The 144,179-nt window shown below is 43.1% G+C and overlaps 1 protein-coding gene across 1 annotated transcript; it reads left to right on the forward strand.

Moving 5' to 3' along the window:
• Positions 1–880: 880 nt before the first annotated feature.
• On the forward strand, positions 881–103,466 carry TBX15 (T-box transcription factor 15). Its single transcript, XM_045979346.1, has 8 exons — positions 881–1,085; positions 56,405–56,618; positions 61,422–61,523; positions 63,269–63,440; positions 64,404–64,571; positions 75,145–75,209; positions 89,346–89,443; positions 102,682–103,466. The coding sequence occupies exons 1-8, from the start codon at positions 881–883 to the stop codon at positions 103,464–103,466; spliced, it is 1,809 nt and encodes a 602-aa protein (XP_045835302.1).
• The last annotated feature ends 40,713 nt before the right edge of the window (positions 103,467–144,179 follow it).

The raw sequence follows: 144,179 nt of genomic DNA on the forward strand, positions 1-144,179 counted from the left end.
GTTTTCGGACAGGTTGACAGCCCCCAAACTCCAGAGCAGTAATTAAAGTCACTTTGGGCTTGCAACGTCTATGAGACTTAGCGATTTGGGAGGAAAAGATACGGATTTGGGACGGGCAGGGATTTGGAAAGGCGAAGATCAGACCTAGACTTTCGGCCCTCCCCTCTCCCCCACGGAGAACCCGTGGGGGACCGGGAAGCCAGGGGTTAAAGCGGCCCAGGAGCATCCGCGGACTGCCCGCGCGGAGCCTTGGCCCGAGCCTCAGTCTCTCCCCTCCTCTCATTGGCCCGCGCTCCTAGGGTTTCTCCTGTTCCCTCCTCGCCATTGGTCGGGGCTGGCTTTTTTTCCCCTCAGTCTTTCTCTTCCTCCCCCTCCCTCTCCCTCACCCCACGGACAGGAGCGCACCGCCTGCCCCCAGCTCCTCGCGAAGGGAGGAATTTAGAAAAAAAAGTTTCCCAGAAGTTTGGATCAGAGGAAGGACGGGAAGACCAAGAGAGGAAGAGGGAGAGGGAGGAGAGAAAGGGAGAGGGAGGAGAGAGAGAGAGAATAAAAAAAAGATGAAGTCCAGTCTACACAGCCTGTGAGCGCCTGCCCCGGTGGGTGGGAAGCAGGACTCGGGCGCTCATGCAGCGAGCGGGCGGCGCTCCGGGCGCTCGTTTCTAGCGGCTGGGGCAGCTAGGGGCGCCGGTCGGTGCCGGCTGCGGAGGGCGGGGGTGGACGCAGGGGGAGGGTGCCGAGGACCCGCAGGGCCGCCGCCTCTGTCTCGGCCTCTGCGCCGCCGCCTCTCCCGGGCCCGGCCCGGCGGGCGCTCCGAGCGTGAGGGCGCGAGCTGCTCCCTCAGTAGCGGGGGCGAGCGGAGGCCGGGGTGCGGGCGGCTAAGATGAGTGAAAGGAGAAGATCTGCAGTCGCCCTGAGCTCGCGAGCACATGCCTTCTCCGTTGAAGCCTTGATCGGCTCAAATAAAAAGCGGAAACTGCGAGACTGGGAGGAGAAGGGGTTGGACCTGTCCATGGAGGCGCTGAGCCCCGCGGGCCCACTCGGAGACACGGAGGACGCGGCCGCACACGGCCTGGAGCCTCACCCGGGTGAGTGCGCAGGGCCAGACCGAGGGAGGCGGGCGGAGAGGGGACGCCGGGCGGCCAGCCTGCGGGCGGAGTGGTGTGGAAGGAGGCCCTGCTCCCTGACGTCCTGCCTTGCTCCGACGCGGGTTTCCTTTTCTTTGCGCAAACGTCTTGAGCTTTCCGCAAATTCGCTGCAAACAATTTTGCGGGGAACTGAGCCTTGCATATTCGTCGTCAACCTCAGGCAAGGAGGCCTCGCTCTCATCCCTTTCTCTGCTGGGAGCGGAGCGCACTGTTCTGGTGTCTACAACTGAGCGGCCGCAGGCCCCCGGGGGTTAAGGAGGGGCACAGATCGAAGGCGACCTCGGGAGCGGAGAGGGGCTGGCATTCGCTCCTGAGACCTCCAGTAGACTGGCGTGGAGTTCTCTGGCTCGACACCCAGTCTCGGGAAATGCCCAGTTTGTCCCATTTAGCCTTCGACCTCGGTCCTTGCCCTTCCCCCACCAACTTTTCTGGGACTCAAGTTCTTGTGTTTCCCCTACTCCGGGGACGACCGAGCATAATTACATTTCTACTTCGGTGGCGTTTACGGTAAAGGGATGTATGTTATAACCCTTACCCTGCGCCCTGGGTCACTCTTCAGGGCCAACACCTCTATGTATTGGGGGAAGCGGAGTGATTAATTATTGCCTCGGATCTATCCATGCACATTATATGCACACAACACGTAAAACACAGAGCGGATGTTGGTGTGTCTATTTTAGCAGAGACCTGGGCGAGTAGTTGGTTGAGGGGGAACAACTTAACGTTTTGTATCAAGTGCCAAGATTTCAACTGTGCCAAACAGCCCGGGGGAACAGCTGTTGTCGGAAGAATCTTGCGCGCGCGCCCGCGCGAGCGCGGGTACGCGCGTCCACACACACATACACACACGGTCGCAGCTTGGTTTAGCGGTTTCAGAAACTTTCCAGCCAGGGCTTCTGCTTCTGGAGGTGCTCCTGCTGACCAGCTAACGTTGGGGAGTAAACCTGGGTCAGCGCGCCGGAAGGGGGCGGGCGGCGGCCCACAAAGGGATGGGGGTGGCTACGGCCCCGAAGAGCTTGGGGACGGAGCTTTGGGGCCCAGGGGTTGGGGGCTGGAAAACTGGCCGACCCAAGGAGGGACAGCTGTCGCTTACATTTTCTCTTTCGGCAGTGACAGTTCAATTTCCATGCTCCTGAGGCTAATAATAACGCGATTAGCGGGTGACTTGCAGAGACCGAGTTTTATGAATTCTCCGTGTTCTTGTGGCCCGTTACGGTATTTGAGTTTAGTGCTGGGGAATTATTTTTATTAGTCGATGAAAAGAAAATTAAAAGGAGATTTATTTCGTCCGCTCAAATCTTTCTCAGTATTTGGATGCGGGTGCCTGTCCACGCGGACCCCTGTGTGGGCAATCCAGAAAGGAACGCGTAGCTAATGTGTGTTTCCCATCTCTGGCCAGACCCTGTTTCCTCACCGCATTTATATGTTGTCAAAATCCACTTGCGCCTTCACACAGTTTAGTGGGAGTTCTTTCAGGCCTCCAGACAACTCATGGTTTGGAAGGTTAGTTTATTTTACTTTCCTGACGGTGGAAAAGACAGAAGTTACTTAACTGTGCGTGGTAGACACCCTGTCCGCAGGTACGTTTCTCTAGGGAGAGGTCCAGGTCCGCTGCACCTGGTCTAGGGTCGCTTGTTCAAAAAGACCAATACCTGCGATCATAATTAGGGACTCAGCTCGGAGTTTTCTCTTTTCCCCGTTTTCCTCCGCCATAGTGAGGAGAGAAATGGTTGGGACTAGGAGAGACCATTCCAGAGACATAAACCTGTTGTCCAGAATGCTCTTATCTCGCTCCCACAGTATGGGGGTAGGGGGTGAGGACCTAACATAGGACTTCATGTCACTCAGAGATCAGCTGACCCGTTCCCATTTCATCTTTTTTTTTTTTTTTTTTTTTTTTAAGAAAAAGATGGGCGTTTGGATTAGAAAAAACGAAATAAGTTTGTGGGGTTGAGGCCCAGGAGGAGGAAGAAGCTGAAAGCTGAGAGCACTCTCGGGCCTTTTGGGGCGGGCTACCAACCCCGCCTGTCTGCGTCGTGCACCAAGGGGATCTCCAAGTTCGAGCCCCCGCAGTGGCCAAAGCTTTCTTAGGAACCGGACATAGAAATAGAAAAGACCTTTCAGAAAAACTGCGTGGTGGAGTGGAGCCCCTGCAGTCCCCAGAGTGGAGGAGGCGGGACTGCAGGCTCTGGGCCCGGATGGTAGCAGCAGAAGGCGAGTCCAGGGCTTGGGGTCCCTTGTAGGCCTTTCTTTCTTTTTCTAATCCGGCGCCCTAACGAACACACATACATCACCTTTAAAGGTGTGTGTCTGGTGATGGAGGTGGGAGAGGGGCCCAGGCAACTCCATTGTGCCTGGGACCAAGCCTCTGCCGTCCTTGGCCTCAAGTTGTTTAAACTCTCTTCCCGAATTAGGACCGCGAGCTGGCTGGACCCGCCGCATGGCTCGCCTGCGCTAGCCTGATGATAAGAAGTCAGAAATAGATGGGGGAAACGACAACAGAAATATAATTGCCACGGAGCTGGGGAAGGATTAAACAAACACGCATACAGACACAGGACACCCGCCTAAAGCAATCGTGTTTATCATTTTCACCATTCCCTCCCTCTGACTGGTACCTCCGTTTTTCCAGCCCTCCCTGTCCGTGCCTTAAAATCCCAGGATCCTGCCACAACCCAAGGGTTGTGTTTAATGTTTAACTTTTTATTCAAAGACGTGGCCTTTTGCTTTTTCACAGCCCGTTTTTCTTTCCGCGTCAGGACAGAGCTGGCTTTCGTTGGCGCCGAGCGCCCGCAGCCTGGGGCGCCAACCTACAGCAATGGGGGACCAGCCCAGCCTGTGCGCTGTAGGAACTCACACATCAGAGGACACACCGTATGTATTTCAAAAATTTCCACCGATCCTGCTGGTCCCGAAAAACCCCAGGCCCAAAGGGCCTTGGAGAAGGGCCTGCGAGGTGCCCTCATTATTGCCAGAACTCCGCGTCTTCTAGAGAAGCTGCCAGGACGCAGCCGCCGCAGGCTCCGGAGGGTCTCCGAGGAGCCTGACTCCCGGGCCTGCTTACCCCCGCCTCTCACCAAGCAGCAACAGGGAACACTTTTGAGCCAGGATCGCCCGGAGCAGCTGCTCCGGCTGCGGCCTTGGAAGTATATTTCAGGCACGCGGCGGCGCCATCTGCGCTCGGACCACAGCCCCCGCTCCATCCGGCTTCCCCGGCTCGAGTTTGGAGCTTGGGCCTTTCCCGCCCAAATCCACAGCGGAGTAAGGCCGAGGTCCGGTCTCCCGCGGAGCGAAATAATTCAAACCTTCTGCGAAAGGATTTCCCCCTCCAGGGCCTACGGCCCTGAGCCTTGCCGCCGCGGCCCTCCAGAGGCCTAAGAAGGTGGCGGCGTAGGCGGGTGGGTACACAAAGCAGGCGCAGTCAAGAACGTGAGGGCAGGTCCGTACTCCGCGCACACGTGCACGTACGTCAGACTCGCGCGTCCCGTGCACCTCTCCGCGCAATCCCTTGTGAAATGAGACAGGAAACGCCCTTGCAGTGCCCAGGGCACTTTCTTCTTTCGACTTACCGAGATCAACAGTTAACGCGAATTAATCTGCCAGTTTATGGCTTGTTTGCTCTGAGTAAGACTCGCAAGATTTTAATCCTGACATCACCCCTCCACCCACCCCTAATCCCCAATAGGGAAACACAGGGTCAAAACGGAGGAAGTGACTCTTCACTGACGTTTAAGTAATGGAGAAAAAACGATGAGTTTGAAGCCAGTGGGGAGAATGTGCTTGCGCGGGGCAAGAACCAGCCAGGGCGCAGGCTGGAGCTTGGACTGCCTGGCAAGGGTGTGGGGTGCGCTGGGCGAGAAGCCAAAGTGTAAGCCCGAGATAGAGCCCGGGGCGAGAAACACCGGTTCCTCAGTGGTACCTGCGCCCCCAAAGCCAGTGCAGGTCTCGAAGGTGCCAGGCTTAGACCCTGAGGATGAGCCAAATGTGGTGCCTGCTGGATATGCGCAACGCTCTCGCCTGCCCAGTCAAAACGGCCTTCCGCGGTGGCCGCGTCTTTGGTGAGTGACCTTGTGTGAAGGGGACTGAGGAGGGTAGGCTAAATCTGAATTCGTCATAGGCTGGTGAGGATGGATGTGCTCGGAATGAATGCCAAAAGGCCTTTCGTCGTGCAGGTCGGACGTTGGCTAAGTCAGACGCCCTCTGGACGCGCAGGGTCTGGAGAGCACACCGCGGTGGCTCCCGGGAGGTGGGCAGGGTTATGAACATGTTCTGTGTAAATCCCTGGCCCTGGCGCTGTGGCACAGTAAAAGCCACCAGGAAGAAGGAAACTGTTCTAAGCCCCTCTATCCCGTAGATGGAGCAAACTGTTGGAGGGCAGTGGGGAGGACAGGGAATTGGGAAAACCCTAATGTCCAGAGTTTGGAATGTGATGGAAGGGAGCCGGAGTGTGCTGTGTTTTGCACCCGCCCAAGTCATCCCCCGTCCCCCCGCGGTCTTCACAGCTCCTTGTGAGGCACGTAGAAGGCGCAGGGCTAACCGGCGAGCCTCAGGTAACGGTCTCTCTTCGCGGCTGGGCGGTGCAAGGCCCCTTGCTGGGCTCCGCCATCTGCCTCTGCCCCTCTGAGACTGGTCTGACGCGCAGGGAGAAACCTTCTCTGGACAGATCAGCTCACAGCGTAGGCGCTCAGCTCTTCTGAATTTGCGTCTTCCACGCCTCACCCAACACCATTTCTTATTGAACACTTTATTTATTTGGGTTCAGACCTAGCCACTTTCGGGTTCCTGATTTTATAGGTTAAACTCCCAGAAAGAGAAGTTCGCGGGTGACGTTCATGCAGGGGGAAGGGGGAATTAAATTTTTAATAGTGGAGTTCGTACTTTCATGAAATTATAGTGACGTATACCCGCTGACGGTTTCCTGTCCGCCCCCGCCCCCGCCCCCTTACTTCAAATGGTATCATGGCCATCTTTTAAATATTAAAGGAAATTAGTTTAAAATCCAATTAATACACCCAGCACCCGAGGAGCGACTGACGAATGGGATCTAAACTTAAGATGATCGGGTATTAGTGGTTTGCGTTCCCCCATTTATTTGTATAATTTCCTTCGTCTGTGCGCACAGCAGTTTAATGGAAGCTAGTCCCTCATCATTAATCGTTCATGTTGGGCCACAAGGGGAGAAGGACAAATACCTTTTGGCTCAGAAGACCAGAAACATTTTGTTCATCCAAGCTTCTCCAGGGCACAGCTTAGTTTTAAAGAGTGAAATATTCCAGGTCTGTCACAATCGTTCCCTGTATTGCCAAAAATATATTAATAAGAGGAGGGGACTTTTTTGAGTCCTGATTATGGACTTGGTTAGAAGTTTATTTCTCACACCCAGGAGTAAAGTGATTACTTCTTAAATCTGTCAGTTCCTTCTCTAGGTGATTGTAGAGTTAAAAACAAAAGCAAGACGGGACTGAGCAGATTCCACGGGGATAAAGAGCAGAGAGCAGATGCGCATTTCACTTCTCTTTCTGGAAACGCAGAAATCCATCTAATGATTATTATGGGGGGGGGTGGTGTAGCTAGTTATTGCTTTCTTACTCCCAAAAGACAAAGTAGTTCAGCAGGATAGAATATTTAAGTGGTTTTCTAGTTTTGACCTTTTGGGATATTTTTCCACAGGGTAAAGTAGGGAACTGGTGGAATCTTTCCCCCTTCTTTCTCTCATCCATGTGGTTTATTTTTGCCTTCCTTTTCTGGTTTCCAGGGAGCCCTGAATTTTATAAGTGCATGACTGCGATACAGGGGTCTGCACTGGGAACAGCAATTAGCAAATTTATAAATTAGGGCCTGTTTACACGTCTTTGGGCATGGATAATCATTACTTAAGTGAGGCCCTTGCTCTAAGTGTCAGGATGGAAAATGAGACTCAGTAGGGAGGATAGGAGGTGAAACGGGAAGAGGTGGGGGAATTAGGCAACCAGTGACAACAAATCAACATTTATGCAGTGCCATTACTGGCTTCACTTTGAGGCAGGACATTCTGCTGACTATAAACTGATGATGAGCTTTTTTGATACAAGACGTGAAAATAGGCCTTGCATTAGATACTCTGTTCTATACTCTTTTTACCAGCCAGTGTTCAGCTATGCCCTTTAGGTGTAAGCGTTATAAAATGTATTAAAGAGTATATAATGAACTGTATGTGTTTACACACAAATTTATGTGTGAAATCTACCGCTCTGAACGAGACATAGAAAATATCTCAGGAAATACCAGAAAAATATTAGAGGAAAAAACCTGCCCCTCTCATTTGTGGAGCCAGTTAACAAAAGGAGAACACGTAAAATTTGGGGGGTCAGAAATTTTGTCATCTCTAGGTATCCATTTGACAATTCCAGGAGAATTCCAGATTTGAAATTCCTTGGTATTGGCATTTTTACTTAACTGTCAAATTAATTTAAGATTTTGACCAAAGTCCAAGAGAAAACACTAGAAAAGGAAACTGTACAGATGCAATTTGAAAGAGCAGGAAGAGTGGAGTTTTTTTCTAACTAAACTTGGGGTTTAAATTTGTGAATAATGCCACCTTCATTTCGGATGGGCAGAATGCTGGCTTGTATTGAAGTATAATTTCATGTTCTTCCATGCAGAGAGTTAACGGAATCACTAAGGGAAATCTTTTAATAGAAATAACGAGAGAAACTGTGATTTGGGGATAATAATTTAACAACATAGAAATATGTGGAAAAATATTCTCCCTATTTGTCCTCTTGTATTTTCTTCAGTATAGCTGCGGAGGCTAAATGAGCTGTTTTCCAAATCGCCACACACTTTAGAAGATTAACAACAACCCCCAACCCAAGTCTGGATTGCACACACAATATCCTAACATAGCCTTCTTTTAAAAACCGACTACAGGTAACAGAGTTCCCTTGAAAAGGATCATCAGAGGTCATTATTATGTACCTAGCTGAGAGCCTTAGAGTTTTAGCGTCTAGTTCTCAGCGGAGTGAACCGAAATTCTTACTCCCAACACCCGCTGTCTTCTCTGCTGTCCCACAACCCCAGAAGGCTCGTCGAAACCCCAGACGGGGGCTCGGAAAGCGGTAAACCCCTCTTACGCTCCCCCACTTCCCCTCACCCAAATTCTCCTCCCCCCACATCCTGTACCCCTCCCCCCACTTCCTATACGCACGGTGAAACGCCCATATTTTCCCCTCTCTTAAAAAAAAAAAAAAAAAAAAATCAGATGAAGTTACACCCGGGAAGGAATTGGGGATTGCATCTCTTCCCATGAAACTATCCCTGGGAAAATAGGGCGGGTCGAGTGACCTTTCTAAGTTATAGAATCGGGCCGCAGCCGCGTCTCCCCTCCTCCTGCCCCTCGCCCGGGCTCCGGTGGCGCCTTGGGGCCGGAGCGGCCAGGCCTGGCCTTGGTGCGCGCGGCCCCGGCTCCTGCTCTGGCGCTCGAGGCTCGGTTCCCGCCGGCGGGTCCGCGCCGCCGCTGGAAACCAGGAGATGCGCAATCCCGAGGGATAGTCGGTGCCCTTCTCAGCTCCCTTTACAGCCTGGAGCAATGCGGGCAGTCGGGTAATCGGGAAGGCCTTGGTAAAAGACCACCGCTTCTCCCCGCAAAAAATCAAGGAAAAAAATCCAAACAAACAAAAACCCCCCAAACAACCACCACCCCCCCCCAACCGAACCGAAACAAACACAAAAACCCCCAACCCCCCAAACGGAACCCACGGATCTTACACCTCGCGCCCCGAGGGGAGTCTGAGCTTTTGCTTTCATCAGGCTGAACAAATATCCAAGGAATTAAACTGACTTCAAAACATTACCAATTAGAAACCAAGAATCCTTCGGCCTGAGGAACTTTTAATCCCTAACCATTTCCAAATGGGTAATTCTAGGGTCAGTAAATATCATAGCCACTCTGTTAAAAAGGAAAGTCATTCCGTCGGTTCTTGGAGAAGCAGAGGATCCCCGGGTGTCTCAGAGGGTCCGTGATGGTAGCGATGCCCCCTGGCTTCTAGAATCCCCGCATTGTTCAACCGAGGCAAAGGGACAGCAAACAATGGTCCTTCACGCTATTCTTGGAGATTAAAAACAGTGAACTAATTCTTCTCCTTTAAAAAAAAAAAAAAGAAAGAAAGAAAAAACCACACATAGAAATGACTACTAGCCATTGACTACTACGCTCTGTAAGAAATGGGCGGGAATGGCTTCCTGGCTACAGCTCCACTTTAGCTGGGAGGGGAGTCTTCCTGGAAGGCTTCAAAGTATCAATCCCACCAGACCCCAGGGCCCAGAATTTTAACCTACTGTTTAGGGAACTTGGGTGGTGTAAGGCTCCTGTTCTTGCTCCTTCTGAAAAATATATAGTTGATTTTCACCATAGGGAGGGGCAGGCATTGGTGCCAGTAAGTAAGTGATTGTGAGCACAGTAGTGCTTTCCCTGGGTTTGAGAAAGCTTCCTCTATCTAGTAACCTTACACTTTTATTTATTTTTTATTTACAACAAAGCTGAGGGAGGGATTATGTACCGATGCACTGTTTAGGGAAAAAGAAGGCTTATGAGAAAATCTATGAGCGAGCTTGCATAAAAAAAAATTCAGGAAACAATTGCTTATGTGGACATCTATGAGTCTTCACTATACTACAAAGCTTTCAACACAGGCCCTCGTATTGTAGATTATATCCCTGTATTATGGTAGGAAGAGGGCTTGACTAGCCTAAAGTAGGCTTAGAGTCTAGCACTAGCTTTATCATTAATTTTGGAACCAGGGATATTTGTTCTAAAAGCAGACATATAAATGTTGAAAAAATTGTTTTAAAGTTGTTTCATAGCCTCAGTTCCTGGTTTGTGAAATGAGGGAGAGAGATTCAAATGACACCTGAGGTCCCCTTAGTTGTAGGATTCTGTGATCTTGTTAAATTTTTTTTCTTGTAATACTAACATTTTCTCCTGAGGTACCTTAGCCATCACTTGATCCATCCTTTTGTTGGAACAAGGCAAGTTTTACTGCATTTGTAGAAAGTAACAGTAATAGCAATTCAAGGTAAAAAAAAAAAATTTTTTTTTTTACTGCTAGAATTAAGAGCTTCCATAAAGCTTTTGAAAAGTTTTTAGATTAATATCACATGTTCAGAAGTTCTGGATCTAGTCCTTTCTGTTTGATGTAACCTATTGTTGCTTGTGTGACTGCCTGGGACCCTCCTGCTGGGAGAATTCTATGGCGCTAGTGAATTTAAAGAAAATACAAGTTATCTATGCTTTGGACATTTTCTGTGCCATTCTCAGAAATAGCTGGAAAAACCATGCATTTGAAAAATGAAGACTGAGAAAAACAGCTTCATCACTAGTAAATTGAATTGATGAGACTTCCCTTCCCCCCAAGAAAATCAGTTGCCCCTCATTACTCTCTGAGCCTGAGGGAAAGCTCTAGTAACTATTCTCCATGTCTAGTCTGCTAAGCTGAGGTCTTGATCTGGCAGAGAAGTGAGAATGCTAAAAGGATGACTTAGTAACAGGCAAAACGCTTGTCAACAAGATAGATCAGAAGACAGCTTAGCATTCAAGACCTCTATTCATAGCTGCTGAACTTGAGGGCAGGGTCAGACCAAAAAATTGGGCCCAGCATACACCTAGGAAGGGTTCTCATGTTTCTATCTGTGGGACCATCTCTCCTTATAGACTTACACAGCTGGGCCAGTGACAGCTCCCCACTTGTATTTGATGTCCCCATTCTCTACAACTCCAGCCCCTGTGTAGACTTGTGTCCTCAGGGACCTTATGGATTTACTGTCATCCCCTTTCACTACCACCCTATAAACTGGTATAAGGCAGAGACCTTGTCTTCATTGTTTTTTATCTCCAGAGCCTAGTACAAGTGGCTGGCACAGAGCAACACTTACTATACAATGATTATAAATAGCAACATTTGTTGAACACTATGTACCAGCCACTGTGCTAAGTTGTGTATTATATACTACAGTGATATAACATAACATAACACAATATATAGTTGTAATACATATTAAAATATATAGTATAGTTATATAATATGTGTGTTCTAAATCACAGTATGATAATCATGTATATTCCAAATAATATACAACTATATATATAGAATGTATATGTTTGTGCATATAGAATACACAAAGTATACATACACACACATCCCAAAGCACTGGTATGAGACAGTAATAATCTTACTATTATCATTTCTATTTGGTGCAATGAATGAATGAGTGATATGATATAGTGGTTAAAAGCTCATGTCTTGAGCTTAAGAATGCTTGTTCCTGAGACCTGGTTCCAGCACTTGCTAGACCTTGGGCAAGTTCCTTAATCTCTCCCAAACCCAGTTTCTGCACCTAGGAAATTGTAATAATAAACATATTCATCAAAAAGTGGTTGTGAGGGAGCACCTGGGTGGCTCAGTGGGTTAAAGCCTCTGCCTTCAGCTCAGGTCATGATCCCAGAGTCCTGGGATCAAGCCCCACATCCGGCTCTCTGCTTGGCGGGGAGCCTGATTCCTCTTCTCTCTCTCTCTCTCTGCCTGCCTCTCCCCCTACTTGAGATCTCTATCAAATAAATAAAATAAAATCTTAAAAAAAAAAGTGGTTGTGAGGATTAAATTAGTACCCATAGAGGAACAAAGGATTTGGCAGTGTCTGTGATTCCTGTCAATTGACTTGACAGTGATTATTCACTTTGGTGACCAGCTTGATAAGAAATTGTTTCAAATTATAAATCTAGCAGGCACCACTGCTCTCCCTGGTGTTTTGCTTTAAGTGGGATGTTTGGAACTTGAAGGGCCATTGGTACTTGGTGTATAGTCTATGGTTAGAAACAGAGGAGCGAAGCTGAGTAGGAATGGCTGGCTAAGGAAGTTAAGTAGGACTTTGCGGGCTGTTGCTATTCAGGGTTCTGCTGAGGCAGAAAGCCAGCCTCCGAGTAAGCATCTGAGGCGGGGAGAGAGGGCTTCAAGGGTGAGTACCAGCTGTCTGGCATGCAGTAAGAAAAGAGGGTAGGTGGAGGGTGGGGCAGGGAGCCTCAGCTTTACCAGCTCCCATTAACTAGGCTCTAGCAGAGGACAGGGTGGCCTTTCTGGATGTGGGAAGTGGAAGAACACAAGCATGTTTTTCAGGTTAGTTTCTGATATTTCTACCTGGAGCCCAGAAATCCCCAAATGGTCAGGTTTTATCCTATGGGCAATAAGGAAGATTCATTTTGTAAAGCCTGTGTTCCAATGGCTCCCAAGGTTGGGCAAAATGAACAAGTCGCATTCAGTAATTGAAATCCCAGTAAAGGATTTGTAGGTGTTGCTTAGTTGAGGAAAAAAATAAATAAATAAAAGGGCCAAATTTAAGGAAAATCTATAATGAAGTTGACTGTCAGGAAGAGGAGACTGGGAAGTCTTTTTTTAGGGAAAACAGCAGAAGCCCAGCCGTTGTGTTAGAACTTAATCTGGCTGCATGATTTTGCAGCTTTCTTCCTTCCAGCAAACAGAAGCCTGGATTTGATCATTTACTACTTTTTTTTTTTTTTTTACAAAACTAGTTACACCCCAGACTTTGTTTATATTGATTCCTGGTAGCAGAGGAGGAAAGTGCATTCCCAGGGGAAGAGGAACTAAGAAGATCTCTCCCAAGGCCTCCTCCATGGAGCCCAGCACCCTTCAGCAGTAACACTCAGGCCCTGCCTGACCATCCAGAGGTGGGGGGAACTATTCTGCCCTGGCTAGAATTCAGGTTTCAGTCTTCTAAACATATCTGTGCACCACATTTTATCTCCAAGACAGCTGTTTCTTTACTTCCCCAATCTTACAAACATCCTCTTCTCTCAGAGTGTGCACCGTCCTGACAAATAGGAACTCCTACGGATTGAGGGCACATTCTGTACCAGGCACTATACTCATAGTTTCATTCACATTGTCTCCTTGCATTCACCCAATAGTCCTGGAAGGAAGGTGATTGTTTCCCCATTTTATGCATGAGGAAATTGAGGACCAAAGAGTTTTAATAACTTGCCAGTATCCTTAACCATTACAAAATATTGCCTTCCCTGGTACATAGCTCACTTCAGTGCCCTAGAGGGAACTTTCAACTTTTGTAGATGAAAATCTATGCATGCTGCCTGTGCTGTTCCTCAAACAGAAATTATTAAATCATTAATGAGAGAGAGTTCATTTATAGTTTCAGGGTCTCTCTCTTAAGGTGCCTTCTCCATACAGGCTGGAGGAAGTCTCTGTGTGACAGTGATATAAGGCGGAGTTTGGGAGCCATGGTCTTTGGAATAGGGGGTGTGCACCTATGCGAAGCTGACTTGCTTTTCTTTGACTTTCATGCACAGAAATCTCAGTGTCTGAAATGTGGTGGCTACATACTGAATTTGATCTGAAACCTCCTCAACCTAAATCCCCTCATGCAGTGAAATTCAGGGGAAACTTTAACTGCCCTGTTTTACCCATTCCCTTCTCCATTCACAACGGGATGGTTGGAATCTTATTGGTAATTGATTCAAAATGGAACAGCTTAGAAACATATCAGTTGCAGTGAGGAGCAATTTGTGCATTTCTAAGTACTGTTGATTTTTTCAAAACTCAGCAATCACAGCTGAAATCCCTTTGCCATGGATTGAATTTACAAAGGAAGAGATTCTGATTTCCACAGTGGCTTCTTTTTAATGCCCAAGGATTAGGAAACCGCCTTGAGGACCCACAGCAAGTACACCCGCTCTCAGAGTCCTGGCTTTAACTTTAACCTCTGAGTGGCTGCTCTGATTCATTTATTTTGTAACAGCTCTATTTAGAGGAGCCTTATTTGGTATGGCATCACTTATTTGCAGAGATCTCTCATCCCTAGACACACTTCCACCCTGTGCTCCTTCACTCTTCTAGCATGTTCTGCATAGATGTGCCCCCAGTGGCGAGTTTCCGGGAGCTTAGTAACGGGCTCCAGGGTTTCTGGTCCACCTGTTCACTGTCTTTCCACCACTTTCACTGCCACTCCAAGTAGCCTTCCTCTCTTAGGAAGTCTGATGTCTCTAGCAGGGATTTGGAGAAAAACTACACCCCCTCTTTCAGTGTGGACTGTACATTAATGTGTTTCTTGGCTGTGTCACTGTAAGGTCTATCGAATTCCTCTTTGTTGTGCCCAGTGTTAGAAAAGTGGCTTTTAGAAACTAAAAAAGAGAGAGAGAGATGTAAAGTCTGTCTCTGTTTTAATGCTTTGCTTTTCCTGACTGCCCACCCCAGTTTGTGCAGGCAGCAATTGATGGGATTCAATATAATCTTGCATCAACAAAAGCATATGAATCTCTGGGCCCATTTCCTTTCCCAAGGAACCTGTGTGGAGCCAGACTCTTGAAATATAGAGTGTGGCAGAGGAGGAGATGAATGCTGCAAATCTGGATGGCTTGCTGGAGCTCACTCAAGAGATCTGTTCAATTACAAAGGTAGATTCTGCAAGATGTGAAATGAGCCAGGCCTTGGCCATTTTATTCCCCCACCCCAGCATTCAGAGCCCTATCTGCATGGCCAGTATTAATCCTGGGAACGTTAGATCCCATCTGGTGCAACTGTGCATTACCCAGATTAGACTGTGACATCACAGAGATTTAAGCCTCTCTGTGATATTCGGACTGGGTGGTAGGTAGTGCAGGAGGCACTCCCTAAGACACGGGACAATTTGACGGGTGTAGGAATGAGCAAATAGTGAAGGCAGTCCTGGCAACTGTGCGTGTGTGTATGTGTAGGGGAGGGCTGGCAGGGGTGCCGAGGGGTGTTAAGGGGAGAGCTGGGAGGAACGGTTCCCCCAGCCTGCGTGGGTGAATTGGTTCCGGATGTTAACATTTTTTTCCTGGGGCTTGACTACATTCTTATTTTTCTTTGCCTGTCTGTTTTCCTGCCCAAGCTGTTAGGCTTCCACAGCTGTGTGGCTCATTGCTGGTGAGTGTTGAGAATGACATATCTGGCTTTATTGCAAGGGCAGTTTGGGGGCATGCATATAGGTAAACTTTTGAGAGGTTTTTATCCAGCATCTTTCATAAAGTTTGAGGTTTTTGAGGGGGGTGCATTATCTTGTCTGGTTAGTACCAATCCTGTATTGCACAGGATGACCTCTATTGAGGATTAATTATGGAATATTTTGGAAAGCAGACGGTACTTCATATCTCAGAAGCAGAAGGGACTGGCTGGTGTGGGAGACTAAGACAACAGATGGAGGCCAGGGATGCAGCAGAACACAGCCGAGAACACAGGGTGTGGGGCAGTCAGGACGCATAGTTCTGGCCATGTGGCTTTGGGCAAGTGACTTCACTCTGTCTCAGTTGAGTTCATGGACTCTGAGGGGACTATGGTCTGCTGCAGGGTTGCTGTTGAGAAGTCATTGAGATAACAAAGTCAAAAGCACTTCTGGCACAGTGCCAGGCTCATAGAACGTACCCAGTATAAGCATTTGTCTCCCTTGATTGTGCTTATACTTTCAGTAAATTGAGAAAACTCAGAAGCTCTTCAGTGGTCAGATGAGAAACTTTTTGGTGAGTGCCAGACACAGGATTGTCCCAAACCACTCTTCTTAGCTGATTTCCATTGCTGTCCCATTCATAGCACACTCGTTCACACAGGCTGACTAATTTTTTAAGTGGACACATAATTGACATCCACACTGTATAAGTTTAAGGTGCACAGTGTGTTGACTTGATACATTTATATATTGTAATATGATTACCACCTTTTGTGGAGAAATTTAAGATGTATTCTCTTAGCAACTATAATACAGTGTTGTCAACTATAATCACAATGTTCTTCATTAGATCTTAATATTTATCTTCTCACTCTAAGTTTTGTTTTCTTTAACTGACATCTCCCTGATTCCACAACCCCCCAGCCTCTGGTAACCACCATTCTACTCTGTTTTTATGAGTTTGGCTTTTTGAGACTCCACATAGAAGTGAGATCGTGCAGGATTTGTCTTTCTCTGACTTATTTCATTCAGCAATATGTGCTCAATGTCCATTCATACTATGGCAAATGGGAGGATTTCCTTCTTTCTCTGGGTAATATTCTACTGTCTCTGGCTGCTGTCTATCTAACATCTTTATTTATTCACCTGTTGAAAACAAGTAGACACTTGTTTTCATATCTTAGCTATTGTGAATAATTGCTACAGCGAACATGGGAGTGCACAGTATCTTTTTTGAGTTCCTGCTTTCATTTCCTTTCTACACAGTCTTTTTAATCATCCCCCAAGCAGTTGCTCCTGCTCCTCCTTTGGTTTGGAACACTTTCCTCCCTTCTCCTCGCCTAAAATTTCTCTTGAAGAGAGCTTATCCTGCTGTCAAGACCCATCTTGAGCACTTTGTATGACAGAAATCTTCCCAGATGAAAAAGGGCAATTTGAGGGGCGCCTGGGTGGCTCAGTGGGTTAAAGCCTCTGCCTTCGGCTCAGGTCATGGTCCCAGGGTCCTGGGATCGAGCCCCATGTTGGGCTCTCTGCTCATCGGTGAGCCTGTTTCTCCCTCTCCCTCTGCCTGGCTCTCTGCCTACTTGTGATCTCTGTCTATCAAATAAATAAATAAAATCTTTAAAAAAAAAAAGGGCAATTTGATACAAATGGGGTCTCTTTATGGCTTCCTCTCAAAATGGCGCCAGTGTCCTTCTTTCATTTTGTAGTCATAAAGGAGTCTCAGCTAGATGATATTTGGCTCTCAAAGGAGTAACCAAGATGGTAAGCATACAGGGGTCCTTTGTTGACTTCCCTCATCAGCAAGCTCCTTTTGAGAGGAGGTCTTCAAGTAATCTGATTAGACCATTTCTGGGCAAAGCTTCTGTCTTGCTTTTGGCTTCATAAAATGGAAGCCTACAGGTTTACCAACAAGCCAATAACTTGACTTTAGTGTTTCTTTCTTTGGCAGGATATATGCCTGTTTTCTTCTTGCTGTCCTGTTAGATAGACACATACTTTTCAATTCTTGAGCAACTGATGCCTATAGCCAAGGAGACAGTGCCTAGCCATCTCTCTTTGTTCTGTGGCTATCTTTGCACAAATGCACACGCACTCACACATTCACATAATGCTTTCTATTGAGCTTTTCTACATATTAAAACTGGTCACTAAAGAAGGGGTAAAGTAGAAGCCTATAAAACTTAATGCTTTCTACTTCTCTTATGACATTTAACACATTTTGCCTCGAAGGATAACTTTTTGGAGAGCATATTTGTTTCAGAAATGGACTAGAGTGGAAAGCCCTGGGGACCACTGTGTCTTACTCGTCTCTGAATTGCTGTTAGCTCTGAACATTTGTAAAATGGAATCCGTAGTTGTCAGACTTTAGTGATGGATTTTGTAACCGTTACAGCCACTTTGCAGATGATTTGGCTTCAAGATGATCCTAGACGCCCAGCATGAAGTGTCTGCCAGTTGCCTGTAGGTGTGATCTTGGACGTGTCAATTGATGTCTCTATATTCTGGAGTCTCTCTATCTCTAATAGAGATAAGACCACTGAATTTTATAAGAAGGAGAGGCAGTCTAATTGCACTACTAATAAGGCATTTTTTTTACCTTTAATTAATTAATTTATTTTTTTCAGCATAACAGTATTCATTGTTTTTGCACAACACCCAGTGCTCCATGCAATACGTGCCCTCCCTATTACCCACCACCTGGTTCCCCCAACCTCCCACCCCCGCCCCTTCAAAACCCTCAGGTTGTTTTTCAGAGTCCATAGTCTCTTATGGTTCGCCTCCCCTTCCAATTTCCCTCAATTTCTAATAAGGCATTTTTGTAGCTGATTGCTGAATGCTTTCTGTATGGAGCCTATTTTGGAAGCTCTCTCTTGATGAGGTATCAGCAATTTAGAATCACGGTTAGTCTGTGGGCGTACCTCTGCCCCATCCCATCCTGATTTTTTCAGGCCTTATGTCTAAGGCAGCCTCTGTTTCCTGCCCAGCATGGGAGAAAAAGAAATAGAATAAAAGGCAATCTGAAAATCCCCAGTGCTAAACTGAAGTGCAAAAATATCTCCAAATGAAAGAAAGATTGCATGAGTTTTCCCGAGAAAGCAGCACAGAGTTCTGATGAACTGAAGCAGAATGACAGCAATTCTTCTGGTGGTTCCTCCCCCGAGCAGTCGGAATATGTGAGTGAAGTGACAGGAGGTCCCAGCTCAGGGCTCGGCCCCAAGATGTGGGGAAAGGCAAATTGTCAGGAGGAAAAAGGAGAAAATCCTCTGAACCATAAGGTAAGATTTGAGCAGGGCAGGGGCCCGAGGGATGTAAGGGAGTTCTGCGGGAATGCATTTCAGAACCAGCACAGTCAAAACAAAGAGTCATGGACTGAGACGTATCAAGGGCCAAGTACTTTTGGGACCTGTCAATTACAGAGAAGATCCTTGGTGCTATCCCGGCTCTGACTCAGATCATCAAGGGGAGAAACAGTCTCAGTTTGCCATTTCCTTTCATCCTTTATGCCTCACGATGTGCCTTACAGCTGTGAGTATCTGGAACCTGCTTTAGAGGAAAAGGCTTTCCAAACTTGTCTTGTTAGGGCTCTCAGCTGCTGTGCCCACAGTGGTGGCCAATCACTGGGACCAACCCGATGTCATTATGGTTTCCCAGGGCTCGTGGCTTCCAAGCCATTATTACATTCTGCATACAGCACACTGGAAGCAAACTTCCATAGAGGTCAACAGACCTGAAGCTCTAAGTCATGGGAAAAGAGAGCTTCTCTGCACTTTATATGTAAAAAAGTAGGATCATTTGAGTCTGTCTTTCTCTGGTTGAACATCTCTGATCCTGAATCATGAGGCTACTTCGTCAAGATGAGCCTGTGGGCCCCTAAATATTAACTAGCAATAGACTCTGGGAATTGTTCAATGTCCTGGTGTCATCTGGGAGCCCACCATTCCAACACAGTGTTTATTCTAGATTCTCTTTAGAAAGAGAATGTGTTTCAGAAACTCAAACTTGGGGATGGGGCACAATGGCATGCACTTATATCTAGTTGTGGATCATGAAGGACCCTACTGACAAACCTCTGAAGGCCAACAGTTTTCTTCAGATGCTGTAGTGTATCCTATATTGTCCATAAGAGGTTTGGAATTTCATTATTCATGGGGCACCTGGGTGGCTCAGTTGGTTGGGTATCTGCCTTTGGCTCAGGGCATTATCCTAGGGTCCTGGGATTGAGTCCCATGTCTGGCTCCTTGCTGAGTGGGGAGTCTGCTTCTCCCTCTGCCTGCCTCTTTCCTTGCCTGTGCTGGCTCTCTCTGTCATATGAATTAAAAAAAATTTTCATTATTCATGGATTGGCATCCTGATTCTTTTTAAAAATTCAATTAGCCAATAATATAGTACATCATTGGTTTTTGATATAATGTTCAATGGTACATTAGTTGCATATAACACCCAGTGCCCATCACATCATGTGCCCTTCTCAGTGGCATCCTGATTCTTAACTAGGCTTCCTTAAGGTCTCTCATGGTCTAGAAGGTCAGGAGCAGTAACCACAGATATCATTCCAGAAGGTCACTGCCTTGTGGCCCTTGTGGTAATCACACAGATTGAACTCCTTTATTTTCTATTTCACAAATATATGGGGTGGAGGAGAGGATGATAGGATCTTGAGCTGTAGGATGAGGGGAAGGCGTCCCCTTTGAGAGGGAGTAAGCACCTTTGTCCAGGATGCTAAAGAACTTGGCACAGATACTTTAGGGGAAAGAGACGCTCTGACCATCGTGCCAATTGCCTTTCATGGCTTTCAAAGCTTCTCTTTGACCAGCTCTTGTTAATAGTCCCTGGTAGGTGACACAGTGGTTATGATACCTGGGCTGTTCTGTCTTAGGGAAATTCTGTTTTTATACTTAAAAAAATAAATAAATAAACCCCAAAACACTGAAGTGCCTGGTATTCAGGGTTGAGTTTGAGGCACCGTATCTTTGTCTGGATGGGGCTCTGGACAATCAGACACTTTCTGTGTCTGGCTCAGAGGCCATGTTCATTGCAAACCTGAATCGAACATCCACATCACATGTTTTCTTTAGATGGGAAGTGTGGCACCAACACCCTTTTTCAGAAGCCCAAAAAAGTGCCACCAGCCCCTCAAACTAGTTTCATGCTTAGAACTTCTGGGTCTTTCCTTCCTCATGTAGCAGCGTCAACAAAACAGTTTACCTATGAGTGCAAAATAATATCAGCACCAAGTCTTCTGATATTTGAGTAAACCCTGTAAATAAATTTCTACTTAACTTTAACCAGTGGGATTTATAATTAGGTGCTGCTATACCTTACTCTGGAGTATGTGGATTTTTGCCAAGTGGGGAATAGAATTTCTGGATGATAAACTTACTTTTCAATGTACAACGGTTGTTTGCTGTTTTCAGGTATTCCAGAGTGAAATGCTATGCAGGGTAAAAAAAAAAAAAAATCGATTGATTAAGTGAAGGCAAATTCCTATCATGTAAGTAATGCCAGGTTTTTATAGGGGCTGGAAAATGGATACGTTTTGTATATTTGATGACTTGAGTTTCACTTCCTGCTTTGGCCAAGATCACAGATTCCATGATTACTGCTTGAAAATGAAAGCATCCTGTTTCAGGGAGTTTCTCAAGAAGAATTCGAAATAGTTTACAGGGGTCAACTTCAAAAACGTTACTTATGTTATGGTTAGGGAAAGGGCCCTAATTCCATTTTTGGGATAGAATACTGAATGGAAGTTCTTTTTTGTTTAGTTTAAATTCGGTTAGCCAACACATAGTGCCCACCTTAATGCCCATCACCCAGTGATCCCATCCCCGTGCTCTCTTCCCCTCCAGCAACCCTCAGATTTGGAAAGTCTTGTTATAAGGGAAAAATGTCAGCCACCTCCTAGTAGCAGGTAACAGGCAGTCCAAGAAAATCATCTGGCCTCTTTGTATCCTTACTTCTGGATGCAAACTGGGGAGAAGGCAGCATGGTACCCAGCTGTCTTTCAGAAGTAGTGGAAAACAGCCGTGTCTGGCTACTATTATTGTTCTCTTTGAGACAACTGAACATTTTATTAGGAAACTTCCTCAACATGGAAGCATTGGGGACCCTCCCAAACGCTCCCTTCACCTTCACTGTCATCACTGTTCTTGCTGAACTTGCCCACTATCTCTTTTCTATTTTGCTGGAGCATTTTATGATGTATGTATGTATGTATGTGTATGTATTTTTAAGATTTTATTTATTTGAGAGAGAGGGAGCTAGCACATGTGTGCGCGGGCAGGAGGAAGGGCAGAGGGAGAGGTAAGCTCCCTGCTGAGCAGGACCAGGACCAGGACCCTGAGATCGTGACCTGAGCCAAAGGCAGGTGCTTAACCAAAGAGCCATCCAGGCTTCCCTGGATGGAGCATTTTAAGGCAAGCCTCAGGCTTTATGGCATTTTACCGCTAAGTACTTCAGTACTCGAGTAGACCTCTGAAGAGTGTCATCTGCTGACCTAGATACAATGACATCATCACACATAACATGATCAATACGCATCCCTTGATACCATCTTAGTCCACACTCAAATTTCCGCTTTGTTCAAAACCTGTTAAGCCTCAGGGCTACCATTTCTCCTCTGATTTTTGCCCACCTGTTTTGTTGTTGTTGTTTTAAAGAATGCCAGGGGTACCTGGATGGCTCAGATGGTGAAACATCTGCCTTCGGCTCAGGTCATGATCTCAGGGTCCTGGGATGGAGCCCTGTGTCCGGCTCCCTGCTCAGTAGGGAGTCTGCTTCTCCCTCTCCCTCTCCCCCTGCTTATGCTCTCTCTTTCTCTCAAATAAATAAAGTCTTAAAAAAAAAAAAGAATGCCATACACCAAACAAAGGTCTGTACTATGCTGACTCTGCCAGGTATATCTCAAGGGTGTGTTTCCAGGACAGATTCTGGGGTCCCAACATGGCTGATTTCTTTTAGGACATCTGAATGGGGAGGAGGTGGTAAAGTCTGTTTTGGAGAAGTCCTCAGATGATTTTGATGGGCAGCCACGTTTGGAAACCACTGCTTTCTACCACTGTGTTTTCCTTCAGAATGCCCAGGAGGGGACTGGTCAGTGCACGTTTGGCATATGACAAGAATTCTCTGGAACCTGTATTTTTAAGACTATTGTTCTACTAACTCCCAAGTAAATGTCATATCTGAGAATATTTGTTATTATAACAACATCAGAAAATTACTTTTTGTTTTAATAGGAATGACGAGTGGCTATTGAAATAGCGTGGGGTTGTAAATAATATCTGATTACAGGCTCCCTAGACAAATAAGGCTCAGGATGTTTTTCTGGTTGTGGCAAATACAACTTGTTGTTTTATAAAGGTCATGGAAAATGAAACTCCTTCAGGGTTTTCATATTGGCAATAGAATACCATTCTGGAAGGGAATTAAATTAGAATTAAATTTAATTTTACGCAGGTTAATTCAGGGAGCTCAGCCCAACATTTGCAACTCTTAGAATGATATTTAGTCCTGAATGGAACACCAGGTTGAATAAAACCCAAGTTTAAAAGTGAAACCTTTGATTAACCTTTATTTTTGTCTACATGGCTCTAGACAGCTGCTTGGTGTGTTTTATCTTCTACTTCTCAGTCTCCTCTTAACTGATGCATGGGATCCACGGAGTTTAGTGGGAGGAATACAGCTATATTTTTCAGGCACATGGAGAACTTAAAACCTGAACTTGGTGATGAGCATATTATTTGAAGTTATCTTGATTAAAATACTGTCTAGTAATGCTGCTCCTTGAAGGTCATTTCTTCATTTTTTTTAAAAAAAGATTTTATTTATTTGAGAGACAGAGCATCACACATGAGCATGAGGGGAGGAGGGGAAGAGAGAGAGAGGCAGACTGAGCATGGAGCCCGACACGGGGCATGATCCCAGGACCCTGAGATCATGACCTGAGCCGAAGGCAGACACTTAACTGACTGAGCAACCCAGGTGCCCCCATTTTAAAAGTTTTTACACAGTGTTCCTAGGACTGTGAAATCTGGAATGACCACCTGTGACAGGGTTATTTTTGGTCTTTTAGTTTTGTGATTTTTTTTTTAAAGATTTTATTTATTTGACACAGAGAGAGAGAGATCACAAGTAGGCAGAGAAGCAGGCAGAGAGAGAGGACGAAGCAGGCTCCCTGCTGAGCAAAGAGCCCGATACCAGGACCCTGAGATCATGACCCGAGCTGAAGGCAGAGGCTTAACCCACTGAGCCACCCAGGCACCCCAGTTTTATGATTTTTTTGATGAGAGCCTTGACTCAATCAGAATGATACTAAAGAAATACGTTGATTAACATTCTGTTACAAAAATTGTTGCTAATTTCTGTCCGGTTCCTTACCACATACATGTGCAGGTTAGTGAGCAATTGTCATTAGTCCATATACCTTGCTGTTTGGTTTTGTCTGTATCTGAAGGTTGATCCTGTGAGTATCACAGGGTCAACCCTTTTGTTTTTCTCCGGTGGCACTGTGCTCATATCTCTTACAAAATGTAGTAGTGGTGATATAGGGGTACGATCATTTGTTTACGTATTTTCTTGACTAGACTTGGCATTATCTGAAAGTCAGGAGTCTGGCTTCTCTCTGTGGGTCCAGTCCTTATACCACCCCGGCCTGGCAATAAGGCCTTAATTTATACATGGGGCAGTTAATGAATGAATCATAACTTTGGATTTTGTGAGTGTGATTAACTGTTTTGACTGAACCAACAGACTGTACAATGTAGTCAAATTGTTGACTTTTCACCAAAAAGATCACTTGTGGAATACTGCTAATATTTTACATTTGCATAGAAATTTATTTTCTCAAAGCTTTGTTCTAGTCTGAAAATTTATGTTAATCTCTTTTGATTCTCTCAAAACCACACAGAATGGAGTTACCAGTCATCTTATTCTAGGGGTGGGACAGCAGATGAAGACAAGTTGCCCCAAATAGCCAAGGATGAGTAGAGCTCCGGGAGGCCTGTGGATTTCTCCTGAACATCGTGCCCCACCAACCTCAGTCCACCGTGCTTCCCTTATGCTGGCAGTGGGGTGGGAGGTGAGAGGTTGTTCTGGAAGCAGGCAGAATACGGCTGTACACTGTGAGGGCATCTGAGTGTGTGCAGTGGGATTTCCTCGAGTGCTGCAGGGGTCTAGCTGAGGGCTGTGCCTTTGGCAGGCCTTAGCGACGCAGAGTTTCCTTCACTTTTTTTGAGGAGCCAGTGTTTCAGGCCCAAAATGTCTACTTGTATGTTTCCTCAGCGGCTGCCCAGTAGACCAAGAGCACTTGCTCTGCGCTGTTTGTTAAATCCCTGCTGAAGGACAGAGATTGTCAGGTCCCTCCTTCTGGGGATGGGGCTCTATTGAGTCATTACCTCTGTACCTGTTGAATCGCTGTCTGCTTCACAAGTGTGTTTGTAGGTTTCTCCCGTAAAGACTGGAATCAAAGCCTCAGCATCACAGGATAGGTCCATTCTTCTTTTCCTCTTAAAGTACTAGGATCTGTGTCTGATCTTACTGACTTGTAAGATTCCATTCTCTAATTGACTGTGACAGTTGTTATTGACTCTCCTTTTTTGCTTATAAATTAAAAAAAAAAACACGCTCCGATAATCTGTACCTATATTAAACAGAACTAATAGCACAAAAAGTAATTAAAGCATAAAGTGAAAAGTAATCTGCCATCCTTGGTCCCCTAGTTTATGATCCCGGGACCTGTCACATTACCAGTGTCTTTTGGCTTATTTCAGATAGATGCAGGAGGTATACGAGTCATTGTAGGAGTGATATGTATGAATCATTATGTGTAAGTACATACATATGCAAATACACAAGCCCTTACAATTAAAACACTAAGTGTGGTGTAACGCACATAACTTTGACTTTACGACTTTAGTTTTGAATTATTATACTACCAAGCATTAAATGGACATACTTAGGAGTTCCTCTCCCTGCAGTTTTAAAGGACACATAATATTCCATTTTGTGGGGCTAGCATAGGTTTTATCAAACCTATGTTAATGGACTTTTAGGTTGTTTTCAGTCATTTGCTTCTATAAAGATAGCTCCGTCATTATTTTGGGTTACTCTTGTGATAGTATTTATAGAATAAATTCTAGAACTAGACTTGTATACTTGAAGCTACAGCATTTAACATTTTGATAGGTGTTCCAAAATTGCCCTCACCCAAAAGGTGCAATTTACACTTCTACCCACAGGGTATGACAACCTGTTTTCCCACCCACTTGCCAACAATATATTAGAAAATGTTTCCATCTTCACTAACTAATATCCTTGTCTTTGAAAAATGTTTGCAAATTGATCTTGTCATAAATTCTCTTCAGCGCCCCCCCCCAACTTCCCAGGTTTTTCCAGGTACAGAACTTAACTTTATAGGTCTATAGGGCAATTCCTTCTTCCCTCTAAAGAGGCATAGGGTTTTGTTTAATCTCCCAGGCTTCCCTGCTCCTCCATTTACTACCAATCATTACTTTAACTTATTCTTTTAGGATCCTGGGGTGCAAGTCGTCAGTGCCGGAGGCTTTCAAGGTGTTGAGTAAATAAGAAATGGCAGCAAACATTTCTTGTTAGTGAGAGAGAGAATAAAAGGCATGTCACTCAGGGTTTCTGGGTGCAACTTTGGTTCAATTATCTTCAGATGTTTAAAATCAAGGCTGTTTCCAGACCATTTCAAAGAACAGCAGGGCAGCCTGCTGAGAACTGTGTGAAATGAACACCCTGTTACAACTAATTAGTGTTACTGTTTTCCTTGCAGTTGGGAGTGAGAGGAAATATACGAAGGGTGTTTATCCCTTCCTGTAGTAGGAAAGAAATGGGACCCTTGGAAAAGCCTGGAGGGGGACCCAGGGTAAGATGCCTACATGACTATCCCCCCTCTGCCCAAAGAATGGCTGTGAGCGGTCATGATGCGTGGTGCTTATTTGATCCTTGTGCTATGCTTTCTTTGACCCATGCACAAGCTCTTCAGGTGGTTTTTACAGGAGTCCTAAGACAAATAGTTCATTCAGCTAAATCCAACAATTATTTATTGAACACTTACAGTGTGCAGATGAGTAAGGAACAGTCCCTGCCCCAAGGTCTTTAAAATGTAGGCACAAAGAATAAATGACTTGGTATTTGGAATTCCTGAAAGATTTTGAAGAGAATAGTGACAAGCTTAGACTGGGTTTCTCTTGTGGCTGTGTCCATCCTTGACTGGCTTACTTCCCCTTACTTCAGTTTCCTTACCCGTAAAGGTTTAAGAATTACATAAAGTCCGTAGTAAGGTCATCAGAACTGTGCCTTAGGAAGATTCGTGTGATAGTAGCAAATCAGATGATAACGCGTCGGATGGGGAAAGAGAAGGATGGGGAGATCAGAGTTGAGTCAGGACAGGTCGGTCTGCATGGCGGGGACAGACAAAGCCTGAGTCACGCTCCTTTGCCCTAGAAAAGATTGCTGCCTCATCCCAACTCAGTGCTAGGAAATGTCGAGAGTGCGTTACAGCACAGCGGCTCCCCCCAGGTCAGCAGAGGGGACCAATCACTCTCTTGTCACAATGGTAGTTCATTCAGTCAAGTGTGAACCTCGCAGCCAGGCTACTGGGTGCTGGGAGGCAGAAAGACAGATAAACACAGTCCCCGCTCCCAAGAAGACATACGTCAACAGAGAAATGGAACCCAGGTGATAAGCACTCCCACGGAGTGTGTGCTGAGTGTGTGGGAGCACAGAGCAGGGGCACCTGACCCTGCCTGGGCTGGGAAGGAGCCGAGAGGTCACTCCTAGTTTCTCCATTCCCTCCAGGTGTCCCAGAAGCAGAGCCTGGATGAAGGAGACCTGCCTGCAGGTCTCTGGCTAAGGCTGCCCTGTGCCCATGACAGCAGCGGTAACAAATTGTTCCTCCCTCACACTGACAGGATGAGTTGGACCAAGCCCAGGATGATTAAATTGCACTTCAAGCCGCTGCTGTGTGGACCAGGCTTTGGTTCCAGCCGGCCCTCCCTCCTTCAGAGCGATGAGTAGCAAACATTTGATTGAGTCAGAGTGGCCACTGGTCCCTGTTTCCTCATGCCTGCCCAGTTTTGGAACATGAAGGCCTGATCCTGAGGGAACACTAGCCTGCTTGGGGGGACTGTGTCACGTCCTGTAAATTACAGCCCTGTGCTTCCTGCCTGGCCTGCATTCCTGCTGTCCTTCCCTTCATTCTCCAATTTGAGCTCCTGGTCACCCTGTGCTGCTGTGCAAACTTTGGTGCTTTTTGGACCCGGCTCCCTCTTTTGGGGGTCTTGGGAAGCTGGTAGCTGCCTATACCAAAGCCTGGAGGGGCTCTGTCATTGAATCTGGTCACCCAAGTCAGTTACCTCGAAGGTTAGATGGGGGAGCTGGCTGGTGACAAGTGCGGCGAGGAGCTACAGATGTTCTTGGCCTCTGATTTGCATTGTTGCTTCTGTCCAGTTGCAAGAATGTCTTGGGCTCCTGAAACCAGAGCTTCCTGGTGTGAATCAGATGGAAATCGGACTGTATGGAAGGTGGCAAGTTTTGCAGTGCAGGCCTACGGGGTGTACTTGGGCAGAAAGTCACGTCAGTCCCGTTAACAGCAAGAAGGAGAGGCTGCCAAAAGCAGAGGCAGAAATAGCGGAGGGGTCCCCTCATCCCGCCTCACTCAGACCCATCAGCTCCTGCCAGATGCTCCCCTCCCTTGCTCTGCCTTCCTGCTTTCTCTTCTTTGTTTTTCTTTCTCTCTCCAAGTTTTGTTTTGCTCCAGGGACTCCTCAGCTGGCCTGCAGGGCTGCAGTTGGCTTGATGATCTTGGAGTTGCTGGGTCTCTTTGGAGTGCAGGAGAGAGGCAGAGAAAGCTGGTCTCCTCCACAGATTTCTCCTCTCTGGGAAGCCACGGGAAACATGCCTCTCTATTCTACCCTGAGGCAATATATTCCAGGTGTTTCTCCTACAAGGAGGAGAAATTGGCTCCTAACTCAAGTCTTAATCACGGTGTTTTTGGAAATGTTGAATTTGTTGCAGACACATGTGCTTATTCTGGTTTTGAAGTCAGAGTTCATCTCTTTCTCACTTGGGCTGGAGGTAGCTCTCGTCGCACCCTGAACTGAGGGCAGAGGACTGACACGGTTCTGCAGAGCACAGCTCTGCCTTTTGCTAGTGCTCAGGATGGCAGGGTGATTTTAGGAGATGGGTAAAACACACAGCAATCAAACAGGTGCGGCCGCCACGGTAACTCCAGGGAGGGCTCAGCCCAGCTTGGCACCGACGGCATGTGTTTTCCAGCTACAGAGACTGGAGCCCCTGCGGTGCTGACAGAGGTCAGGTTCTGGAAATATCAAGGACCATCATCTCTCAGGCACTAGCCCGAGACACCTCATACATTTCATGTTCCGATGCAGGAGCGCACCTGGCAGACCACAGCTTTCTGCCTTCTGGCAGGGAGAGCTGATGGTCTCTCACGCAGATGTCTATAAATACACGCTTTCAGGTGCCTGAAAGCTTTCTGGCAGTGGGGCAGAAGGACACCTTTCCAGCCCAGCACTCTGGGGGAGGACTCAGTGAGATAAATATGGGAAGCCCCAGTCCCGCTCCTGGTGTGGACCTTTCCTTCATCCGCCCACCTCCCCTCTCTTCTTCATCCCTACCTTCTCCCTCCAGGGAAGTTACCAGAACCTGCGTTTACTTTACCATTACGTGTATATGTATAAGGGAAATGACTGGTAGGATGTCTCTTCTCTGAGCGAGCCTCCCTGTTAAGTAGTATGAGTAATACCTGGCCACTTAGCCCTGTCTTCGACTCCCCCCGCCCCCAACCTGCCATTTCACTTACTGCTCCAACCTCTATCTTGCCCCTCCCCCCACCCCTGCCCCGTGAAGAGACATCTGTTTAATATTTCCCTTCTTTGGAACCAGGCCATTGGAAAGCAGACGAGGCAGGGCTGGCCAGGTGGAATTGACAGGGAGTTGGTGAGCACCTCAATATTGCCTAACAAGGCAAGACATTGGTAGAACACAGGCCAGGAACCGTGGGGATTTGGCTACTTTGCCGAGGGAGGGCAGGCTGCTGGCGATATGTGAGGATATTGTGGGGGAAGCAGTGTTCAGCCCTAGACTGTGTTTCCCAGGGCAGGGCCAGTGCTCGGGTGAGGCAATGCTTACCTCGCTATCAAGGTAAGTAATGTTTTAGTGCAATATTAAATTAATCAAGTTTAATACGAAAAAATCCATGGTGAGCTAAATTTCAAAATCTTGAAGTGACCGTAGTACCAATCCTGTATGTCTTAGTCAACTCGGGCTGCCACAACAAAGTGCAGACGGGGCGGCCTAAACAACAGACATTTATTTCCCTCAGTTTGGAAGGGTGAAGTCCAAGATCAAGGTCCAGCAGAGTCAGTTTCTGGTGACAGCTCTCTTCCTGGCTTGCAGATGACTGCTCTTTCCCTGTGTCTGCATATGGTGGAAAGAGAGGGAGAGAGACAGAGACAGAGCATGCATACCAGTGAGAGAGCGCACTCTGATGTCCCTTCCTAAAAGGGCACTAATCCCATTATGGGGGCCCCATCCTCATGACCTCCTCTGGTTCTAACTATTTTTCCAAGTCCCCATTTCCAAATGCCATCACATAGTGGGTTAAAGCATGAGCATACAAATTATAGGGGACACAAACATTCAGTCCATAACACTGTCTTTATTTAATATTTTGATATTTTGTTCATCACTGATTTTTGTATTAATTTTTATTTTAAAAAATATCGCATTAAAATATTGCGTATTTTGATTACAGAAGTTTCCGGTGCTACCTTCAATGTTGCCTCACTCACCTCATCCTTGTCCTGGCCCTGCTCTAGGGAAACTCCAACACCTGGATCTGGGGAAGGGGCATTGCATCAAGGCATCACCCTGAGCTAAAGGTTGATCACTCATTGGATTGGTCCAGTGCTGACCAAATTCTTCATTTCCTTTTTCTTCCTTGATTACTGTCAAGGGTAGAGTTGCAATTTCAACACTTAATTATTTCTATTGTTCCATAGGGCTTTGCATTTCATCCAATACTGCAATAATTAGTTAAATGTAATGTTCCATAATCAAATCTGAATTTTTAAAAGATTTTATTTATTTATTTGAGAGAAAGATAGAGACAGAGCATGAGTGGGGGGGAGTGCAGAGGGAGAGGGAGAAGCATATTCCCCAGTGAGAAGGGAGCCCAATGCAGGACTGGATCCCAGGACACCAATCATGACCTGAACCAAAGGCAGAGGCTTAACCAACTGAGCCACCCACGGGCCCCAGTCAAATCTCATTTTTAAAATTTCTCATATGAATGGATATAGTCAGGAACCAGGGAACCCATTCTTGAAACTTCAGTTTTGTTAGGCAAACTTCTGCTGTAACTTCTGTAATTTTGGTGTGTTTGCAGAGTTAATCTAATTTTAAAGATTATAAGTGTCTTTTTAGCTCTTGGATAATGTGATCTTTTTCCAAAATCTTTTTGATAGTTTCCCCAAATTAAATATTTTATTAACTTTTGATTGTGACATAATATAAAATTTACAGGAATGTTATAGGAACGATTCAAGGGATTACTGTCCGTATACTCTTTACTCAGTTTCATGAATTGTTTATATTTTGCCTCATTTGTTTTCTCTTTCTCTTTGTGTATATGTGCACACACATATGAACACACATAGATATGAGCAAACACATGTATGAATGCACATAATACATATAAGTATAGACCTACAAATACATGTACGTATATATACATATGTATACATATAGATATATAATTGTTTTCTGAAACATTCCTTAGTAAATTGGAGACTTCATTCATTCATTCATTGATACGATCTGTTATACAACCCATAGTCCATATTCAAATTTCACCATTTGTCCTAATGTTCATGACAGCTATTCCTTTCTCCGGGATTCACTCACGATCTAACCCAACATCATGCATCAACTTTAGTTGTCAGATTGCTTTAATGTCCCTTAATCTGGAACAGTTCCTTAGCCTTTCCTTGTCTTTCTTGACCTTGTTAGTTTTTGAAGGGCAAAGTTCCTTTGTAGCCTGTTCCTAAGTTTGGTTTGTCTGATGTTTTCTCGTGTTTAGATTCAAGGTTATGCGTCTTAGGCAGGAATACCACAGAGTGATGTATTCTCAGTTTACCGTATTGAAAGCCCATGATAGTGGTTTATCCTAATTTTGGGGATGCTGACTTCCTTTTTTTTTTTGAGAAGACATCACCCAGCTGCTTTTTTTTTCCTCCCACTTGTATTGAGATTTCATTGACACATAACATTGTGTAAATTTTAGGTGTACAATGTGATAATTTGATATATGACTATATCGTGGAATAATTGCCATGATAGGATTGGTTGCGCCATCTTGGTGATATTCCCTTTGGCCGCTTGGTTCAGGTAGTGCCAGACAGTTCTCTCTACTGTAAAGTTAGTTTATTCTCTTTTGAAATTAATAAATAATTTATAGAGAGTTATTTTGAGACTCTGTGTTTTGTTCCTAATCAAACTTTCACCCATTTGTTTTAGCACCCACTGATGATTGTTTTGCATTTTTGTTTAGTTCAAAGTATTAAAATTCTCTTGAGATTTCTTCTTTGATTTATATGTTGTTTGGAAGCATGTTGTTTACTTCCCAAGGATTTGGGGATTTTTCCAGCTCTCTTTCAGCTATTGATTTTTAGTTTAGTTCCATTATGGTGTTCAAGCAGATACTGTGGGGGGAGGGGAGTAATCTGTAGTGTCCTGTGATTGGGGCACCGGTGAGCCTGTGCTCCTGGACTATGAACTTCATCAGTTCCTCTCAGGTTCCTCCTCCCTCCCCTGTGGTTGGGACAGGATGGCTGGAGGGGGGTCAGAATTGTGACATTTCCCTTCCCCAGGTAGGTTAGGCTCAGGAAAATAGTTTCTTCTGAGGGCGGGCATTGTTGAGGAATGTATGTTGTGGTATATTTCAGAATGGTTCCTTTTTTTCTCCCTGGACTGGAAACATGAGGGGATTTTTCTCTGCTAGTTGCTATGAAGAGCTCCTGGAGGTAAAAGTCACCCAAGTGTGGGAGCCCCCTAGGACCAAGTCCCCCTGGAGTTTCTAACTCTCATACTTGTCCAGGTTGAGCCTCTAGCAATTTGTCCATTATAATCAAGTTTTTTGACCCTGACACCATTCCTGCAAGGGTTTGTGCTCTTGGGTTTCTGTTCCAGTAAGTTATGAGTCTCAGTATCTGCGTGTCCATCTCTTCAGTTCTGGGGGTGGGGCAGGGAGTGGTTTGTGCTGTGATCTCATTTCTCTGACATATTCCAGGGGAGTTGTTGACTTTTCAATTTGTTCAGTTTTTTAGTTGCTGTTAGGGTGGAGTGATGACTTCTAAGCTCTTTATATGCTGGCCTGGAGACTGGAAGGCCATTGATGATCATATTTTTATCTCTATCCTTCCTTCTGCTTTTATTAGCTGGTCTTCTAGTGCAAGGAAGAGCTATTCTTTTTTATTAGTGAGTTAAGTAAAATATTTATGTATTTATGCATTTATTTATTTAAATGGACTCATGGACTCATAGGTTCCTATATCATTTAAAGGATTATAACCTGTTCTTATTATTTTGATACTCAGATCACTCCTGACTTGGCCAGTGGAAGTCTTTTCCAATTAGCTTTTGTATGCTTTGATGTGTTCCCATTTTTCTTTGAGTACTTTCTTACTTTCTGATGCAACATGATATTGCAGGCTTGTCTTGCACTTTTCCTCCTCCAGCCCTAGAACAATACAATTAAATTTTAATACATCAACTAATTTCTTTTTTGGAGATGATATTCTAGATGAAGATAGAGGTTGGATTCCATGTTATTTGTTAGGCTCATTGTACTACAAACTGTATTCTATGTGTGACGTCATCAGCATTTCCTATGAAAAGGTGTCATCTGTTAGTCTTCTTCTTTGACTCTATTGTTCTTCTTTGGTTTAGCATTCCAGGTCTGGGTATAGTTTGCACAGGTGTATTGATGTATCATTTTCCTTTAGGCAATTGTTTTATTTGGGTGTGTTTGTTAAGAACTGCAATTAAACCCCCCCAGTTAACTCAATATATCTAGTGATTGTTGGTTCTGTGGTTAGTTCTTGTTGATTCTCTAGAGCATAAAATATGGTCCCTGCTCCCAAGTAGTTTATATTCTAGTTGGGAAGGCAAGAAGAGCCTCCATTAAGCCATGGCAAATGCCACATGAAAGTGTATAAATCATTACTGTATTACATGGGTGCCAACAGTAAGTCTGTACCAACTCTTTTTTTTTTCTTTAAGATTTTATTTATTTATTTATTTACTTGACAGACAGAGATCACAAGTAGGCAGAGAGGCAGGCAGAAAGAGAGGAGGGGGAGAAGCAGGCTCCCCGCTGAGCAGAGAGCCTGATGCGGGGCTTGATCCCAGGACCCTGGGATCATGACCTGAGCCAAAGGCAGAGGCTTTGACCTACTGAGCCACCCAGGTGCCCCAAGTCTGTACCAACTCTTAATGGAAGTGGATGGAGAAGGCACTAAGACCCCACAGCTCATAACCATTAGGACAGGAAGTCTTTGCAGACCTTGGATGAACTCTGCACATTTGCCTTGCCTAGAAAGATGAACTGTTTCATAGATGACCTTTTAAACCTGGCCTATGAATCTCAGTGGGACGCACACAGGGAAGAGTTGGCTGCTATAACTAAGTCTTAGGTCTCACTGAGTTTCCACGCAGAAGAGTTCCTTGGAGCCTTGAGCAGGGTAATGGAGTTAAAGTAGGAGAGCATGACCTTATGACATTCTCTGCCTTTATTCACTCCTGGTTGTCCCAGAGCTGGAAGCTCTGAGCTCTTGTGAGTGATGTTCCCAGACTTGCAGAAAGGATATTACCTAGCAGAAAAGCATGCCAAGGTTTTTCCTGGCCCAATAATTGTATATCTCCATACTGCCTACACTCAAGGTTGTAAATGCCTCGGGGGTAGGAGCTCTGCGTTATACATATTGGCATCTCCTATTGTGTGTGGATAGGAGTTATTCATGCATTGATTGTTTTTCTTTTTTTTTTTTTTAAGATTTTATTTACTTGTTTGACGGAGAGAGAGATCTCAAGTAGGCAGAGAGGCAGGCAGAGAGAGAGGAGGAAGCAGGCCCCCTGCGGAGCAGAGAGCCTGATGCGGGGCTTGATCCCAGGACCCTGAGATCATGACCTGAGCCGAAGGCAGCGGCTTAATCCACTGAACCACCCAGGCGCCCCCATTGATTGTTTTTCTGAAACAACTGCAACTACTTTGCGATGTGTGACATGGGAGATACAGTGATGAGATTTGTTGAATTGTGCAAATTTATAGCTTGTGTGTGTGTGTGTGTGTGAGCTTAAACTTGTGGCCCTGGAGTGGCTCTAGATGTTCCTTTGTAGAAGCAAAATCACTATAGCAGTTCCAGACTTCACTTTTCCTAAACATTTTTTTTTCTTAACCACATTGTTCCTTTTTTTTTTTTTTTGAAAGATTTTATTTATTTATTTGATAGAAGACACAGCGAGAGAGGAAAAACAAGCAGGGGAAGTGGGAGAGGGAGAAGCAGGCTTCCCACTGAGCAGGGAGCCATATGTGGGCCTTGATCCCAGGACCCTGGGATCTTGACCTGAGCCAAAGGCAGACGCTTAATGACTGAGCCACCCAGGCACCCCACCATATTGTTCCTTATTTAAAGAGCAGATGGTTTTTTTTTTTTTTTTAAAGATTTTATTTATTTATTTGACAGACAGAGATCCCAAGTAGGCAGAGAGACAGGCAGAGAAAGAGGGGGAAGCAGGTTTCCTGCTGAGCAGAAAGCCCGATGCGGGGGCTTGATCCCAGGACCCAGGACCGGAGCTGAAGGCAGAGGCCCTAACCCACTGAGCCACCCAGGTGCCCCCAGCAGATGGCCTTTTAAAAGAAAGGGGTTCCTATATATTGAAAAGTCTCTTTTAAATAAAAATAGAACTATGACCTCGATGATCTTCAGCGTTGAACTATAGGCAAACCTAAAGCAAGAGAGGCCTTCCCGGCAGTCCTCAGATGGAAACGCGTAGGTGACTTCTCTGCTGCCTATGAAGATGGCTCCTGGAGAGATGGTTTACATTCTTTATGCTCCCTTCTTGGGCCCAGTGAAGCCTGAAGCTTGGTATCTTATAATTCTTCCAGCCAGGAGATGCTTGGGATTCTGCCCCCTAAATGGTAGGGGTAGGTTCTGGTAGAACTCCAGGGCTCTACTGAATAAGGACTGATCACCTCATGCAGTCCTCACAGCTGGGATGCCCATGTACATCAACTTTGGAAACCAGCAGTTGAATTAAGGAAATCCCCCAACCCGAAATGAATATCGGCTTGAGTTATTAAGCCCAGAAATATTTCCTGTCTTTGAGATTTGCTGGTAGGCCATGCTTGCCTTAAGTTAAAAGGGTCGGGTTTTCCCGTAAGCACTTGAGCTTGAGCTCTCTTGCTATTTTGGGTAATCACCTCTCCACACACATATGCTTAATCAAGAGCGGGAGCGGAGGGAGTTTCGTCGACTTTGTACTGGGCTGCATTAGGAACCCTTCCTTGGCCAAGTGAGTACTCTTGATGAGTTCGCCCCCTTCTGTGATCATGTTGTAGGGCTTTTGATTAGACATTGTTGTATGTAATCCAGCCCCATGTTAACAGGCATTCCTCCAAGTGACGACAAGATCTGGCCTGCAGTGGATGATGACTCTCCCCTGGGATCTCCTAGGGACAGGCTGGTGCTTTTAGAACTGCCGTGTGCCTTGATCTTAATTTATCTGTTGTATTCAATATCATTGGAAGCCAGGAAAAGGCCAAATAGCTGACCTCTGTTCCAGAGCTGTGATATTGCACCCACTCCAAGCTTCCTTTGATCCTGGCTTTGGCAAGCCAAGTAGGGGAACTTCTTGGTCCCTGAAGTTTCATCTGACTTTGTCCATTTGTGACATTTAGTTTTCAAATTACAGTTTGATGTGGTGGCAGGTTGGAGAAAAAGAAGGCTTTGACAGTCTACTAGAAAGTAGCTGATCAGTTTGAGGCTTTTTCAGGTGTCCACAGGAAGATTAGTATTCCCCCCAGTCATCACCTGGCTGTCATGTGACATGAGGGATAGGACACTAGGCTTTGTTTGGGCTTCCTGGTTTGAGACTTGTAAAGGTAGGCAAAGCCATTATACAAAGCCCATAGTGTTGATGTTAGGACTACTTCCATTCCAAATACAGACCATTCCTTGGCCTTTTTAGAGTATGTACTTAGAGTGAATTCAAATTTGCTGAAATACTGTCTATCTTTGTAGGGGGCAGGAAAATAGACCCCAAGTTTTATTGAAAAAATTTCATGGAGAGAATTGTTGACTTACTTGAGCAGGAAGGTCAATAAACTGGAAAGAAAAAAAGACAGAAAAACTTGAAACAGCCTTGTATGTAAGGTATTAGGGCTGAGTTAGGAAGACATGAGTTTCAGACAATTCCCATATGTGTAACTTCATATATATTATGGGCACACGGCTTTGCTCATGCATCTTCTGTTACCATCCGAAGTCTTATTGTGGGAACTGTGAAATAATGAAACTGCATTTTAAAATGTGTTTTATAATTAGAAGCAGTGGCCTTGATGAAATTTGTCACAAAAATCAAGTGTTCAAGAGAACACTCTCAGTCTCAAAGAGAACAGGCCAGAAACCAGTCGCTAGCTATGTGAAAAAATGTCAGGACTGGGTCTATGTACTTTAAAAACAACAACAACAACAACAAAGGAATGCTTCCCTTTTCTCCCAGCCTCCTCTTGGGGCTGCTTTCTCTGTTTCTCTGCTGCTCTAAGATGCTTGAGCTGAGGCTGGATGGAAATGGCTGGGAAATATACCATTCCTTAAAGTGCTCAGAGTCTTTTCCTGGTGGTGTCCTGTGCTTGGTGCTCTGAAACAAAGAATTTCAGGTAAAAGATGTCCTTGATTTCTGTTTTGTTGTTGTTGTTTTTTGTTTGTTTGTTTTTTGTGGGCTCTAGGGCAAGAAAAAGTCTTTGTATGACTTCTCAGAGCCAAACAGTAACTGTGGTTCTGTCTGTGGCGCCTCCTGTGGCTAGCCTAGCTGGGAAGGTCAGCCATTCTTCACGTGGGCACCCAGGGTGGGCATTTGTAGGTATTCAGGGCTACATTAGACCAGGCGGCCAGGGAGGCAGAGAGAACCAGAGAACTGCTGGTTGGCTCCAGGATTGTAACAAGGCTTATAAAAAGGGAGTGCTGAACAAGGTTTCTCTCCACAAGGGCCCATCTGAGACCTGAGAGTCTTGGTTTCAGCCTGAGGACCTGGTTAGTTTTAAGCACAGAGAAACCGTGCTCCTTGTCGTACACTTACATCATCTGAAGGCACTGCTTGAGAGTCCCATTCAGATTTCTAACACTGCTGGGGACGGGGCCCTCTCCCATGTGCAGCAGGGATGGCACAGAACAGAGAACCCTGTAGGGGCTGTAGGTCTGGTGAAGCAGCAAGGCCCACGTAGGGATAGGAAGCATTGGCATTAAGCTGGTAAACTTTGGAGTGTGTGGTGGGAACTGGTAGGGCTGGGAGCAGGAAGCAGTTTTGGTCTAGGCCAGTGGTGACCTTCAGGCTCCCCGCTGGGATCAGGAACAATGGGGTGTTGCAACCAAGACCATTCTCAAAAATTTACATTGGTTGTAGTGTGAACATGGCTCATGGGTGCTGCTTTTTTGGGTGGCACGAAAGCTAGCACTCATTCAGAGTGCCCCTGTGACATGCTGGGCTTTCCTATTTTGACTGCCTCGTTTGGCAGAGACCCAAGGTCACACATGCTGAGGCTGAGAATGACCGGCCTGGTCTTCCAGTGAGAAATAGGGAAAACACCATGCTTTCATACCAGCAAGCCATGAGAAATTGAGGCTGTTCGTTCTTAACTCTTCTTGGAAATAGTGAACTCTGTGTGGTCTTCCGATTAACGCTTACCTCTCGGAGGATGAAGGGCAGGCTCAGAGTCACCAAGATACGAGTATCAGTCTTAAAAACAAAACAAAACAATATAAAAAAATAAAACTGAAAACGCCACAAAACAGCAGCAGCAAAAGCACAGCAGAGGTCGGGTAGCTCAGGCCTGTGCCACTTTAAACAGGTTTCTCTGGGAAGGCCTCATGCCTGGTGCTCTTCGTGGAGTTTGCTCTGAGGGAAGGTGTTGGTGTCTAATGCAGTAGGTGGCAGATTCTTCAATGGTCCAACACGGCTCTGGCCTCCTTAAAAACAAGACCACATCATGTGCACATAGGCCCCAAGGATACATGCAGAGGGAGGTTCTCTTTTTGCTGGTGCGTCTTGGCTCTGCATTAGAAAGCCTCTCCTTGGGTCCATCGTCCTCAATCCTCCCGGTGGAGAGCACATTAGGCCTGGCCTTGCCCTAGGAGGTTGTCTGGAAATCTGTCCTTCACCAGTCGCGTATGCCCCGCCCCCAAAGCTGTGTGACGATTACAGCCCAGCGCTGCTGTGTGTTTCTGTCCTGGGAGAGCAGCCCTTTAAATTTTTTTTTCTTTTTTAAAGTTGTGCCACTTTTTCCTTCAGCCTCCATACCCACTCCTGCCAGTTGTGCCATTTGGCCAGAATGTGCCAAATTAAAAGTTAAGAATTTTATTGTGTACTCACGCTAAGGGATGGTTTTTCAAGCCAGCTATCAGGATGTTATCTTCTATCTGTATATTTTAAATGCAAATGTATTTCAAGAGCCACAGAATGGAATATTGGAAATTAGGACTGTCTTAGAGAATCTGGGCAACCACAGGGTGTAGAAAAGAAGTTCAAAATCATTTTTGCCTTGAGGTTGTTTGGAGATTTTGTGAAACTCACTAAGAGAGGCCTGAACTGTTTCAGTTTAAAGCACCTGTGTTTTCCTTCTGTGTGTGCCTAGTGCTCAGGGTCCTGGCAGTCTAGACCACCTTGCCCCACTGAACCAGTGCAGCTGGAGGGGCAGAAAATGTAGCAGCTGCTTCTGTTACCCTTAGCCTCAAAGTCGGAGGCTAAGGACCTTATTGCTAGGTGCCTGCCAAGGCCTTTGGCTTTCTTGAATGACTTGATCACACACTGATGTTTCAAGGCTGGGTGCTCCCCAGCTGGAGCCCTGAAAATGCTTGCATGGCATCCCTAAAGAAGGAAACTAACTTGAAAGAAACTCCCACAAAGTAAATCACCAGGACCGGATGGTTTTCATCCAAGAGCTGGGGAAGGAAATGAAGTGTGAAATAGCACAGATACTGATGAAGACATTAGTTCTCCATTAAAACCACAACTGTGTCAGAGCAGAGGAACTTTGCTAACATGATGACCTTATTGCTAGAGGAGAGAGATTAGTGGCCTATCTGCTGCCTCCAGAAGACCTGGTCTACTTGGAAAGAATGGCACAAAATATGAACAATAGCAAGATAGCCTTAATTCCCCTAAAGCAGATAAGAGGGACAGTGTGCTGATTCGTGCGTGATAGCATTTTAGTAGAAGCCTTGGAATAAAGATAATAGTGAGTATGTCACACATGGCTGCTGTCCCCTACTTCTGTGCCCCTGGCACACATCGCTGATCAATCTGGTGCTTTTCCCTTTGAAGTCTCATGCTCCTCATGAGACCCTGGAGTCTCATGCTCCTCAGTTCTGTGCTCCTGACTGCCACCATCAGGTGACCAAGTTGACATATGTGTTAAAACCCATTTTCCCTCCTTGCTTAAGGAGATGTATTTTTTTTCATGGACCCCATGGTTCATAATTAAATTATAAAAAATGACAAGAAGGAAGTCTTTCACAGGTAGTTTAGTTTAAGAACATGACAAGAAACACATCACATGCTTTCTTCTAAAGGCCGAGTTAGCAGAACATCCATCTCCACAAATAGTTTTGCGAGAACTGAATCCAGATGCGTAATCCCAACTCAAATCTCAGTGGGGTCTTTCCGGAGGGAAGAGATGTCACTTCCTCTTTGGCAACAAGCAGCAGGCTCCAGAAAGTTCTTTCGAGGAATGAGAATCAATAGCAGCATCCTTTGTTAGGCATTTCCTCGCAGAGCTTGTAAACATTGTCGAATCCCGCAACAATAGCGAGTCATTAGGGCAAAGAAGTGAGGTATGCTTTGAGAGAAGAGCTACACTGAAGTCCAGAGAGAAGAGAGACAGGAATGTTAGACTTTGGAGAAGCTCAGTAGCTTCTCCAACTTGGAAAGTTTTGGGAAAACTTGGGAGTTTTGCTGGGACCGGCCTTCACATCACACTAAGGGAGCAGAAAGCCAGTTCTGCTGCAGGTCTGGGAATCCCACGGGCCTATCCACAAAACATTTTGTCATTGGAATGAACAAAGCCTCCCGTCACTGATAATGACAAAGTGATTCGGCTATAATAACTGTCTACAGCCTAGTGATCTCCATATAAAGGGGTCCGTGATGGAGCAGATTTCCTGGAGTGTGTAATGTAATCTGATCATTTAAAGAAAACTACCTGTGTGCTGTGTTAGGGGATGGGGTGTTTTTCTTGATTGGTGAGGAGACGCTATATACTTTGATTAACAGAGAATCAGAATATAGTAAAGTGCCTACATAGCATGGAGAGCCCCTAACTCTACCGTGATCTCTCATTGATAGTTCAAGATCTTGTCATGCCGTGAGGTCATGACGGTGGTGGCCAGGTGTTGGAGCTCAGGGGCCACAGTGGCGATGATGTGATGGAATCCATTGGACAGCAGACATGGGCACTAATCCCCACCCCGCCATTAGGGACCCAGGGACCTTGCTCAGATCTAACAGAATCATGGGTCATGGGATGATATGCTCGGGAGGGCATTTTGTCTAGATCTCTGCCTCAAGGAGTTAGGGATTCTCATCAAGTCTGTTTTCAGGAAGTAGTTGCTCAACAAGAGTAAGTCAAGTGCACAACGTGGAGGAGGCATGGGGGAATGAGAGGAGACAGTGCAGGCTCCCAGGCAGCAGACCTCACATCACATTTTGCTTTTGCTTCAGACCCTCAGTTTCCCATTTTTAATGGGCGTGGACACATTACTGAGGGTTTATCATGGTGTTTCAAGCACAGGGAGAATTCTCTGCAGGTTAAATGATGAAATGTGGTGCTGATGACCTAGATTTCGAAGGCACATTGTAGTTGATAAAGTGCTTTCACCTGCATGATTTTACCCTGCTGAGGACTCATCAAGTGGAGTAAGCAGTGGGATTCCTTATCCACTTTCTACGCATGCCTCAGCTGACACTCAGCAGGACGCAGTGGCTTCCTTAAGGTCATACCAAGGTCAGAACCAGGGCTCCAACTCCCGCCTTCTGGTTCTGAATCCAGGGTTCCCTTTCACCACAGAATGACAGATAATGGAGAGTTTACTCTATTTATCATTCACTTTGGTGACAGCGGAGTCTTCTGCGTCACAGCATGGTAAAAATAGACTCTGAGGGCAAGAAGGTTCTCAGTAGCAAACAAACTGAGCTCACCAAAATGTTCTCGTGGGCAGGCTCAGTTGCTGTGGCCTTTAGGAAAGCCTTGGCAGGCCTGCAGCAGGCAATGTCACCTACTCACTGTGCCCAGCCTTCCCTGAGGAGCTGCCTCCTGCCGGGACTGCCCTAGAGGACACAGGGTGGGGGGCGGTAGGATGGGGGGGCAGGGACTGGGAGGAGGGTTTCTTCTAAGGCATGGGAACCACTGACCTGGAGCCCATCCCTGGTGAGGGATGACTGTGTTTCCCACAGTAGCAAACTTACTGTGGTTTTAGCACACAGAAGGAGAAACGGCCTAATGAGCTTGGGCCTCCTTTGCCAATTGAGGATTTTCTGAGGGGCAGGGGGAAGGCGAGCGAGGGGGTATGAATGAGTCAAAGCAGCAAGGCTGAAGAAAAAGCCCCATTTCATTCACTTAAAGATAATTTTTAATTCCTCCTATCTTCCCAAATGATTAAAGAAACACATTTATACATACAGGTATATGTGGTTAAAATGCAGATAAATAAGAAATAAGGAACCATACACAGAAAGTTTAAAACTCACAGGGAAACACAACCACTTTGTCTTTGTGAGGGAGACAAAGAACATGTTTTTGTGAGGATGCCCCGCTGGTATTCTGTGTCGTATTTTAAATATTTCTCCTGAAAATATCTGGTGAAGGGGAAATGCTTTATATTACAGCAGAAGAACTTAGAAATTAGACATTTTCCCCACTTGGAGAAAGCCTCTCAAACCAGTGGTCCTCATCCTTTTAAAATTCTTTGTTTGTTTGTTTTTTTTTTTGTATAATTTTTTTTCCATTTTATTTATTTTTTCAGCGTAACAGTATTCATTGTTTTTGCACAACACCCAGTGCTCCATGCAAAACGTGCCCTCCCCATTACCCACCACCTGTTCCCCCAACCTCCCACCCCTGACCCTTCAAAACCCTCAGGTTGTTTTTCAGAGTCCATAGTCTCTTATGGTTCGCCTCCCCTTCCAAATTTTTTTTTTTTTAATAAACATATAATGTATTTTTATCCCCAGGGGTACAGGTCTGTGAATCGCCAGGTTTACACACTTCACAGCACTCACCATAGCACATACCCTCCCCAATGTCCATAGCCCCCTCCCCCTCTCCCAATCCCACCTCCCCCCAGGTCCTCATCCTTTTAAAGTCATGGATTGCTTTGAGAATCCCATAAATACCATACATTCTCTTCCCAGAGAAATGCAAGTTCTTACAAATTTAACCTATGACTTTAGGTCATATAAACCCCCAAAGCCCTTCCACTGACATTAGGTTAATAGCCTCTTCCTTGAAAAAATTAGAAATTGATATTTACAAAACAATTTTTCCTTTATAAAAAGATTCACTGCATGCAATTGAGATGGTTATAATTAAAATGTATGTATACAGCTAGTGTCACACAAAATATTCTGATTTCTGTGAAGTTATACGGTAAAGTAGCCTATAACATTTGTATTTTCCATCTGTAGTCATTGCACATTCATATATGCCTATATGTGAAGCATAGAGCTTACTTAAAAATATATATACATATATTTATATATATAAAATGTATACACACACACACACACACACACACACACACATATATATTTTTAAGTAAGCTCTATGCTCAATATGGGGCTTGAACTCATGACCCTGAGATTGAGTCACATGCTCCACTGACTGAGCCAGGCAGGTGACCTCATACTCACTTGTAATTTTATCTTACTTTTTTATGAATTCTTTTAAAGATGGTGCATAGTGTGTACTCCATTGTCATTTTTATCTGATAACACATGTGATATTTGGCATAATAAGGAAAATCTGCCTTCACTGTTAAATCAGTTTTGATTACACATAGAATATGGTATATAAAGTAATATTTTAATAGGTACAACAGCCCAAACGCCATCAATGAGATCTCATCCTTCAGACTTGTGAATTCTGGGAAGAAATTACTTCCACATGTTCCTAAAACTACTTAAGATTTTTGACTGGTTGGTGGTCTGTTGATTCTAAATATCTGACCTGTCAAAAACTGCCATCTTTAAACTCCAGTGATGCATAGAGGCTCAGAATTAGCCAGGGCTGAATTTATTACAGAACAAAGGGAGGTGATGATTAACATACCCATCTGAGCAGTAGGGGGGAAAATAATCCTTGAATGGATTAGATGCCATGATCCCAAAACCACATTCTCTGAGTGTTGGGTCCTTGCCCAGAAATGGGGAGAGGCCAAACACTGATGCCTTTTAAATGACAGGGTATCTCCGTGGGACTCTGGTCAGGGACACTGGTGCAGAGGGTTGAGGGTCAATGAGGAAAAAGCCTTTCTTTCTCCAGTGCTCCAGTGGAGCTGAGGTCTAGACCCACTCCATGTGCAGTAACCCTCAAAACTGTCAGCCAACCCAATTAGTGTTACTCAATTATCAGTCTGCCTGTCTGGGTGGAGATTACATTCAAGTGTAAATGAAAAAGGTTTTTTTTTTAACCAGTAACTGGGAATAACTTCCTTTTTTTTTTTTTTTTTTGACTCTAGTAGGTTACTTTCAAGATGGGCATAGAGGCTGCCAAGAAGATGACATGAACTATTATGTACTGTCCCCCAAGAAGTTAAGAGTCCTAGGCAGTTTCTCCCTATTCACTGGCAACATCTGGTAGATTCTGTGCACCCCCAGGGTATAATTCTAGGGAAATGTATGTTTGTAAGAATAGTCCATGGACAGGCCACTAAACCCATTTTCTGGTAGATTTCCCCACAATTCTCTCTTTCTTGTAACACATCTTAAAAGCTTTATAAAAAGTCTGGATTTTACAACAGGGTGAAATGGTAACATTGATGGAAATTGAGTCTCTGAGAGGGGCCTCCAGCAAATGGGGACCTTCCTGAGAAGGAAACAGACCATTTGGAAAGTCCTTTTGACCCCCATCCTCTGGAGGGAATCCCAAGCCCAGGTGCTCAGGAAATCTCCTGTCACTCTGAGATGGGCTGGGACATGGTGCCATGCCCTAGGCTTCTAAATACAGTTCAGGCTGGGTCATCATGACACGCCGAGCTGGCACCACAATGGGGATTGAGTGGGAACTGTGACAGTGCTTAAATGCCACGGACCTGGGGCTCCAAGTCTTCCTGGGCTGGGACAGGGAGAGGGAGTGAAGAGCCTTATGGGGAGGAGGGTGAGAGCAGCTTTGGCAAGGAAATCCTGCTACCTCAGTGACAGCACCGCTCCTTCGGAGAGCAGCAGACACCCAGCAGCCACACACCAGCTGTTTTAGAAGCTGCCCGTGTCTGAATTGCTGACACACTTGGAGGACACTGTCTCTTCAAGAGTCCTTCTGATCAAGGTAGGTAGGCCTGGGAGAAAACAGAGGCATGCTGGAGCCAAGGTGTTGGTGGAAGAACAAGTGGAGTTAAGTGATCCCGGCAGGATTACTCAGGGAGGCAGGAATGGAATTAGGAATAACGTGTTGACATTGGGATTCCCAAGTCAGCCTTCATGTAGAGGACAGTGTTAGGCAAGCCCTTGCCTTGCCCCACCTTCTTCTTCGCCATTACCAAAAATTTGCTCTAGGGTGAGCATCCTTTGACAACTCATTCTCCTCTGGGGAGGGCCTTAGAAGGAAGAAAGAAGACCGGAGAAGACAGGAGGGGGGTTTTTCGGGAGGATTCTGGAGCCTTGGGATGTGAATATGGAATTCCAAGTTCGGTAAGCATCTCTGGCTGAGGGTCAGTGAATTGTAAATATAAAGACACTGCCACAAACATGATTAATCCAGGGTGTGCGTTTCACTCTCAGTGCTTGCCTTATACCCCCAAACTGGATTCTTTTCCCTTGTCAAAACGTTTGGCTTTAGGATTTCTGAAGGAAGTGTGGCACAGTGGATGGGTTCAGGCTTCAGACCAAGACTGGGTCCTTTGTCTCTGGTACTTCTGGGTAGGTGGCACTGGGCAGGTCATCTTGGCTAAGTCTCCCTGATAGGGTTATAGTGCATAGCTCTCAGACCTCATCCCCATGTTCCCTGGGAGACTCCCTTGAGCTCTAGATCTTTCCTGCCTCCTCAGTGTGTACTTTCCTTAGCCTGAGCCAGAGGGTGAGTGCTCTTGACAAGGCTGTCGATTTGGAGTCGGGATGCTGCGGCCTCCCAGCTCTTTCATGTGTCCCCCTTCTCATGGAACAGTGCCCTTGGACTGCGTCTCTAGCCAAGGTTGACCGAAGTCAAGGTTCAACTTTGCTTCCCCAGCCCCATTTCCTTACTGAAGGTCTAGCATACATCTTTGCCTAGTGATACTCCCTGTTGTCTCTTCTTTTACATTCTAGTCATTTTTGTTCTCAATAGCATGGCAGCCATTGTCTACCAGGGGAACGTCAAGTAGGCCCACACAAAAGGAGGGTTTCTTAGCTGACATTTTCACTATTTCTTTGCATTCCTTCCTTCTGCCTTTCCTGTTTCTTCTAACACCATTCAATTTTGGTGGTTTCTGCTCCAGGCCCTGAATTATTTTCTCACTATGGGATCTACATTTTACATTTTCTTTATTAGGATTTAATTTTTTTCTATTTGAAAGAACACAAACCACCTTTCTCTCTCTCAGATATGGACAGGATCTCTCAGATATTGGGGAAGGATCTAACCCTTGTGGTCACTCCCCTTTCCACATGATGGAAGGAACTAACATTTAATATACTCCTGCTGTGTGCCACGGGCTTTACTGAGAGTTAATGGCATCTCTATTTTAGATGAGGAAATTGGCTTAGAAAGGTTAAGTTGATTGCTCAAAGTCATACATCTGGGTCTGTGTGATTCTAGAAGACTGTGCTTTATCCCCTTCCTGGCTGCATCTCTGGAAACCCGGCTTTACTGCAGACAGCACAGACCCTACCTGCATGGGAGTGTGGAGGGGGCAGGAGTCACCGTGTTCCTAAAAACGGGTCACTCTGTTTCTGAAGGAGAGGGCTTGTGTGCCACCTTACTTCTCCCTCAGCATCGCTAGCTCTAACACTTGAAGGCCTTACTCTTTTCCCCATTTTTATCTTCATGACCCCTGGCACCTTCTCTTCTTAAGTTGCTATGGAGGAGAGTTAGTATCTGAGAATTTTCCAGATGCTTGGCTGCGAGTGCTACTCACAGAAGTGACTGAATTCACTGAACTCATTTGAGGCCTATGAAAAACTTGAGATCAGACCTTGCCAATCAGCTTAACACAACCCACAGTCATGGAAGGAAAAGTAGGTGGGATGCCAATAATTTAGGTTCTATGTGGAGGTGACCCCATTGAGATTTCTTTGGGAACATGGCATTCAATGAAGATCCTCATTACCAGAGGTACATTGGTCTCTGGAAGATCAGAAGGTAAATAGCATGCAAGGCTCTTCATCTGGCTTCAGTCTACACTTCCCAGCTCTTTGGTCATATCTCTTCTCTTGCCTTGCTAAACATACAGCATTTCACTCATTCATTTATTCAACAAAACCAACATTCCGTCGAGTGCATAGTAGGTGCCAGGCACTGTCCCCGGTACTGACGATATAAGAGCAATAATGCAGATGTATTCTGAATTACTTGCTGTTCTCTAAACCCATCTGGTAGACTTTACTGCCATGTCTCTGCCATAAAGTTCCCCTTTCCTGGAAGATCCTTCTGCCCCTTTCCCCCATTTCTGACATTTTATTGCAGACATCTCTTCATTAGACCCAGAAAAGACCCCTGGGCTGGAAGAGAGTCTTCTCATCTCTAAACTTCCATAGCATTTTGTGGATGTTTCTCTTAGATGAACATGAAAATGAGCATTTACCTATCCATTTTACTGTTTTACTATTGATAAGGTATTCACATAAACGCACATGCATGCTGTGTTAGACAGTCACACAGTAGGTCCTAATGATGCCCTTATTTTACAAATGATAAAACTTAGGCTTCAAGAGGTTAAGTGACTTGGTCAAGATTAGACGGTTGGAAAGGAAAAGGTGAACTTTAGAATTTGGTCTTTTGAATTCCAAATTCCAAACCCCAGTATGCTATGTGCCATGTTGGATTTTGACTAATCTATTTTTATTAGATTATTGACCCCTCCTGTCTCCTAAGTATTTTTGTAAGTTCCTGAGAACTTATAGATCATATCTTATTCAGTGTTATTCACCTCATAGTACCTTACACATTGCTAGGTCTAAGTGAGTTAATCAACAATTATTTGCTGAATAAATAAGTGATTTATCAAACAGATGGATTTAGAAGATTATTGGGGAGGTCGTTATTTATTTGCCAGCCATGTAGCTCTCTTATAGTCCTTAAACAGGATGACTCTCTCTGTTTGGCATGGTACGTTGGATTTTAAACTTAGTGTAGCTGGTGGTCTCTTGTGTATAGTTTGAAGAGAATTTTGTGTCCCTAGTTGTGCTCAAATGTCTATTCTACTTATATGTTTGAGATTTCCATCTCTAAGGGCACTGTCTCTGGAAGTTGAATTACACTTATTGTTGGCTGTTTACTTCTTCCCCTTTTGTGTATTAGCACGTATTTGTTTATTTATTGGTGCCCAATGAGAATATCCTAATAAGGCATAAGGCAAGTTCTTCTAGGGCCTATGGGGGAAGGGTTCCTTCTCACTTCATGGAAATGAAAGACCGCTATGGCAGATGACTTATGGTGATACAGCAGTGGTCAGGGTGGTGGTGGGAGGTTAGAAGTAGTTGTGGTTGCAAAAAGCAAACAGCCACTGGCGTGGGGATGAACTAATGTGTCACTTCATCCAGAAAATATGCCAGGAGCCTCAAGGAGGGGCCTGTGTTGACAGCTGCTGGCTCAAAGTTGACTGGTAAATCTTGAAGACCACCCAGTCAATTAGGATCAACTTTTAGAGGACCTCTGGTGTAAGAGGTATTTAGATAGAATATTGCCATGTGACTTGTGACCAATTTTTAATTGTTCTGTTTATGCATTTTCCATGCTTTCCATCAGGAATATTTTCTGAACCAAAAGTCAATCTCAAAAATTTTAATTTTATAGGAAGAATGAAATAAAATATTTATATTAGGACTGTTCTAGGAAACACAAGACCCACATTTGTCTTCATTTTTTCTTGGTCTTCCTGATTAAGTTCATCATTGGCATGTAATCTTATATGTGAATTTCATACTTTACTGTTTATTAATGCTTTCACATACAGTGTGATCAGATGAATCCTTCTCAAATATAGATATCCATTTAGGACTATCAAAAACTCTTGGGCCATGAACTGTGACTTCAGTTAAGCCTAAATAAACCAATTCTGCATAAGTAGGAACTTACTCAGCTGCCTTTTCTTATCTTTCAACACGGTCATTACACATTTCTCAAAGTCCACACATTTTCTGAGTACCTTCTAATGTTTTGCGTATGGTCTAGGCTAGAGTGAAAGAGTGACTTGACATTGACATTGATCTTCAGTGATCTGTCACTTTTGGATGTTTTACCCTAGGGGGACTGGGGACAGGAAGTGAAGTACAACAAAAGGTAGTTTTTTGTACTTGTGCTTACTTATTAAATAATATTAAGTCAGTGAAGATATCTCAGATATTCCTGAACACAACTGCCTGGCTACTGAGAGCAAAATTCCTGTCTGAGTCTGGCTTGAATTTTCTCCTCTCCCCAAAAGAACTGACAATGCTTTAGTTACCATGGATCTATCTCCTGACTGAACAATCTGAATATTAGCTCTGCATTTCCAAGTTCAGTGTGGGAAGCACCCAGCTCTGCAGGACTCGTTCTGAAAATGGGGAAAGAGTGTTGAGTGGAAAGAGCATCAACTCTAGTGTCAGGAGGACTCAAATTCCACTATGACTAGTTACATAATGTGAGAAAGCCTCTCAGTCTCACCAAGCCCCAGTTTCCTCCTTTACAGAATGGCAACAGTAATGCCTACTTCATAAGGTTTTCTATGAAAATTGCATGAGATAATATATACGGAATATCTAGTGTAGTGCTCATAACTTCTCTTCCTTTTTTGCCTCCACTTTCAAAGTATGCTGGAGCATAAGAGGCTGAACCTTTCATGACATTGAGCCTTTGATCAACAAGAAATAGATACAAAAATTACTGCTGCCGCTTCATTGCAAAGCCTCTTTAAAAGGCTGAGTTCTCAGGGATGACTTTGAGTCCCTGCCTCTGGTTCTGTGTGTCACTGAGAGAGATGCTGCTTGTCAGGTGGTGGCGAGTGCTTTAGGCAGCAGAGAGATATGTGCTTTTTGTCTCCTTAATTGGCTTATTGGCATGGGAATTGCAGGCTTCGTGTTACCTCCCCCCTTTTCCCAAATAGAACTTGGAGGGCATGGAGAGCTCAGACACTTCATTCCATCACTAAAGTCATCTAACAGGCTTGTTTGAGTGTTTGCTATCATCATAATTTTACTTTAATCCAACCTGGGTTACAGTTCATTCCGTTGAAGCTCTGGACTGGGTATCAAATTTTGGCTCAGTCTGTACTTGTGTCCGTGCCAAGTGCTCTGCTTCTGCTGTATTTAGAATTACTCTATGAAAAGTTTCATCACCAAATTTTGCTAAGCTACCTGATAAAATCTGACATCCCAGAACCAATTTCCACTGCAGAGATCCTCTAGAAATAGGAGTTTACTTGAGCCTAGTGCAGAAAGTGCTGCCTGGGTTATATGCTTCTGATGTGAAGGGGAGCCCTTAGATGGCTGTGGGAGTCTTGGTTTTGGAGACTTCAGGACTTAGGAAATAGACCAAGGAGTGGCTGCCCCACCCATATCAGATAGGAAGTACCACTCAGTATAGTCATGTTCCAGTTATCGGTAGGAAAAAATGACTGTTTGATTATCATCTGGGTTGTGTCTTTCTCCTTTGTTTCAAACTGGTTTCTTCCTTGGAGTAGCCGAAGTCCAGGCGTATGGAAGTGGCACTGTGCATCTAATCTCAGAAAATTCTGCATCTCTTATCTGACTACAGTAGTCTTCTATGACCCCTCTCCCACACTGAAACTGGGCTGTTGTACATCATTCCTATAGAAGATGTGACAAAGCATTAAATTCAGCTTGTGGAATTCACAGTTTAGGAGGGAAGTTAGAACTATCATCACCTCCACTTAAAAAAGACTTTGGTATAAAGAAAGCAAAGTCTAAACTCCATATTATGACACCCAAGTTCCTCCTGGAATATAAACTCCATGTGGCCAGAGGTCCCCCCCTCCCCCCCCCCCCGAGGTCTCAAGGATCTAGAAGAGTGACTGGCACATCGTAAATATTAAATAAATAGTCATTTAGTTGAGTTTGAGTTGAACTTGACTTCCCACCTTTATCTCTTATCTCACCTCCCCCCTTCCCTTATGTATTTTAAGCTCTGGCCATATCAGTCTTCTTGTAAATCTCTAAAAATGGCAAGTCCTTACTGATGCTCTTCCCACTAACTTAAATTCCATCCCCATAAATTCTTTGTGTGCTCATATTGAACTTCTATTTCAAGTCGATCCGCAAATTACACCTTGTGAAGTCTTTTTGATCCCAAATCATTGACTTGCTTGCTCTTCAAAGCTCCTTAATGCCTTGCTCTCATATCTATTGGAACACCTATCATAGCCAGTCTTCTTTAACAGTTTGCGTATCCTTTCCTATGAAATTGGATTGTGAGCTCCTGTGGAGCAAGAACCTATTTTCTCTCTCTTGGTCTATTATTCTATAACCTGATCTATAAAAAACAGAAACGTTTTGTGAAATAGAAGTGGAAGTAAATGTAGTCTTATGTGCCTGCAGTCCCCAGGAGGTGGAGCTGATGTAATCTGGATTTTGGTGTCAATAATACATAAAATGGAGATAATAATAATAACGCTTAGATTTGTTTTATTAAATAATAAAGTCTTAGCTGAGCATCAGATACTTAGTAAGTGTTTAATAGATGTTGACCATTAACCCTTTGGTTGGGATAGTTCTTGTGGGATTATATTTGTCTCACAGTCCCAAGTCACTAGCATTGTTATCAACAGAATCGTTAATTTCTATTTTATCATAAAGCTATAAATATAATTTTCTAAGCAAGGAGATATCTTCCTCTAGTCCCTAATAGTAAAGATAAGGAAATAGTAATAGATAAGATAAGGAAATAGTAAAGATACTGAAACTGAGGCTCTGTGAAATGAAATGACTCTCCAACACCCCACTCATGGTGAACAGCCGAGCCCCAGGCATAAATGTGTTCTATTCACTGTAGTAATGAATCATTCCTCAAAATTATTAGTTAAGTGGAGACAAAAATTGCCTGGAAGACTGTGAAATCTGTTTTAACAGTGTCTGGTTTTGATATTAGGTCAAAATAAACATAAATTAGGCATTTTCTGTGCATGCCAACCAACTCAACTTATCATGGTTGAGTTGCTGTTGTTAGACTTGGTGGTCTTTAAGCTGCACTGCTAATCGATCCAGTACACATTAGACTTAAGAGGGACTTTATAGCACCTCTAATTAAATGTGTATGTGCTGTGTTAAAATGATTAAGGATAATGAGGGCCAGAATAGTTATGTGACTTGGCCAGGATCAAATATATTAAGCCATTTCATTTGTAAGGATGGTTATAATAGTTGAGGGTTATTACAGAACTGCTGGTTCTTTTGGCTGGGGTTGAGCCCAATACGATCTTGGGAGAGATCAAATCGTTAGATCAGGAGGCAGAAAACTTACCTTCTAGGTCATGTTGTTTTTAATTTTCTTAGTCTTAATTACCTCATTTATATAATGGATATAAAACTATGCCATTTCTACCCCATCTAATGGAAGGATATATTAAATAATGTGTAAAATGTAGATGGAGGAACTATTTTCTTATTGCTATTATTTTGCATGAATTGAAACTTGAAAACTTGCTGTAAGCTAAACCCAACTTTCTGTGGGAACTTAGTGTTACTGTGTCCATTTTATCAACATGAAATACGTCAGCGATAGAAAACAAGTGACACTATGAGCTGATGGTTAGAATCTCTTGTTTAGGGAATTTTTTTAAAGATTTATTTTTTTAAAAAGATTATTTATTTATTTATTTATTTATTTATTTGACAGAGATCACAAGTAGGCAGAGAAGCAGGCAGAGAGAGAGGAAGGGAAGCAGGCTCCCTGCTGAACAGAGAGCCCGAGGCGGGACTCAATCCCAGGACCCTGACCTAAGCTGACCTGAGCTGAAGGCAGAGGCTTAACCCACTGAGCCACCGAGGCACCCCATTGTTTAGGGATTTTGGGGGATGGTAATAGACATGTCAGTTTGACTGTATGAGTCATACGATGTTCTCCAGTGACTTGTAACTTGGATCCAAGCAAGTTCTCAAGTCTTCTTTAACTTCCTTAGTTATATATAACTTTATCATTTATGTTCCTGATTTGCCAAAACTTCCCTGTTCAAATGCTATCCACAAGAGACATCTGACAGCCAAGAAGTCTTTCCAGGTCATTCAACTGAGTTCCTAACAGTTATTTTTTTTTTTTAAGGCAGGAAGTTACAAATTGCGGAGAATAAAAAAGCTTGAAAACGCAGAGGTGTGTTCTGATATTCAAGGCACTGGCTGTATTTCTAAATGGATCCATTTGATTGAAATGCAGAAATTAATCTGCATTTCTTATATTCATGAATGAGTTAACTTGATTATGCATTCTGATTACTAGCTGGAATAAATGACCTGGTTAGCCTAAATATTTGATATGACTATGATTTAGAAACACATCTTACAAAGGACTCAGTTTTATTTTTACCTAAGGGGTTGGTCTTAACCCTATTTTAAGGGTATTATAGGGTAGCTTACTTTATGTTATTGAAAATGTGGGCTGATGCCTGTATTCTGCATTTAAAATCACTCTATTTTGTGAGGGAGTGAGAATCTAGAAGCACAGAACACTTCCAGGGAAACAAATAGCTGTGTCTGAAAATCCTCTTCCTGGGCAAATACTGCCTATGCCTCCACGTCTCATCTAGTTCTTTTCTAGTAAGCCTGAGTTCCCCAGGACTGTTCCAGTTTTCTGAGATCCCTGTCTTTGCTGGATTCCTATGAGACATCCAAGGCAATATGCAGTGGTATGGAAAATTATGTGGTAGTACTTGTCTTGGTTTCTATTTGTGAATGTGCTCAGTTTCCATTGGTCCTGTAAATACTTTGAGGCAGAGCCTCATTCTGCTAGCACAGTGCTGGGCACATAGTAAGCACCCAATAAACACATAATTAATCAACACTAACTGGGAAACTTCTCAAGGTCTGGGATTCTGTTTCAAATTATCTACCTGGTACCTCATATAGGGCCACATGCTGATAGGTGCTTATTGATTGATTTGATTGAAACTATAAACAGAATGCCCACTGGTTTCTTTAACCTCAATGATAACGTGAATCTGAGCCCTCAGACGTTCTCCTCATTTAACTTGTCTTGCCCAAGCAGTTTTAATCTGATGCTTCTAACTGAGGTTTCCTGGGTTATCCCTGAAAGTTGCATTGGAAAGTATGCATTAACACTCTCCAAGTCCTTAGAGGTGGAAGAGATTATAAAAGTTTTCAGCTCAGTCCTTCTAAATGCATGATAAGGAAATAGGTTTGTCCAGGTGATTCATTATTAAATGAACTAAGAGTCCATTTAGTGTTAAACTTTGAGCTCCCATTTTATTTCAGATGACATGGTGAGTTGAGAGTAGAGTCTCTGGTTTCCTCATTCTCCAGCCATAGTCCCCATTCAAATCTCAACCTGTTTGGCCACCATTAAAAAATTATCAGTTAGCATAGTGATACCTTTCCCTTCCCTCCTCTTCCTAAACACTCATTGGAGAAATCACATGTCCAAAACTTCCAACTTTTTCATAATCATAGCACATTATGATAAGCGGATTTCATACCACTTTGCTCCCAAAGGTAGGACAAGACTATTTTTTAAAACTCTTGCTTTGAGAAGTTTTTGAAAAGTTCACAATACTTGTGGCAAGTGAGGAGCTCTTGGCATGTCACAGAAACAATGGGATTTGGGAATCCATGTCTCAGGGGATCAGAATTCCCGTGTTTGGCCGAGTGTGTGATGCTGATACTATGGCTTTAGAGCGGAAAGGCATACAGGATCAGGCGAGGATGGAGATTCATCCCTCAGCAGCAGCAACTTCCATGTTAAAAGAGCAGCTCCACTTTTCTGTGCTTGAAGGCGACCAAAGTTAGCCCCTGTTTAGTGCCAAGTATAAGATTATATGCTTGGACATGTAAAACATTATACACACACACACACACACACACAAACACACACATATGTATATACATTTGTGTGTGTGAAGATGGTGACTGGACTGGTGATTGTGGATAAACTAGATTTGGGGCAGAGACTTCTCTGTCATTTCGGAGCTTGGTTCAGTTCTGCAGTACCCTGAATGTCTTCAGAAGTGAAGGGTGGGGAACTGGGGAGGATGGAAAAAAAATGTCACTTTGCTCCTTGTGAGCGCTGGCAGCATTGTGGCAGACTTGCCAGTGATGCTGCCTGGGTTTGAGAGAGGAAGACATCAGGGCTAGAAGGAAGGAGATGGGAAGGTCCTGTGGGATGGGTTTTCACAGGTCTAGAAACCTGCTGCAGGTAAGTGAGGATGGCAGCAAAATGGTCTGACTTTCTGTCTCATCCTTCTTCATCCTTCTGTTATCAAGGACAGATGCCCAAGAGGCTCTGACCTTTGACAGCACCCACCAGTCACCTTTATTTGTGCATGTGTTTATCGACATGGGAAGCAGTCAGAATCCTAGATGTTAAGGGAGGGTTGGGGAAATAGGTTCTCAGGCTTAGTTTGCAATATCGTTTGACCTAAGAAGACTGTATCAGCTAATCTGAGTTTGGAAAATCTTAGGAGATAAGATTCTTGGCACTGAGCCTCTAAGAGTAAAATGCTTTAAAAATTACAGTAAATTCCCTGGTAAGTTTGACTCCAGCCTTCTCTATCACACTATGTGTCCCACCCCCCCGCCCCAAACCCCTTCGTGAGTATAGGAGACACAGGAAGAAAGGACCATCTGGCACAGCATGCCAACTTTTTATTTGGTTGCTCTCAATCCTACCTTCCTGTTTGGATCACCCCTCCCCTCTGCTCATACTTCAGAAACCAATCAAGGTGTCTCCTGAACTCATTTATTCCTTTTGTTTCGACCGCCTTCTTGGGTAACTTTTTCCATATGCCTTACAACAGACATTTTTTTTTTTCCTTTTTCCATCCAAAATGGCCTGATTGGACTCTTAGGAAAAGCCATTTACTCAAATACATGACAAAGTGCTTCTAAAGATCCCAAACAACTTTTCTTTACTTTTGATGACCAGGATATATAAATAGAGAAAAAAATTTGCTCTGTTTAAAAATTACTGGTGGATGGGCAATGACGCTTAGTAGTAGAACGTTAAAGAATACATTATTAGCATTGAGCCCCATCCCCCACCCCAGCCCCCAGTGAAATTGTCTAGATATGGAGCTGTGGTCTGTAATTATCATTATTATTTTTTAATTTGGCATTTATTTTATTGTCCCTGTTTGGCTTCTTCGCTTCACCATGGTGACATTAGTACTCTTTATGTTGCCTGTTGTGGACCAGTTTTGTTCAGCTGTTGCTAAAATGCCAGATGTCATGTTGGAAACGCAAACCCTAAAAGATGGTCATAAATCACAAAAACAAACCGTAAAAGAAATAATAAAATACCCTGAATGCTGTGCTCTGGAGCTTCCCAGCTTTAAGTCACCAAAGCAGAGAAGTGGGGGTGAGGGAGGCTCAGCAGTTTCTCACCTAAGACTTGATTGTTTATCTTGCAGATTCCGAACAAAGCACTGGTTCAGACTCTGAGGTGCTCACCGAGCGGACTTCCTGCTCCTTTGACACTCACCCTGACTTGGGCTCTGGTGCTGCAGGCCCTGTGCCTGCTGCCATGTCTTCCATGGAAGAGATTCAGGTGGAGCTCCAATGCGCTGACCTCTGGAAGAGGTTCCATGACATTGGAACTGAGATGATCATCACCAAAGCAGGCAGGTAAGGACAAGTTCCTTTGGATGGCGAGATTCTAAGAATGGAGACCAAAAGTAGGAGCTGTTACATGTTTTTCTTTTCACTTACTTGCGGTAGGTAGTTTTGGTGATGTCAGAGCTACTTGTGCTCACTTTTCTGCATATGGACATCTTGGTAAAGTGATCTTGAGTTTACTGTGATTTTGCTGTTTTCCTCCAAGGGCCATTCCAATCTCTAAGTCACCTCTACACTTACAGACATTTTCTGCCTACAAATGTATTTCAGCCCATATGGGAGATTGATGGTACATAAGGACCACATGATAGATTTCCAAAGCAAGTGTTACTTCACCACCCAGTGTTTTTTGAGAGAAAAATCTTGCTCCCCAAACAACAGCTTGCATCTCCTAAAGCACTAAAAGCAGCCAGATGTTTTTATAAGAGTTTTTTTTTTTTGGGTTTTTTTTTTGTTAAGAATAGGGCTTGGTACATGTCTGAGCCCTTCTTACTGATCCATGTGTTTTATTGTTGGCTTGAAATTATTACAAAACTTTAATGGCAACCCAGTGGAAACTGTTGCATAACTATGTAGGATGATAAAAGTTTTTAAAATACAGTTTCTCTTGAAATAAACACTTTTAATTAAGCCATTCCTTCACTGGCATCTTTCAGTTTTCCATGGTTAGGCATCTGTTTTGTGCTGGATACTCAAAATACATTATGTCATTTAGACATCACAGGAATCCTCTGAGATAGGATATAATAATCCCATGCATGGATGAGGATGCAAAGGCTGAAAGAGGTTAATTAACTAAATTAACTAATTAACTAAAGTCACGGATAATAAAGGGCAGTTCCAGAATTCCACACAAATCTGTCTGGGTCTAAAACAATGGTCTTAACTGTTTAAAATTCCACACTGTTGTAGTTGGTTGTAGTTTTTGCCCCTTGGATTAAAACTGAAAATGGTTTAAATAAAAATAAATTTGGACTAAGCTTTTGAGTATATAGGAATAGTTAATTAAAGTTAAAACATTTATGTTCTTTTCATGTTTTCAAAGCCAATCTACATAGTCTCATGTCATGGGGACCAAAAAGACCCACCCAATTGGTCATAAGCTGTCTTCATGAACATGGACATTTAAAGTAAAAGAGCATTTGAATGCATGTAGAGAAAGCTCCCAATATAATAAGACATCACAAAAACATGAGGTCAAAATGAACCTGAAATCTTGTTCCTTTTATTTCTCCTTTGGAACCTTCTTCCTTCTCTAAGTTTTGGTGATGAATAAAATCAGTAAAAGGCTTCTTAGGAGGAGCACCTCTGAAGGGGAATTATTTCCAATACCATCTCTTTCTTGTTGCTTGGGTTTCAGTCTACTTCTGGCCTACATTTTGAGATCTTATGACTTAGATGGAAACAGCAATTCAAGGAAAAAGTTTTTATTCTTTTTAGTTTTTGACAAGGGGGTTCATTTGGAGATAGGGGAAAATATTACTTTTTTTGCCTATGAGATTTTCCAGTTTTTTAATTTTGGGTTCTCACTCTCTACAGGGGGTTTTATATATCCCAGTCAATATCATCTCTGATATCGTTCCCTTGTTCTTTGCACTTCCGTGAATTCAATTCACCCAAACACATTTTTCACAGGTCTCCTGTGACCTTGTTTCATGATTTGTTCTGCAGTGCTTTCATTTCCACATCTCTTACTTCACAAATTCAGTTGATACCTACCTGGATATTCCCAGAACAAACTTATAAAGTTTGTTCTTTTTTTTTTTCTTAAAGATTTTATTTATTTGACAGAAAGAGAGGTCACAAGTAAGTAGAGAGGCAGGCAGAGAGAGGGGAAAGCAGGCTCCCTGCTGAGCAGAGAGCCCAATGTGGGGCTCGATCTCAGGACCCTGAGATCATGACCTGAGCTGAAGGCAGAGGCTTAACCCACTGAGCCACCTAGGCACCCCTAAATTTTGTTCTTTAGTCATATCCCATTGTTGAGGTTTAGGTATATTATTCATTTTTCCTTTATTGGATTGCATCAGCCTTTGCCATTGTTCCATGTAACTCTGCTCAAGAAATTCTGGAACAACTCAAGAACACACAAAGAAAGACTTCTCTTCTCTGACTTTTCTTCACCTCCTTCCAGTTCCTCAAGTCTGTTTCTTCCTTTTCACTTCCTTTTCCTTCATAATGTCCTTTCCAATTTTAATCTCAATTTTTATTTTCTTAGTTACATTAGTTTTGTATGACTCTCTGTTCCTTTTTCCTGCTGAGATTTTCATTACCATCTACTTCTCACTCCCTAAACTGTCATCCTGCTGATTCAGAACTACTGCAGGCTACAGAGCCCTCAATCTTCTAATGTACCAACATAATCTGTAGAATCAGCACCATGGACAGAGGTGCTTGTAGGGATTAATGGGTTTGGAAGACAAAAGAATTGGCCTAAATTTAACCATAAAATTAAAACCAAACACATCTCATTTTATAAATATGAAAGATTAATTTTTCCCTAGGGTGTTATGACTTCACTTGATATTCTGTGCTAAAATACTGGCAAAAAGAAAAAGCAACTTTTGGTAAGTTTTTAGGAAGAGAATTCAAATGTAGTCATAGAATTTCAAAGCAAGAGGGCACTTTAAAGATTATATAGCCCCTTTTCTTTGTTTCTTAGGTGATAAAGTCAAATAACTTCTCCAAAGTCACACCTCTCTTTCATTTAGAACTTGGGTATTGGTAAGAAATGGGTAGCTCTTCCACTCAAAGTCATGTGGGTGTTCCGAACAAAACAGGTATTGAATTTAGAAACACTTTACCCTTTTTCTTGGAGTCATGAAGAAAAGACATTCATCTCTTTCAATGTAACACAGCCTCTGTAGATGTCTGAGAGGAACCACATTTTCTTACCTCAGGTAGCAAGTGAGAGGACTTTCTTCCAACCATTTATAAGTATAAGACAATCATAAGTCATTGTTATTAAGAAGGTTTAAATGTTTAAATGTAAATGTATATACATCAAGATTCCCAAATTTTTTGGAGAGAATTAACATAGATTAAATTGCTTACTCTGTAGTGAATGCTAGATTTAGTGATTATGAGAAGTCCATCATTGGATTTCATTAGCTCACCATAAGACTAAAATATAATGCTTTCTAATTAAACTTGTGAAGCTAGAGGTAGAAAATCCAGAATGATATACCAATAGAAGCTTCTGAAAAGTTATAAAATAGGAAGAAAGGAATGGTTGTATATTATTCTTTGTAAATACTTAAGAACTAGCTATCATTCCTATAAAGATTTGTAGTCCCTCTTGTGCCTTCCCCCAAATAGGATTATGATGCCACTGATCTACTACCATAGGACACTTGCATTTTGATTGCTTCTGGTGAGCAGTGCAGTGTGTGGCTAGCACAGAAAGCCCCTCATGTAAACAACTAGGGCACATATTCAAGATGGCTGCCTGGGGTCAGGGTATGGTCTATGGCCGTGAAATGGAGCAAAGCCAATTAGGCTGTATGTGGATCAAGCCTGTGACCTTGACCTCATTAGCACCGTGCTCTGCCCAGCTCAACTAACTGGCCCCAGATGGTTAAGCTTAATGCAGCATTTTGTGTACAAGTACCCTAGAGCACATTCAGGCAATCCACATTTTCTGAACTGAGCACTTTTTATGTCTGACTCCTAAATGAATGACATACAAAAGAGTTTGATGTTTTTCTTCCTTCTTATGGTTAAATAAGAATGGAGAATTTTATTCTAGACCCTTGAAACTCAATACTCTTCTGGGTTGCTCCCTCTCCTCCTCTTCAATTATGAGAGTAGTTGTAAAGTGCCATATCCTGACCTCGCTTGCTTTGGCAAGTTTAACAAGCCATTGTGGTAGAAACAAGGTACTGCCCAGAGGCCACTAGAATTCATTTGGTATTTGCTCCCTATTCCACAGAGTCCTCCTTCTGACACATGTTGACAGCCTGAGAACTTGCAGAAAATTTTCAACAGTTTTATGTAGTAAAAAACCCTCAACTTTGTTGGCCCTTTGTTTGGGGAACGGTAGCCTCTTCCTTTTCTCTTCTTTTCTTGAGAGATTACTTTTACATAGACTCAATCAATCAGAAATTTCATCATCACCTGTAATCAACTGTGATAAACTACTTGACTTATGAAAGTCAAGTAGCTACTTGACTTTGATAAGCTACTTGACTGTGATAAGCTACTTGACTTATGCTTATGAATGCATAAGTTATTCAAGTATGTGAAGTGTAAGAGTGTAAGTATTTTCAAGAATGGTATAGTCTGATAGGAAATGTGTGTGTGGATACCTAATCACATTAAAGTTTAACTAATAAGGGTCACCTGGGTGACTCAGTGGGTTAAAGCCTCTGCCTTCAGCTCAGGCCATGATCTCGGGGTCCTGGGATCGAGCCCCGCATCTGACTCTCTGCTCAGCAGGGAGCCTGCTTCCTCCTCTCTCTCTGCCTGCCTCTCTGCCTACTTGTGATCTCTATCTGTCAAATAAATTTTAAAAAAATCTTTAAAAAAAAGATTAACTAATAATATAAATCAGGGTATGATATGAGTTCTTCGAGTGTATGAACCATCAAATAGATCAATTTAAGTTAAGAAATGGTGCTATTTCAGCAATGAATACTTAGCTTATTTTGTAGTAATAATTTGCAAAGTGAAAAAAAAAAAGCAGCCGACTTGGGAATTAGAGGAATTGGACTTTGGTGTGCTTAGCATTCTTGATAAGAAGAAACTCTCTAAGCTTTTATTCCTGTGACTTCTGTCCCTCTGACTGTTGAGTTTACTGCCTATTGCCCTTCATAGGAGGATGTTTCCTGCCATGAGAGTGAAAATCACTGGCCTGGACCCACACCAGCAGTATTACATAGCAATGGACATTGTGCCTGTGGACAATAAAAGATACAGGTAATGATGATTCTGGGGTTTGGAATTGCGGACATCACCAACATTCCAAGACAGTTCTTTAAACTCATTAGATGAACCATTTTTATAGTGCCCGGTATGATGCACTGTACAGGGAACACGGAGGGAGGATATGCCAATAGTCTGTAGCAAAGCACCATGTGGGAAGTAGTCCCTCATGATTGGAAATCAGGACTTAGTAACGGTTTTGTCTGGAATCCTCCCTCTATCTCTGGACAGAGTGGGGCTGTATAGTGTCTTTCAGGGTTGCAAAAATCAAATGGATATTAGGTCTAAAATTAATTCACGTAACATTAAAAGTGATTAACATATTGAATGATTTGGTTTATGAAATTGCTGAACGAGTTGAGATGATTTATTTTGGAGAGGCAAAGGAGAAGTGGACCAGTGCAGTATACTTATCATATATCTAATGAATCGCCACCCTGTGGATGATGGAGGGGAAGAAGAGGAGAATTGGGTAAGATTTCAAGAAGAACATTTAGGAAAGGAGAATTATTATTTATCAGTATGGGTTGTGAGTGAGTTTGTTAAGTAACCTTCCTTCAGAGTCATTACAGTCCAACACACTGTCTACGTCCCTTGGATGGCTTACACATAGTTCTTCTCTGAATAAGCTGTGGCTTAATCTGTCTCTTGAGATGTCAGTCAGATCAGTGAATCATAGCTCATTTTTTAAATGTTTGGAAACTTGGCCCTGAACTTATGAGGTAGGTGGGGAGAGATGAATGAACGGGAAAGATGAGGACTAGTGGGGAAGAGGGAGAGAGCTGGACAAGAGAGAGCTGATCTGGATGCATGACTTAAGACAGGAGATGTTTCCGGTCTGTTTTAGAGGATCTTGTGATTTGGACTGTGTGCCTGTGTTCACTACCGTCCAGGTCCTGTGTGATCCTTTGTAAGTGAGAAGCAGGGAGATACCAGATCCACAGAGCGCTCTCTTTAGAACTACAGGGCAATCGGCAAACTCTGGAAAACTGACCTCCTTTGCTACTAACAACATCTCATTTTCGGGGGCTTTGTGGGAAAGTCATGATGATAATGATATTCAAAACTGGGTTCAATGAAACACTAAAACACTAACTGGGAAGATTTTGTGGTGTTTCTGGGAATGGTTGCACTGAGGCAGAGACACTCCGTTTTCATAGAAATGCCTCAAAATTCAGATTCTCAGTAAGGAAATGGTTAATAAGTGAGAGGCTTGGAGGGTCTCTGCACATGGCTGTGTTTTATAGGACAATATGGAAGATGTTTTTAATAAGGAACCAAATCCTGAACAAGTGGCCCGCGGATTATATGGTTTGCATTTGAGAGGTGAAAGGTTGCAGTAAAATACCTTTTCCATAGCTAGACACGTGGGCTCAGGATGCCTGTGTGCACACAGGGGTGCAAGGCAAGGAGAGGGAGAAGAAAGAAAAAGGACTGTGAGAATGTTTTCCTTGTGAGTGCTGCAGCTTTGATCATTAACCACAACCCTTTGCTGCCCTCCCCCACCCCACCTCTTTCTCCGTTTTTTTTTTTTTTTTTCCCCATCTCTATCTGATTGTCTCTGGTCCTCTACCCTACTGCTTTTCTCTCTTTTATTCTCTGTTTAATCCCTACTGTTTTCCATCTTTTCATCTCTCTGTCTCTCCTGACTCCTATCTCTACTGGCTTTCTGGGCCTCTGTTCCCTCTCCGTATCTGTCTCTGATCTCTCCTCTCTCCCTCTCTCCCTCTCTGCCTCAGATACGTGTACCACAGCTCCAAATGGATGGTGGCTGGCAATGCAGACTCCCCTGTACCCCCAAGAGTTTATATACACCCTGATTCTCTAGCTTCTGGAGACACCTGGATGAGACAGGTGGTCAGTTTCGACAAACTCAAGCTGACCAACAACGAGTTGGATGATCAAGGACATGTGAGTCAAAGAATCCCATCCATCTCCCTCTTCCCCCCTTTTGTCTCTAGAACTGACTAGCCCTAGGATTTTTCAAATAGGTAAAATAAGAAGCTTTGTGCCAACTGGAGTCATTTTAAGTAAGTAGGCCTATAAGTTTTTTTTTCCCCCTCTGGTGAAATTTCATTTATTACAAATCTCACATTGAGCAAACGTCTGCTGGACATTAGGTTGTGTTTATCAGACAAGAGTTCTCACGTTCCAGGATCCCACAGTCTAGTTGGGGGAGAGTTTGAAGACAGAAACACAGGACAAGCTTAAAAATGGGAAAGAAATCACAACAGTCAGCGGAATAACTCACAAGGCGATAAACTCAGAGAAACAGCTAAGTGACAGTTTAGGCTGATTTGTCAAGAAATTTATGCATTTTTAAAAGAAGAACAGGTCTAGGTATAATTAGAACACTTGATGTTATTAATTTATCTTTAGTGGCAAGGCATACATAGAACTTTTGCTGAATGCCAGGGTCCAGACTCGGGGCTGCAGGAAGATTGAAACACTAAAGCCATGGCTCTTATCTTTAAGGAAATGACATTCTTCCAAGGAAGGGAGAATGCACATATACTGTTCACTCTCACAGTGAGTGGTCATAAATTTGCTAACAAAGTGCAAATAACAGCTTATAGAATTTAAAGACAGCATGAGCCTGTGATGAAACTTTGAAGCAGGAAGGAGCCACTGTCCCATAGAGTTTCTGAGACCTTTTAGTGGAGTGTTGTCTTCTGGTATTGGGACAGTTGTTTAGTATTGTCCAGTCAAGGCAAGGACACTGGCTTCCAGTTTCTTATACATCTCCCCCCACCCACCCCCAATCTGTGTTCTTCCTATAATGCTTCTATCCTGCGGTTGTATTTGCATGAGGGCTTGAAAAGGTATGGGGACCTTTGAGCCACTCTGGCATCATGTGGCCCCTTCTCATTTCAGATCATCCTGCACTCGATGCACAAATACCAACCTCGAGTTCACGTGATCCGCAAGGATTTCAGCAGTGACCTTTCACCCACCAAACCTGTCCCCGTTGGGGATGGAGTGAAAACATTCAACTTCCCTGAGACCGTGTTTACCACAGTCACAGCCTACCAGAACCAGCAGGTAAGAGGCCACCTTTGAGAGAATCCTGCTGTATCTGCTTTTAAAGGAGCTTGTTCATGCCTTCAGTAAGAAATCCTTGGTCCTTCGACAGGACACTGAGGAACTGGAATGAGAGGGGCCAGGCTTGCTGTGCAGATGTCATGTTGGTGATGACAAGGCCGTGATGCCTGGTAGCAGCTGCTCTAGTCTAGATTTAGATCAAAGACAAAATCTTTGACCAGGAGGACCGCATCTCCTGAGTCATTTTCATGTCTCTCTGTACTCGCACCTGTGTTCATGGTCTGTCCTGCATCCTGGCAAATGTTCCACATCATTTGCTATTCCTTTGCAAGTACCAAGGTTTGATTCATTCCTTCCACCTTCTCTGCAGTTTTCTGGGTATCCCTGAAGCAGCTACATCAAAGTCATCTAGCCTCTCAAACTCCATTGAAGACCCACTGCTTCCATTTACACTATCAGACTAAATTTACCTCTGTGTGATCACCAGCCACACCCTAACATCTGTGTTTTTATGTCAGCAATATGTTTGCTCATTCCATAAATGTTTGAGAACTTGAGAACCTACAATAGTCCAAGTTCAGTAGAGAAATTGAGCAGATTAGGACTTATTTCTCCAGAAGCAAAGGAGAGTTTTAGGTGAGTGAAAGACACGTAAATACTAATGATAAAACTGGAATAATTTAGTGACAGAGATGTGGACCAGCTGTTCTTGCATTTGGGGAACAAGGGAAGTTTTCCTGGAAGAGCTCTGATGTGTCTCTCTGATGATGAGACACACATAAGAATTGGCCAAGATTGGGGTGCTTGGGGGGCTTAGTCGGTTAAGCATCTGCCTTACGTTCAGGTCGTGATCTTGGGGTCCTGGGATTGAGCTCCACATTGGGCCCTCTGCTCAGTGGAGTCTGCTTCTCCCTCTGCCCTTTCCTTTCCCGCTCGCCCTGCTTGTGTGCTCTCTCTCTGTCTCAAAAAATAAATAAGTCTTTAATTAAAAAAAAGAGTTGGCCAGACTAATGGGGGAATTATGTGGAGGTGGGATATGGAGAGAAGAAGAGAGACACCACGTCTGGAATTGTGGGCATTCTAGACATCGTTCCTTATTTGAGAAGCGTGAGTAGATGGATTTAGAAGTGATCTCACTTTATGCAGTTCCCGGAAAGTTGCGTATAAATCTCATTTTTTCCAAATTAGACTGTATTTCATCTTTTGGCAGTTTGCCTAATTAATAGGATCCTGAAGTGAATCCTTTTCTGAAAATAAGAGTTTTTGCTTATTTATTTTGCTTGAAAGTCTGTATACTTTTATTTTGGGGCTGCTTGGAGCAAAATGAACTTCTGCCACAATACTTGTGTTGGATACTACATTAGTGTTCTGACAAAGAAAGAAATAGAGGGAAAATATTCATGTACTAAGTATTTATTGAGTGCTTACTATGTGCCAGGCAAGTGAAGGTGAGTGATAGAAACTTTGGTTCACATAGAGCATTTTGGTCTTTCACAGTACATTTGCATAAGACTTCTGAGATGTTCTTTGCTTCCAGAGGAATTTGATATGCAACAACGCTTTAGTCTGTAGACATGTCCTATACTCTTGTTGGGCTCCCTAAGCTGCTGTAAGTCATTCCCAACTTCCAATTTTCCTTGTGGTTGCCACATTTGATCTAAAGGAGAGGAAGAGTTGTAGTTTGCTTTGGCCCCTTTTAAAAAAACTCTTGAATGCCCTCAAACTCCTTAGGTAGTAAAATAGCAGAGTCCATGGAGGGTCCTTACACGAATCTTTAATAATCAAGATTTTTCAAGCTCTGAAACAAGATAGTGCAGCAACACATACATGCCTTTTGGAGTGACTGGAACCTTGGAATTAACTGTGGTTCAGGAGAGAAGGAGCGCAAGTCTAAGTTCTTTGAAAAACTGATGGACTTTTTCCCAAGACACCCAGCCACCATTTTAATCATTAGTTTCTCGTGAAGGCAGAGATGTGACAACAAATATTGCAACTTTAGAATCTAGTTTGTAGGGCAAACTAGAACACTGGTGAATGAACATTCTGCTGCCTCCCACAGATCAGTTGTAGAGGCCTCGAGGGTCAGCACTGTTACCCACGCTGAGATTAAAAAGCCACAACTCACCGTGGCAATGTCAGTGAAAGAAGAAGAAAACATGGCTGCCTGAAATCCCTCTCACTTCTTCTATCTCCTCACAGCGTGCCCATGTCTGAGGACATTCCACTCGTATAAATATTTTTGTCTTCATTTGGACTGGGGTGGGGGCAGTGGTGGTTTGTGTATGATTAAATTCATGGGTTTTGGTAACAACCTGATTTGATTTCTGACCTTTCCACTGGAGAACTGTATGATCCTGAGCAAGTTTCTTTCTTTTTTTATTTTTTAAAGATTTTATTTATTTATTTGACAGACAGAGATCACAAGTAGGCAGAGAGGCAGGCAGAGAGAGAGGAAGGGAAGCAGGCTTCCTGCTGAGCAGAGAACCCAATGCGGGGCTCGATCCCAGAACCCTGAGATCATGACCTGAGCTGAAGGCAGCGGCTTAACCCACTCAGCGACCCAAGCGGCCCCCTGAGCAAGTTTCTTAATTCCCTTCCTCAGTGTTTCCTGGCCTGAAAATGTCCCAGCCTCATGGAGTGAGTGACAAGAACTAGAGGAAGGAACACGCATAAAGTCACTGGCACAAACCCAGCTTCTGATCACTAGTAGTCATCCTACATTGGTCAATGGCTGGGTCTGCACAGGCATGGAGGGGAGTGGGGAGAAGAGGCAGTTTTCCAGAATAAATTGCTTATTAAGGAGAAAGTGGATTGTTGGGAATTGGAGGACCTGCATTGTCTCTCTAAGGTATTATAATCAATAGGTAACCAGTTTGATCTTTCTGTTCTGATGTCATGTTGGTGAATTCATGATGTGCTGACATGCAAAATAAATGATCACATAGTCACTTCTGCCCTGTTTGACATCAAGATAGCAGCTTTTGCCCATTTAATAAGTCTTTAATAAGTCTTTAGTCCCTGGATACATCAAGGAACACGATTATTTAACATTCCCTTTGGCTGTGTAGATGGGCTTTCATATAACACAGTGTCTTCTAGTAAAGCACACTAACCTCAGGTCTTTCCCCCAGGAGTCTGGAGGTCTGCATCCTGTTACCCAGCAATCATTTTCGGACTTGTCTCAGAGATGGCAGGTAGCATAAACCATTCTCTTCTGTGAGCTAGATCACCCACTACTGTGTTTTTATTTCCCTCAACTGTCTTGAATGAGAACGATTACGATTTTATGGCAAAATTATTTACTTCACATATTTCTTTTTAAGGGAATGGTTAGGAGGCATGAGAGAGCAAAGAGGAAAAGTCAGTGGTGGTGGTGGGGGGTCACACACTGTGTTCAGGAACACAGTGAAGGAAGGACAGTGCAAGGAATGGAATTGAAGTGAAATGTTATCCAGTCTTCCTAAGGAAAGGCAGTGGGCTAGCCATTTAGAGACTTGGGTTTTCATCCTAAACGAACTACTAGCTATCTATGTCATTCTGAGCAAGGTATTTTCTTTCTGGGTTTTGATTTCTTCTTCAAGAAAATTATGGGTTGGCCTCTGTTTTCTGAGTTCTCTATTAAGCTCTGAAATCCTAATTTCTCCTTCTTTTTTTTTTTTCCTGCATGTTTTTAGTTGAGGGTGGGGATTTTGTTGTTTTCAAGCAGACATGGTCAATACATAAAGTATTGAAAATTATTCAAAGGTTCCTACCTGTCAACTCTTTTTTAACCCCCACAACAGCTGAGACCAATAGTGTTGGGGCAAGTCCACACTTGAAAGGTGGGAGCTTGGTGTTTTGTTGCTTGTAAACAAGATATTCCAAGCTATACTATTCCTTTGTCAACCCTGCCAGTCCTCTCCATTGTTAAAACCTGTGTTTCCTGTTGGCTTCCATCTTGCCACTGAGGCTGGCTGGACACCTGACCCTCCACACATCCAATCCGTTACTAAACTCTGTTGCTTCTACTGATGGAATATTTTCTTCTTTCTCATCTTATTGCTTCTGCCCTTGCTCTGGGCCTACCCTCCCTCCACTTTAGGCTGTTGTGACAGTTTCTAGCTGAGTCACCTGGACTGTGTGGTTAACGTCTCCTGAGCCATCACATATTCACTGAGGGATGGGTCTTCTAGAGCACAGCTCTGATCACATCATTTCCTCTGTCAAAAATAGTCAGCTCTTCAGTGCCGAAGGGCCCGAGATCTTGAGCCCGAGATCTCATGTCTTTCGGTTAGGTCCTCTGTAGCTAGTTCCAGCTACAAACTAGGCTTATTTCCTGCTAGTCGTCATCACACATCCACAAGAGTCCAGCAATCTAGTTAGAGTTTTACTCTTGTTTGCACTTTGTAGCAGCTTTGCTTTTGCTCGTGCTATTGTCCTTCCAGGAATGACCCTTCTGTTTGTCTTTATCTGTCTATCTTCCTCCTATTCTTCAGGTTCAGTACAAACACAGTCATTCCTGACGTTTTCCCCTAAAACGTTCCATGCATTTTTCAGCTGTGAATGAGCTTTCCCTCATCGAACTGTTAGTGCACTGTTAGGATTGAACTGTTAGGATCTCTCTTGATCCTGTCACCTTCTAAGCTGTGTGCATGGCCAATCTTCCTCTCAATATTTTGAGTTTTTTTGAGAACCAGACGCTGTTGCTCTCAAAACATGGTATGATATGGTAGAAAACAGTAGGTTGGGAGTTAGGAGACTCAGGTTCTCAACCTGGTCTGCCCCAGACAGACTGTACTGCTTTTGACAAATCCCTCCACCTCCGAATCCTTATTTGCAAATCGGTGGTTTGCTTTTCAGCTGCCAGTCTATGGAGACATTTTTTATAGTCCACCAAAAGATGGGAAAGATAAAGGCAGGATGGGGCGGTTTATACCTGTAAGCATTCATTTAAATAGACTGTATCTTATTTTGTCCTTTTAACCTTTTTGATACTAAAATGTCACTTATTTTATGAAATAATGGTGGCAGGAGATCCTAGATAGATATAATTCTTTTTGTTTGATAAAGACCTGGAGTATCAATGTTGATCCCTCAAATTCCCTCCCTGGAGGGAGGGAATTAGAATTGTCCTGAAGCCCAGAAACCACTAATTAAGAAGGACCCTTCCATCTGCGTAATTCTAAGGCATTTGTGTCTGACATGGTGCACAGCACTGAATGTGTGCTTGGAAAAGGACCGAATGAGTAATTAGCCAACACACCTCCACTACCAGTTTCTTTACATAGCTGTGGTACTGCTTCTTTGGATATAAGTAGTCGTGAAATGTGAAGAAAGAGTTTCTATTTTCATGAAATATTTTATGCTTTTCTTTCCCCCGCTTCCCGTTCCTTCCTCCCGCTCTTGCTGACTGACCCATAGACTCCCAGGGCTGCTAGCATACTGAAGTTATTATTACTATTATTTGCTCTTGGAGTGCCAACTTGGCAGGCCTAAGACAGAGACGAAGGTACACCATGCCCAGATTCTCATCATGGAGAATAAAGTGGCAGAGGTGGGAATAAAGGTGACTCCACTGTATGCTTTTTCTTGAAAGAAGCTGACGCCAACATGTCCTCATGGAATTAGCAGGAAATTTCCATTGCAGCAGTCTTTGTCTTCTCTAAGGGGAAAAGGACTCCTGAACCTTGATTTTTTTTTTTTTCCCCAAACGGGAAACTAGATTTCAAAAAGACACAGCCCTGTTCTCCTTAGGTAACACAGTCTTATTTCTTGATGAGAATTGGCTACATGAACCAGATAGGAAGTCTGAAACCACAGCCAGGTTTGTGTAAGCAAATCCAATAAGAGTTCTGAGCCACTCATTATGTCCTAAACTATCGAGCCAGTTGTGCTCTAACTTTCCAGTCAAATCAGTGCAGAGGTTTTTTATTTTTTACTTTTCATATGGGCTGAGTTTTTTTTTTTTCCTTCCCTGATGAACACCTTTCAAAGCAGTATGGTTAAAAAAAAAAAAAGAATAAGAGAGTGTTAAAAAGGGAAGGCCTTTTCAGCCTTGGTATTGTAAAATCATACGCAGGATATTGAAGTTTCATTTTTTTTGTAGGTTGTGCGATTTATGTCTGCACTGTGCACTGGGAGGTGTACCTCATTTATTAACTGTCTGGACGTTTCCAGGCAAAAAGTCAGTGAAAATGATTAAAACCAAAGGTGGCAAGCCAGCAACCACGTCTTCGTGTGCTACGGTCTTCGATGATGCAGACTGTACAAATCAGGATAATGGAAATCAAATCAAGGAAGGAAAATGCTTCCCCAATCTCTGTGCTTTCCATGTCTCCTCCTTGTCATTGGAGCAGGTTTTGAACATGACCGCTGCCGAATAGTTTTAGCTGCATGGACAGTAATTAATAGACCTTGTTCTGCCCAGGAGGACATTTGAGACTTCTGTCTGTGGTGCTGCAGTGAAAGCAGATAGGATCGAGGGAGTTGTCTGGTCTGTATTCTCTAAGGCTTGTTACGGCTTTGCGACTGGTAATTCTTTCCCACATTATTTAGTCGTGCACTCACTCACTCATTCACTCATGGAACAAATATTCATCGAGCCCAAAGAGCATGTCATGTTAGGTTCTTAATATTATGGTGTAGGAAATAGGCCTGGTTCTTACCTGAAAGCATCCTATTTTGGAGGGATGATCAGGGAGGATCTTTCTCAGGAGGCAACATTTAGCCTGAGATTAGGACGAGGCATCGGCTCTGTGAAGAGCATAGAAAAGAACTTTTTTTTTTTTTTTTTTAAACTGGAAGTAGAGTGAGTGTGAGGGGCCTGAGTTTGATGCACTTCTGCTCTGAGAGCAGCCGAGCTTGACAGGAGCCTGTGGCCCAGGCGTGGGGGGCGTGGGTGGGGGTGAGGAGCTAGCCAGGGGCCCTGCAAGACCAGCCAAGGAGTTTGGGTTGAGTTTTGAGTAGAGGGGTAGCCACTGATGAGAATGACGTGGTCTACATACATGTTAACAGAGATCACTTGAGTTGCTGTGTAGACTGGACAGGGGCAAGGATGGAAGAAGAGAGATTAGTCCTGAAGTTATATGTAGCAGTTTTAGTGAAGGGAGGACTGTGTTCTGGTTGAAGGTGGGGAGATGGAGACTGACAGCCATATTTGGGTCTAGTTGATAAACATAAATCATGGAGTAGGGTTGGAAATGGACTATTTAAATGAGTCTCCCACACTACTCCAGATGGCCTCTAGATGTGTGGTGTGTGCGCTGGGCAGAGGCCGCAGGGATTATGAGTCCTCACGCGGTAGCATGTGGGTCCCTTGCTGTGGGCCTCACTGGCCTCTGCTGGTGACCATCATGTCTACTCTGGGTCCCTTGTGTGGATGTGCTCTATTGATAGAAGACTGCTGAACTTGTGCTGTCACGTTTTTGCCTCAGTTGGACCTCCTGGGCCTCCCCGGCTGGCTCAGCCTCACCTCGGGCTCAGCTGGGTCATCTGTTGGCCTCCTGCCCAGGCTGTAGTGCCTCTGTGTTAGGTCCACCTACCTTTCCTGTCATGGCATGTGAGAACCTCTAAGTCCCTGACTCCCCCACAGAGAGGGCCATAGGAGGCCTGGAGAGGCTAACTTGTCCTCTTCCTGATTCTTCAGACCAGGCGGCATTTTTACTTGGATGCAGCTGGCCCTGCATGTGTGTGTGTGTGTGTGTGTGTGTGTGTGTGCCCTGCCAGTTTTCCTCTGAAGCTCCCCTCCTGCAGCCCTGGATTTTGGTTTGAGTAGGGAGCTAAGGCACATGCAAGTCCACCTGCTGGCTTCCCTCTTGTCTGTTTCCTCTTTTTTCATACTCTGCTGAGGCGGAAGGGGAAGATCTCTTACTTCTTTTTCCTCTTGAAAAGAATCTGCCTCATGTCACATCCTTGTCTTCCACAGGACAGCAGGCTTGGTGGCCCAGTGGTCATTTGCATTCCCTTTCTATGCTATATGAGATGCTCTTGGAGAGTGGATGCCGCCAGGCTGGCTCTTCCTATGGGAACCGTGGGACTGTGGATCATTGAAGTTGAGAATACATTGGTTTATTCCTCCAAATTATTGTCTGTGTTACCTAGAGGTTGGGTAGACCTCACCAAAGTGGTCAGCGTGAGCATCAGCTGGGGTCATAGTTCAGTTTATATTGCTAAACTTACTCTCTTCTGCCTGTAGGGTATACAGACACCTAAACAGGGCAAGACAAGCTTTCTGAGATACAGCCTCAGGCAGCCTCTCCTGCTCTCTTTTGCTGCCTCTCTCCCCACATCCTGTGCTCTGGTCAAATTGGGCTTCTTGGTGCTTCTCGTGTGCCCTTCATTCTGTCATGCTTCTTTGCTTCAGTGCTCTGTCTTCCGTAGGCTGTGTCTTATGAAATGCTTCCCTTGTTCTTTTCTCCCCTTTTTGCACTTTTCGTTCAAGTCCTACACATCCTTCAAGGCCTGGCTCATGTGCTGTCTCTGAGGTGAAACCTCTCAGAGCTCTTCAACTTGGGACTCTCACGGCTCCCTCTGAAGCTCTCTTTTGCCTTCATTGCAAACCTTACAATTCCCATCTTGTGTTAGCGTGTGTGTGTTAGTGTATACATCTGCTTTTTTCTTCTAGATTAGAAGCTTCTGGGGCAGCGGGCACCAGACAGTCCACAGCCATATATGGACTGTGTATCACTGCCACCTGTGCCACCTGTCACCTTGCTTTGCACACAAAGGTACTTGACAAATAGATAATGGGTACGCAACTACACAAAGCTCTCTAAATCTCACATTAAAAGCTTTGAAACAAGTATAGAGGTGCTGTCTTTCCTAACATTTGGTGGAACTTTTCTATTAAATCTCCATGCAGACCTCTTGGCCTGAGAGAGAATGAGCTGTGGGAAGCAGGTTTTCAACCTTTTCTCTCAGGCCCATGAAATAGAATGTCATTTTATTTACAGGGGTCTGTGGAGGCCCCCACAACATGGCAGCACAATCATCTATCAGAAACTCCTATCATAAATGAGCTGGACAGGATAAGCCAACTTGAAAGAGAAAATAAAATATTATAACCCTAACTTGAAAAGAAAATATGGTGTGTGGTTTATTGCTGTGGATTATGGAGGAAGAAAGAACGGATTTTAAGTCAAAAACAGAAAAGCAGTGACAGTCTTTAAAGTCCATACAATATTCACAAGGCAGACACTAGACTTTAGAGAGCCAAAGCTTCAGGCTCCTGCTCTGGTCTATAAAATAGATGTAAAATTGCTTTTGCTACATTATTAGTGCTGCATTATTAGTGTGCCAGTCTAGAAACAAGGAATGTTTTAGGAGAAAAAAAAATTAACTTTGGTACTTTCAAGTCAGAGTCTGTTGCTCAGAATCTCACATTGCCTTTTAAAGACCTTTAAAAATTGCAGCTTTGGGAAATTCCACTCTGACACAGTGAGATGGAAGAGGGACTTGGAAAAGATTTGCAGTGTAAGAAATAACTTCAGCAGTCCTGGTGATAAGTTCTGCAATAATCAGAAATGGGAAGGTCATCTTTAATGATGAGATTCCCTTCTTCCTACAATCACCTTCCATTGAAAGCACCTTGCCTCCTTCCCTGAGCTCCCTCACCCCCACCCCGAAGTCTCTGTTGCTTGAAGCTAGTGAGTCATTGACATCTGGTTTAGACAAAAATATCAAAAATGCCTCCCATGACCAAGACTGAAAGTGGAAATGTAAGAACACATGTGGAATTTGTTGGCCAGGCTTGGTCTAGTCTGGGGGCACGGGGATGGTATATACAACCCTCGCTGAGGAGTTCGAGGGGCTAAGATAAGATGTGATAGAGAGGGGCTTATGCTGTGAGTGGAGGTTGAACCAGATGGCTCCTAAGGACCCATCTAGCCTGGGTCACACAGTCATTCATGTCTTCTGATTTGCTTGTAAGCCTTGGAGACTGGATGTAGCCTGCCCCACTGAGTCCCTTGTTTATAGATTTTCTTTTGGGTGCAACCTTGAGAAGAGTGTAGCTACTTTTGGTGTCTTTTACAAGAACATTTTAGGTCATTAAAGGAACCATCTCGAGGGGAGGGAGGGAAAACTAGAGTGAGATGGTAAGTCCGGTCAATTAATGGTTCTTTCAGGTTGAGGCAGGTTGCCTAAGGTTCTGATTCTGTTGGATTGGATTGACTGGTTCCATTTGTTCACCATTCACTCACTTGCTTACTCGCTCATTCACCCAACAAGGGCTTTTCAAGTTCTTCCTGTGGGTCATGTACCACGGACTTGACCATTGCCCAGTTTTCTAGTTCCATGCCTTTGTGTGTCTATGCAAGTGATTTATCACCTTTTCTGGGGCAAGAAAGGTGAGCAGAAGAGAGTTTACAGTCACATACTGAGAAGACCTCAGTTTTTAGGGAGAAGTGGGTCAGGTGGGTCAGACATCTGGGTGCCAGGCCCAAGTCCTATATCAACTTCCATTCAAATCTCAGACTTAAAAGAATCTAAATAAAAACAACAGCTGTGACCAACAGAGTGATTGCTGTTAATTTTCCAGGAGCAACACAAAAAGGAGTCAGTTAATATAAATATAATTTATGTTCTTTGTTCCCAGATCACCAGATTAAAAATTGATCGAAACCCTTTTGCTAAAGGATTCAGAGATTCTGGAAGAAACAGGTAAGAATAATTGGGAAAGACATTTCTTTTCTTCATGACGTCATCCACTCCCCTCCTCCCCCCACGCTCCATTGTTGGCTTTTGGCTCCTGCTTTTGGGGGCACATTTGCACACTATGCTTCTGTGCTGACTCAGGCAACAAGAGATGGATAGCTGATCTGAGAATCAAAAAGCTGTCCCCCAAAGGTTGAGTTTTCCGGCTTTTGTTAACACTCTGTACATGACCAGATCAGATCCCTCATGGTGTTTTTCTCCCTACATCATGCTTGGTAATCCAGTCACTTAAATTAAATTTTATGGTGATTTATTGCCATGAAAAGATTGCTCCTTTTTCTGCTAAGTACTCTAGGTGGCTACAGCACATACAGTGATAACCTCATTTACTTTGTTTTATCAACCAAGGACTTATGGACAAATAAAAATTATCAGAAGATGATCACCTTTAAGATTAGCTAAAAACTGTTAAAAAATTAGCCTTTTCTCTTAAGGAATATTCCCCAAATATATTAGATGCTGCCTGCCTTAGTAAGGATAGTTTCTAGAACACAACCTTTCCTGATGCTCCAGCATTAGGATTAGGTTGTCATGGAGGGAAACTCTTAGGACCCCCTGACGTTTGCGGGACTGTTTGCTCTTGTTGTAAGTGGTCTTAGCGGCTATGGCATTTTTCTGGTTAATTCTGCTTCTCTCTAAATCCTTTCTTTCCCACCGTTCCTATATAAAATTAAAATCTGTTATCCCTAGAGCTAGGGGAGAATGGAAGTTGCTAGGAAACACAGATCTATCAAAGGTTATTCAGCCAGAAAACTCACTTCATATAAACCATACAGAAACCACAAATGAGACATGTGTGTCTTGTAAAGTGTGTAGGCTTTGCAATAACTATTTCCATTAGCGTTCAGACCCTTCCCTCACTTGGGGGCATTTCTTTACATATGAATGACACAGACTGTCAGGAGTTCCCTTTGCTCTCTTCTCTGCAAGAGTTTTCAGATAAACTATCTAGTATTATATTTAGGATAACTTCATGAACTGTATAGCACATTCTATTAGAACCCAGATTTCCTTTACAAAATTATTTATGGAAACACTTTTTAAAAACAGATTTATTTATTTATTTGAGGAAGAGAGAGGGAGGACAGGGAAGGGCAGAGAGAGAGAAATTTTAGCAGACTCCTCACTGAGCTCAGAGCCCGACGTGGGGCTCAGTCTTACCACACTGAGATCATGACCTGAGCCAAAACCAAGGGTCAAGTGCTTAACTGACTGCATGACCCAGGACCCCCCCAAAGCACTGCTTCTTAAAAAAAAAATATTTGTTTTTTAAATTCCACTATAGTCAGCATACAGTGTTGTATTATTTTCAGGTGTACAATATCACGATTCAACAATTCTATATATTACTCAGCACTCATCACGATAAGTGTACCCTTCACCCCCGTAGAAGGACTTCTTAATGAAACTCTTATTGTATATTTAAAATACATTTAAATTGCTATCCAATTTTATTTACCTCAGAATTTCTTAAGGTTATGTCTATTGAGTAAAGTAAAATTCACTTCAACTTCTAGTTTGAAAACTTCAGGCCACAGGCTTTCCTGTTCCGTGAAGACCTTTGTCTTCCAAATGTAGCCAGTAAGGAATGCATACTTATTCCTTCCATTTGAGACAGGCCTCTTCCTGCCTGCTAGCTTATATTCTTTGTTCAGGTCGTAGAACTTGCCTGTGAACGGTGTCCTGCTGCTTCCTTTTCGGGGCTCTGCATTCTGGGCTTACTGAGGACCTTGCTGGTGATGATGTGCTCAGAGTAGATGCTGGCCTTTCATAAAGAAGCTGCTAGGGTGTTTAAGATCATTAGCTCGAGTCTGTGGATGGATTTCCGGGGTTCTGTGAGTTCCCGGATAATATAAGGAAAATTGAGTGTGGATGAGCAGGTGTACGTCTTTCTGGGGAGAGGTCTGTAGCTTTCTCCAGGTTTTCGAAAATTTCCATGACTAAGTGTTATGAATTTCTGACCTAGACACCATGAAGGGTCAACCCTAATAACTTTAGTTATTCAACTACTTTCTCTTTCTTTCCTCCTGTATTCCCAGTGACACTTAGTATTTGTTTATTTTCTTCTTGGAACTCTAAAGATTGTTTTGATTTTTTTTCTTTGCTTTTTTTCTTCTACTGGAGTCCTTGTTTTTCAGAGGTGTGACCTGGAACAGAAAATTGGAATAGATAGGCTGTACTGACCAGCATCAGTGCTCTGCTCTAAGAACTGGAACCATGCTTTAGTCTGGTGAATTAGACCATGTAGCTTGAAGCATTTGCCTCTGGTTAGGAAGTTGTGATGACATCTTGGTGCAAGTCCCAGGGTCCTTCTGTCCCCTCACTGGTCTAGAAGGGACCTTCACATCATTTAGCCCTGGCCTTGGGTCTGCTTTGGGGCTGGTGAATATATTCCTGCTCAGGACAGACAATTATTTGTCCTGTCTGGTGGGCTACTCTTCTTTGTAAGGAATCCATGAAAGCAGAACTCTGGATCCTCATTAGCTCATTTCAGTGCCTTATTTATCTAATTTTCTGGTAACATGTTGATTCTTCGTGATGTATACCCCATTTAAACCTTCAGGCTACTTTTTTTTCTTTCAGCATAACAGTATTCATTGTTTTTTTTTTTCCCATTTTATTTATTTTTTTCAGCATAACAGTATTCATTGTTTTTGCACAACACCCAGTGCTCCATGCAAAATGTGCCCTCCCCATTACCCACCACCTGTTCCCCCAACCTCCCACCCCTGACCCTTCAAAACCCTCAGGTTGTTTTTCAGAGTCCATAGTCTCTTATGGACATTGGGGAGGGTATGTGCTATCGTGAGTGCTGTGAAGTGTGTAAACCTGGCGATTCACAGACCTGTACCCCTGGGGATAAAAATACATTATATGTTTATTAAAAAAAAAAAATTGGAAGGGGAGTATTCATTGTTTTTGCACAACACCCAGTGCTCCATGCAATACGTGCCCTCCCTATTACCCACCACCTGTTCCCCCATAAACCTTCAGGCTACTTTAAGTAACTTAAGTAATTACTGAAATTATCCATGATTGAACACTTACTGTGTTCCAGACCTTTCACTTAGGTTTTTTTCCCCCCTCAATTTTTAAAATGACCTATATTTTACAAACGAAGGAACTGAAGCTCAGAGAGCTTAATCAGCTTCCCTAGGGTCACAGAGCAAAGCTAGAGCACAGAGTAACTTCCAGGTTCCCGACTTCAAAGCCTGTGAACTTCGTGTTCTATCATCTATCTAACAGTTTCAACTCAACGTATTTTATCTCCAACAGATATGGAAACTAGAACTCTTCCTCTGAAAACACTTCATTTACTTAAAGGTACTACTCAAGTACCCAGAACCTTCTCTTTTCCAAATAAAACAATCTGTATATTCTCCACATGCCTTTGCAGCCATCCTCATGGCTTTATCATCTACTTGCTATACCCCCTGTCAACAAGGGATTCCCTAGTAGAGGACAGAAGTCAGGCTGAACTTCCCTAGCAGGTGAAACTGTGACATGATGGCTTTGAAGTCCCTTGTCTCATAAGAGGGCAAAGGTGAATCATTGAACATAGAAGCAATTTTTGTCCTCCAGCATTCTGGGAATATAGACTCATGGAGGCCCCTGTATTCTGTCTTTAAAAAATTTCAAAATGACCTGATAATCAGACTTGAAATCTCACTCCCAGGCTGCAGGGTCTGATGAGGGCAAGAACCATTAATATCATTTTGCAGATGGGAACCATTGATGGATGAGGATATAGGGGGTTATTTGTAAATCTTCTGGGATCTGGTGGTTCTTTGCCAGCACCAGAATCCAGTTCCTTACCTTCCAACCAGTGCCTCACCTATTGCCCTTCTTGTGTTACCAGAGTTCTTATAAGTCTATGATCATCCCCATGCATTTAAAAATTTTTTTTAAATATTTTATTTATTTCTTTGACAGAGAGAGAGGTCACAAGTAGGCAGAGAAGCAGGCAGAGAGAGAGGGAGAAACAGGCTCCCCACTGAGCAGAGAGCCCGATGTGGGGCTCGATCCCAGGACCCTGAGATCATGACCTGAGCCGAAGGCAGAGGCTTAAACCACTGAGCCACCCAGGCGCCCCATCCCCATGCATTTTAGACATCAAATGACTCATAGCGACAAGCATGGTTTGATGAGTTGCATATAAATGTACCCAAAACATACGGATTACATTTCCTTTAAAAACACACGGGCTTAAAAATTAGGGCAGGGGAAATTCTTGGCCAATGTTTTTTGGTTATGCAGAACACAAAACATTTGTGGAATACTTTGGAGTTACAGAATTTGCCAAACCTCAAACCAAAACATGTTTAGGTTTGTCGATCTCAATCTATCCCAGTGTGATCCAAAGGCTCAGGAAGGGAAGGGTGTGGAGGGAAGATGGGGAGGACACATCACCCTCTGCACTCTCTTCCCTTGCCTCTCCTGAGTCTCTCCTGCCCTTCTAGCCTCTCACTGCGGAGACTTCTGATTGGGGCTGGCTGGCAACAGCAGTGTTCCGGGCAAAGAGAAGAACTCGAGGGAGCTGGGCTGAGGATCCTTATTTCCACGTAAAGAGATATCTGTGGAGAATACTCCTGGCTTCTAGCCCTCTTGCTTTCTCCATTCCCTCACCGGGCACCAGAGTGACCCTTCTGATTGCTGAGTCTGGGAGAAGGAACTCTTGAGGTCCCGCTTTCTTGCACACAGTGTACATTCTAGGCTCTTGCCCTGTGTGGCAATTTCAGCAGAGGAGGCCCGCTGTTCTGGGGGGCTGGCTTGCTTCAGGGGAGTCCTGACCCACTCATTCAGCTTCCACATCTATGCCATAGTGTCCACACACCTTTATCAGCAACGAAACTGGTATTTCGGTCTCTGTGGCTTCGGGCTCCTACATCCTTCTTGGACTTCATTCTGAGTTCAGATGAGGACAGGAGGTGACATTAATTGGGCCTTTCAGAACCCCCACAGAATCCCCAGTGAGTCCACAGTGTCAGCCTTGTGGTGTCAATGTCCCCAGAGCTTGTCACAGCCCTCCCTGCTTCCTTAGGAAGTGCCATTCACACACTTCAGTGTAAGGAAGTCACCACTCTTCAGCCCGCACTTAGGGAGTGGTTGCTTTGCCTTCCCGTGTAATTGTGTCCCTGATTAGAAGTCTCTACCAGAAGTGTGTGTTCATGTTGAGGGGAGGAGTGGTAGACAGCTGGCCCTTTTGGATGGAGACATTGTCAGATTTTGCTTCCAGGGATTGATTGTCTCTGCAATGGAAGGGCAATTATGTTTAATTCCAAATTGTCCCTCCTTCTAGATTTCTCAGAAATCATGTGGCTCAATTCTGGCTTTGGGTAGTGCCATGCATGCTTACCCATCAGCAGGCCTCAGGGCACAATATCCAGAGTGACCTCTGGGACATTTCTCCTTCCTGGAGGAGACAGTAGCCCCTTGCTATTCCTAGGGAAAACAGATCCCCTCAGCTTGATGAATTGATGTCTTGGGATCTGTGTTCTTGGACTCTGCCCGCTACTAGAATGTACGTTCCTTGAAAACTGGGACTGTATCTTTTTTAGGTTTCTAGTCTTAGATTATTTCCTACAGTGCCAGGTCCACAGAGTAAAATGATAATTGTTTACTTAGTTACAAAACAGCAAGCAGAGTTGATGAGTGACAGAGAAATTAAAAACCAGGAACTTGGGAGTGAGAAAACCTTACCCCAACCAACAGCAAATCAGGTGTAGCAACAGCAGGGTGCTAATTTTAGACACCAACTAAAAAGGGAAGAAAGAGTGAATCTATAAATAGGCTTAGTTTGAAGACCAAGGGCAATTTCGATTCAAATCTGGGATGGACTGATGCTGTAGACACTGATTTAGCCTGTCCTAGAGTAGACATGCCTACCCTTGAGGCCAGCAGAGCTGTGTCTGAACAGTGGAGATGTGTTTATACTACCAGGAGAAAAGGAGGACTCCCAGCAAGTTTCAGAGTTTGGGAGCTTCAGGAAAGAAGGGGTTCCAGACGCTGAGCCCAAACAGAGTGAGGTTTAGTTGAGAAAGGTCGCTCAGTGGTGAACAGAAAGGGAAAATTATATCTTTATGGATGGACACCTCAGCGGGCAGCACATTCCAAAGAGAAGACAAAGGTCATGGAGCTGAAGAGAAGCAGGAGTGTTTGCATTGAGTGCCATGGTCAAGAAGCAGCCTCAGGAGGTCCCTCTGTCCGCGTGCTTGGTGAGCACACTGTGCTCAGCTAGAGGGAGCATCACAGCCTCAAAGACTGTGCACTATAAAGGGATAGCCAGAGGAGCAGAAGGAAAGAAGACACTGTGGGTCTCTCAGTCCGCATCTAATGTGAAAGCCTTGTCTCTGTTGGGAGTGGCTGCCAAGATTTTACAGAAGGCTCAAGTCGGCTTAGGAAATTTTATATAATTCCCAGGGACTTCTCCAAAGCAAACACATACATAAAAAGGAGAGGATTAAAATTATGACCTGTCTGGGGAGTAAAGGTTCTATGAACTTGTTTTAAAAGAGTGCCATGGAGTGCATGACTCTGGGTTCTCTCTGTACCCTTCATCTTATCTTTGACCTTGGCCTTACCCTTCCTTCCAGACTCCTTTGCTTCGAAGGCAACTGCAAGGGGGATTGTCCCATGTGACATGGTTTCGTCCAGATACTTCAAGCTGGCATGGTGCCCTAGAAGCCACTGCTATTGGTTCCACAACAGGTCCCAGTAGAGTGGCTCTTCTGCAGCTTAGGGAACTGGTACAACTCTCTAGTAGGGGATCTTTTTTTCTATGGAAGCCACCCTTAGAGGCTTAACCGTGACTCAGATCCCAGCACTTCGGAGCTGACAGCAGGGAGCCTGTGTCAGGCCCTGTATCATGGGGGGCTGGTTCACATGGAAACTGGCTTTAATAGGTTGCCTGTCACTGAGAAAACAAGAGGGCCTGCAGGAGGCAATGTGTGAGCTAATTCTCTGCCAGCCCTGCTGTTTGCTGGGAACGTGGCTGGCGGCAGTTCTCCTTGGTACCTAGTGTCCCTTTACATGGTGTGTGGGAGAGGGATCTAAAAATGGAGCCATTAACTGCATTACGGGAATAGATTTGCTTGTTGGAGGAGGATGCTGAATGAGGCTGATACTTAACCCAAAGGAAGGCATCTCCACTGATGGGGAGGAAAATCTTTGGGAGGAGAGGATTTTCCTGGGACCCCCTCTTAAACGGCTGCTGTGCCAAGGCCATGTTCATAGAGTGAAGATCTACTTCCTTGGACACAGACAGGAAACCCTATCGAAGCACAGCTCCTTCTCTCAAAACTCTGCATGGAATCAGAGTGCCTCCAGCTAATGGAAGTGAGAAGGAAGGAAGAGGGAGAGTCAGCTAGATCCCAGCCCCAGGGTCAGGTCATCTGTGCTTAGATCTGAAAGAAACCGTTTATCTTGGTGAACTGGGGAAGAAGTGTGTAGTGTGGGTCTCAGTTAAAGTCTGTTAGAAGGATTCTTTGTTAGAATCAAGTGTCTCAAATCTTGTCCACCCCCTTACCTACCTACTAAGCTGAACATATGAAATTACTACATTTGTGGCCCCAAGAGGTGAAATACCAGCAATTTCATACATTTCAACCTTGCATGTTTATTTCTAGGAATTCAAATCCCAAGTGTTCAATAATAATAGTAATAACAAGCATTTCACACTGTATCCGCAGCCCAGGTTGTCCCTTTTTTGTCTCCAAGCTGACTGGTATTGTTAGCGTGTTTCCCATTTTAGGGATGGTAAAACTGAGTAGGGTGAGATGCTAGCTTTCACAATTTGCTAGTCCAGCCAATGGCAGCATCCAGAGGGTGATGTCCCTCTCCCTCAGCAAGGCACAGCTTGCCAGTCATCAGACAGCCCTGCCCTCACCCCTGTCTGGGTCCCCATTGCTCCTGAAGGCTCATGTAGCAAGCCGAGAGCCAGGGAGCAGACCCCCTGCCTTCTTTCATACCAGCACGATTTCCAAGGGTCTCCCTCACTTTCAATTTTTATATTTTTATTTGTTCTCCCTCAGGCCATTGCCTATATTTTTTCAGCCAATCTCATCCTGCTTGTTCCCAGGAATCCTACTAACCCCTGTAGGTTTTTGCCTACTCTTGTGTTATCCCTGGCACAGGGGCCATTGAGCAGAGCAAAACTAAGTCACCTGTGCCGGGCTCCCTCTCAGGAACCATGGCATCTACAGCTCAAGGTAGCTGGCCTTGTCCTAGACTCCGGTGATAGCCTTCCTGCCAGATCCCTCCTCTCCTTCCAGGCCGTGGCTGTTTATCACGTCCTCTGGCTTACGGTCTTCCAGCTGGTACTTGACATTTTTCTCTGCCTTGTTATTTCTTCTTCCTCCTCTGTCACGAACCTTTTCCACCATTGTCCTCTTAGCTGTGTGGGTTTGCCAGGGAAAAGTTGGCAGTTGTTTTATTATCTATGGCAGTTGCCCAGGGATGGTGTCATCTAACAGAGTGACGTCTTTTTAATGGCTAACAGATTGGAGCTTGAAGTATCTGCAAGATAATGAGGCCTACTGGGGCCAAAGGGACACGTTTTTTGGTTCTCTGAGGAGAGAATGAGACACGGAATTGGGTAACATGAGGGTCCCTCCACATTCAGTCTGGAGCCAGAGGGCTGACCCAGGTTTGGATTCCCGGGAAGTAAGAATGTTTTCTCCTGCTACAGGTCACAGCCTGAGCAGCCGGTGGTGGCATTTCTTTTGCTTGGGTCCTTGAGCTTTCATTATGTTTTTTTCCTCTTTGATATATTTTATCTTTAATCAATCTGCATTTATTATAACAATTAGGAGAGAATAGTGTTATCTCTGTTTTAGAGGCAGGGAGACTTGGGCATGAGATGGTGATACAGCCTGGCCGAGATTGCACAGGGGATCAGCAGGATGGCACTGTGAACCCAGGCAGTCCATGTCTGGAGCTCCTGATCTTCTTTACCACTAGGCTCATCTGCCCCTTGTGCGATTTCATATTTCCCAATTCAAGTCAGACCACTCCAGTCAAACATGAAGAAACTTAATCTCTTAGCCTGCATTGTGTTGTCAGCGATTTTTCTCAAGGCAATGAAAAGTCCTTAGGGACGGCCATTGCTTCCTGTTCAGATTCCATGTGGGGACAGTGTTCCCAAGTTGGGAATCACTGGGTGAGGAACAATTTCGACTCAGCCCCAAGCATCTGTCCATTGGACACCTGTTCTTCCAAACCACTGTGACAGCCAATTCATCATGTAGATGTACTTACTGCACCATCTAAAGCCAAGTTTTGAATGATGGATTCCCCCCTCCCCCATAATTTGTAGACATCTGTTGGGAGGTCTTTTAGATTATTCCTGGACCACCAATCTGTAGGAGCCAATTCCAGATGCAGGGGAGAAGAAAGATGTGGAAGGGTTGACCTCATATCGGTGGATGAAAGACAGTCTAAGAAAAAGGATTAGGAAGTTGAGATATAGTAATTAGATCTGAAAGAACAGTATATTCTGGTTCTGTGTCTTTTCAAGTGATAGAACAGGAAGAGAAAGGAAAGAAGAGCAGAGGTACAGGACCGCCCATGGGATAAAATCCAGGCCCCAATAAATATCTCTGGTATCCACCCCACCATCTCATCTTGCACCTGGAGCTGTGGCCGCCCTGAACTATTTTCAGTTCCCAGAACGTGCCTTCTCTTCCATACCCCCACATCTTTGTATATACTGTGAACTCTCCTGGGAAAGTTCTTTCTGCCTCTTGTCTGCATGGAAAACTGCCGAGTACCCTTTAATACTCAGCTGAAATAACTGGTCTTTAGGGAGCATTTCTGGAACTTTCCAGGTGGAGGAAGTACTTCTTGCTCAGTGCTCCGTGGTCTCTTCCATGTATCTTCCGTGTAACATTCATCACACTGTTGTGTGATCAGTCATTTACATGCTGTTCTCTTTGTATTGAACAGAACACTCCTGAATTGGGGTAAAGACCCTATGTCTTTTTTGTCTCTATATCTCCTGGACCTAGCACATTTACTGGCTGAAAGACTTCTTTATGATTTCAAAACCCCATTTCTGTAGCCCTTGACTGTCTTCTGTTGACAGATGACCAATGCCCTCATCAAAGTTCTTTTGTTACCAGAATAACTGGCCAACAGCTTGGGAAAGAGTTAAAAGTCAGAACTACAGAGAAAATAAATCCAAGAAACATAAAAAGCAACCCTCTATCATCACAACACAAATAAAACACAGAAAGTATGCTGCAGAGTGCTGTCTAATAGGTTCATGGAGATAGTCATAATTGTTATTATTATCATCAAATATTTGCTGAACTTTTTTTTTTAATGAGAAGTTTAGAAGAACAATTCTTTACAGTCTGGCTGTTTTTCCAAATCAGTTCATCTTGAGGCATCATCAATTTGCAAAAGAGATCTTTGGCTTGTTTCCTCTCCTTCCTTATCTCCCTCCTCTTCAGCACGTTCTGTTGGTTTGGCCAGTGAGCAGACTGAAAAGTCTACAGAGAAGAGGATGGAAATCAGAGGGGTGATTCCAGCCAAAGGACTGAACAAAGAGGGTTTGGATATGGCCTCTGTTGTCACTGGAACAAACAGGGAAAAGTAAGCAAGAGGGAGACACTTGCCAATATGATCATTTCTGATTGGAAACCTCAGACATTGGGTCTCTGGTGTGCAGCAGACCCGGAGAGGCCCACCATGTGGAACACGTTAATGACGTGAGCTTACCTAAGCCTGCTTTTTAAAAATCTGTTTTGGACAATGAATTCACTTTTAATAACCTTATGATAAAATTTTACAATGCTAGGGTAGAATGATGATGAATAAGTAAGCAATGTATTGCTCACGATAAACTTTGAATAGACATCCAAGTGGCTCAAGATGTTAATGGGTAGTTGGCAGAGACTCTTATAAGAGAAGATGAGGGTAGAAATGACTGGTCCCCGAGAGGGGGACTCAAACTGTTGTAGGTCAGAAATTCCGTGACCGGAACAGAAGAAACCAAAGGAAAACTGAAACCCCTCTGAGACCTGAGTCAAGAAAGGCACAAGCAGCTATAGGAACAATTCCCAAGTCTCCAGTACTAAAAGATTCCTTTTGTCCGCACAGTCTTGATTTTACATCAAATTGTTTTTCTAAATTTTAGGCTGGCTAAAATTCGTGAGATAATTGTGCAGTAGTAAGACATAGGGTGAAAACTGACTCCTTTACTTATTCATTCAATGCATACAAATTGAGATCTGACCATGCAACAGTCGTCACCCTAAGCACCAGGACACAGAGAAATGGGATCCAAAGTAGACACACAAGCAATGAAGAAAGCTGGATTATCTAATTCTTATCTTGCCACCTCATGTCACCAAATCCTGATATCTAGCACTAGTACTTTCTAACGATCATATCTATCTGATGAAGCTTAATGGAATTTGGGGACAAATAAGATGTGGCATAGAGTGAACAAATAGGATTAATTTTTCTAACAAAAGATATGCTTTGAATATGTAAGTAGATTCAGGAAGTATCTGGGATAAATCTATGAGAGATGGGTCTACAGCAAAGCTTTGTGAGGAATGGGTGATCTCAGTCATTATTTTTCAGTAGTCACAGCCCCTCCCCCACAACTCCACCATGAAAATGAACCTTCTGACAGAGCCCTGGACTGGAGAGAGCATAGCTGTGTCCATATGTGATACCTTGTACATTACATTCTTAACAGCTAAGGAAAGTCTTCCTGATGAGAATGTGGAAAGTGTCTGGCACTTGTCACCATTTACGCACTGGTAATGGAACCAGAGAGTACAAGTTTTGTCAGAGATTTCAGTCCAAGATCAGAAAGAACTTTCTAACATCTATTAGAAAACTGGAATGTTTTCCTTGGGAAATACCCCAGCAGAGGCTGGGTAACCATTCAAGATGGCCTCCCAGGAACTGGAAGTAGGTAATATCGAAGAACTTTCCCAATTTTTAAATCTATGATTCTACAACTCAGTCTTTCAGTTGGATTTTAGATTTGGACAGATGGGTAAATGGTCACTATCCTATATAGTGTTGATGGCCTAAATAAAATTATGAATAACTTTGCCACAGGCTTTTTGCCTATTATGAAAATGAAATCAAAGTTTTTCTATTTCTTGAATAAATATGATATGGGTGGTGGTATATCAGCGTGTAATTGTTTCTTCACAGTCATCTGTCACTTTCTTGTGAAATGAGAAGGGACTGTTCTTCGTCCTTGAGCTAAGGATTTGTCCCTCATTGGTAAATGCTCCTGGAAAGAATGAGATAGGAGGTGGAACAACAAAGACCTTACCATTTGCAGTGAGCCTCCCATGCCATTAAAGGGAATCCTAAGATGTTCTGGTGGGTGGCCAACATTCCAGAACAAGGCAGTGAGATCCATGCCTGGACTGTCTCTTTCTTACAGTCATCAAAGCTCAGCATGGCTTTATCTGCCTATCCTCTTATTATTCTAAACTCCCTAATTGCTTGGACTCTTTCTCTCCATAAATAGTTCCATGTACTGTATTCAGCATTAATGTAGGTGACTATGTGGACATGTCTTCTATTCCTACTTTTAACAGATTAACAGCTAATAAACACCATGCAACACCCTCTCTTCTCAACCTCTTCTAAAAATACAGAGTTTGATTTGCCAACGTTGGTGTATTTAAAGCCTCCAAGATTCCAGGGAAGACTTTAGAAAGTTAACTGTGCAAGTAAAGCCTGTTCAGAGAGGAAATTTTCCAACATGAAGAGCCAATCAGTGTATCAGCAGCTCATCTGAGAAGAACTTCAAGGGATCTTCTAGTCATTTATAAGGAGAGGATAGTTGTTCTCACTTAAAAATAAAGCTTCTTACTTTATTCTTGGTCTGCAGGACTGAAGAGAACCCTGGAAATGTATTGCCTAGGGAGGAGGACAGGCAGCACAAGTTTCATCTCAAGAGGGAACATTTGTCTTTTGCAGGAAGGGATGCCATGTTACCTTCCAGAAACTTTGCAGTGAAAGGACAATGCTACCTACTCTTTTCCACCTTCCTTGTCCATAGTCCCTGTACTTCCGCTCCCTCCACTTAGATAGAAGTGAAGCAGTTAGTTTTAAAGAAAAGTCAGTAATAAGAAGCTTTAATGAAGTTAAAAGTTCAGAGCTTTAAACAAAACCCAACCAATACTTTTTTGAGGATATGGGATATCAGCAAGTATATGACCAAGATAACTTGGATAGTTATGTTGAAGGGATGTCCATCAGCACTTCATATTTATGAAAGAGAATTCATTGAAGGGTAAAGTAGGCAGTGTGTGCATATTTTAATTAATGGAACCTTCAGTATCAATGAAACAGAAGCCTTAATGTATTTGGAAAATACTGGATGTTTCCTGAGGTCTGATGGTCTCAAGTATGTGACCCTCAAAGACCAGCTTGATTATTAGATTTTATAGAACACAGATCAGTATTTGCAGAAATATATTGGCCCTTTTCCCTGAGGTATAATTTCTGGGACCAAACCCTTTCTTTGCCTTCAGGTGGGAATTTTTTGTTGAGACAGAAACTCAAGTGTGTTTGCTTGCTTCCTTCTCCTTTTGTTGCTATGACCCTGCTTGTCTCTGTTCATTTAAGCGATTTGATGGTTCCGTGGACTCCACATACTGACTGGTAGGGGTGACTTGGGGCAGGCTGTGTCAGTGCACTGCGGTAATGATGAAACATCGTCCTGTGCTTGAGAAACCGTCAGTGCCTCTCTGGGCTCAGCTCTGGTCATGATGGTATTAGTGACCTTGACCTTTAACAATTGCTTTTTTTTTTTTCCATGAAAACTGGACCTCCTTTGAAGAAAGCTCCAAGCACACTTCCATCCTAGTTATGACTTGCTTGCACATAATCTGAATTGGGTTAATTTCTTCTTCCTTATACATTTCAATGTCATCTGTTCCTTGTGTTCTTCTAGACTAATTTCCCGGGGAGGGGAGGGATGAAGTCTCTCAGTGCCTATGTACATACCACCTGTCAGACAAACCACTGCAGGATCTTTAAAAAGTCAGTGCATTTCTTGGCATAACTTACAACTTCCTTTGTTGGCTTTTCTCTCTGCAGAACCGGACTGGAAGCCATCATGGAGACTTACGCGTTCTGGAGACCCCCCGTGCGCACACTCACCTTTGAGGATTTCACCACCATGCAAAAGCAGCAAGGTAAGGCCCAAGGCCATGGCCTCTCCTTAGTGATAGTGCTGGGGAGAGAGTGGGAGCAGAATGGGCCCAAGCCAAGCCATGGGTCACACCGGATCTTCTCGAATGAAGAGTATTTGGTAGCTTGTAAATAACCAAAGCATAACCACTAGTGCAAAGAAGCCAGCTCCAGATGCAGCGTTCTCTCCCTTTTCTGAAAAGCAAGCTTATGTTCATGTTTACAATGGGGGTGAAATGATTATTTCTATGCCTAAGTGTTCATATAGCCCTTGGTATTCAAAGAGATATTTAATAATAATTTCATATATATGCCTCATGGCAGCCTTATCAGTTTCCTTATTCTGGTTTTGTAGAGGAGAAAAAGTTCAGTCCAAACAACAGGAATGAACTGCTTAGATCTGACAGTGAGGAGGAGATCGCTGCAAGCCCATCTGAAACTTGCAACTTATGCTCCCTCCTTTTCTGCTGAACACCTGGAAAGGCACGACACCTGTCTCAAGGTGATGTGCTGGGTGAACTTTTGCCTTGCACTGTTCTGTGCTTTTCCTCCAGTTTCTCCCTTCTCTGGTAGCTCAGGTTGGGAAGCCAGTGACTTTAGCAAAGATGGCTCGTGGGCTGACCTCAACTCTTTTCCTCAGTCAGTGGTTCTTCCCAGGGCAGGACACCTTCACCTCAGGAAGCTTCCCAGAGTGTCAGACACTTTCTGAGTCTCTCTCTCTAACCTCCTCCCACCCCAAAGTGACATCAGTCAAAATCACAGAGCTTACTCTGTTCTGTCACAGGGCTGCCATTAATGGAACCCTAAGTTTTGAAATTGTGGCTCTGTCATATGGGAAACCTTTCTAGGACTTGAAGAACTAGGACTTAAAGATTATATTACATTCCTCTCCCAGAGGAGCTTCTGGCAGTTTGTGTGCTAAATTAGGTTTTGTAACCTAAATTATTGAAGTCTCTCAGGTTTTAAGATGAAGAAGGTGATTAAAAGGATAGGAGTTGGGGGCAGACCCCTTGGGTGAGGCTCTTATCCCCACTCCTTCCTAGCTTTGTGACCTTGGCCAAGTTCCCCATTCTTTCTGACACTTAGTTTTCTCATCTGCAGAATGGAAAAATATAATAGAATTCTTGTGAGGATTAAATGAGATGGTACATTTAAAATGGAGTAGACCTTCACTATGTGCTAGCAATCGTCATCATCACCATCATCATCATCACCACCCCATCATGTCCCTGTGCGTGGATACCTGAGAGGAAGTTCCCTCAGGGATGAGAGATACTGCCTTTCTGATGATTAACTATTTAAAACATAAACCTCATCATAGGGATCTGATGAGACAAGTAATGCAGAATTTCCATCCGTTTTTTGTTTTGTTTTGTTTTAAATGGAGGAGAAAAGGAAGTTTTCTGCGTGAAGCAACTTTCTCCTCATAATTCTGTGAGAGAAGCAGGGTCGGTACATATTCAGGGTGCTCTCTTGCTCTAAGGCCCTCATGGGCCCTGAGAGGCAGAGGTGTTAAACGACAGTTGGGAGATCTGGGCCTTCATCTTTGATGGCCACGAACTCCCTCTAACTTGGGCAAGTTACTTGTAGCGAGTCTGTTTCCTCACCTACCAAAGAAGGGTAACTTTTCATTGAGGTCATTTATATAAACATGCTTCATAAATGAAAATGGGTCATTTCCACGCAAAGACACTTACCTGATCTGGTGTATTTCTGAGGTGGCTTCTTGTTTCTCTGCCCTTGCTTTACTCATTGACTGTCCAAACTGGCTAAGCTAGAATTTGTATCATGGAGGCCGGTGTGAGAAGGCTGGCAGGGATATGGCCAGTTCCTGAGGGCAGGCATTGGTGGTGACATTATGTTCACTGCTGTATGCTTGAGAACTTTCACAGGGCTTGGCAGCCTGGAAGGACCTAATGAAAGGAGGTCACATGATGGCACCGTGGCTCAGGTGGAAAGGGTCACTGATACACTGGCATGGAGCACAAGCACCTGGAATGTTGTGTGGATAAGGATGTGGAGTGATGATTGGGGTTGACAGTCTGCATTTCACCAACCTGTGGGGTGGTTGGGCAGGTATTGACCCTTGGAAAACTGTGGTTTAAGAGAAACCGAGCTTTCTTTCTTTTTAAGATTTTGTATTTCTTTTCTTGTATTTTTAAAATTATTTTTTATTTTTATTTTAAATTTTTTTAAAAGATTTTATTTATTTATTTGATAGACAGAGATCACAAGTAGGCAGAGAGGCAGGCAGAGAGAGAGGAATGGAAGCGGGCTCCCTGCTGGGCAGAGAGCTCCATGTGGGGCTCGATCCCAACACCCTGGGATCATGACCTGAGCTGAAGGCAGAGGCTTTAACTCACTGAGCCACCCAGGCGCCCCTAATTTTAATTTTTAAAAAGACATTATTTATTTATTTACTGACTCATTTATTTATTTATTTAGAGAGAGCATGAGCCAGAGGAGGGGCAGAGAGAGAGAGAGACAGGGAGAAGCAGACTTCCTGTTAAGAGAGGATCCTAATGAGGGGCTTGATCCCAGGACGCTGGGGTCATGACTTGAGCTGAAGGCAGATGCTTAACTGACTGAGCCACCCAGGCACCCCTATTTTTAATTTTTTTTAAATTTAAATTTTAATTAGTGAGCATACAGTACAAAATTGGTTTCTGGAGTGGAATTCAGTGATTCACCACTTAACGTACAACACCCAGTGCTTATCACAACAAGTGCCCTCCTCAGTGCTCATCACCCACCTAGCCCATCCCCCACCCACTCCCCTCCATCAACCCTCAGTTTATTCTCTACTGGTAAGAGTCTCTTATGGTTTGTTTCCCTTGCTCCTTTTTTCCTTTTCCTCCTTTCCATGTGTTCATCTGTTTTCTTTCTTAAATTCCACGTATGAGAGAGATCATATATATTTGTCTTTCTCTGACTGAGTTATTTCACTTAGTATAATACTCTCTAGCTCCATCCACGTCATTGCAAATGGCAAGATTTTATTTTTTTCATGGTTGACTAATAGTCCATCGTTATATACACCATGTCTTCTTTTTTTTTTTCCGATTTTATTTTTTTCAGCATAACAGTATTCATTGTTTTTGCACATGCTCCATGTGCTCCATGCAAAACGTGCCCTCCCTATTACCCACCACCTGTTCCCCCAACCTCCCACCCCTGACCCTTCAAAACCCTCAGGTTGTTTTTCAGAGTCCATAGTCTCTTATGGTTCGCCTCCCCTCCCCAATGTCCATAGCCCCCTCTCCCTCTCCCAATCCCACCTCCCCCCAGCAACCCCCAGTTTGTTTTGTGGGATTAAGAGTCATTTATGGTTTGTCTCCCTCCCAATCCCATCTTGTTTCATTTATTCTTCTCCTATCCCCCTAACCCCCCATGTTGCTTCTCCATGTCCTCACATCAGGGAGATCATATGATAGTTGTCTTTCTCCAACTGACTTATTTCACTAAGCATGATATGCTCTAGTTCCATCCACGTCGTCGCAAATGGCAAGATTTCATTTCTTTTGATGGCTGCATAGTATTCCATTGTGTATATATACCACATCTTCTTTATCCATTCATCTGTTGATGGACATCTAGGTTCTTTCCATAGTTTGGCTATTGTAGACATTGCTGCTATAAACATTCGGGTACACGTGCCCCTTCGGATCACTATGTTTGTATCTTTAGGGTAAATACCCAGTAGTGCAATTGCTGTGTCATAGGGTAGTTCTATTTTCAACATTTTGAGGAACCTCCATGCTGTTTTCCAGAGTGGTTGCACCAGCTTGCATTCCCACCAACAGTGGAGGAGGGTTCCCCTTTCTCCGCATCCTCGCCAGCATCTGTCATTTCCTGACTTGTTAATTTTAGCCATTCTGACTGTACACCATGTCTTCTTTATCCATTCTTCAGTTGATAGACATTTGGGCTCTCTCCATAGTTTGGCTATTGTGGATAACGCTACTATAAACATTAGGGAGCCTGTATGTCTTCAAATCTGTATTTTTGTATCCTTTGGGTAAATGCCTAGTATTGCAATTGCTGGGTCATAGGATGGTTCTATTTTTAATATTTTGAGGAACCTCCATACTGTTTTCCAGAGTGGCTTCACCAGTTTGCATTCCCATCAAAAGTGAAAAAGTGAAGGAGGGCTCCCCTTTCTCTGCATCCTTGCCAACACCTGTTGTTTCTTATGTTGTTGATGTTAGCCATTCAGACAGGTGTGAGGTGGTATCTCATCATGGTTTTGATTTGTATTTCCCTGATGATGAGTGATGTTGAGCATCTTTTCATGTGTTTGTTAGCTATCTGGATGTTTTCTTTGGAAAAGTGTCTATTCATGTCTTCTGCCCATTTCTTAACTGGATTATTTATTTTTGGGGTATTGAGTTTGATAAGTTCTTTATGGATTTTGGATACTAACCCTTTATCAGATATGTCATTTGCAAGTATCTTCTCCCATTCCATAGGCTGCCTTTTCGTGTTGTTGATTGGAGAAACTGAAATTTCAAAGCAAAATGTCACACTTATTTAGTGACTCCATTTTTTATTAGTGGGGTGGGAGGATGAACTTGGGAGGATGAACTTGGAATTATTGGATACATATGGTAGTAGGATAGGGCTAAAGGAGAAGCCAAAATTCTATTAAATTGTTTAATTGGAATACATTTTTGAACTATACACTGAACTTGATCCAGATTCTCATTATTAAGAAATATGTGGCTTGGTTTCTTGATGTTAACAAAGGACGTAAAAGAAACAACATCCAGTCCCTCTTCCCTTAAGAACTAAGAGTTCCAGTAACTCTGGACAGTATCACTCATAAAATGAAGAAAAGAGACAGAGCCATCTGTGTTGAACTGTTTTGTGTCTTAGAAGAAGTAGAGAGTGTTGAACTTGTAGTGGAAACTTCAGTGGCAGACTGAGTTTTGTAGCAGTTCTCTTTTGGTGACGTGAGTCTTGGCAGCATTGGCACCAGACTTAAGTTCCCCATGATGATTTCTCACCCAACGTCCATATAACCTCATCACTCAGACACATGAATATCTGGCATGTGAAATCTGCGGCCCCGAGCCAGTTTTGTGCTGCTGTTGCTGCTGCTGCTGGAGGCTGGACTCACTCTTCTGTCTGGGTGAGATTAGGAGGCTGCTTTTTTCATCCCGTCCTTGTGGTCATTTTTGTTTCTCTCTCACAAAGACCCATTTGTTGATAAAATTTCAAAGGAAAACCCCTTAGTTGAATTAGCCACCAATTTGCAAAACCCCAGATCTTTCTATTTTAAAAAAGATACTGAATGGGTATTCTGTATAGTTGTTTTCTCCTATGGAGAAGAATGCATGGGATTCATCCTCCTCAGCCTTTTACACAAAAAGAAACCAAGGTACAGAGCAGTCTACTTGCGTGTTTGCCACTAAGCGGTGGCAGAAGTGAGTTGAGGATTCCCAGGTGGCTCCCCATCTCGATGGGGCCCTTGCCTTTCCACCAGTTCTTACTCACTAGAGCTTTAATTCACTGCAACATTTTTTTTTTTTTTTTTAGTTTACTCTTCCACTTAATATTTTCTTGTCAGCAACTTGAACGTTAACTCTGAATAGGTCACTATTTTATTTTCATCAAGTCAGATGTCTGGTCTTACCTTCAGACATCTTCACTGAGAATCTGCCAGGGAGTTTATATGTTGGGAGAGTCTGAACCTAGGGATTACATTTCTGGAGCGGCTTCTGCCCAAACACGGCTAGTGGTGGGGCTAAAATGAACCAACCATGGAAGTGGTGCTTGGGGGATGTTGACTGAGGCAACACAGACAGAGAAGAAAAAAGAAATCCAGGCCAGTTATGGCCAAGGGCAGTCCTGTTGGTCTTTTGATGTATATACTATGGAGCTATTTGTTTGGCCCAAACTGAGAGAGCCTCTGCGAGTGTCATCCTTCTCCGTGGGGTCTGACAACTGTTGTTTATAAGGAACCATCCTGGACCAGTGACACCAGAGCCGGCAGAACATCCTCATCTGTGGAAGTAAGGGGACCTGTCATTTACAGAAACCCTCCCTTCTCCTCAACTGGTAGCAGACAAAACAGAGGGATTTTAACACTGTTGGGGCTTTTTATATCCATCAGGCAGTTAACAGGATGTTGAGCCTCTCTGTCAGTGTTAGGCGTTTCATCAGTTTGATTTGTAATAATTACAAATTACAATTACAAGGTTGGTCCTTGAAAGGGATTAGATGCTGAGAATTCATACCAGTAAAAGGTAGAGAAAGGAGGACAGTTCAGTGGACAGCGTGGCTTTGAACTCCTGTGGATCACTCGAACAATTCAGAGATTACCTCTTAACGCAGATCTCATTTATCACTGAGGTCGGGAATGATGCCCATGAGCAGCTCAGATGCCCCCAACTGAGGGCATCTCAGTTGAGTCCACTAAAACAGTTATTGGTGACCTATCCTATGTTGTCCCGAAGTCCCTTACGCTCAGTGTGTCCAAAATTGAGTCTGATTTACCTCACAGACTTGGCGCCCTCTCCTGGAGGAAGGACATTGCTATCCACTCACCATCCGGGGTGTTTCCTTCCCTCCCTACCCACCATAACCAACAGTCACCAAGTTCTGGAACCCACCCACACCTCTAATCTCCCTTGCACCACCCTGCTCCAGACTCCCACTTGACTTCATTCTCAGCAACCCCCCACCCCTGCCATCGTGGTAACATAGCTGCCAGCAGCCCTAGACCTCTATCTTCTTAAGTTTAAATCTGATGGTAAAGGTCACATGCCTTTCTTAAGGTTTCTAGCAAAATCTCACCGAGTCTCACTGACTCTAACTGTGTCACCTCTGAACCAGTTACTGTGGCGGGGGCCAGGGAATATGATGCTTGGACCATCCAGTCCTTAGTCACCTGCCTTCCTCAGAGGTGGGGGGGGGGAAGGCTGAGAGGGGGGAGGGGTTTCTCAGTGGGAAGCTGGGTAGTGTGGCCAGGAGAGAGGCAGATCAGCTCTAAATGGCAATCACAACCGATGTGTATACAACACAGGGAAGGCAGTAAAACAAGTAGCAGAAAAAAACAACCCAATTAATGGAAGAGGAAAAGATGGGGCCAGTCCACCTGGGGCAGTGTCACAGGTGTGAGACAGGGCCATGCCGGAAGCACAGAGACTCAGAACCCAGAGGACCTATGTGAAAGATGAGAATTGGGTGGATATATGAAAAGCTATTTTAAAAGGAAGAGGTTCAGATCCATGTATATCTTTAAACTTTACAGAGAAGGATGCATTGGGAGTCTAAGATCGAAACCACACAATTCTCATTAGCGCTGTAATGTTATGCATCTGCATTTTAAGAAGGGTACTCATTTCAACTAAGGGTAATTCCTTAGTAGGGATGGACAGGGCTGGGATCATGACCATTAATTTCATGGCCTCTGGGTTTATTCCCTGAGATGAGTCCATAGGGTGTTGACATTTTACCTTTTACCTGTTTGCAAGCCTCTAAGAAGGCTGCTCGGGGCCACGATGACTCCACATTCTTCAGGGACACATGCCACTGAGTGATGGGAGAGAAGAGTCAGGCTGATGGAACCAAGTAATCACATGGAAATTTATTCTTTACTAGCCCAGATGGGGTATTGTTTTTACTGTTTTTCAACTTGGGGGTTGGGGGGAATAAGGCACAAAATAAACCCCAAAGGAAACTATATGTGGAAGCCTCCATGTTACAATCTGGAAGTGATCGATTTAAAGATGCAAAAGTCAGCAGGTTTGGTATTCAGGATTTTCATGGTCACATTTAATTTGTCTTCATGGTATACAAGTATAGTCTAGGTTATTGTCCTCGTATGGAAGCACTGCTAAACATGTATTCTTTTTGGTTAGTTTGGCCCTGAGCCTTAAATATTGGAACAGGCTAATGTTGAGGATAGATTTTGATGAGCACTTCCTCGCTTGGGTCCATAGGTAAAACAGGATGCAGGGAGGAAGGACGGGTGGGGGATTAGTCTTGGAATACCAGAAACTTCTCAGCTACTTGGCCATACATTTTCGTCACCTCTCAGAAGTGGACTAAGACCTCTGAGGACAATGGGAAAGACACCAACCTACCTATCTGTGTTCAATTCCACTTGCTTGGTCTGAGAAGAGATAGACATGGGGCATCAAATTTCCATTCTGGGCAGGGGTGAGGGGAGAGGGAAAGATAGTCCAGAGAGGAAACAGAGGTGGTTTAGCTTTTGGGAAGATTGGCTTAATGGGCCCATCGTGATTAAGGGCCCAGTGCTCTATCATTCACAGCTATGAAGGCAGCCTGTTACATCCGGTTACTTAGCTATGACATGGGCTCGCCAGTGTGCGGGGAGGCCAAGAGGCTCAGCTCCATGGATAGGAGCCAACACTTGAGAGTTTGAACCCGAATGTCCTAGGATTCCTTTCTCCTTCCCTCCCTCCTTCTTCATTTACAGAAGGGCAGAGAAGAGGAAACAATATTTACAATGTTCTGAACCTTGACGAATACTTAATGCCTATGTGCACTTTGTATTATATGTTATTTCATCTGTTTCTCGAAATATCCCTACAGAGGGAGACATTCAAAATTCCACTTACTTAGAGAGGCTCGCTCACAAGATGCCATACTCAGTAAGAGGACTGGGCAATCCAAAACTCTGTAATCCGTGCTCCTCTATTAAATAAGGTCTCAGTCCAGACCCTTAGAGCGTCCGGGAGGGGATGAGGTGAGACTGTTATGCAGGAAAGGGAGGTAGGCTTTTCCTGTGAGAGGCAGCTCTGACCCCTCTGCATAAGTGTGCCCGGGTCTCCTACTCTGCTCTAGCTCTTCTGTGATGCGAGGTCTCAAGGCAGCCCGGTGTTGCAATGCACAGGGAGAACTGCCTGCCTCCTGAGGCTTTATTTAGCCCTTGGCTGGTTCTCCCCATCTTGTACAACAACCGCTAGTCCGTGAGGTAAGAGAGTAGCGACTTCTCAGTATCTTGGCTTGCTTCTCTGCAAAATGTGTACCATAGTCTGCTCTTTCTATGTGGACTATGAAAAAGAGCTATTATTTGTACTGAGTACTCTTAAGTGCATAGCAGCATTTCTTCAAACGCTAGTTCATGTGGGGGCTCCCACCCCCTGAAACGCAGCTGGCCACCAAGTCTCATTTCCAGGGAGTGTCATTTAAAAGCCAAAAGCAAGCTGACTACACACTTTTTAGCATGTACCTCTCTCATCTGCTCAGCAGAAATCCCTGTAACTTGTTAATAATTCCCTTCTTATTTTTTTGTAGTGAAACCAATTGCGGCCTTAAATCAGTACCATTCGTTCCATCTTGGGCCATCTGAGAAAACCATTTAGAGTTGTAAAAAGTCATCTGCTCCATCTTGCCCTTCCTGCTGCGAGGCCAGGGCCAGAGCTGATGGAGTATCCCTAGAGCAGGACAGTACAGTGTGCTGAACGGGCGATCTCTTTGGGGACCGCATAAACACCAGATCTGGGGGAGAGCAAGATGGACTTTCAAAGAGTGGAGACCAGATACATGTCCCATAAAACACAAATCTCTTTACAGCTGGAGTCGAGTTTCTTGTGCCATTGCACTTATTTCCCTGAAGCTCATAGCGTTTAGGGTAGAAGAGGAGGAAAATGTGTAGAGTGCCACTTGCAGAGCAGAAATCTCTGAATTCCCCATAAGGCCCTGAAGGCAGGTCACTCCGGGGTCCAAAAACAAGAAGTAGGAGATGTCCTTCCTCATGCTTCTCAGCTGTCCCTTTCCCAAACTCCTTTGCATCAAAATGGTTCCTTGAAAAGTGCTTGCTATTGGTCATTCACATTGTAGCATAAATTTAATCCTCAGATGCCAATAGAATTCTGAGGACAGACACAGAAGCTTGTCAATTTGAGACCCTCTGTCACAGATGAAGAGAAGGAAGAGGCAACCCGCATTGCCTGTGGTAATGAGCTGAAGGGAGGCCAGTGGACCTAGAATTAGTATGGTTTACTTCTCGCCTTGGTAAATACAATATTGCCTTACCTCAATTTGTGGAATAAAAATCTTCTTACCTCTCTTAAAGGAATTTAAGGCATAAAGAAGAAACAGGATGGAGAATTTCTGGAAATGATTCTAAAATCAACAATTGTTCTATTTTGGAAGTTCATTGGGGGAAATTTTTTGACCAAGGAAGAGATGATATTAGCTGGGTTTTGTAGAAACTCAACACTCTGAAGAAACTATTAACGAGCTAAATTCGAACTTCCCCAGTCAATACCACTACCATATTTGTGGGTGTAGGCTGAGGCTAAAAATGAAATTTAGGTTTCTCTTTGAGGTTATCTGCCCCCGGTTTGCACATGTGGACCCTCCTCCCTGACACGCTGTGGATGGTTTCTCTGGATCCCAGTATTCCAGAAGCCTGCTGGTTTTCTTCACATTTCTCTCACTGATTAACAACCTTATTCCTGCTCCTTCACACTTAAAATGTCCTTTACCCTTCTGTAGCAGCTCAGGTTCTAAGAATCCTCACAAGAGTTGTGGATGAGCTAGGGGCACCATGCTCCTTAGGGCTCTCACAACTCCAGGAAGCTCCCAACCTTGCCCCAAAGGAGGAATTCCATCATGGTAGAGTTCCTATATGGAAGACAGAGCAGCCTCCCATTCTGGAATTCAAACGAAAGGTCCGGCAGCCCTAGCATTTTCACCACTGCCTTTAACTGCCAATGGTGGGGCAAGACGGGCTGTTGCCCAGTTGCTTTGTAGCCCTGGGAAAGGAGAGGCTTGGAAGGGTCATTTTTGCCTTCTGAAACTATCTGAGAACACATGTGAAGTAAGTAGGTCAAGTTGAACTGGCCCTTTGTTGCTGCTTCAGCCCCTGATCCAGTTCTAACATCCGCATGTCCAAGGAGCAACTCTGTCAAATACAGTGTCAGGAACTTGAGGAGATGAAAGGGACCTGGAGGTCTGCTCACCCCAAGTGTGGTCTCCAGGCCAGACATCAGCATCAGTCTCAGAAATGCAAATTCTCAGGCCCTGCCCCGGACCTGTAGAATCAGAAGCCCTGGGGTAGAGTCAGCGATCTGTTTTAACAAGCTTTTCATGTGATTCTCATTCCACTTAAAGTTTAAGAATCACTCTGCTAGGTGCTTTGAAATAAGGAATTTGGTTGGTATCACTGGTTTTCAACCCTGGCTGTACATCAGAATCCTTTGATTCTCATGTAGTTGGTCTGAGATGGGATCTGGAACGTAAAGCTCACGGCTTCTCTTAGCTTGAGAACTACTGGATCCAATTCAATTTCTCATCTTCTGCATAAAGAAACCCAGAGAAGACAGGGATGTGCCCAGGGTCACATGGGGATTTTGTGTGGCAGGCTGGGAGAAAGGAGGGCTCCTGACTTTGTGACCTGTCTGGACTCTTGCCCTAACAAACATCCCAAATCCACAAACTACATTTACAGTCTTGGTTCCAATCTCTGAGACACAGGACAGGCTTTTCTAGAGGGAGATTAGTAGAGCCTCTGAATTATTATGATTTAGTTACAGGTTAGCTTTGTTTTATGCTAACCTAGCTCTTCTGGTTGTGCTCATAATATCTTTCATATGACAGAATTTTGGTCCCACACCTCACCTCCTCATAATACCTGGGCCTCCTGCTCAGCATTTCCAGGCCTCAACCTTGACTTGGCAGCTTGCCCCAGTACCCCATTTCCTTTCCGGGTGAAGGCCTGAGATTTGGTATGCTGTGTTTTTAGCTGGAGGACTAAATATGGCAAGGGCAGCAATAGTCCCAGGTGTCAACACGTAGTTAATGTGTTTCCATACACAATGGGGGGAAGCTGAGCTGGTGGATTTTAAAGCTGATTGTCAGAGGTCTAACTGGAAAGTGAATTTGCTCATGAGAAATGGCAAAGTCAGTATTTGAGGGCTTATTTTTTCCTTTTAAACAAGACTTTGAGGACACACACAGACACAAGAGTTTAGTGTTCTTTTGTGTCCCCTCTTTTGGACTGTGTGTGTGTGTGTGTGTGTGTGTGTGTGTGTGTGTTTGTGTGTGTGCCCATGTACATGTGCACAGGTAGAATCACTTGACCTAAGTCTGCCAAGTTAAGAGAAAGTGATGGTTCTATAAAAATCAGCCCATTTTGGGCATTTGAGGGCACCTGCTGCCTGGCTTGCATCTGGCCTGCACAGACTCCTCTTAAAAGGCCTCTGACTCACTCTGGAAAACAGTATGGAGGTTCCTCAAAAAGTTGAAAATAGGGGCGCCTGGGTGGCGCAGTGGGTTAAAGTCTCTGCCTTCGGCTCAGGTCATGATCTCAAGGTCTTGGGATCGAGGCCCATATCGGGCTCTCTGCTCAGCAGGGAGCCTGCTCCCCCTCTCTCTCTGCCTGCCTCTCTGCCTATTTGTGATCTCGGTCTGTAAATAAAAATAATAATAATAAGGGGCTCCTGGGTAGCTCAGTGGATTAAAGCCTCTGCCTTCAGCTCAGGTCATGATCCCAGGGTCCTGGGATAGAGCCCCGCATCAGGCTCTCTGCTCTGTGGAGAACCTGCTTCCTCCTCTATCTCTGCCTGCCTCTCTGCCTACTTGTGGTCTCTATCTGTCAAATAAATAAATAAAATCTTAAAAAAAAAAAGTTGAAAATAGAGCTACCCTACAACCTAGCAATCACACTACTGGGTATTTACCCTTAAAGATACAAATGTAGTGATCTGAAGGGGCATGTGCACCCGAATGTTTATAGCAGCAATGTCCACAATAGCCAAACTATGGGAAGAGCTTAAATGTCCATCAACAGATGAATTGATAAAGAAGATGTGGTATATATACACAATGGAATACTATGCAGCCATCAAAAGGGGGGGGAAGCTTGCCATTTGCAATGACATGGTTGGAACTAGAGGGTATTATGCTGAGCGAAACAAGTCAGGGAAAGACAACTGTCATATGATCTCTCTGATATGAGGAATTGGAGAGGCAGGGTGGGGCATCATGGGGGGCAGGGAGGGAAAAAATGAAACAAGATGGGACTGGGGAGGGAGAAAAACCATAAGAGACTCTTAATCTCAGGAAACAAACTGAGGGTTGCTGTTGGGGAGATGGGGGAAGGATAGGGTCACTGGGTGATGGACATTGGGGAAGGTATATGCTATGGTGAGTGTTATGACTTGTGTAAGACTGATGATTCACAGACCTGTACCCCGAAACAAATAATATATGTTAATTTAAAAAAAGGCCTTTGGCTCAATGGTATTCACCTTTTGTTTTTTAGGGGGCAGCACAGGCACATCCCCGACCACCTCCAGCACTGGGACACCATCCCCTTCAGCTTCTTCTCACCTTTTATCTCCATCCTGTTCTCCTCCAACATTTCATCTGGCCCCCAACACTTTCAATGTGGGCTGTCGAGAGAGCCAGCTGTGCAATCTAAACCTCTCTGATTATCCACCATGTGCCCGAAGCAACATGGCGGCCTTGCAGAGCTACCCAGGGCTGAGTGACAGTGGCTACAACAGGCTCCAGAGTGGCACGGCTTCAGCCACTCAGCCCTCAGAAACCTTCATGCCTCAGAGGACTCCATCCCTGATCTCAGGAATACCGACTCCTCCCTCGTTGCCTAGCAACAGCAAGATGGAAGCCTACGGTGGCCAGCTGGGGTCCTTCCCCACTTCCCAGTTCCAGTATGTCATGCAGGCTGGTAATGCAGCCTCCAGCTCCTCGACACCACATATGTTTGGGGGCAGCCACATGCAGCAGAGCTCCTACAATGCCTTCTCTCTCCACAACCCTTACAATCTCTATGGATACAATTTCCCCACTTCTCCCAGGCTAGCTGCAAGCCCAGAAAAACTGAGCGCCTCTCAAAGCACTTTACTCTGTTCTTCTCCTTCCAATGGGGCCTTTGGCGAGAGGCAGTACCTGCCCACAGGGATGGAGCACAGCATGCACATGATCAGCCCTTCGCCCAATAACCAGCAGGCGACCAACACCTGTGATGGCCGGCAGTATGGGGCGGTCCCAGGCTCCTCCTCCCAGATGTCCGTGCACATGGTTTAATGGCCAGTCCGAACACCAGGGAGCCCACTGCAGCCAGGGCCCTAGTGTCTCCATGAGCAGATCTTCCTTTCTGGGAGCCGAAGCCTTTGAAAAACGGGAACTGTGGTTTTTTTTTTTGTTTTTTTGTTTTTTTTTTTCCTGGAGGAAGAAAGCACATACCCAAGAACCACAAAAGACATTTAAGTCACTGATGGAAATACTTGCAGTGGAGTCATCTCCGACTCAGTGGCCATTCTCCTGCCTTCCCAAACCTTAGTTTTATAAAGCCGTCGCCTACTCCAGAGTGGCCTTTGAAGAAACTGAATAATCATTTTATAATAATGTTAAGGGAGATGCTAGCATGTAGCAGCCATGAAAAGCTACCCTGACATGAATACAGACCTACCTGTACATGCATACATACAAACATACGTACATACATACGTGCATGCATGCATACACACACATATATATTCACACAAACTCTTACACCAACACACACGCCCACTGACTTGGAAGGGGGTGAACTCTGTGCAGGGGGGGCCCAGGTGGGGGCTTTCACCAAGAATCCATCTCTACAACACTAGATGGACTGGGGCAGCAATGGCAGTCAACCTTTCTGCCCCGTAGCCCACCCTGTTTCTGGAACGAACCATGTATCATGGAGCCCCTTCCGGTCTATGAGGGTAGAGAGACATCAGCACTACAACGGACTTGGCTTCCTGAAAATGATTGCTTTTGAACTTTGGCTCTCCTCACTTGGCGTGCTATCGCTGACGTTCCCAGGGGTGCCTGTGAAAAGGGAGTAAGAGCAGCCGAAGGAGAAAGGAAGAGAAGGAGTAGTGAGCAAGAGAGAGAGGCGGAAAGCAAGACTGAGAGAGGAAGTGTGAGCAATGGTGAGAGTTGTAATGTATGGAGGAAATTGGTTTTGTTTTGGTCCCTCCTTCCTCCCCCCTACAGGTTCTAGAAAGAATTGTGGCATCACCGAGGAGTAAACCTCTGGGACATTATGCAGAGTCGGGGCACTGGTGACAGGGACTGGAGCAAGGAATGCACTTCGATCCTGCAGCTCTGACCACTGTTCTCCAGAAGGGGGGGGGGTGCCCCGCGTGGGCAGTGCTAATTCCAGAGCCTGCAGCTTGGCAGGGGAGGGGGACAGGAAGGAGTATGAAGAAGGAAGGGTGTTATAAGCCTGACAGATGATCCCAAGAGCAGAGGTGACATAGAGAGGCCTGGCCCTCCACATGCCAAATCCAGATACCTGATGTGGATCGCCTGCCCCATAGCCCCTGCAGGAGGAGAAATCCGGGCACTTCCCAGGGAATTACACAGATGGGTCTTCTCCATCCTTCCACCTGCCCTTAGATCTCCAGTTTTTTCAAATAGTTTATTGCATTTTGAAGTTTTGGGTTTTTTCCTTCATCTTTCCCTTCCCTTTCAGATCCTTTAATGTTAAGAAAACAAGTGAAGTTTGGTGCAAGCTAAACTTTTTAAGTGGTGTGGAAATGCAAATAATACCAAGTAAAATAATAACAGATATTATTAAGATTTTTGGTTTTGAGGTGTTGTAGATATATGTATTTATGTGCCTAGTGGGGAATCCAATATTATGAATATTAAAAAAGGGGGCAATAAAAAGGGTATGTAAAATATGTATGAAGTAAAGGTGTATAAAAAATTTGCCCTTATGCACGGAACTCTGTTTCTAAGTGCCAAGCACAGAAAGCCGCTAAATAAAATCTTTGCAATTGTCTTATGGCGTGTTTGTACGGAATAAGTAAATAGCAGTGTATGCATTTGCGTTGTGCTTTACAATGAGCATGGCACTCTCGTCTCTGCTGCTTGGCGTGATCTTTATGTAGACCTCCTCAAGCAGATTTCTCCATCCTCATTTTGACTAGTAACTAAGCTCCAGTGAGGTTGAGTGGATTCTCCGCGATCGAAGAGCCGGTCAGAGAGGGAGCGAGGACTTGAAACCAGGTCTGACTCTAGGGGGCTGTTTGCTTTTGTGCCAGCTGCAGAATCCAGCCAGTCCAACAGCGACCCTCATCCCGTCCCCGTGCCTTGCGCGTGATACCATTCTTTATATGCATATCTCAGCTCATTCCCCCATAATTCTGTGAGATAGGTATTACTTTGATCATCATTTCAGAGATCTGGAAACAGGCTTTAAAAAAATAAGTATGGGATGCAGGCCCTCGTGTAGCAAGTGATTGAGCGGGCCATTGGAGCTCTGGGCCTGTGCCTGGTTCTGCTACTTGAAGCCCCCCCTCCCTGCCCCCGCAATCCTGTTGGGCACTTGGACAATCAGGAAAGAAGTTGTGTCCTGAGGTAGTGAGGTGAGCACGGGTCTGAGGCTGTTTGATCATACACTTACACCCCGCCTCCTGCACACCCCTCCCCCCACCCCGGCCCCACTTTAAAAGTGCCTCAACAGCCCCGGGAGGGAGGGATTTTTGAATCGCCCCATACCAAATGACAATTTAGAAGAGACCAACAAAGTGCCTCAGGCTGTTCCACTTAGAAGCACTTTCTCATATTCTCTCCCCCCCGCCCAATATTTTCTCATTTGATCCTCATAGTAACCATGGGGGATGGACAGGGTAGGAAGTATTGTTTTGCAAATGGGAGACCAGTGACTGGACTGTTTCCCCCTAGACAATGATACTGGGAGCACACTGACCCATTTCACCTGGGTTTGATTTGGGGGGTCAGGTTGTCCACTACCACACTCATTCACCGGAAATGGAGCTTGGTTTGAGGGAGCAAACACTTTAATCATAGCATTGGTTTTATAGATGACTTCAAAGACTGAAAGGCTGGACAGTTCCATCAGCTATTACATGGTTGCTGAAAGACCTGGAGTGATAGCTGATAAGAATCTCCATGGATTGTAGGTGTGATATGTCTCAAGACTTAAAAAGGCACCATTTATGTGGAAATCTTGCAGTCAACCTTTGTTTCATAAGGACAGACTGAAAAGAACTACATATCAAGCTTACAGTTACTTCTTTCTGATTTAGCAGCATACCAAATATTATGCACTGTTAGTGTTTGAGGTTTCAGGTAACAGATAATCATCATATGCAAGGAGAAAACTTTACACAGAAATTTCCATATTTTAGGGGCACCTGGGTGGCTCAGGGGGTTAAGCCTCTGCCTTTGGCTCAGGTCATGATCTCAGGGTCCTGGGATCAAGACCCGCATCTGGCTCTCTGCTCAGCGGGGAACCTGCCTTCCCCCTCTCTGACTCCCTCTCTGCCTTGTGATCTTTGTCTGTCAAATAAATAAATAAAACCTTTAAAAAAAAAGAAATTTCGTATTTTTATTGAACAGAGTAAGATTTCAATAATCATTTATGAGTGTTAAGTACAGAAAATTTCTTAATTTGGATTAATTAGAACACTCCAAGTCAATTACATCTCAATTATGGCATGTGTCTTATAAATGGTAAAGTAATAAAAATATTTCTTTTAACAAACTGGATAAAAATTTTTAAGAATATGCTGCACTCAATTCTCTTTAATGGAATGGTGAAAATTCTTTATGATTGGCACACTGAGTACATATAAAGAGCTATTGGAAAGCTATTCCACCCTTATTCATGTTTCTGGACAAAAGTGTCTAGTTCCTCTTTGCATCCTTGGAAAGTTTGTGGCTCAGTACAGATCCTCAATACATAGTCATTTTTACTGCTGAATTTGTTGGCCAAGCCCATTTTTCAATGATAGCGCAAGATGGTTGCATGGCTGAATTATCACTCACTCCAAATTAATGGGCCCAAATGAACAAAGATTATCCTTCATATGGCATTCCATGGCAGAGTAATATAAATTTAACTTACTAGCTTGCCAGGATCCACTAATACCTAATGGAGGAGTAAAAAAAAAAAAAAAAAAAAATGTATGTGATAGTTTCTTTCTTGAAAGGTTTACTTTCCAGGCAGTCATGTGCCTATGGGGCAAATGATGTGAAAGACTGAAAATTCAGAGGAGATGCTCAGGGTAAGAAGATGAGGGTAAGAAGATGAGGAAAACTGTTTTCATTGGGGGGGGGTGTAGAATGATGGAGTTTGAATGATGCTCAGAATTTTTATTTTTTATTTATTTTTAAGGATTTTATTTATTTGTTTGAGAGAGAGAGAGAGAGCACAGGCAGGCAGAGTGTCAGGCAGAGGCAGAGGGAGAAGCAGACTCCCTGTGGAGGAAGAAGCCTGATGCGGGACTCGATTCCAGGACACTGGGATCATGACCTGCGCCGAAGGCAGCCGCTTAACCAGCTGAGCCACACAGGTGTCCCAATGCTCAAAATTTTTATAGAAGGAATGGCAAGTTAAGAATGAAATAACAACTTAAAAGTCAATCAATAAATAAGTTTTGGAAGAAAATGATAGCATCTCAATTCAAGCCTAGTAATTTAATAAAAAAGTTCAGAACCTTCTTGTAGCTCATAGACTAATAGCCTCTTCTGTGAAACAGTTCATCATTAGCGAGCACTTAGAGGGTAGACATGGAAGGGCAGAGGTGCTTGACTGATGCCGAAAGTTTGATTCATTGCTTAGCACTTGGAGGATTCCAGAGAAGCTCCGCTGTACTAATTTGCATTCAATAAACTAAAGGAGAATTGTCCTCCTAAGGAAACCCAGCCACAAAACTAAAATTTCACAAAGTGTTGGTGCTTATGGTTGTTGGTTGGAGATCTGATTTCCAGGGAGGGCTGTACCTGTGACCAGCTACATCAGTTCATCTGGTTCAATGTCAATAAACATGTGTTTCACGCCTAGTCTATATTAAGCACTGCCCTTGGCATGAGGACATAGAGGTGAACAATTAGACACATTCTTGATTCTTAGGAGTTCATGGTCTAGTGAGAGATGGCTACGGGATACCATAGCAGACAAATGAATAATATAATTTCAGATTCCAAGAGTCATCTCGAGGGGATTACAAACAATAGAATGATATAGAGTAATTGGGGAATGAGGATAAGGAATCATTTAAATAGGGTTTTCTAAGAGGGCTGTTCTAAGGAGACGACTTCTGAGAAAATACACATGTGGACGTCATCTCAGAATTGGCTTTCTCCAACTTACACCTAGGGCAGCCAGATCCTCACCAGAGGTTGTGCTCTGCTGGTCTTGCATCAGATGAGGCCGGGGATTTTTGTTCTTCCAAGGGCTTTGTGATACTGGTCCTTATTTGCTGAAACCTGGCTGCTGGCCTTCTGGGACTGGGGCCATTTAGAGACTCCTTAAATCTGAATCTGTCTTCTCTGTGGCCCCAATAAAGTCTTAGTTTCATGACTTCCTTGGTCAAGGATGAGAGTCATCCATCCCTTCTATCTGACTTTGTCAAAAGGTTAACACTAATGATCAAACTATCAATTGATAGCAATCAGATGAATTATGAACACCAAGTAACAAGAAAAGTACTAAATATGGCTTGGTATTCCATAATTTTCTCTGGACTGTTCGATATAACGCAGACATGTAGAAAATTTACTACCATCAAGATTTCAGCTTAGGGGCGCCTGGGTGACTCAGACACTTAAGCGTCTGCCATCAGCTGGGGTCGTGATCCTGGAGTCCTGGGATTGAGTCCTGCATTGGGCTCCCTGCTCAGCAAGGAGCTTGTTTCTCCCTCTATCTGCTGCTCCCACTGCTCGCGCACGCGCTCTCTCTCTGTCAAATAAATAAAATCTTAAATAAAAAAAAAGATTTAAGCTTGGTTGAGAAATCAAGATATGTACCTATGAAACAGAGAACAGTGAAAGTATTACATCTGTGGTAAGGACCATATATTCTGTAAAATGTTAGAAGGAAACACATTTTTATTGAGTTTTTATTGCATGTTACACATTATGCAGGTTTATCCTTTAATCCTGCAGCTACCCTTCAGAATTTGTATTTTAATCCTTATTTTATAGATGGGGAAATAGAAACTCATAGAGATTAGCAATGTGCACAAAATCACAGAGCTCGTAAGTAACAAAGACAGGGCTCCAGCACAGGTCTTTCTACTATTATGTTTTTCTAAAAATGAGATTCAAAGGGACTATAAGAAAGAGAAGTGTTCATGGAGGAGGGCGAATATGAATTGTTTGAAGAACTGGAAACCACACGTACACTGAAGAGAGAGCTGTTTGGGTCTGAGTGTGGGAAGCAGCACAGTTAAGACAAGTATTTTCTCTTTGGGACAATGAGTTATGGCAGTGGGCAGAGGGGAGAGGATGTTCACTTTCTTAAATCAAATCTCAAATCTCTTAAATCTGTTGTTCTCCCTGCTGCTCTGGGTACGATGACTCTGGATTTCCTTTCCTTATGTGAAATGTCCTAGTTCTGTAACTAGGGCAATTCAGGATTTCCTCCAGTGTCTCAGTGGGAGCCTTCATCCTGGAAAGGGCCAGGGAGGTGATGGTGGAGTTGAGCTCCATCTCCCAAACCCACCGGCACCCCTAGGCACAGGCTTACTGCCATGGTCCCTGTGTCAAGCTCAGCTTAGGGCCCCTTGCTTCTCTAGCCAGGCATGCAGTGCCACGTGGGACTGTGAAAGGGGATCTTGCTGTTTAAGGCCGAGAAAACATTCATCATGTTTTCCTTCTTAGCTCATTTTACTGCTCATAGCACTCATCTTTTATGAGCCAGCCTAACGGCATTTCCCACTTCAGACGCTTCCTACTCACACTTTCTGCTTTTATTAGACTTTATTGCAGGCCCTGCAGAGGCATAGAAAACCAAAAAGGTTTTGAATCCAGTGAAGCCAAAGCGGACAAAGGGGGCTGCCAAGGACGGCCAGGTGAACCCTCCTGCAGCTCTTATTCTAGGAGAAGTTTCTGGGCTCCGTGACGAGGATTTGTGGAGTTTTCCCTTCCTTCCACACTGCATATCCTCCCTCCGCCCATGGGCAGGGATAGCCCCTCCTATGTTGTCTCTGGATGATGTAACTGATAAACCCTCAAATAGAAACACGTTATTATTAATTTCTCACTCATCTTGCAATTCAACACACGCTTCCCGGTTAAGTTGCTCTCTTCCTAACAGCGATCCCTGGAACCAGGCTCCTTTTAGGCTCTGCTATCTTCAACACATATGTTTGGTACCTCTCTGTTCAGGTAGCAGGTGGATAAAGAGTAGAAACTTGAGCTTGGTAGATAAATCAGGCCTGGAACTGGTTACATGACTTCGTCCTGATTGTACAGTTTGAACCCTAACGGCCACACCTATCTGCGAGAGAAGCTGGGAAATACGCAGTCCAGGTGATTGCTCAGGAAGAGGAGACAGATTTAGTGGGCATCAGGGAGTCCCTGCAAACCCCGGAACCAGTCTTCAATTATTTTCTAAGATCCATTTTTCCTATAAACCTAGCTGGTAAAAAGGTAAGGCTAACTTCCAGTCCAGCTTCTTGAATGTTTGGCGAAACTATCTGGAGAAACTGACTTTACCGCACTAGAGGTCAGTTCATCAGTAAGATGTATCTTTCAGTAGGAGTTCCTTCTTATTCTCCTAAAAGATCTTGCAGATTTAACTACAAAACAAAAAATGTTTGTCAAGTGCTTATTGCATGCCAGCAGTATTATTATTATTATCATTATGCCCATATCATAGGTGAAAGAAAAATTACAAAGGTCATCAATCTTGTGCAAGGTCACACTCAGGCAGTCCTATTCAGAGTTTGCACTATTTATAAATATAAGTTAGTTAAATAGAGCTGGCTTTTTGTTTTTATATTTATTTACTTGGGCAAAATGCCGAGAATGCTAGTGGTAAGTCATGTTCCCTGCCCTTAGAAAGCTTACAGTATGGAAGGAATCCGTTCTCATTGGGTTTCATCCAGAAGATCATAAGCATGACACTGTACTGTTAAGTGCCTAACAATTAGCTTTTTAAACATTGTAATATAGGTGCCAAACAGTAAGTTTTTGATTACTGTTTTTCAAAGACATCCATCTCCAAACATATCACCAGTTACACAACCAAATAAAGGCCACCCTGCCCGTGAAGTTCCCTGTTTTAGAAAAACCCGCTTGAGTGACCCTACTTTTTCCATTCTCTAATTCCTGCTCTTATGTTTTAAATTCACCAATCAAGAGTGAACCCGAGAAACCTAGGCACCCCACCTGCAGCCTCAGCAAGACAGAGCCCCAGGTCAGGTCCATGTCTCTTGTGACCTCATTGTGTGGATCTGGGAATGCCATGTACTGTTCAGGACCTGTGAAAAACCTTGTTTTTTCAAAGTTCCTTGATGATTGTTTCTGAGTGTACCTTGCAATCACAGTAAGAACCACAAGGGCTGGGGTGCCTGGGTGGCTCAGTGGGTTAAGGCCTCTGCCTTCAGCTCGGGTCGTGGTCCCAGGTCCTGGGATCGAGCCCCGCGTCGGGCTCTCTGCTCAGCAGGGAGCCTGCTTCCACCTCTCTCTCAGTCTGCCTGCCTCTCTGCCTACTTGTGATCTCTGCCTGTCAAATAAATAAATAAAATCTTAAAAAAAAAAAAAAAAAAAAAAAAGAACCACAAGGGCTGGTCCAGCCACAAAAGCAGCTCCAGTCAATCAGAGAGTTGTCTGTGGGGGGTTGCCAAGAGGAGTAGGGGCTCAGGTGAGTGCCCCAGTCATTCCTAGCATCACTCAATGGGCTGAGGCCAAGACAAAGTGAATATGGTTATATGAGCCATCTCTCTAGAGTGTCAGGATCACATTCTACTCAGTGTGTAGATGTGCAGGTCTTTGTATGACACTTTCTACCTCCAAGTAGGAGCGTGGGATGCCTAATGATGTAATGTTCTGTGCAATCCACAAAAACCCAGTAAAATCTTCCCACATGGCTTCCATACTAGGTTTCTGGAACTATGCTTTGTTTAACCCTATAACAGTGCCAGATTTTGGCCTCAAAGTGCTGCTGGTGATGCTCCACAGGAAGGACCTTCACAAAGTGAAACAACCAGTACCACAAGCCAACAAACATCTCATGTCCCCTTGCCAATCAGTATTCTTTGCAGAAGAGAGCTAGTTTAGCAATCCCATCATCCAGAAGTGATTCCCAGAAACACCTATGCAAATGGTCATGGGTTCCATATTCCATTATTAGGCTATGCTGGTCTGTAGAGGACTTAATGCTTCATCAGTAAAGTCTTTTTCTTAAATGTTGGTTGGGTTTCTTTGTAGTATGTGCTTACATATATCTTCACATTAAGCTTTCCATGCCCTGCCCTAACTTGGGCTCATTCTGCCAGGTGTGCAGTTAAAGGGCAAGGCTCCTTTAACCATTCAGAATTAGAGGAGATTGCAGCTGTAATAAAATTATTAGGGCAAAAGCCAGAGGATTCAGAATTAGAAAGACTCATTTGTATACTCAAAGCATCAGGATATAAGACTCCTTGAGACTTAAACACTCAGTGACATCCTTTACTATGTAACGGAACAGAGATATCCTCATGTGAACTTAAGGTGTTGAGATTGGCAAAGATTATCTCTGGGGCTTCCAGTCTGTATGTAAGACAGGAGCATGCTGGTGGTAGTGTGGCTGGAAAGTTGATACAGAGGATTACAGGTCCATAAGTCATATCAGACATTTTGGTTTGATACTGTCTATGAAGATTAGCAGTCTTTGGGGGAAGATTTAAGGAAGATACTGTCAGAGAATATTGGACTATAGACCAAACTAAAGGATGGTCCAGAGAGGCTGCTAAATTGCTTGTCTTTTACAAGGTGAAAGCATGGGGAGCTTCAGCCATCTCCCTCAACATGGCCCTCCACAAGACCTGATAAATCAAATTACCCTTTGAGAGTTAAACTAATTAGTTTTCCTGTAGTGACAACTTCAGTTGGGTGTGTGTCCTTCTATTTGAATGTCAACACAAGCCATACTTAGTATATCATGACAAAGTAATACTGACAACAAAATGAATTTCTGAAGTAGAATTAATTCTCAGGCCTGGAAATAACATTCACACAAATTCATTCAGTCAAACCTTTGACAATGGCTCATCAACATGAACAACTTTATTTTGCAGGACATAGTGTTAGGTGTTTGTAACGTATAGATAAATAAGAGCTAGTCCATACAATTTTGGAGCTCACAGCCCAGAGTGGAGACAGACCATGAACAGAAACAATTATTGTGGTGAGGAAATGCTATGAGAGAGATGAATATGGATGCTATGGGGGCACAGAAGAGAAGCAGCTGGGTCAATCCAGAGTTCAAGGAAGACTTCTTGGAGATTACAACAGATGGTAAAAAGTAAGACTGCTTACCACAGACATAGGATAAGTGAAGGACCAATGACTGTAATCAGGGAGACCTAAAGCAATGTTATAAGAAATCGCAGGTGCCCAGCACTGCATGATGCAGTATATGTGTAGAAGTCTGGGAAATTTTGTATCAGAGGAAATGGCTCTGGAATGGTGGGAAATAACAACACATGGCCTAAGATTTGGAGTCCAGAGGAGTAGGCACCACTGGATATGTGGAAGCTCAGTTTGATAAAAAGTGCTGGGAAGCTCAAAGAGCTACAAGTAGGGCATACACCCCCTTACCATATCCTTTTTACTCATAATTATTTGAGAAAAAATTGTATGAACCAAAGAAGAACTTCAGCCCTTCTTGCAAATCTGGAAAGCAATACCACGTCATCTTCACACCACAAACCTGGTGACGTGAATGTGTGCAGACACTTAACCCACCATAGAAAAGCCAAGCACAGAGTGAAAAGGTCACTTGTAGGAAGGTGTGAGATGTGTGGGGAAGGCCAAATCATAGAAGAGTTACCCATGCAACGGCCAAGTCAAGCAAGATTCAACAGGGGCCTTCTTGCCTGTTCAGGCATTTCATAAACCCACACTCAAGAGTCTTAGCAGGAACCAGGGATCCAAAATTATGAGTTATTTAACTTGGCCTCTAGCATGACTAGCTCTTTTGTGACTTGGCCGTTCTTGGGGATGTCACACCTTGATTCTGGTGCACTTTACTGAAGAATATTTTTCTAGGTGCATTTTATACTTTCAATGACATAGTCCTTTCTGTTTAAGGAAATAATTAAAGAAGAACCAGCAGTAGAGTATTAATTCATTTCAGCTCATTATCTTGGAAAATGCTGCTTTGCAAAAAGTTGTACTGTAGGAGTATGAGCTTTAATGGGACCTGCTGGTGCACAAAAAAACCATTCTTTTTTTCCCCATTGCATTAAGCCATAGATCTGATCAGAAGTAGGAGACATTAAGGAGGACGTGAAAGGGCGATAGACTAACACTTAGACTTAACTGAGGTGCAACAAATTTGTTTTCAGCTCTCCTCAGTGGCCACCTCAAGAAACTCAGAGGATGGAATTTATAGAAGTTTTAAGCCTGAGACCTATCATCAGCTCCAAGGGAGTGCAGATTTCACAGACTGTCCAAGCACAGAATGGAGTGCTGCTATGATTAGAGGAGAGCAGGAATCTGGCCTGAAGACAAGATCTAGAAATCCGGAACACTGAGAAATGAACAGAGACTCTTACAGAGCCCAGAGACAGTGACTCTCCAGGAGTCTAGTCTTCTAACTCATTTTTATAGGTCAGGAGATGACAGAATGAAATGCACTCTTTTTTGATTTTCATTGACTCCCCTCTCCTGGAAGCAGAGATTTTATTAGCATGTTTTGCTTCTAAAGAAGCTACAGTCTTTGGGCCATAGCCAGTGATTTTTTTATTTTTATTTTTTCTTTTTCTTTTCTTTTTCTGCTACATGGAAGGCAACACACAGGGAACATATCCTAGGCGTATTTTTCATTTTAAATTTATTTATTTTTTCAGCGTAACAGTATTCATTGTTTTTGCACAACACCCAGTGCTCCATGCAAAACGTGCCCTCCCCATTACCCACCACCTGTTCCCCCAACCTCCCACCCCTGACCCTTCAAAACCCTCAGGTTGTTTTTCAGAGTCCATAGTCTCTTATGGTTCGCTTCCCCTTCCAATTTTTTTTTTTTTATAAACATATAGTGTATTTTTATCCCCAGGGGTACAGGTCTGTGAATCGTCCTAGGTGTATTTTTAAAAGGCCTGGATTTGAGCCTTTGGTTCTTTCATTTAGTGGCTGTAAAATGGAGATCATAATCTATGTCCTAGTTTTTAGAGATAATATAATCAAAAATCCTTCTCTCAGTGAGGACTGTGTGACAGGCCCTTGGTATATGCGAGTTGTACTGGTGTTTTTCCATCTGTCTTCCTGCTAGAAAATAACAGGATAGCAATATCTGTTTCAAGAAAGACGTGACTGGGGTACCTGGGTGGCTCAGTGGGTTAAAGCCTCTGCCTTTGGCTCAGGTCATGATCCCAGGGTCCTGGGATCAAGCCCCGCACTGGGCTCTCCGCTCAGCGGGAAGCCTGCTTCTCTTCCTCTCTCTCTTTGCCTGCCTCTCTGCCTACTTGTGGTTTCTGTCTGTTAAATCAAACAATCAGTCAATCAATCAATCAATCTTTAACAACAACAACAACAAAAAGAAAGACGTGATTAGAGCAGAATGACTGATCCATCAAGGCTGATTTGGGGGATGTTGAACCAACATCAAACTGCAATTGGTGGGAGCACCTTCCTCATCAACAGTACTAGTTTGATGTGTCACCGGGTCGTTCATGAGGATGAGCATGGTGTGAATGTGCTGGAAAGGCCACAGATTCAAGTCCTATTCCTGCCACAGGTCAGCTGTATGACAGTCTTCAGGCCTTTCTGGGTGTTATTTTCCTGTCTTAAAAATAGAGTTGTGACAAGAGGTGGTTTTGAGGGTCTCTGCCATCTCTGATGCTCCATGAAACATAGATGGGTCTTTATGATTTTTGGTCCATCTATGCAGTAGATCATGTTTAAAGAAGTAGTTGAAAAGCAAGATCAACAATAAGCTGATAGATGTCACTTGTGTAGAAAGTCAGACTTGAGAACTCCAGGCATCTCCTCTTTACCAAGCACTTCTCAATGCTTCTTGATGAATTTTTACTAAAATATCTTTTCTTCTTTACAAAGAGGACACTCGCTTTTCAGCATTTAGTAGTGAAGATTCCTGGGTTTAGGGCCAGCATCCAGTTCCCTCCCTTGCTGGCACTGAACTTCCCGAACCTCACTTTCCCTTCTCTGTGAAATAGGAGTAATGATGGCTCTTTTATTTATCAAATGGGAAGGACTTGATTACTTGGGTATGAGTAGTGTCTATAATATAGATAGGTAGGTAAGTAGACAGATAGATACTAGATGGATAGATGATAAATAGATAGGCTCTATTAGTAAGTAATATTTGAGTATAAGAGGAGGTTTTCTTTTATATTCTTGATGGCACATAGCACAGTACTGGAGTCAAAGTAGGTGCTATATAAATTATGAACTGACTTCATGAGAATTAAAAATTTTCTTTACATAGTCCCTTTTTTAATTTACAAAATTATTCTTGCTTGCGGTAACAAAATAAAATGCAATAGCATTTTCAATAATTCATTCCTTCTTGGCCTATTGTTGTTAATTGTTTGGTATATATCTTTCTAGATTCTTTTCCTAAGACTCTTCAGCCCGCACACTCATCTGTCCTCTCTTATCTATGCATGCATTCACTTGGTTTCTAGTTCTTTCCTTTTTTTATTAAAAAAATTTTAATTAACATATAATGTATTATTTGCCCCAGGGGTACAAGTCTGTGAATCGCCAGGTTTACACATTTCACAGCACCCACAGTAGCACATACCCTTCCCAATGTCCATATCCCCACCACCCGCCCCAAACCCCCATCCCACCAGCAACCCTCAGTTTGTTTTGCGAGATTAAGAGGCTCTTATGATTTGTCTGCCTCCTGATCTCATCTTGTTTCATTTTTTTCCTTCCCTACCCCAAAATTCCCCAACTTTGCCTCTCAAATTCCTCATATCAGGGAGAGCATATGATAATTGTCTTTTTCCAATTGACTTATTTTCATTTCATTATTTCATTTTCATTCCCGTCCTCCAGAGCTCTACGGGAAGCATTCAGGGAACAAAATCTCCAGGGAGAGAACCCAAGCAGATTACTTAGACCAGCACCTGAAAGGGGGGTGTAATTCTGCCTCAGGCAAGGACATTTGAGAACCACTACAACAGGCCCCTCCTCCCAGAAGATCAGCAAGAACTTCCAGCCAAGATCAAGCTCACTGATCAAGGAGAACAGCGGAATTCCAGAGGAGGGCAAAGCAAAGAATGGAATTCATAGCTTTCTCCCCATGATTCTTTAGCCTTGCAAAGTTAATTAAATTTTTTAAAAATTTTTTCTTATTCTAATTTTTTTGACTTTTCCTCTTTCCTCTTTTAAAGTTTTTAAACTAGTTTATCTTAACAATACCTTTCTATAAAACATTTTAAGTTATTTTTTATAAACATATAATGTATTATTAGCCCCAGGGGTACAGGTCTGTGAATTGCCAGGTCTACACACTTCACAGCACTCCTTTCCATACCCCTCTCTCCCAGCAACCCTCAGTTTGTTTTGTGAGATTAAGAGTCTTTTATGGTTTGTCTCCCTCCCAATCCCATCTTGTTTCATTTATTCTTTTCCTACTCCCCAAACCCCCCATGTTACATCTCCACTTCCTCATATCAGGGAGATCGTATGATAGTTGTCTTTTTCCAATTGACTTATTTCGCTAAGCATAATATCCTCTAGTTCCATCCATGTTGTCGCAAAAGGCAAGATTTAATTTCTTTTGATGGCTGCATAGTATTCCATTGTGTATATATACCACATCTTCTTTATCCATTCATCTGCTGACAGACATCTAGGTTCTTCCCATAGTTTGGCTATTGTGGACATTGCTGCTATAAACATTCAGGTACATGTGCCCCTTCGGATCTCTACATTTGTATCTTTAGGGTAAATACCCAGTAGTGTGATTGCTGGGTGGTAGGGTAGCTTTATTTTCAACTTTTTGAGGAAGCTCCATGCTGTCTTCCAGAGTGGTCACACTAGCTTGCATTCCCACCAACAGTGTAGGAGGGTTCCCCTTTCTCTGCATCTTCTCCAGCATCTGTCATTTCCTGACTGATTCATTTTAGCCATTCTGACTGGTGTGAGCTAGTATCTCATTGTGGTTTTGATTTGTATTTCCCTGATGCCGAGTGATGTGGAGCAGTTTATCATGTGTCTGTTGGCCATGTGGATGTCTTCTTTGCAGAAATGTCTGTTCATGTCCTCTGCCCATTTCTTGATTAGATTATTTGTTCTTCAGGTGTTGAGTTTGATAAGTTCTTTATAGATTTTGGACCCTAGTCCTTTTGCACAGCAAAGGAAACAGTTAACAAAACCAAAAGACAACTGACAGAATGGGAGAAGATATTTGTAAAAACAACAACAAAAAATCTTTTTAAGCCTTTATGATTATAGTCATATTTTATCCTTCATTGTATCTACCTTTAAAAAACCATATATGGTTTTTTTCTTCTAAAATATTTTGGGAACAATTTCTTCTAATAGATCAAAATATGCCCTAAATCTAGCACAGGGCTTTGTCCTAGTCCCTAGCCTGAGCAAATTCTCTCCACTTTCTTCTTCTTTCTTTTTCCAATCAACTTATCAATTCCTTTTTTAGATTTTTTAAAAAATTTTCATCTTTACAGTTATATTCCATCCCTTCATCATGTTTACACTTATTTTGTATGTATATAAGGTTCTCTTTCTTTAAAATGTTGGGAGATAGTTTCTTCTAACAGACTAAAATACACCTAAATCAAGTGGGTGGCTCTGTTCTATTCACCAGTCTAATATATATATGTATATATATATATACAATCTATCTATCTATTATCTACATTATCTATATATATCTTATATAGATAATATATCTATATATAGCTATATAATATGTATAGATATATAAAGATATATATAGCTATATAATATATAATATTATATATTATATATATAATATATATATAATATATATATTATATAGCTATATATAGATATATAGATATAGATATATAGATATATAGATATATCTTCTTACCCCTTTTCTGCTCCCCCCAGCTTGGAGTCTCTTCTGATTTGGTTACCGTACATTTTTGTGGTGTCTTTGCCACCCTTTTAGTATTTTATTCACACCTTCATATATTCTTATCTGGATAAAATGACAAGGCAGATAAACTCACGACAAAAAAATAAAAAATAAAAAAGAACAAGAGGCAGGACCGAAGGCTAGGGACCTAATCAATATGGACATTGGTAATATGTCAGATCTAGAGCTCAGAATGACGATTCTCAGTGTGTTAGCTAGGCTCAAAAAAGGCATGGAAGATATTAGAGAAACCCTGTCTGGGGAAATAAAAGCCCTTTCTGGAGAAATAAAAGAACTAAAGTCTAACCAAGCTGAAATAAAAGAAAGCTATTAATGAGGTGCAATAAAAAATGGAGGCTCTTACTGCCAGGATAAATGAGGCAGAAGATAGAATTAGTGATATAATGACAGAGGATAAAGAAGCTGAGCAAAAGAAAGACAAACAACTACTGGACCATGAGGGGAGAATTTGAGAGATAAGTGACACCATAAGACAAAACACTAATAGAATAATTGGGATTCCAGAAGAAGGAGAAATAGAGAGGGGGCCAGAGGGTATTTTGGAGCAAATTATAGTAGAGGATTTCCCTAATATGGCAAAGGGAACAAGCATCAAAACCCAGGAGGCACAGAGAACCCTCCTCAAAATCAATAAAAATAGGTCCACACCCATCATCTAATAGTAAAACTTACTAGTCTCAGTGACAAAGAGAAAATCCTGAAAGCAGCTTGGGACAAGAAGTCTGTAACATACAAGGGTAAAAATATTAGATTGGCAGCAGACTTATCCACAGAGACCTGGCAGGCCATAAAGAACTGGCATGATATATTCAGAGCACTAAATGAGAAAAATATGCAGCCAAGAATACTATATCCAGCTAGGCTATCATTGAAAAGAGAAGGATAGATAAAAAGCTTCCAGGACAAACAAAAACTAAAAGAATTTGTAAACACCAACCCAGCACTACACAAAACATTGAAAGGGTCTTCTAAGCAAAGAGAGAGCCTAAAAGTACTTGACCAGAAAGGAACAGAGAAAATATACAGTAATAGTCACCTTATAGGCAATACAATGGCATTAAATTCATATCTTTCAAAGTTACTGTGAATGGAAATTGACTAAATGCCCCAATCAAAAGGCACAGATATCAAAATGGGTGAGGAAAAAAAAAAGACCCACTGATATGCTGTCTGCAAGAGACTCATTTTAGACCCAATGAGACCTCCAGATTTAAAGTGAGGGGGTGGAAATCTCCCTCACTCACAGCAGTCTCCAATCTCTGGCTTGGAGGAGCCGAGAGCTTGGGGCCCCACTCCTCAATGCGCCCTTGGAGAAATGCTTAATCACTCCCATCTCCCTGGTTTCTGGCTGCGCTCTGAGCTCACCCGGCCTGTGACCGAGCGTTTCTGTCTCTGGCACACAGCCCCGTTTGGCGTCTCCAAACCCAGCAGATTCCTGCCACACTGCTCTTCCAGTGGAGGAAGGTTGTCTCCCCGGATCTGCCACTTGTGGGGTCCCTACTCAAAAAGCAGTGGCCTGACTGTGCTGTGGATCACAGTTTAAGGTAACCCCAAGCTGAGAGCTCACTCCTAGGCTCTGTCTCTGTACTCAGCTTTCCCCCTCTGATACCTGTGAACTCTGCTACACTGAGTTACCTCTGATCCTTCTGTGACCCCGCAGGACCTGAGACCACACTGTCCCATTGAGGGCTCCACCCCTGCTTAGCCTCTGGAATGATATCCATCAGTGGAGCAGTCTTCTAAAAGTTCAGATTCTGTGCTCCACTGCTTCACTGCTTGCTGGGAGCTGATCCCTTCCCCTCCATGGTCTATCTTTCCGTCACCTCGGATGCAATTCTCCATACATCCTACCTTTCAGAAAGTGGTCAGTTTTGTTTCTAGAATTGTTGCTCTTCTCTTCTATCTCCTGTTTGGTTTGTAGGTGTTCAGAATGGTTTGATAACTATCTAGCTGAACTTCTGCAACCTGATGTCATCTCAGTTGCTACTCCTCTGCCATCTTTTTTTCTTTTTTTAATTCATCTGTTTTTAACCCAATAGTAATAATACCATACATATTACTATATAGGCAGCTCTTAAAAACTAATTTAATTTATTCCATAACTGGCTATATACTATTTCATTGGATGAAGGTACTATAATTTATATCCAGTTCTTTCCAGATAAACATTTAGTTTGCTTCTAATATATTTACTTTATCAATGCAAACAGTGCCAAAATAAAAATTTTCAATATGTATTTTGGCCACTTGTAGGCATTAAATCTTAGCTAATCCTAGTTCTAGCCTTTATGGGTTGAGTCTGCTGGAAAATTATGTTGGATTCCAAAGATAGACTTGGCTCTTAGTGACTTATCAAGGCTTCTTCAACTCTCTCATAATCCTCATATGAGTAAGGCTTACTCAACAGCTGCCACCAGCCCCAGTTTCCTCAAATGGCTCATCTTTGGGCTTCAGTAATGAACACACTAACTGCTGGCTCCAATATCCTCCCCCTCTCTTCCACAGACGCTCAGTCCTGGGGCAGAGTTCTGACTCTAACCATACATAGACAATTTTAGCAACAGCTTGTCTGACATCTGTTTCACCAGGTTCTTAATCTCAGCACCATTAGTAATTGACACCATAAATAAGATCACCGGTGAGTGCCTGGAATCTTGGGATGGGCCAGGAATTTGACCTGGAGATTCTGGGGGATCTGACAAGAGCTGTCTTGTAGTAAATTAATATCTGTGGCAAAAAAAGGGTGACTCTAGCACATAGCTGAGTGGACACGCAGGTTTCCCATCCTGGAGGTACTCCATAAATAAGATAAAATTTCCTGACCTATCTCTGGGATTATTTGTAGTCATGGTTACAGCATGTGGTAGCTACAAGTCCTCTCTGTGACTACGGGTGTGGGACTTCAGGCCTCAGACTTTAGGCCAGAGATTGCAAACTGCTGGTATTTTGTTCTTAAACATGTAAAATGCTAAATATTTTAAAAATATTTTGCCAACATCTAAGAATTGGAAGATTTTACATAAAAACCTAGATTTTTGCTATGTTTTAGGAAAAAAGCAAAAGATTTGGTAACATTGAGGCCTTAGTTTCATGTGGGTATCCAATAGGGCCACTCCCTTCAGAAGGGCCATAAGCAGGGTCTTTATCTGGTCTGCTATACTGGTATTTTATTCTAAAACTTTTAGCCTCTGGTTTGGATGCAATGACATTTACAGCTCAGAAATTCTGTTGCTACCTATTGCTAAGCAGAAGAGCTAACTACTCACACAGTATGAATTTAGTGACAAATGTCAAAGCTCCCAACTCTCAAATATTTCTTTTTTCATTTACCTAGGGGACAAAAATGCCAGCATTAACCAACTGAGCCACTCAGGTGCCCCCAAAATGCCAACATTAAGATTCACTTGATGATAATTAGCAGCTAACATTTATCCTTAAGGAATAATTATCTCCACCCTAGAGATAAACTGAAGCCCAGAGAGGTTAAGTAAATGCCAAGGTAACAGAGGTAGTAGTTGGTAAATTCAGTATTTGAACCCAGGCAGTCACTCTCCAGAAGTTGTGCTGGGAATCACTATACTTCTCTTCATCAATCCATGCAAAAGATGAAAATGCCTCCAGGTAAAGGGAGACTTGGAGTGGTCATCAGGTGATACCAAAGGGTAGTTAGCTGATAGCCATGTTTTTAGTTTCTATGTCCATGAGGTCATAGAATGGGCCCACAAGAAGGTGGACAAGGCAGCAAGAAGAATATTCCATTTGCACATTGATCCTGTATGGAAAGAAGGGCATGGGAAGGGCCCTGATGTTGGGAAGATGAGGTCCCAAGAACATTGATTTGAGAAGTAGGGACTTCTGATAAAGAGCAGAATGAATATCTTGAGGACCCAGAGGAACCAAGGCTTACTAACATGATCAAGGGAATTTTACGTGAAATATGGGGATGAGTTTGGGGTCAGCATAAAAGTGGAAGTTGAAGCTGTGAAAAATGATAAAGCTCTTTTTGCTAGAACATTCTCAAGTATTTGATGAAGGCTTAAAAGGTAAGTACAGATATGAGAGGGAGGAAAGCATATCAGTTTCTGACAAGTTCCCATTTTCCTCACCAAGGAGAGGTGTCTGAATATTGTGAAGAGCAGAACAGTATAATTAAAAGGGAACTGAAGGCCAAGTGAGGAGGGAAGATGGAATGAGAGTCCCAGTGAGACAGTAGTTATGGCTCAGTAGGAAGAACCTGAGTTTTGGAATTAGACAGACTTGGGTTTGTCTCCCAACTTGGCCTGACTTTGGTTGTGTAACTATAGTCAACTTTCTTCTCTGAACTTCTGTTTTCGTGGTTGGGATTACATGAGGTATGTGTGTTAAATGCCTGGCCCATGGCAGACCCTCAGCACATAGCTGAGTGGATATGCAGGTTTCCTAGACTGGAGGTGCTCCATAAGTAAGATAATGTTTCCTGACCTGTCTCTGTGATTATTTGCAGTCATACTTACATATTTGGTAGCTATAAGAACTTTCTGTGACTAGGGAGGTGGGACTTCAGACTTTGGTAAGTTCAGTTCTTTAGATCCAGGTGAATCACATCCTGGGTACTGGAAGAATTTATGGATGAAATCAAGCAACTGTCAGTGGTAATGGTTAAATCACAGATATTGAGATAAGTCCTAGAGAAATTGGAGAAGGGCAAATATCATTATTTTGGAAGGGGAGTTGGAAGGAGGACGGTATCAATGTTATACACTTGCTGTCTAACCCAGGCAAAATTTTGGCATATGTTAATAAGCAGATGGTTTGAGAAAAAGGCAACCAGTGGTTTATAAAAGACAACAGATAGTAGAAAAGACAGCAATGATTACCAGGAGTTAGCCAGGATTGTTAAGAAAACACTATTCCAAGTAATTACCATTTTAAGCTTTTAACAAAATTACTAAACTGATTAGGAGAATGCTATGGATTAGATAACCACACTATTGATGTAACTTTTGACAAAGATTTCAAGATATTTAGTGAACAAGATGGTGAGACTTGGATTGAATGACAATATAGTCCAAGTGTGTAGAACTCAAGTACTGTGAATAAGTAGATCGCTCTCAATTCTTGAGGGAGTCCCCATGCCACAAACTGAGAGATGAAAATAATACAGTTAATGAGAGAATCAAGATTCAAAAATAATTGTCAATCTACAAAATGGGCCAATAATGAAAATCTGGAATTAAAATAAAAAACATTTAAAAAATGAAAAAAAATCTATATATACATAACCAGTCTTCAAAATGGGCCAATAACAAAGTCAGCAAACTCATCGGAAGTGCTTATTTATTTTTACCTTTGTTATTGCTTTTGGTTTTTTCCCAGAGTTCAAGCAGTTTTTTAAAAAAATTATAATTTTCAATTCTTCAAAGTACAAACTGGGGGAGAACTATGTTGAAAGAAGTAACATGTAAACAAAAATCTGGTTTTCTCTTTCTTTTCAGAGTTGTTGACTAGAATTTCCACATAAGTCGAAGTATGTTGTGACTCTTCAAGTAGTAGATTCAATTTCCAGCTGACATGACTAGATAAGTGAGATAAGATGGTGGACTCCAGTCAGACTATGTCTGTGGTCGGAGTAATTGCAGAAGTAGTAGTAATGGAGGCATTGCTAATGGTGATAGTAGCTAATCTTTATCTAGCAATTTCTCTATACTTGGCACTGTGATTTTTATATGAATGGGTTAGCCTAATATTAGACAAATGGCTGAAATAGCTCTAAAATCTTAGTGACTTAATATAATAAAATTTTATTCTTTCCTGTGTCTCACAGGGACAGGGGAGAGATGGGTGTGAACGGATGTAGTCATTCAGAGACCGAAGGTCTTTCTATTGTATGTCCCCCATCCTATAAGTCCTTGCAATTATCCTCATTTAGCAGGCAGATGGAAATAGAGAAGGAAAATCACACACAAGAAATTTATTTTTTTTGTGGGGGAAGAGGATATCTAAAAGTGGTATGTATCACTTCTGCCCACTTTCTATTGCTTGGAACTCAATCACATGGCCTCGCCTAACTGCAAGGGAGACTGGAACATGTACTGCAGCTGTGTGTCCAGGAGGGTGAGCAGAACACAGATACTAGGAAGCACTAACAGTCTGGATTAAATCTTTAAATATTTGACACACTTATGAAGTAGATACTACTATTAACCTCATTTTATTTTATTTTAATTTATTTTTAAAAAAAGAGTTTACTTATTTATTTGACAGAGAGAGCAAGAGGGCACCATCAGGAGGAGAAGCAGAGGGAACGGGAGATGCAGACTCCTGGCTGAGGAGGGATCTGGGTGTGGGGCTTGATCACAGGACCCTGGGATCATGACCCAAGCCGAAGGCAGACATTTAACAGACTGAGCGACCCAAGAGCCCCTAATCTCATTTTATAGAAGAAACAGATTCAGTGGTGGCACTGTTTAGATCCGTGTGTAATTTTTTTTAAAACACATAATGTATTATTGGGGTGAGGTCTGTGAATCATCATTCTTACACAAGTCACAGCACCCACCATAGTTTATATCCTCCCCAATGTCCACAACCCAGCCACTCTATCCCTCCCCCCCACCCAGCCCCCAGCAATCCTCAATTTGTTTCCTGAGATTAAGAGTCTCTTATGGTTTGTCTCCCTCCCAATCCCATCTTTTTTCATTTTTCCTCTCCCTACCTCCCATTTCCCCTCACTCTGCCTCTCAAATTCCTCGTATCAGAGAGATCATATGATAATTGTCTTTCTCTGATTGACTTACTTCACTCAGCATAATACTCTCTAGTTCTATCCATGTTGTTGCAAATGGCAAGATTGCTTTTTTGATGGCTGCATAGTATTCCATTGTATGTATGTAGATGGACATCTAAGTTCTTTCCATAGTTTGGCTATTGCGGACACTGCTGCTATAAATGTTCAGGTGCACATGCCCTTTTGGATCACTACACTGTATCTTTAGGGCAAACATTCAGTAGTATCATTATTGGGACATAGGGTAGTTCTATTTTCAACTTTTTGAGGAACCCACATACTGTTTTCCAGAGTGGCTGCACAAGCTTGCATTCCCACCAAAAATGTGGGAGGTTTCCCCTTTCTCTGCATTCTCGCCAACATCTGTCAATTTCCTGACTGGTTAATTTTAGCCATTCTGACTAGTGTGAGGTGGTATCTCACTGTGGTTTTGATTTGTGTTTCCCTGATACAGAGTTAAGTTGAGTTTGGCCATGTGAATGTCTTCTTTGCAGAAATGTCTGTTCCCATCTTCTGCCCATTTCTTGATTGAATTATTTCTTCTTTAGGTGTTGAGTTTGATAAGTTCGTTACAGATTTTGGATACTAGCCCTTTATCTGATACATCATGTGCAAATATCTCCTCCCAATCTGTCAGTTGTCTTTTGGTTTTGTTGACTGTTTCCTTTGCTTTGCAAAAGCTTTTAATCTTGATGAAGTCCTAATAGTTCATTTTTGTCCTTGCTTCCCTTGCCTTTGGCAATGTTTCTTGGGAAGAAGTTGCTGCGGCTGAGGTCGAAGAGGTTGCTGCCTGTTCTCCTCGAGGATTTTGATAGGTTCCCATCTCACGCTGAGGTCTTTCATCCATTATGAGTCTTTTTGTGTGTGTCGCATAAGGAAATGGTCCAGTTTCATTTTTCTGCATGTGGCTGTCCAGTTTTCCCAACACCATTTGTTGAAGAGACTGTCTTTTTCCCATTGGACATTTTTTCCTGCTTTGTTGAAGATTAGTTGGCCATAGAGTTGAGGATCTATTTCTGGGCTCTCTATTCTGTTCCATTGATCTGTGTGTCCATTTTTGTGCCCATACCACACTGTATTGATGATGACAGCTTTGTAATAGAGCTTGAAGTCTGGAATTGTGATGCCACCAACTTTGGCCTTCTTTTTCAACATTCTTTGGGCTATTTGAAGTCTTTTCTGGTTCCATGTAAATTTTAGGATTATTTGTTCCATTTCTTTGAAAAAATTAATGGTATTTCAATAGAGATTGCATTAAATGTGTAGCTCACTTTTTTTTTCATTTTATTTATTTTTTCAGTGTAACAGTATTCATTCTTTTTGCACAACACCCAGTGCTCCATGCAAAACGTGCCCTCCCCATTACCCACCACCTGTTCCCCCAACCTCCCACCCCTGACCCTTCAAAACCCTCAGGTTGCCCCAACCTCCCACCCCTGACCCTTCAAAACCCTCAGGTTGTTTTTCAGAGTCCATAGTCTCTTATGGTTCGCCTCCCCTCCCCAATGTCCATAGCCCGCTCCCCCTCTCCCAATCCCACCTCCCCCCAGCAACCCCCAGTTTGTTTTGTGAGATTAAGAGTCATTTATGGTTTGTCTCCCTCCCAATCTTTTTTTACAGTATTTGTTCTTCCAATCCATGAGCACGGAACATTTTTCCATTTCTTTGTGTCTTCCTCAATTTCTTTCATGAGTACTCAACAGTTTTCTGAGTGCAGATTCTTTGCCCCTTTGGTTTATTATATAAACCCCTTAGGTTTATTCCTGGGTATCTTATGGTTTGGGGTGCAATTGTAAATGGGACTGACTCCTTAATTTCTCCTTCTTCTGTCTTGTTGTTGGTGTAAAGAAATGCAGCTGATTTCTGTGCATTGATTTTATATCCTGACACTTTACTGAATTCCTGTACAAGTTCTAGCAGATTTGGAGTGGAGTCTTTTGGGTTTTCCACTTAAAGTATCATATCATCTGCAAGGAGTGATCATTTGACTCCTTCTTTGCTGGTTTGGATGCCTTTAATTTCTTTTTTTGTCTTATTGCTGAGACTAGGACTTATAGTAATATGTTGAATAGCAGTGGTGATAATGAATTTCTCTGCCATGTTCCTGACCTTGGCGGAAAAGCTCTCAGTTTTTCTCCATTGAGAATGATATTTACTGTGGGTTTTTCATAGATGGCCTTTATGATATTGTGCTATGTACTCTGTATCCCTACACTTCAAAGAGTTTTGATCAAGAAAGGATGCCGTACTTTGTCAAATGCTTTTCTTTTTTTTCCCCCATTTTATTTATTTTTTTTCAGCATAACAGTATTCATTGTTTTTGCACAACACCCAGTGCTCCATGCAAAACGTGCCCTCCCCATTACCCACCACCTGTTCCCCCAACCTCCCACCCCTGACCCTTCAAAACCCTCAGGTTGTTTTCCAGAGTTCATAGTCTCTTATGGTTCACCTCCCCTTCCAAATTTTTTTTTAATAAATATATAATGTATTTTTATTCCCAGGGGTACAGGTCTGTGAATCGCCAGGTTTACACACTTCACAGCACTCACGATAGCACATACCCTCCCCAATGTCCATAGCCCCCTCCCCCTCTCCCAATCCCACCTCCCCCCAGCAACCCCCAGTTTGTTTTGTGAGATTAAGAGTCATTTATGGTTTGTCTCCCTCCCAATCCCATCTTGTTTCATTTATTCTTCTCCTATCCCCCTAACCCCCCATGTTGCTTCTCCATGTCCTCATATCAGGGAGATCATATGATAGTTGTCTTTCTCTGATTGACTTATTTCACTAAGCATGATACGCTCTAGTTCCATCCACGTCGTCGCAAATGGCAAGATTTCATTTCTTTTGATGGCTGCATAGTATTCCATTGTGTATATATACCACATCTTCTTTATCCATTCATCTGTTGATGGACGTCTAGGTTCTTTCCATAGTCTGGCTATTGTAGACATTGCTGCTATAAACATTCGGGTACACGTGCCCCTTCGGATCACTACGTCTGTATCTTTAGGGTAAATACCCAGTAGTGCAATTGCTGGGTCATAGGGTAGTTCTATTTTCAACATTTTGAGGAACCTCCATGCTGTTTTCCAGAGTGGTTGCACCAGCTTGCATTCCCACCAACAGTGGAGGAGGGTTCCCCTTTCTCCGCATCCTTGCCAGCATCTGTCATTTCCTGACTTGTTAATTTTAGCCATTCTGACTGGTGTGAGGTGATATCTCATTGTGGTTTTGATTTGTATTTCCCTGATGCCGAGTGACGTGGAGCACTTTTTCATATGTCTGTTGGCCATCTGGATGTCTTCTTTGCAGAAATGTCTGTTCATGTCCTCTGCCCATTTCTTGATTGGATTGTTTGTTCTTTGGGTGTTGAGTTTGCTAAGTTCCTTATAGATTTTGGATACTAGCCCTTTATCTGATATGTCGTTTGCAAATATCTTCTCCCATTCTGTCAGTTGTCTTTTGGTTTTGTTAACTGTTTCCTTTGCTGTGCAAAAGCTTTTGATCTTGATGAAATCCCAATAGTTCATTTTTGCCCTTGCTTCCCTTGCCTTTGCCGTTGTTCCTAGGAAGATGTTGCTGCGGCTGAGGTCGAAGAGGTTGCTGCCTGCATTCTCCTCAAGGATTTTGATGGATTCCTTTCTCACATTGAGGTCCTTCATCCATTTGGAGTCTATTTTCGTGTGTGGTGTAAGGAAGTGGTCCAATTTCATTTTTCTGCATGTGGCTGTCCAATTTTCCCAGCACCATTTATTGAAGAGGCTGTCTTTTTTCCATTGGACATTCTTTCCTGCTTTGTCGAAGATTAGTTGACCATAGAGTTGAGGGTCTATTTCTGGGCTCTCTATTCTGTTCCACTGATCTATGTGTCTGTTTTTGTGCCAGTACCATGCTGTCTTGATGATGACAGCTTTGTAATAGAGCTTGAAGTCCGGAATTGTGATGCCACCAACTTTGGCTTTCTTTTTCAATATTCCTTTGGCTATTCGAGGTCTTTTCTGGTTCCATATAAATTTGAGGATTATTTGTTCCATTTCTTTGAAAAAAAAAATGGACGGTATTTTGATAGGGATTGCATTAAATGTGTAGATTGCTTTAGGTAGCATGGACATTTTCACAATATTTATTCTTCCAATCCAGGAGCATTGAACATTTTTCCATTTCTTTGTGTCTTCCTCAATTTCTTTCATGAGTACTTTATAATTTTCTGTGTATAGATTCTTAGCCTCTTTGGTTAGGTTTATTCCTAGGTATCTTATAGTTTTGGGTACAATTGTAAATGGGATTGACTCCTTAATTTCTCTTTCTTCTGTCTTGTTGTTGGTGTACAGAAATGCAACTGATTTCTGTGCATTGATTTTATATCCTGACACTTTACTGAATTCCTGTACAAGTTCTAGCAGTTTTGGAGTGGAGTCTTTTGGGTTTTCCACATATAGTATCATATCATCTGCGAAGAGTGATAGTTTGACTTCTTCTTTACCAATTTGGATGGCTTTAATTTCTTTTTGTTGTCTGTTTGCTGAGGGCTAGGACTTCTAGCACTATGTTGAATAGCAGTGGTGATAATGGACATCCCTGCCGTGTTCCTGACCTTAGCGGAAAAGCTTTCAGTTTTTCTCCATTGAGAATGATATTTGCGGTGGGTTTTTCATAGTTGGCTTTGATAATATTGAGGTATGTGCCCTCTATCCCTACACTTTGAAGAGTTTTGATCAGGAAGGGATGCTGTTACTTTGTCAAATGCTTTTTCAGCATCTATTGAGAGTATCATATGGTTCTTGTTCTTTCTTTTATTAATGTGTTCTATCACATTGATTGATTTGCGGATGTTGAACCAACCCTGCAGCCCTGGGATAAATCCCACTTGATCGTGGTGAATAATCCTTTTAATGTACTGTTGAATCCTATTGGCTAGTATTTTGGTGAGAATTTTTGCATCCGTGTTCATCAAGGATATTGGTGCGTAATTCTCTTTTTTGGTGGGATCCTTGTCTGGTTTGGGGATCAAGGCGATGCTGACCTCATACAATGAGTATGGAAGTTTTCCTTCCGTTTCTATTTTTTGGAACCGTTTCAGGAGAATAGGTATTAATTCTTCTTTAAATGTTTAGTAGAATTCCCCTGGGAAGCCGTCTGGCCCAGGGCTTTTGTTTGTTTGGAGATTTTTGATGACTGTTTCAATCTCCTTACTGGTTATGGGCCTGTTCAGGTTTTCTATTTCTTCCTGGTTCAGTTGTGGTAGTTTATATGTCTCTAGGAATGCATCCATTTCTTCCAGATTGTCCAATTTGTTGGCGTAGAGTTGCTCATAGTATGTTCTTATAATTGTCTGTATTTCTTTGGTCTTGGTTGTGATCTCTCCTCTTTCATTCACGATCTTATTAATTTGGGTCCTTTCTCTTTTCTTTTTGATAAGTCTGGCCAGGGGTTTATCAATCTCATTAATTCTTTCAAAGAACCAGTTCCCAGTTTCATTGATTTTTTCTATTGTTTTTTTGGTTTCTATTTCATTGATTTCTGCCCTGATCTTTATGATTTCTCTTCTATTGCTGGGTTGAGACTTTCTTTGCTGTTCCTTCTCCAGCTCCTTTAGGTGTAGGTTTAGGTTGTGTACTTGAGATCTTTCTTGTTTCTTGAGAAAGCCTTGTATGGCTATATACTTTCCTCTCAGGACCACCTTTGCTGTTCCTAAACATTTTGAACAGTTGTGTTTTCATTTTTGTTAGTTTCCATGCATTTTCAAAATTCTTCTTTAATTTCCTGGTTGATACATTCATTTTTTAGTAGGATGCTCTTTAGCCTCCATGTATTTGAGTTCTTTCCAACTTTCCTCTTATGGTTGAGTTCTAGTTTCCAAGCACTGTGGCCTAAAAATATGCAAGGAATGATCCCAGTCTTTTGGTACCAGTTGAGACCTGATTTGTAACCCAGGATGTGATCTATTCTGGAGAATGTTCCATGTGCCCTAGAGAAGACTGTGTAGTCTGTTGCTTTGGCATGGAATGTTCTGAATATATCTGTGATGTCCATCTGGTCCAGAGTGTCATTTAAAGCCTTTATTTCCTTAGATGGGATCGGGAAGGAGACAAACCATAAGAGACTCTTAATCTCACAAAACAAAGTGAGGTTTGCAGACTTCTAAAAATTCTGATTTTGTGCTCTGCTGCTCCACCACTGCCTGGGAGCCAGCCCCTACCCCCAAAGTCTCTCTTCTCTATATTGCCTTGGATTCACTTCTCTGCACATCCTACCTTCCAGAAAGTGGTCGCTTTTCTGTTCCAAAATTGCTGTTCTTATTCTCTTTGATCTCCTGTTGAATTTGTAGGTGTTCAGAATGATTTATAACTATCTAGGTGAACTCTTGGGACATGATGATATTTAGGCCTCCTATTCCTCTGCCATCTTGCTCCCCCCCTGTGTGTTATTCTTGAAGAAGAATGGCAAGTTACACAGTTCACAGAAATGGGACCAACCTCTTTATATATGTCATGTGAGTTCAACAGAATTGTTTATGTATAACTTGGAAAAGAGAAGGCAACTGGATGCTAGGATAAATATCTTCAAGCAACTAAAGAGTTAATTTGGACTTGAAGTAGAAGAAATTATTTTTTAGAAGTTGGACTCATTCTATAATGCCATGATTCCTGGCATTGCAAAGAGTTTTCTGTCCCTGGAGAGGTCCTGTAGAGGCAGAAGGTGTAACTCTGAAGAATATTGTTGAAGTGACCCCCAGATTGGGTAGAAACTTTGGTTCTTATGATTTTGTGGAGAGAAAAAAGGATATTGTGCTTACTTAAAATTTTTGCCATGGTCTCCACTTTGTCACTTGGCATCATGGATGGAAACAGGCTCCTACAAATTTACCGTGCAAACACAGTAAAATTTCTTTAATTTTCATGAACTGAGCAGGGTGTGTATGTGTGGAGTTGTGGGGGTGGTGGTGAAGAGGAAGTAGGATATAAGAGAACTGGTCTGAATTAGGTATTAAGAATGAATAAAATAGTGTTTTAAAAAAATTGGTATTATTCTATTTCAATCTGATTAAATCTTAACTCATTGTATATCTGTTTATGTTGAGTAAGTTCAACTTACTCTGTGTGCTTCTTTTTTGACAAAGAAATCAATGCTTCTAAATGAGTAAGTGGTTTTTATTTTTCATTCAAGTGGGTTAATAACAAATTCCCTCATATTCTTGAAACCCTCCTGCCCCCACTTATTGGTTGAGACCATCTTTCTTAATATGTACTAAAATGCAAACTAAGTTTCAGGCCTTGTTCTAAACATCAAAAATACTGAATTTGGAACATTTGAGTGAATGAGAAACACATTACAATTAATTTTTGTTCCTTAAGATAAATCTTTGAAGCATTTCTATCAAAACCTCATTTAGGTGAGAACAAGAAAGTAGGACAATTTATTTTGAAAACATTATTTTATTTGGATCATGTCTAGTTATGGCTAGAACTCTTGTCCTCTCCTTCCTTACTCTTCTGCTCAAACAAGCTCCACCATTGCTTGTTTGACTGTTTTTGTGTGTGTGTGATTTTTTCTTCTCCATCACATGAGTGGGTGCAGAGGCTATACATCTTGGGCTTTAGAGCCCAAAAAAGGTTGAGAGGAAGTCTATGGAGCTGGAAGAGGACATCAAACTTCTAGAATAATGATTTGCTGAAGACTAACATTTTCTATGAATTATTGGAAGGCGTTTATTGGTGTTTGTTGGTGATCCAGTCTTACTGGGGTGGCCTGCTTTCTTGAGGGCAGAGCTGCTTTCTTCAAGTGTGGGGTAAATATTTTCTGGTCTAGCAGAAACTCACACCCACTTTGCTTAACCAAATGGGTGGCACCAAGTGTTCTGCAGAGACTTTAGATTCAAGCAGCCTCATGAAAGGTGGCTGGATGTAGTATGATTATGGAACTTTAAGGTAAGCAATAACCAACAGGATTTCTCCTGTGCCAGGGTGCATCATGGTTGGGTCAACTATCTATTATCAGGGAAAACATACATGAACCTCTTCATAAAGCAGTATGAGATATATATATATATATATATATATATATATATATATATATATATATATATTGATTCTGGCCTTTGGTGCAGTTAGTTTCCAGTGAACATACGGATCCTCTTAAATTGTGCAGGGAAATCCATCACCATTGTCCTCATTCCCGCTTGAGTCTGACCTTCCCCTTTGAGATTTTGACATGGTTAATAAGAGCTACTCTATCATTTCATGGCATAAAAGCTGGTGACAGCCTGGGGAAAAACAGTCCTGAGTCTTAGAGTTATTGAATAGCGGGGACCTTAGTTGTCCACCCCTGGGCCTTTGGGCAATCTAGCATCCAGCCTCTTCTCTCACCACCTCCCCATTTGTTCTTTGTGCCATTGCCATGCTGTTTTACTCTTGTTTACTTTTGTGGATTTCATTTAATTGAGTTGGAATGCCCTTGTTTGCTTTGTCCACAAGAAGAACTCCTACTTCTTTACAATCTTGCTCAAAATCTCAATTGCATACTCCATCCTGTGGGCTTCCATTCCCCTCTCTTAGTACTAACTGGCATATGGTCACCATTCATTTACATGTTGCCTTCCCAACTTGTTGGTGTATATCTAAAGAACTGGAATTGTTTTTCTTGGTCTCTATAAGCTTGAGGACTACAATGTCCAAACCATAGTAAATTTTCATTAAGTGATTGATGAACAAGAAGTAAATGAATGAATTACCCCATATCTAGAGTATCTTTCCCAGCACTCTGCCACAGAATCAAATTACTTTCTACTCCAACTTTTTCTTACTTTGGTTTCAGTGGAAATGTAGACATCATTTTTAAATAACAAATTGTAGACCAACCTCAGCCTTCACCTTTCACAGAGAAACAATCTTTGTCTCTTTAATAAAGTCAAGGGAGCCTTAATTTTTTTAACCGCTCAGTTACATCAAGTGCTTTCCTCACAAACTTCTATAGAATGGAGTCATACCAATAAAAGTGTTTTTTTCTTCCAGTTTTGTCCTCAATATTCGGGAGGCCAGGATGCAGTCAGCATGGCTTGAGAGGGCAAGGAGTGTCTGGCTCTATAAATTTTCCTGGGTATTACGTAATTTAGTGTTCATTTGGCTGAGAAAAAAAATCCCCCCCCCCCAAATCAAAGAGGATCTATGTCTTGAAGCCTAGGATAAGGTGAATCAGTGTTATCAAAGAATATAATAGTCTAAAATAGTTATGATTATAACTATTATAATAGTTATAATAGTTATTATAATAGTTTATGGATTATCAGTTATAGATTATAATAGTTTACTATAATACTATTATAATAGACTATAATCATTTATAATATATTATAAAGAAGTTGTAATAGTTTATGGATTGCTACAGGCCTACCTCCAGATTACAGTTCTTATATCATCTACTATTTAGACCCAGAAATGTTCAGAGTCCATTCTGTCTCACTTTCTGTGCTCAGGTTCGGGGGAAGTTGTTTTATAAGAGGTGGCTGCTGGCACATCATCTATGTACCATATAAGATTCCAGGGGAATATTAAAGGTGATATGTAAAATTATGACCAAACCTGTGACAAATGGGAAAAGGTTTTCAAAGCCAGAAGCATATTATTAGCATGGATATTTTGAGTGGAGAAATAGAAGATCGTGATAGAGACAAAGAAGAAAAAATTTATGACCAGGGAAACACAGATGTTCACTTCTTCAGGCTGTAAGTGTCTTAAGCTTGTAATATTCATAGATGCCTCCTATGTCCTGGGCACTGCACAACGGGATAAGGTTTTAGCTCTTTTAGACACCTGGATTTGTCAGTACAGCAGGCTTTGGTTTGTTCCCATGGCAATGATTATCGGGTGAGTGGGCAAGATCTATTTATTTATATCTTTACCTCATGAATCGGAAAGGAGGCTGCTGTGACCCCATGGAGGGAAGTCTCTGCAGGGATATGTGAGTTTCCTTCATGCTGAGCAGGTGGTCTCTTAGTGGGCGATTTCTGTGTAGTAGAGCAAGCGAGGCTCTGGGAGAGAGCAACAAAGTCCCTCAATATTCCCCTGGGAGAATTTCAAAGCTAAGCTGGGGCATATCAGTGGCACCAGTCACACAGGCTTCTGGTGAGAGGCTGAAAATCTGTCCTGAGGCTGACCTGAGGGAGAATGGAGGCAGGACTGTATACAGAAGACTCAGATTTGTTTAGGTCTGTCCTGACTTCAGTCTCATTTTTAGACTATGTGTCAGATCACGTTGTCAGATTTTTTAGTTCAAAAAATATGGTTATGACCAATGTGGATAACTGCCAAAGGGTGCTTCAAATGATTGTGTGCTTCTCTCTGAGGAATATCTTTGAAATTTGGTATCTGAGAGGAGTAGCACATTAAGTCTCTAACAACTCAGAGAAGCAGTTCCAAACTCCTTTCCAAGAAACTATTAATAATCTCTTTTAATTAGAGTGTGATTTAATAAATATCGGGCACATCTTTACTCAGGGCTTCTCAGAGCCTAGCATGAGTTGTAACTAAGAAAAGGTATATCCTATTTTCCAAACTTACTGCTCTGGACATCTGCTGGTACATCATTCAAAAGAATACCCTTTAGAAAACAGAGTTTGGAAATAAATTGTTCTTCTAATTTGTCATCCAAGCCAGAAGAATTTTGAAAGAAAGAGAGCACTTTCATATCTGCAGTGCAAGTGGAAACTAGAACTGTCTGGAGGTAAGCCTTTTGCAGAATGGGCTGGCAGAGATGGTTCTAGAGCCTTGGCATTTTCTCAGGGAGGAGGTATTATTGATAGAGACAGTTGCTGGTGATGCAGGAGGCAGCAGCAAATTCATAGTTGACTTGGAGTTCTCAGGAGGAGGACTTTGGAAGGCTCCCTGGCAGAGCTGTGAATGGTAGCCACTAGTAATGGAGGCGGGAAATGCATTGCCATCCTCAGGCCAGGAATTTCTGCCATTCAGCTGATCCTGCCCAGGCCCTGTATTTCAGTGGAATAATGCACTCACCAGTGGCATTAGGTCTCTGCCTAAGTGCCCATGACTCCTACTTGTAAAATGGCCAATTGCAAAAACAAACAAGCAGCTTCAAGGACCCTGGGAAAAGAGGATGCCATTTCACCCAGGATCTGCCAAATAAAACAGTCTGGGAAAAACAAAATAAATAACTTTTTTAGGCCTAATGAGAAACAGCAAGTGTTTCTAATTCCGGCTTCCTCTGGGCCTCCTCTCTCGGATGGGCCATTGGAACCTGGTCTTGCAGAAGTTGCTGCTCTTTGCCCAGCTGATTGGGCCTCCTTCACAGTTGGCTTGGTTGTCCTGGGTCTCCTCTGAATAGCTGCATGCATTCCATGTAGCATAGTGCCCATTTCCTTCTCCTGACATCAGACAATTTTTCAAATCTTTCATCAGTTGAGATCTTCTGTTTATTTTGCCTGACTAATCCTGGAGGCTCAACCAGAGGATGATTAGCAGAAGACCCTCTCAGTCTCCCTCTCTCCCTGGATCAGAAGTAGGCAAGTTCTGTGTCATTCATTAATTCATTACTTAAACACACACACACACACACACACACACACACACACACACACACACTACACACCTTAAAGCAGGGAGTGACATGATTAAATCTAAAAAATTTTTTTCTGAATAACCCTCAAGCTGCAGTGGAGAGACTGGTTTGAAAGGGACAGTCCTGGGGCAGGGATTTCACCAGGGAGAATTTTGCAGGGGTCCCTCTCTATGTACTAGCGGCTGAGAGATCCCATATCCTCTAGCTCTCTGAGTGATTCTCCTGTTTCTTTCAAAGCTGGAGAGAAAGGACCAGAATTGGCATCCTATAACAAAAGCTTTCTTTTGCATATAGATTATAAGCACTCTCAGGATTATTGAATGTGATCTTCATAGCTATCTTGTGAAATTGCAAGTGTACAGGACCATAGTCCCACTGCAGAAATAGGAAAACACTCCTGATGGCTGATAATAGAGCCTGGGCTGGAGACTCGGACTCCTGATTTCCAGCACTGAGTGTATTTTGGATCAGCAAGCTCCTCATTAGGCAACATTCATTTTTGGGTTCACGGTGTGAGTTTGGAAGGGGATGTGGCAGGCATACCTCCTCATTGCATGATGAGAAAATGGGTGTTCTTCACGGCAGGGAGGCACAGGGTGCTGTTGCCTTAAAATGACAAGTTTAGCCATTATACTGGGTTGAATAATGTTCCCCCAAATTCATGTCATGAATCCAAACTTGTTTAGAGATAGAGTCTTTGCAAATATAATTAGTAAGTTAAGATGAGGTCATACTAGAGTAGGGCAGATCCTAAATACGACTAGTGTTCTCTTGAGAAGAAGAGAAAAGACGCAGACATAGAGACACACCAAGAAGGTCATGTGACAGTGGAGGTAGAGATAGGAGCGATGTATCTCCGAGTCAAGAAATGCCAAGGATTGCTGACAACCACTGAAAGCAAGGAGTGAGGCATGGAACAGACTCTTCCTCAGAACCCCCCAGAAGGAAACAACCTGGCCAACATCTTGATTTTAGACCTCTGGCCTCCAGAGTTGTGAGAAAATAAACTTCTGTTGTGTTAAACCACTTACTTGTGGTGCTTTGTAACACCAGCCTTAGGAGACTAACATAGCTATGCTCTAGAAAAGTGTTTTCCAATAGAAATATGTGACTCACATGTGCAATTTTAAATATTTTAGTAGCGGCACACAGAGGATCATGGGGGAAGGGAGGGAAAAGTGAAACAAGACGAAACCAGAGAGGGAGACAAACAGTAAGAGACTCTTAATCTCAGGAAACAAAGTGAGTGTTGCTGTTGGGGAGATGGGGAAGGGATAAGGTGGCTGGGTGATGGACATTGGGGAGAGTATGTGCTATGGTGAGTGCTGTGAATTGTGTAAGACTAATGATTCACAGACCTGTACCCCTGAAACAAATAATATGTTATATGTTAGTTAAAAAAATTTAAAAAAGGCTAATCAAGTGCCACATCTTATGAAGATAACTGATTTTATTTGCTTTAAATGGAGTAAAAAAAATCAAGATGGATGGAGGAAAAAACCTCCAAATATTAGCATGAAAAATAAATAAAAATACTATTAGTGTTAGAAAAAGTGTAAGGGATAAATTAATTTCAGTAATATATTTTATTTTATTTTTTCAGAGAGAGAGAGAGCAGAGGAAGGGGTAGAGGGGTAGAGGGAGAGGGAGAGAAAGAATCTTAAGCAGGCTCCATGTTCAGCATGGAGCCCAACACAAGGCTCGATCTTATGAGCCTGATATCATGACCTGAACTAAAATCAAGTCAGATGCCTAACTGACAGAGCCACCCAGGTGACCCTCAATAATATGTTTATTTAACCCAAATTTCAAATATGCAAGATGAATAAATTCTAGATAGGCTGTACAACATTGTACCTATAGTTATCAATGCTGCAATACATATTTACAATTTTTGTAAAAAGGATAGATCTCATGTTAGATGTTTTTATCAATTAAAAAAACAGCAAAAAAACAAAGGGGAATGAGGAAACTTGGAGGTGATGAATATGTGTGTCACATTGATTGTAGTGATTACATAGGTGTATGCCTATGCCCAAACTCATCAAATTGTATAAATATGTGAAATTTTTATATATCATTTATACCTTAATAAAGCTGTAAAAAAAGGCTAAAAATGAAAACAAAATTATTTAAACATGTAATCAATATAAAATTATTAATGCTATTTATTTTATAACTTCTTTCCCCCCCACATCGAGTCTTTGAATTTGGCATGTATTTCACATGTACAGCACATCTCAAATTCAGACTAGCCATTTCAAGTCTTTAACTGTCACAAACAATCAGCAGCTTCCCTCTTGGATAGCACAGTGCTGGGCTTTCTTCTACCTGTGTCAAGTTGGTGTGTATTGTACTACATTGATTCAGTGAAGGTAGGAGAGGGAGCAAGACAGGAAAGCCTTTGCCCTGTGCCTTCTAGTACTCTCAGTTCCTACTGATTTATTCTAAGTGCCCAGCTCTGCAAGTGCCCACTGCTTCTCTACCAGGGAGCATTAGATCCAGACTTGGACTTGCCCCTGGTGTCATTAGTGCATCTGTGCATCTGGGATAGAGGGGATGGGGCAGAATTCCTTTCCAGGCAGCTGCTTCCTCATTATCATTCCAGACATGTCCTAGAACCAGACATGTCCTTGGCCGGGCTGAATCTTGTTCAGTTCTCTGCTTTCTCCTAGGGACAAGTGATTCTTCTTCCTGGAGCCCCAAATATCTGTCATCTTGAAGCATCTCCTGTACTTAAGCACATGTTCTTCCTTCTATACCTTACACTGCTGCTTGGAAGTGAGGCAGCAGGCGCAAGTCTGAATCTGACACTGACGGATTCTCATGCTGATTCCAAAGGGATGCCCAAACCAAATGTTACAAAGACAAACCATATGGGAGCTCCAGCACTCTGGGCCATTAATAGGAATTTTTAAATGACTGTGATTGATGGTGTGGCTCTTACAAGTCCAAGATCAATGAAATGCATCTTGATCTTTTGAACTCCCTCGTTTTTCCTTGGATCCTTTTCCTGTACAATGAGGCCCATTTCGGTAATGCCTGAAGGCATCTGGGGGCCCCTCCGATGGATTTGCCATCCATGCCTTTGCCAGCCAGCCTGTTGTTGGAATGGTGGAAGGTAAGGTGAAGGCCTTGAAAACCAGAATTCTCATCATGAGGTTAAATGCCAAACCAGGCCTTTCAAAGTAGAAATTCCACATCTTGCCTAGGAAAAGACTTTGGAACAGCACTCACCTTGTTACAAATCAGGGGATAATATTAAGGTAAGTATTTCTGTTCTTGAGGTTGTTTTCTCCCTGCTTCCTACCTGGGCATAAAAGGAATTCTCTACCTTTGCCTTCCACCTTGAACTAAGATATTAAAGAAGCCTTGAGAATTTGCGTTACTTTGAAGCCTTGAACTCTTACTCAAATCTGAGGATCTCTCTTCTGAGAATACATACATGAACACAATTTTGCATGCAATTTCAGGTTCATAAACTTTCTGTAACTAATCCTTGGATTCCATATTAATGAAAATAGTGAATTGTAACTAAGAAAGGGATTGAAGTGAGGCAGTCAGATTGAGGTAAAGTACTATGAAAAGGCAAGAAACCATATCTTTTTCTTGTTTTATGCATTTCTCAGAAAGCCATAACTCTGCTTTACAAAAATAGGTTCCTTGGTAAAATTATTTGGGGAAACACTGTACTTAATTCTCTCTCTACTCCCATTTTGGAAATTCACAATGCAAAATAACATGTTACATGCTCTAAGGAATCTTGGAGAAATCCCAAATTAATTTTTTTAAAAGACTTTATTTATTTACTTGACAGAGAAAGAGAGGTCATAAGTAGGCAGAGAGGCAGGCAGAGAGAGGGGAGGAATCAGGCTCCCTGCTGAGCAGAGAGCCTGATGCAGACCTCAATCCCAGGACTCTGGGATCATGACCTGATCCGAAGGCAGAGGCTTAACCCACTGAGCCACCCAGGTGCCCCCCAAATTAATTTGACAAGAGAATCTTATATTTTTATACCTCAAACATCCCACGGAATATAGTGTGGAAAACATCGGCCTACACTATTAAATCTGGACCAGTGTGTAGACCACTTCACGTCTTTGTTTCTTCTGTGGAAATTCCTGGGTCCTCTTTTTCTCTCTGTTCCAAACTACAGTGTCTCTCCTGCCCTGCTGTGTCCTCGGCAGCATGACCATCAGTATATGGCTAAGTGTGAGGAGGTACAGCCGCAAATAAGTATAGCATGGCCGGCCTTTTTTACATACCCCAGGAGTCATCATGCTAATTGTATTTTGCTATAGAAGGTGCCATTCTCATAGAATACAATGTTAACAGCGCCCCTTGGAGTTGTGCTCTGGGTTAGTGCTGATGTGCACACTTAGTTCTGAGGTGCTCACTTGCCATTGGTCTTTCTCTGGTTTGTGGACAGCTAAGATTTCTCTTTGGTGGCATCTGTTTGGAGGCACCCAACAGGAAACACATTTGTCAAACTGTGTGGGAATGTGGGAGATCTAGTTGAAAAAAGGTCAAAGAAAATGTCTCCAGGAAGTTGGCACTTGAAAGGTACACCTTGAGAGACTTGAAGGTTTAGTTTAGTTGTGAAGGGCCTCTTTGGCAGAGAGGATGGCATGAGCAAGGAATGGAGGTTTCTATCTCAGGGAGCCAGTGGTCTGTAGAACACATACTGGGCAATGAATCTACACAACTAAGAGGGCATCTGACTGTCTTTCATGGTTCATATTTTGGAGAAGTCTGCAGCTGTATACAAACTTAACTTCATTTGAGGCTCCATAGTTATAGTGTGGTAGAAAATAAAGGATCTGATAAAGCTAGGTATTTGGCAGGACATCCCAAATCCTCCTTCAAGGGTTCTGATTTGGACAATTGTCAAACATGGTTTCCCTTCTTCTTTTTTAAAACTTTATTTTTTGTTAATTTTTAAGCCCTGGGTATTCTGTGGGAAACTTAATCCATCTGTTTCTGATTCTTTCACACTTGACTTATTGAAACTTTATTTTGTTTTGGATAGCCAAGCATCTTTCAGAACCATTTCCATAAGCCTTTTAAACCTATTTACTTTGAAGAAGGAAGTTGCTATTTTGCCAAGAGAACATGGATATTGGGCCTGAGAGCCCTACTGTAGGACTCTGTCAACCTAATCGGGTTCCCCACCTGGCCAAGGTGACTGCTCATTCTGGACACGAGGCTGCAGGGTTTCCCCCAGTTCTGTGACTTTATAGGCAGAATGGATCCAATATTTTTTGTGTTTGCCATGGAGGTCATTGCACCTATAAGATTGATCAGTTTCTTGGCACCTTTAACTTGTTTGAAGCACCAAAGGAAGTGAGCTCAGCATGCAATTTTCAAATGTTCCTTCCAAATCAGATTTCTTCAAACAAGGTAATCCATAGCAACAAGTGGATACCCATTTAGAGGGCAGCTGCCTCTCTAATTTCATTTTGGCCATGATGTTAGGAACCACTTCTTAGTTATCTTTGAATCCCTAGTATTGATTACAGGGCTCAGCATAAGATAAGTGTTCAGGAAATGTGTGCTGACTAACTGCTGGCTAAGGAGTCATGGTGTGGAGACAAAAAATCACAGAAGTTCTCTTCAACTAAACTAAAGTAAACTTCTTTATTTAAAGAAAAAGACCTTCTTTTTCTTTTTCTTCCTCTTTCTCTTCTTCGCCCTCCTCCCCTTCTGCTTTTTTCCCTTCCCTTCTCCTTCTCCTCCTCCTCCCCTCCACCTCCTCTTTTTCCTTTTCTTCTTCATTCTCAAGGGATCCTTGTATATCTATTAAAGTATGTATCAGTTCTTGGAGGCAACCTTTACCTCTGCTATATAAAGAAAATTATCAGTGTTTCAGTGAAAACAATACACGCTTTCTAGAAGCCCAGGTGATTTAGTTTCTACAAGGGAAGACAGAAGGATTTGGAAAATCTAACTTTTTTTCCTATGGAAAGTGAAAATGTTATTGGACTGTATTAGTTCATGGCCATTTGTCTCATGGCTGTCATAATGGTATTGGTTGGCCTACTCAGAATTTCCAGGGGGAATTTGAGACTTTGAAACATAAATCCATCTGATCAGAGGAAGTAACACACTGAGCAAAGTAAAATCAGGCAGGAGTTATGGACAGTTATGGGCAGCAGATAGTATTAGTTAGCCTCATAAGATTGAGTTTGATGATTATGGTAAACTCTTAGTAAGAACTCCCAGGGGCTAGACACAGTCCTAAGTGCCTGATTTCTATTATTTATTTATTTATATATTTGCTGGAGTGATTTTAAAAAATTTATTAATTATTTTTATTAACATATAATGTAATATTTGCCCC

Source organism: Meles meles, chromosome 1 (assembly GCF_922984935.1).
Source record: "Meles meles chromosome 1, mMelMel3.1 paternal haplotype, whole genome shotgun sequence".
In the NCBI taxonomy this organism is placed as follows: domain Eukaryota; kingdom Metazoa; phylum Chordata; class Mammalia; order Carnivora; family Mustelidae; genus Meles; species Meles meles.

Bases quoted from the DNA above. Each gene is read 5' to 3' on its own strand.
- TBX15 (XM_045979346.1), top strand. From the start codon at position 881: ATGAGTGAAAGGAGAAGATCTGCAGTCGCCCTGAGCTCGCGAGCACAT. The intron at 1,086-56,404 runs GTGAGTGCGCAG...TTTATCTTGCAG, and splicing joins CGGCCTGGAGCCTCACCCGG to ATTCCGAACAAAGCACTGGT. The intron at 56,619-61,421 runs GTAAGGACAAGT...TGCCCTTCATAG, and splicing joins ATCATCACCAAAGCAGGCAG to GAGGATGTTTCCTGCCATGA.